The 134,747-nt window shown below is 41.1% G+C and overlaps 1 protein-coding gene across 2 annotated transcripts; it reads right to left on the bottom strand.

Moving 5' to 3' along the window:
* Window positions 1-13,170: 13,170 nt before the first annotated feature.
* LOC113026046 (ephrin-A5b-like) lies at window positions 13,171-97,599 on the bottom strand. 2 transcript variants are annotated; one of them, XM_026174449.1, is made up of 5 exons: window positions 96,707-97,599; window positions 26,692-26,984; window positions 17,498-17,563; window positions 17,281-17,361; window positions 13,171-15,298 (listed from the first exon to the last, which is right to left on the bottom strand). In XM_026174449.1, the coding sequence occupies exons 1-5, from the start codon at window positions 96,829-96,831 to the stop codon at window positions 15,174-15,176; spliced, it is 690 nt and encodes a 229-aa protein (XP_026030234.1). In that variant the 5' UTR covers window positions 96,832-97,599; the 3' UTR covers window positions 13,171-15,173. The 2 variants fall into 2 exon arrangements, with proteins under 2 accessions (XP_026030234.1, XP_026030235.1); XM_026174450.1 differs by lacking the exon at window positions 17,281-17,361.
* Window positions 97,600-134,747: the final 37,148 nt, after the last annotated feature.

Below are 134,747 nucleotides of genomic sequence, written 5' to 3'. Positions count from 1 at the left end.
GGTGGCCTCCCGAGGCCCCGGGCTGGGAGAACACCTGCCTGTGGACTGCCTGCAGCCTCTGTTGTCCCATGTGTTTCAGCTTCATGTTGTTGTTGTGTAACAGTTACTGTAACATGCTGCTGAAGATTGCACAGAGGCTTCAGGTGTTTCAAAACACTTGCTGTATACTACATCAACACTGCTACTGTTAATGCTATTTCTTATCCAAACACCTACAGCTTTCATATAGAGTATAGAGTAGCCTACCATGCTTTATTGTTCTCTTTGACTCTAATATAGCTTATAATTTCAAAATATATATTTTTTAAATTTAATAATTTCAAAAAATCAACTTCATTTTTTTTATTCAGTAAGATTTGAAACTAACAACTGACACTTTAATCTCATCAGGACGCTGTTTACTGATGCTGTAGATCAAGGGAGAAGAAAGCTGTTTTTTTATAGATTTCTAACAACTGGATGTTTTTTTCTAGCCAAATGCCTCCTCCTGTCCATTGCAGTTTTGATGCACTTCAACATTTTCTTCAACCAGGGCCGGATCTACAGGGGTGCAAGGGTGGGGCCTCCTGTCCGTGCTTTGCATGCCCCCCCCCCCCATTGCCCTGCGATGAAAAAAAATTCTAGATCCACCATCCTAACCTTTGGCAAAGTGCTGTACTGCAGCGGTCCCCAACCCCCGGTCCTCGGACCGGTACCGGTCCGTGAGTCATTTGGTACCGGGCCGCAAGGGTTGAGACTCAGGTGTGAAATGTATGGTTTTCAGGGTTTTTATCGGTTTTCAGCGTTATTTTGTTATCGTTTTTATCGTTTACTCGGTTTTTTCACGTGTGTTATGAATAAATTTTATTTTTTTCGGTACCGGTACTAGTTTTATTTTGTTGTATTTATCCGCGACACCTTAAAGGCCGGTCCATGAAAATATTGTCGAGCATAAACCGGTCCGTGGCGCAAAAAAGGTTGGGGACCGCTGCTGTACTGTACATTTTTTGGGAGCGACCTGCAAAAACCACCACATCATTTTCTTCTCAAAAAAAATATAAAAGCAGCCAATGCAGCAGAACATCCTGCTGGCCTTTGTGCAGAACCACATGGCTGTGGCGCACTGATTTAATGCAACGGCTATTTTTTCTAACACACAAAACACAACACAGAGATACATGGCAGACCAAATAGGATTTGGGGGCTTTAATGTAGAGAAGAATAACTAATGATCAATCACAATTTTCCATACTGTGCTGCACCGCTACAAGAGGCAATTTTGCAATTATTGATTCCTTTTTTTTTCTTTTTCCTTTAATGCATGGGTTCTGCCCTGCAGTCATGTATGTGTCTGAATAATAGATTTAGCCAGTTTCAGTGGCCTTGAGTCAATCACTGTGTTATGCTCTGTGTTTTCATCACTCCCTCTTTCAGAGATCCCATTCATCTCTGAGCAGTCTACAGCGCAATGAATATGTTCTATTCCACTCAGTCTTTATTTTTAGGTTTGAGTAGACTTACAGATGGCCTACATAAAACTGAATAGGGCTTCAATTTAACAGCGGGGCAGAGAATTGGCCGGCGTGCCATTGTGTGGTCTCTATTATGGGAAGACGGGGGAGTTCAGTAATACAGCCTGTCCCCGGCTGTCCACGCACACGGCCAACATGATTTTCCATGATGATTTCTGAAATGAGTTTGTCCTCGGGGTTTGCGGCTGTACTGCGGTTGAAGGTCACAGATTCTGAAGAGGGGTTGCGATTGTTTGGCTGCTGATATTAACGTCTCACTCCCCTAAAATGATTCATTTACCGTGGCCCGTCGCCCCATTCCATCTGCTCGAGCCTTCAGCTAAATTGGAGAGGACAGGAATAAAAGTTTTAAAAGGAAGAGTTGAGAATTAAAGTGGAGATACTATAGGGGGGAGCCCTCCCGTGAGATCAAATTAACACGAGTCTCACGAGACATTCTCAAGACCAAGACGAAAGGAAAATTAATCAGGGAAATGAAGGGTCGTGAATTAGAAGGTGTCAAACTCATAACCGTCTCGTCTCTTAAGTATGTTAGATTTTTAAATATTTCAGGCCAGCCTTGCATCACATTTTAACCTCAGTGCCAGTCAATGTGTATCCCTTAAGCCCTTATTTATTTTATTCTAGAGGACATAACCATATCCCAAATATACACATCCATCAGCTGTTTTTTTCCCCCCTCCCCTCCAATGTAATACCCGGATCAGACTATGTAAATGTTTTGCCATATGAGATGGATACTGTTAGATTAAATCATAAATTCTTACCATGAGTCTGTTGAGACACAAGGCAGATGTCACTGATCCACTTAACAGCACCAACAATCAATGTTTACATATGTGTAATCACAGTTTCGTGCCTGAAGTCGGACCTGGAACTCTTTAACGTTGCTTGGCAGGGAGGGGTTGTCCTGTCCTTTTACTTCCCAGTCAGCAGGATGATTGTGCGTGTGTGGAGGCTGATGTTGCACTCACAGATGTGTTGAATTTGGGATAAGGCTGCTGTTTAACTTTGAAAACCTGACAGGCATCAGGACATCCACAGGAAAGGTCCAATAGTCTCAAATAGTCTGCCAGTGTAGGTGGGTTTCCATCCAGATGCGGCCCAAATGTAACAGACCTTTAAGGAAAAGCTAATACATGGCTGTGATGCAATATTAGGAACATATTTTAATTTAAAAAAATATGGCTGATGGCACAAATTCTGAGTACAACACAATAGTTAAGGAGGATAGTAAAAGGATGTATTTTGCAGAGGTGGGACCAAGTCATTGTTTTGCAAGTCTCAAGTAAGTCTCAAGTCTTTATCCTCAAGTCTCAAGTCAAGTCTCAAGTAATGTCAGGCAAGTCAGAGTCGAGTCTCAAGTCACTGGTGTAAAAGTCCGAGTCAAGTCACAAGTCTGAAACTTTGAATTTCAAGTCCTTTCGAGTCTTTAAAAAAAAAACGAAAAAATAATGTTGCAGTTATATGCTAAATGTAAATATTAGACCATGTAATTTTAAAATCTGTGTTTTTCTCAACACATGACAAAATAGTGAACTTAGAAAATATACACAAATTGTAAAATTGCACCTCTTTAAAATGCAGCTCAATTAAACCTAGCTCCTAGAATAATTTTCACCGACAGTTCTGAGATAAGCTGCATGTTATTCTTGGATGCGGTTGTAGGACCGGCTTTAAAATCGCATGACAAAAATATCATACACATTAAAAAGAACTGCATCACCAACGTAGCCTGGACAACATTTGCTAGTTAGATGAAGTCAGCTATCTCATCTTAGCATATTTATATGCATATTTATAATCATACGGTTCTTGGAGTGAGTGCATACACTCGTGAAGTTTAGTAACTTCAGGTCACTGCAACAAGCCCAGGTACAGTTTACCGACGGATGGGTGCAGGACCTTGAAATGCACCGTGTAGAACGAAAGACCATCGTACGTATCATAAGTTTACCAGTCTCACAAATTGTCGTCATAAATACACATTCGTTAACCGTTTATTAATAGGACCTTTGAGCTCAACGATAATTAATTAGCAGTGGAAATAATTTCTGGTAGCATCACAGAAATGTAGCAGTGACAATAATATTGTATGCTGTAATCGTACTGGGCAATTAGTGATACAAAAAACCTGTTTTATCCTGTGAATAAAAGTATATGTTTTTGTTAATGTACCATAATAACAGAAGCGAAACACAATATTGTGTCAGGACAATTCACTATTTATGCACAATAAACACAGGAGCATAGCGCGACAATTTCTGTTCAGCGCCAGACTTGCTTGTAACCTATATCACTAATTATGTTATGAAAATGACGTATTAACTACTAAAAAATACTGACCTTCGTGTAAATGCTTGGAGCAGACTAACCTGTGAGCTGGAGTGTTCTGGGACGTTATATTTGATCTTTGAATGGCTGCAATCCAGGCCACCCGTCGCGTCTTTGTTACTTCGGAAACATGGCTCGAACAATTTCTCTTCAATGACGTAATCCGATAACAACCGATCTCTTTACCCGTCGGCTTCCCGTGGCTGTCATGCGACCGGCTATTGCAGTTAATAATACAACAGCTTCTTGACATTTTTGTGTTTCTTTTTATCGCTGTGTGACTGATTTCAATTGAAAGTCTGCGTGCGCTACTACCGCTTGCCACGAGTTCCCAGAATCCTTTGCGGTTCTACCCGTGAATGACGTCACATTTTCAATCTCTATATAATATGCATGTTAAATTTTATATTTTGGGTAAAATATCAAGTCTTTTCAAGTAAACCGGTTCAAGTCCAATTCAAGTCCCAAGTCATTGGTGTAAAAGTCCAAGTCAAGTCACAAGTCTTAGAACATTTTTTCAAGTCAAGTCTAAAGTCATAAAATTAATGACTCGAGTCTGACTCGAGTCCAAGTCATGTGACTCGAGTCCACACCTCTGGTATTTTGACCCGAACAATCCTTTGCTTCCCAAGTTAAAAATGTTTCCAGCTGTGCGTCCTCTTAAGGAGCTGACACATTGAGCACTAGTGGTCGCTTACCTTTACAACACAACTGTAAGTTGCAATAACAGATTCAGACGACCTGTCCAGATGTTTCCCTGCAAGCATTCAAAAATGTTTTGAATGCTGTTTCTAAGAGTAGCTCCAACAAAGTAAAGCTTGTAAATAAGTTCTGTAAGGAAGCTCTGTAATCACTCATTTGCTTTCCTGGGTGTTTGGTTGCTGGTCTACTCTTGACGTCCACTTTCCCATGCTATCTAACTCAATGCTGACATAACTGCTCTAGTTCAATCATTTTCTTGCCTGACACTCCTCTTCTGCCTTTCCCTGTTCACATGCTTCGTCATCTTTACCTCCACAAGTGTTTAGACTCCACAGTGTCCTTTCTTAATTCCTGTCACCTGTGGGATTCAGTTATGCTATTGTCATGGTTGGCTGTGTGGCAGGCAAGCAGAAGTGGTAGACCCAAAATTGCAGGACTCTTGGAGACGGGAATAAACTGAAAACGCAGCTTTATTGCTGGAGGAATGATTCACAAAATAAAACTTACAAAAGCAAAACTCTAAACCGAGGTGCTGGAGGACAGGACATACAAACACAGCAAGTTGAGGGTACGACGCGACACTGACACAGAGAAACACAGGGCTTAAATACACAGATGGCAGTAATCAAGGGATGAGAGACAGGAGGGGAACACACCTGGGAGAAATCACAGCTGACGAGACAGGGGAAACTAAACTGAGCACACTCACATACGACACAGACCTTTACAATAAAACAGGAAACTCAGACACAGGGAACCAGACAAGACGCTGAACTAAACAGACAGATTCACAACCAGAAGGGGTGACACCATAGACAGACAGAGATACAGACGCAGACTCAGAGGCAGACCGAAGATAACACGTACAACTCAAACAATAATAATCATCATCATAATAAACTGGAAAATGATAATAATAAACTTAAATGCTGGGTCACCGACCCAGGACCATGACAGCTATGATGGAACATCAGGGCGTCTTAATGCCAAATAGCTTAATAGAATTCTCTATTTTCAATCAATTACGTTCAGTTATTCTATTCTTTAATGATCTCTCCTTATTGAACTCTCAGTCGCATCAATTCTGAGATGTGGGTCCTGGGTTTTAATCCACTGGCCAGCACGGGCCCTTCCTTGTCTGGGCAAGTTCCCTCCCAAAGTCCAAAGATATGCAATCAGGTGTGAATGGGAGTGTAAATAGTTGTGTCTCTGTGTTCGCCCTGCAACAGGCTGGCGACCATTACAGGGTGCACCCCACCTGTGTTACAGCTGGGACAGGCTCCAGCCCCACCGCGACCCTGAACCAGCCAAGGAGACAAAAATGGATGTGGATGGCTTGATGAATATGAATGTGGAAGGAGGAGGAAGGAGAAAAGAGTCATTTTAATCAGCGTGATCCACTCAATCATTTACCCGACTTTCATTTTCATTATTAGATGAAGCTGGAATCCTACCAAATTTTACCTTTGATTTTTAAATCTAATTATTGAACTGTAACATGATGGGGACAAAATGCAGATGATGGAAAGAGGAGATGAAAATATACAGGAAAACATCCTGAACACAAGTTTGCTGATTAATCTCACAGGTCCACAAGCAAACTTGTGTCCAGGCTGTTTTCATGCATATGTTTAGGTGATTTTTTCAGAGGAAACCATGTTGAGGTTTAGTTTTTAACTGTTCATAGATTACACCTTTCAATTTGGTGTTTGATGTATGTTTTAATGACTAAATGTGTTGACGTTTCAACAAGAAATCCAGTTACTATACAATCAGACTCTCTGCAGCCTTTAAAAACTCATTTTAAACAACATCTTGTCCTGTTTTAGAATCATTTCAGCCTAATTCCCACAGAAATATTCAAATTATCCCTAAGACAGCAGCTGAGATGACACATTCTTCCATCAGTATGACCACATCGTGTGACAGCCTAACAAATGATTGCTCATTGATTGGTGTGTTATGCATCTAAAGCTTATAGATTTATTTTTTATTTTAACAGTGATTGCCACCACTACACTAAACGTTTCACTGCAGGGGAACTCGCTGACAGCCTGACAGCTGCTTTACTGTCCACAGAGTTAGTCAGAAAGTTAACACATGTGTAGATTTCACATTAGTGACAGCCAGGCTCATGTCAAATATAACAACAAACCAGTATTTTTTTTTAAAAAAAAACATGAACTACTGCAAATTATTGCACTTTGGCATTTGCTTTGACAGCAACTACATGAATGAATCAATCAGCTGGTTCAGCATTTACATTGATAGCAAAGGGAGTTTCACTGCCTCAAAATCAAATCTACCAGTGAGCAGTGAGGCATCCTCACATCTGACACTGAGCTTAAGTTAGCTCTCTTTCTGGGAAAGAAAACCCAGAGTTTCTCTTATTCCAGGGCTAACAAATTGAAAGTTTTTACTTAATCTGCTTTCTGGAGGACAGTAAAATGTCCCACATTTCCACATAGGATCTCCTGCAACACCAAATGCACACAGCACAAGAGAGCCTGAGTAACAGAGAACACCCAGAGTTTAATTGTTTTAAAAGGTATCAACAAGTATAAGGAAGGCAAGGCATTGAGCATTGTGGCGCTGGAACAGAAAAGGATAAAACACAAATTATGTAAAGCACTGTCTAAAACATTATGTGAACCACAAATATTAAGGAGCATTGTCCAAATAGTTTTGGACTATCCGGAAAACGAGAGCTCCCACTGCAGCCGCTATTTCAGTCTCCACTTTATCTCCAGTGCTCGAAGACTAAATAAAAACTAGCAGACTCCACTTCCTGAGGCTGATATTGTCTCAAGGTAGCGGGTATCATCACAGCTGAGTTAATGAAAGTGACATTCCTTCCACCTCCTGCTAAGGCATCTGATGTGTGAGGTGCGCTGCAGATAGAGAAGCTGACAGAAAACAGCTTCTAGGCCTTTACTGGTTTAAAGAAATGGGCTTCCCATTCAACCTTCCTCTTCCCATCCTCCCTGACTCTCTCAGGTGGCTTAATCCAGGATTACACACAGATGATCAACTGTGAGCTCATGCTCAGCACTGAAATCTCCCCCCATTGTGACAGTTTAAAAACTGCTAAAATGCTAAAACAAGGCTGTTAATTACAAAAAAAATGGGGGGGGGGTGCATTGGAAATACAGTGAGTTGTAAAGAAATCATCCCTCATAATAATTAGCAGCTTAAGTTGATCTATGGAACAGCAGGGCAGATAAAGTGAATCTGTCTGTAGGTAATCCCGTCACTGTGAACATGTTCTTGGATTTATCCTCTGTAATCATACAACAAGAGTTAGAATATAAGCAGAATCCTAGAATGGTTACTCCTGATGGCATGTTTATGTCCTGACACCGTATTCATAACGGCTTACTTATAATCGCAGTTCATAAGCACACAGCAGACAGAACAGGAAGTGTGAGTGTCTCACAGATATATTTCACTCAGACCCAAAACAAAGATAACAAGAGTCTGGATATCAGTGGGAAGTCCAGTTCAAGACATTCCCACAATCTGGCGTTTGTCAGTAAGGAAATGCGAAGGCCACAGGAGACAGCCAAAATACTGCAAAGCGATCATGGCTAAAGCAATGCCAGTCTCAGCCTGTCTGTAAAGGTGTGGATCATCGTTTGAATAACAATGAGCAGCAAAAATCTGCAAATCTGAAGAGGTCTGCCAATCAGTGGTTCGATGAGTTGCCAAAACAACAGGAGGGAAGATCTCAAAAAGGTCAAACACGTAATGTCTGAAGTGCAGGTGCACCAGCCAAAAACATTCAAAAGATGTGAAATGTCAGAGTGAATATCTTTGTTAGTTTTTCTGCCATTTTAGACTCACTGGGAAGTGCTTATGACAATCTGTCTCATTAAATGTGCACATTAAAAATATATACCTGCTTGTGGTCATTTGCCTCTGCCCGGTGATGGTTGTGTGTGGCTTTTTATATTAGATGGTTAATTGCAAACTGTCACGCTGTCAAAGGTGAATGCACTATCTTAACAATTTTATTTATATATATATATATATATATATATATATATATATATATATATATATATATATATATATATATATATATATATATATATATATATATATATATATATATATATTATAGGCAACTTTCAGATAGTTTTTACCTTGACTAACTGCACACCGCTGCCTCTTCTGCATTTTAAATGTCTCTCAGAACTTCTTATCTTTAGAAATTTAGTCTTGCACTTCCTTAAACTGCTGCTTGTCCATGTGAAGCAGTGTTAAACATTAGGCCTGGGTGCCAGAATCAGCCTGGCAAAGACTCCAATCTGACCCACTGAAAGGCTTTGGTGTAGTATGAATTGCAGTGGAGGAGGTCTGTCAAGTGGAAAAGCTGTAAAACCTAGGAAAATAGAGTCCTTCACCTTTTCCAAGGTAATGTAATGGATAGTAGTAGAACAATCTGAAGACAGAAAAATTCTTGTTTTTCACTGCATACTGTAGAAATACCTACTAAAACATTTGTCTAGCCACTGAGCTACCAGAATTTTTATCTGTAGTTTTACACATTTGTCATGTAGAAAAACTGAGACGTACTGTTGAAATTGCACTCGTATTAAGACCTCACAGATTAAATGTGTAGTGAAATGCATTTACACTGATAGCAAAGGGAGTTTCACTGGTATGGCCCACTTAAGGGTAAAGAAGGTTGTACAAGTTTCTGCTCTAAGATTCAATTCAATTATATTTATATAGCACCGAATCACAACAGCAGTTGCCTCAAGGTGCTTTATATCGTAAAGGTAAAACCCTAGAATAATGAAACCCCAACAATCAAACCAACCCCCTTTGAGCAAGCACTTGACAACAGTAGGAAGGAAAAAACCCCTTTTAACAGGAAGAAACCTCTGGCAGAACCAGGTTCAGGGAGGGGCGGCCGCAACCAGTTGGGGGTGAGAAGAGGAAGACAGAGACTAATAATAACTAATAATTAAGATCTGAGTCATCATTGGTGACAACCTCAACCCTAGGCCTAACTTTTACCCAAGTCTAGGAAATACTCAGTCTAGGGTGACTTCAACAAATGCTTTCATGATGAGTTTATTGGTTAAATCTCTAGCTTCAGGCCATACTGAATAAAACACAATGTTTTATAAATTCTGGTCATTATTAGAGTTTGAAGGATTGTCCAGGGTGTGCTCTTGGGCTAACAACCCAATCACAGTCCGAGCCTCCCCTCGCTCTTCACATCTGGTTTCAAAACACCAGGTGAAGGTGAAAACACTTCATAACAGGATTTACGAACAAGTGGCTGACATCACAGAAGCTACAGCCATCTTTTATATGCAATCTATGTTGGTAATCAAGATACTCTGTCCTTTAGGTATATTTACGCATTTCCCATGAAATAAATGTTAAGATTTATTTCAGACACCTTGCCTACATTGTCTCTCCAGGTTATTTAAATTTGGCAAAAACCTTGATCTAGATTATATGAAATGAGCCAGTTAAAGGTTGCAAACTCACCACAGGTACAAAAAGAGGGTAAGAAGGACAGAAATTGAGAAATTAAGTCAGACAGCAGGAGAGGCAGAGCGGAGTGAGGAGCAAAAGAGCGTGTGAGACAGAGTTTTCTTGGCAGAGCTCCCCAAAGCGCTGCACATTCCCTGCAAGATTAATTGAAGCTGTTTCTGTTTTGTGCTTTTTCAGACTGAATTACCTCCAGATTATGGAGAAACAGCTGTTCATCCACTTCCCCCGGACTCGGCCTGTGTGATTATGCACCGAGCGACAACCAAGACAAACATCCAGTGCTTGCTCGCGCTACCGCGACGAAGCTTTCACGCCTTTTTGATGTTCTTTCTGTTTCACAAGCTGTCACTCATTTCCATAATGATTAATAAAACAAATCAGACACAATAATTACAACGACAAAGAAATATTTATTAAATCTTTTTTGTTTTAGTTAGTCATAGCTGCTCCAACACGTGTATTTACAAAGAAATTGCCTTTTTTTGTAGTTTTGTAGAAAAATCTAGTGAAGGACTGAGCAGGAAACAGACATTAGAATAGTTTAGATGAGTACAGGAGAGGATGGGACTTGTATAGGCACAAGGTACAGTTACTACAATGTTTTAAAGAAATGTGCAGTTTGGTGGCACATCCACGTCTACTTGGGGGAGGGGAAAACACAGTTGTGGCTAACAAAAAGCTTCCCACTGCTAGATGGACCAACAGAAGAAAAAAAGCACACATCTGTATTTCAGATACAGAGGATGGGAAACAGATGCTGCAAACAGAAACAGTGGTGTTAGCTTGAAGCTACATTATAACAAAATCAGGTTAGAGCATGTTACCCGCCCTCCTTGCAGCACAGTTTGCTCAAAAACACACGAAACATCAGCATTTGAGTGGGACTGTCTTCTTCTGCCACTAACACATTGAGCTTTTACACTGATTATTGTTGTTACATGTCAGAAACAGCTGGAGGTGTAGATAAGCAAACGGAAATAAAGAACATCCTGGACCTTTAAAGACACTTTGGATGCAACAATTTAAAACAAAAAAACAAAAAAAAAAACAAGAGTGGTTTAAGAAAACAAAAGGAAACACAAATTTTTCGAGCTCTTGGACATCCATTTGTACTCTTGTCAGGCCATTTGAGTCATGATTGTAACCGTACTGCATGTTCAATATGTGCCACATTTGCACAAACATATTTTACAGATAGTGGGTGCAATGATGATTCTTGTTTGTTTTTCTTGCTTCATATAAAAGACATATAAAATGAAAGTTTGCATTTTTTTGTATCAAACATTTTTCTTCCCAAAGAACGTTAATATGTCAGGTAAATCGCCCTTTAAAAGAGGTGTGGGACGAGAAAAAGGGAGTATCTAACACTGTGTGTTATAACACGCTAACTGTTGGATACACAGTATCCACAAAACAAACAGATTGTTTCGAGGGGTTTCTCAACATGGTGTGGTAGGAGGCGATAATTTCAATGATAGTGGACTTTTAATGGTGGCCAGGCTTAAAAAACAGGACTGATGTTCATGGAGAGGCGAGTGGCCAAGCTGTGACCAAGGAGGAAAATGTTATTTAAATCTTACTAAGCTCTTGAAGAAAATGACAGAAAAGAAATCTGTTAACTAATTCAGACGCGCAGCGTACTTGTTGTGCCGCTATATTAATAACCTTTCACCTCAAACTATTAATTTCCTGAATCTCCTGAAAATAATGCTTTTATACTCTATTCTTGTCTGTCTCAAGTTCTTAGCTTAGTTTTTAATAAGACCTAATATGCTTTTTCTTCATTTCTGTCATGCATATAAACTATTACAATGTTGGGTGCTCACGTTAAGCATGGCTAAAGATTCAAATAATGACATAAGTATGTACAAGTAATCCACGTGAGGCCAAAGCTCAGGCTTCAGATTGCTCTAAACACTGTTTCAGATGAGTTTTTCCTCTTTTGGTTCTGTATGATATCATAGAGGGTGGATAACCCTAATATGGTTGTCTTAGCACAGAAGCCGTGCACAGAAGTAATTATAAATTAAATAAGTTATAATTTAAAGGGACACTCCACCAGTTTTAAACATCAGCTTCAGTTTACCAGCCATTCTGAAAGAGTGGTCCTTGTATCTGCCAGGAACAGAGGATCAAATTGAAAACTCAAAGCTATTAATTTTTTTTGGTCTTGTCTTCGGTATTTAAGGGAGCAACTTATAAACTATGCAACAAGTTACACACTGTTGTTTTTCTTCTATGCCACAGGTGTCCTGCACTATAATGGAGTGTTAGGGCCAGATTTAACTACTTACACTACTTATGCTTGTAGACTGAAATCATTACCCCAGTCGCCCAACTTTTTCAACATATTAGTGATACACATATTTATAACAGAACTAAAACAAAAGTCCCAAAAGTATATGTTTGAAAACCTCCAGAGGTATCTCTTTCTGGTTATTTAATAAAAACTTTATGCAAGAAGTATTTTCTTTCTACAAACACCACCTAGCAAGCAAGTGACGTCTTATTACGTGCTCGTGACATGGCATACCTGCCTCAGATGAATCTGATGTTAGCTAACTGCATGCATTCTTTAACTGGCTGTTGTAATTTGAAAAAAATAGTTGCTGCTCAAAAGAAGGTTTGCAAAGAATTTCTGCCAAGTTTTTTAGATGTATATTTTTGGCGCCTTTTGAGGATAACATAGTTGAGTTCCATTATATTCAAGATAAATCTGGGCAGTCTATCTCTAAGCCAGGGCAACTCAAGTGGGGGGGACCAGTGAAACTACATTATATGTGTACAATTATTGAAAAGGTTTTTGTTAATTAATAGAAAATGTCTTTTTTTTTCTTTTACTGTGGACTGGACAAAAAATGAAAATTTTAAAGTAGTTTGTGGAAAACAGGAACTTTTCTGTCATTTATATTTTGTCTATTTTTGTATGTTATAGTGTGAGTGTGTGTGTGTATGTGGGAGAGGGGGGGGGGGTCTTTATCAATAGAAAAAGCTGTAAAACATGTAAAAATACACTTAACCTTCCATTTAGTTTCCTTTGCCACGGGCCAGAATGGGCCAGGGGCCCACCCCTGATCTAGATGTATATTTAGCACAGGAGCCAGTCAAATAAAATATTTGCATCTCTTTTATTTGCATCTTTGAACCTAAAAAATATGCTATGTAATTACTATCTTTTCTTACCAAAGCTTCAGTTTCTTTCCCTAACTTGGTTTATTTTAACCCAAAGTGGCCCTAACACTCCCGTGCTTCCAGCAAGCAGGCAGTACAGGTGTTGTTCTTTAGCAGTGACATTAGCAAGGCTGTGTTATTTGGCGCTGAGTGAATGTGACAGTAGGATCTGTTTACCACATGTTCCTGCCACATGAGGAGAAAATAGAAGAGCATTATTGATCTCAGCAGGGGCACTACAGTTCTTCACATCTCGCCCTCTTCGTCTCTTTCCCCCCTTCTCTCAGGTCAGTTTCAGTTTGCCCCAAGAGAACAGGACACCACCTCGTGTTTATTCCATCTCCCCTGGTGGTCGATTTTTTCATTCCAGAAATAACTGGTACGAGGGTGCCCCCGGTGTATTTTCTGTACAGATGCCACTTTACACGACATCAAAGAGGGTAAATGAATCACAGTCCCGACCATCCTACGCACACTTCTTCCACCTGCTTTGCAATTCGCCCACCATCTCACTGAAACTTTTTTCGCCACATAAAATTTCTACTTTATTTTAGGGAAGAGAATTCTCCCTGATTTAGAAACAAAGAAAAAATGGACCTCATGTTAGGCATGGACACATCCCTGAACTTTGTAGGAACTTTGCCTTCTATTTACAATAGTTTGTGTTATGACAGTGATTCACAAAAACAATAGTGTAACAGTAAAACTACATTTGTGACATTCATTTAATGACATTTCAAACACAAATATTCTACGATTTCTACACCCTGATAGCACATCAGACTTTTTTTCCCCTCTTCTTCCCGGACTTTGTTAAAAACAATTAAAAACCATCATCAGCGAGCAGTCCAAACAGATACGTAAAACTGTGTGGTTGTTTTTTTTTTTTGTTTAATGGTATCAAATTAACTGTGGGTAATATAAACTAACTTAACGGGTAAGGGTGTTTGTTTTTTATTGCCTTTCTACTGTACTTACAGACTGAACCAGAACAGAAAAAAGCACAAGGACTTCACAATAAATAGGAAAATACATTTCGCCAGGCAAAAGACCGTATCGTTGTCTACGCGCCATTCAAATATTTTACTGTACACCCGTGTTGGCTGCTACAATTGAGTTATGTGAATTATTAAAAAATAAAACAAACACATACATTAATCAACCATTAAAATTGCCTCCTATCCAAACACTAAAAGATGAGTGCTTCTTTAACTTTTTCCTTTTTTTAAATCTCTCATAAAGGGTCCTCCACAGTCTGAGACAATGCATCCCTTTTAACCTGAGAGAGAGGTTAATCCATCAAAGGCCCGCCCCGTACCTCCACGCCTGTACCAACAGTCTCCAACAAATAGCATCTTTCTTTGTTTTCCTTTTTGCCGATGTGCCGCTCCAGGATCTTCTTCCACGTTGAAGTGAGATTTAATCATGTTACATGTTGGAGGTTATGTAATGTAAAAAACAAAACAAAAAACAGAGTTCATCTGTAAACTTCAGAGGGGTCCTGCTGTGCTTCTTTGCCATTCGCGTTAAAAAGTGTACTGATTGTGTAGACATTGTGTCCTGTGTGTTTATATGTTTAAAAGCATGTTTCTGTGCTTGTTTTAAATGCAAAAAAAAAGGTGTAATATCTGCATACTTTAAATGGTAGAGAGGCGAATAGGTAAAAGACGCTTTCACCTTGGGGCGCCACGACCATCGGCACTCGCCAGAAAGTCAAAAATCAAACTAGTTGGCATTTTACAAAGTCAAAAAACATCAAAGGCTTCAGCACCGAAGTCCCTTCCTCTCTCTTTGTAATGAGAGATTGTCAGTGATTTGTTTTAATTTTTTTTATTTATTTCATTTTTTCTTTTAAAAGTGCTCCTTGAGGGGAGAGGTTGCAGGGTAGAGCGGCCTGTGCTCCAGTTAGGACAGTCCATCCCTGATTTCTACATCTCGCTGCTATAAAGACAAGATGACAGCCAGGAGTATGAGGGTGGAGCTGAGCAGGAGAACTGAAGTCTGGCACCGTCCAGCGGAGTTCACATCCCTTCTTGCTGGCTCTGGTGACTCGTGACTGACACCATCTAAGAGCAAACAGATGAAAATGCACACTTAACAGGGAAAGCTGAAATTGTGTGATGATTTTGAGTAGAAGGCTCCCTCATGCAAAATTTTGATTGTGTATTTTAACCTCCTAAGACCTGCACTCTTCCACGGCATGCATTTTTCATTTCTCTTTGATATTTGGGCATATTGGGAACCAATGAATGTAAAAACAAAGAATTACCAGATTTTTTTTTTACCTGATTTTTGTTTCTAAGAAAAATGAGAGCCACATATGAGGATATTCGTTTAAAATTTCAATAAAATTTCGTAAGTGGATATCAGGTAGACCTTCCTTGTAGAGCAAAATTGAGTATTTTGGTCTAAATAACCCAAAATGGGATGTCCACATATGTGGACGCCAGGTCCTAGGAGGTTAATACAGTTTCATTTATATATGGCCCAGCCACCTCAAAGCACTTTATATTGTAAGGCAGAGACCCTACAATAGCACATAAAACATCAACAATCAAGCACCTTTAAGCAAGTGCTTGGTGACAGTGGGAAGGAAAAACTCCCTTTTAACAGGAAGAGCCCTCCAGTAGAACCAGACTCAGGGAGGGGGGCCTGCAGCGACTGGTTGGAAGGTGTATTTGACCCACTAATGAATCGTTAGCAGACCAGCCGTGTGTGGTTAAATTGCTGTCCTGCAGAAGTTACGTTTCTATTTATGAAGAATTTTCTGAATTTCTGTTTCATATCTATGAGGTTCTGGTTGGACTGAATATAGTTTTCTGGTTAATACAAATTGCGATTATTGCTAATTTTAATCTCCAACAGATTGCCTGTAACTTGACCCAATTCAACCACAAATTGGTAGCAGATTGAGTCTGTCTTTTACAGTCAATGAGATTGCGAGTTCATTGCTAATGGTGGCAATAATTTTGGCCATGGTCTCCAACCACTGTTTTCCCTTTTGTGACAGAAATATCTTAAAAGGCAACAAATGATTCAGAAAGAGCTTTACAAATGTTTTATATAGAGATGGAGCCCAAGAAAGTCCCACCAGCAACAGAGAAGGAAAGAGTCATGGTTTTCGACTGCCTTTTTTTTTTTAGCTTAGAGGCCTCCTTGTCATGTCTAACTGCTATCAAAAGTCAACTGATAAATGCCTAAAAGCTGCAGTTTGGTGGGATGCACTAGAAACACGTTGAAGAACAAAGAACTGAGCTTTTCTAAACTAATGAACAAAACAACGAGCCTTGCATGTGACAAAAGTGGATCCCAGGCATAAGACAAGCGGCACTAAAAGATTAAATTAAGCTTAAAGCAAATTTTGACAATATTTAACCTGTATGCAGTGAGTAATGTTGCTATATTTACAAATGCCTTAACTAACTAGCCTGCTAACACACAGCTAACTAAGCTTTTTATTGCCTTATTCGAAATGCTGGGTGCTAAAACAATGTCCTGTCATAGAAGATGGCTAAAAACATCAGATTTTGCTAGTTCCTTGTTATGGGTGCAATTTTTTAGAGTTACGCCTTGCACCTAATACCTTAACTCTATTCAAAGCTCCATCTAAAAAAATCTATCCATTTGCCCTATGTCCAAGTTTTTTTCTTTCATGTCTATGTCACCTGATACTGCAGCCACCAAAGACTCCAGGAAGTCACGACACCTAGTCAAGACACGACACCTACATTTAACTGAATTAAAAGGAGCCGCCATTTTTTTCTGCTAATCATAGCTAACCTTCTTCATCCTCCAGCTTTGTATTTAAGTGACACACTGGGAAATAGCGATGCAAATCCAAGTCTCGGTATATCACGATTACCTGAATGCCAGTCAATCAACTAAATTTTTGTCGATCATTTTATTGACTAACGTCATCCAAACCTCTGACTCGATGGTTAATCTGTCCATCACCACGTGTTCAGAATAATCTTTATCTATCCCACATGATTCCGTCACCATCACACACTGACAAACATCATGAACTGTACAGTATATTCCCACCAACCTCCAGGTTCTAGGGAGTTGTGACTATTATCATCAAAATTGACTCCTTCTTCCACGGTCCCAGAGTTTTTCACACAATTGTCTAAGAGAAACAAAGAGGAGAGAGGAGATGTGTAGATTAGACGAGTTGAACGTCACACGCGCGCAGTCCGATCACACGCTGGCACACATAAAGAATGGAAAACCAGGCAGAGCAGACACAACAATCTGGGACTCACTCTGAGGCCTGACGAAGACTTTGAGTCGAAGGCAGCTCCTTCTTCCTCTGTCGTCAGAGATGGAGGCTGTGGACACATCACACGGAGTTAAGAAACAAAGGCACTTCAAACATGCCAGCTTCAGTTTCAGATATCGAAATACCTTCTTTGATCTAATCTACTGCTGCGTGATCAGGGGAAATGTCATTCTGAATTAAAATGTCAGTTAAAATGTCACTATTATTACCACACTTGAACTTCTTAATTTGACAAAAGATACCTTTATACTTTGCAATAAAACAGCTTTGAGAGCACGAGTATCAGCGCTGCACCCTATCAGGCTTCATTCTAACACGCAACCCAAACACCAGCCACTCAGATGTGCCGGTGCTAAAGAGAGCTTTGCAGTTTACAGACATGTGTCTGGAAGTTGGGGGCAGAGTCAAAACTATTTGAAACAACTGGCAATGTGGGCTATACTTGTTCACGTTTGCGCTGTTGTTGAGTCCTTTAACTCGCCACCTGCAGCATAGAAGATAAAAGTCAAAACACAAAGAGCTTTGTAGTGCTGTGAAACCAAGCATGAAAAATAAAAAATCTCCAGCCATTGTTTGTGCTTCTCATCCATGTCTTTGATGGTTTATCTTTGTGCATTCCCCTTTCTGTTTAGCAACCAATCTGCACATGACCTATGTGCAGTTTTGTCGCTGTCGTCTCCCTAGCCTCTATAATGGTTACAATCCCCATAATTATTGTTTCTGTATAACCAATGTGCTACACAGACAGACACCTATATCAGGCCACACATCCAAATTAAGTAATTGCATTTAACAGTAGACAACTCCAGCTTGATTATAGCATGCTTTAAAATGTTTTGGTGGTGTCTTTAGCTAAAGCCTTTGTGGAAACTGGCCAAGTATGACATGCATATTTTTAATAATGATTCTAAAAGGGATCCAACGATGGTAAATGGGCGCTTTTAGAAGCAATCATACCTCTTGTATCCCTCTTGCAAATCCAGCACCAGCATTGCAACGCAAAAACTGCTGGGTCCAAATTTAGACCTACTGACATTAGTGGCAACGGAAAGGACTACCAGGATTGGCAGATGCAGCACACAAAGACATACAACTTAAGCTTGTAATGCTGCACAATAATGGGTTCTCAAAGTTAGAAAGGTTCTGCACCAACAAAGCAACTGCACTGCAGGAAAAGAGTTCTTTGTTACCTGAATCTGTGGAACCAAATCTAACCATCCTATTGCAAAATTATAGGGACTGGAGTTCTTTAAACCACTGAGATGGGTAACGATGGATGTGTGATGTGATGGAAACTGTTTACTTTGCTCTTAGTATCGAACTGTATTTAGCTGACATCGAATGTCTGGTCATAACTGTGATCACCCTTTAAAAAAAACTGGATACTTCTTGTATTGCTGTTTGTGTTTGATATTCAAGGAGTTTGGCTTTAAAAAAAGGACGTTTTACCAGTTTTGAAGCTTTGATATTTTCAGCCTAGTCATATCAGCGAAATACTTTATTTGTAGTCGGACCTTCTGCATTTGCATTCTTCAATAACTCCGAATCACCCAAGTCCCAGATGAAGTTGCTCAAACTGCCTAATTATCTGATAATGAACCCTATTGTAGGGAAAATTATTAACAGGTAACCGTGGTGTTTGCAGTATTCCTGATGTATTACCTAAAAAAGCCAGACCATTTCTATGACATGCTCCACAGCCATGACCAGTGGAGGCACAGAGAGCTCTCTAGACAGCAGAAAGGTAAAAAAAAAATTGCATAGCTACATTACAAGATTGCTTTTCTGTTCCAAATCCACTCGACGTTATCTATTCGCATTCACTTTGCGGCCTCTTAGCTCTCTAAATCTACCTTCATTCATAAACATCAGCGGAGCAGTAGAAACGAACAATCTGACAAGGTCGATTGTTTCTCCATCAGAGGTATTCCACTCTTATCTCCCTTTAAATTCGGTCTGAAGAGCTTTATCTCGGTGTCTGAACTTCCCTCTCATCCTGATGTAAAAGCATTTCTGCTCTATATTTTATGTCAATGTCACCCTCGTATTTCCAAGTCTAATTTGGCCAGGGGCAGTCATTTCTGCAGATGTGTGGCACGCTGTTATGCTCACCTTCGAAATCTCATTTCCTTTGGTTCCTGATTGTGAAAGGCAAAGATTAGAATTTGTGTGTGTGCCTGCGTGTGTTTCTGGGGTTGGGCATGTTTGCTGTGATTGTTTTCCCGAGCTAACAAAACTAATTAGTTTTCAAGTAGTAACGGGGTCCGAGCAGCTAATAGAGCGCTGAGGGTGTCACCAGCTGTGACGAATGGTTTGCACTTTTCTCAATAATATATTTTGCTTTTCTTTTTCTTGCCTTCTTATCTTAGTCCCACAATATTTTTTCCTCTCTTTCTCTAGCTTCGCCTCACATACAGCGACCTCTGCCATTTCCTGCTGCCTGTCAAGTGTCTGAAACTGCTCTTGATCTGACCGTTCAAACACACACACGCCCTAGATGACTTGATAAGCATGCATGTGCGCATGTATGTATGTTGTGGTTCCTGTATGTACATCTGTGCAAAGAGGTCTCCACAATTTGTCCAGGGACACTTGGCTACCCCGTCACGCAGACCCTCCATGTGATAGATTCTAGCCCAGCGGTAAATTCCTGATAAAAGTAAACCATGTCGGTATTTCCAGTTGCAGATGACCTGGGGCGTCATATTTCAAAAAGGCATTTTATCAGATGCTGCGCGGCTGTGAGAGGAGATAAAAATCATCTTTAAACTTTACCATGAGAGAAATATTGGAAGTGAAGCAGCAGAGGGAGGAAATGAATGACAGAAACCTTGTCAATCACGCTGCTTCTGTCTGTGTCCGCGGGTATTGAGTAACTTACCTCACAGCCCAACGGTGGCTGGAACAGAACTTGAGTGAACTGAACTCGACTGGCCAGACTGACTCTTTATGTCGCTCATGCTCCTTATGTCTAGCTTTCCTTGGCTTTTGTTATCTCACTCTAACTTTGCTCAATGGCTATAAAAAGTTTATTTCTGCATACTTGCACGGAACGTCTGGAAGGACACAGACAAAAACAATTGTCCCAACTTTCCATCCGAGACATTCTTTTAATCTTATCGGATTCGAGCTGCAACTAAGATAAGAATCATTTTAGCCTTTAAAATAACTTCTTGATTATTTTTCCATTAAATTATTACTTCTTTTTTTTTACAAAACATTTGAAAAAAGTTGAAATGAAAACCTAAAAGTTATACGTATACTGTACTGCCAATGACTTATTAAAGTACTGAAACACAATTTAAACCCACTTGATCTGCAGACACTGCAGTCATCCTGTGACAAACAAGCAGTTTTTATAACTTTCATCAAAAACCTGTAAATTTCAGCCCATCCTCCCACCCATGCCCCTTTTTTAAAAAGATTCTGTTATGTCAAAGGTAAGTATAAGGTGTTCTCTGGTGATTGTGATGCAACAGGCTTAGGCAATAGTTGGGCCTTAGTGACACAGACCTAGAGACTGCTCAGTGACCCACTCTCAACCTCCAGTCACTAGTGGAAAATATTGGCAAGTGATTACAGGAAGCTCCCACTTGTCGCTATGTAATCAGTTGCAAACAGTGTGTGGCAAAGTAAAAACTGTGCCTTCTTAAACAAACACATTTTAAGAGGCGTGCCTTTTACTGTGAAGCCAAACAGTCTCCGCTTCTGGTTTGTATCACATGTTTTACAGTTTGACTACCACTTACTGAATAGTTGGTTTGTTGGTTTGCGAGTTTTTGCAGCCGAGTTGGCGTCTTCAATACAAACCACAGGCAACCGTCGCAATCTGCTATTAACCGAAGCAAATCCCAAGAAGATTTTCGGCACCTCTTTGAGACCAATTTGAGAAAGCAGCGGGAAGCAAGCTACAGAAATATCTAACCAACCAAGTGTGGAATACACAATGTTCATGAAACTTAAGCTAAACAACAGAACTGGTCCGTTAGTGAAGCCTTAGCCCAGATTATACTTCATGGACATGGACAGCTGAAGACCCGAGTAATCATTCCTGTTATATCTCCTTGACCTCCGATTGTGTGGTTGTGTGGATGAAAAAACAGTCAGGCATGGGTACTGTCAGATGACAAAATTTACATCACTGGATCCCGAGCAGAACCTAACGGACTCGCAGACGCGGAAAGTATAATTCCTGCTTCAGACAAGCCTACACAGGCGCTCACTGAACCTAAAAAATGGGATTTAGTACCTAAACCTACCCGTGAACAAAAGCAAAAAAGGTGAAAAATGCAAAACACAAAGTTTACAAGTGGTTTCCTTACTGACACACTTGTGATTTACTCCACTGTCATCCTTCAACCTTGTGGACTTTGTAGCTTTTAGAGGAGGACTGTTATCTCTCAGCATCCAGTATTGCTGCAGGCTGTGCCTTAATGCACAGCCAAAGAAAACCCTCTGTGACAGCAGAGGTATGTGATAGAACTACAGTAACTGACACCCTGGGTTGAGACAGGCTTGGAAATAATTTCTCATCAATTTAAAATTTGTAAACCTCATTGCTACTCTTTGCTATTAAAACTATTCAGTTGAAAGTGAAAGTTTCCTACTTTCCATGTGAGCACCAGCCAGATCAGTCAGACAATCAGCAGTGGGCATACACAAAAAGGAAGTGGAAGGGAAAAAAAAGAATAGCCTCCGGAGGGATAAACAAAGCTGCTCTTATTTACCTTTGGCAGGTGACCATGGTGTATGCCTCAAAATGCACTCTGTGGTGTCATATATCAGTAGATCCTGTTATGCATTGGTTTTTTTTTGTGTCCTTTAGATAACTTGTTATTCCTTTGATCTCTTTTTTTTCTAATGTACAGTTGCAAAACTGTTTAAGAATCTTTTCTTTTCTTGTATTTCTTACTCCCTGGCATTAGGTCACAATGTTACTCTCTCATCGCATTCTCTCACCCTCCTCCTCTCCTGCCTTGCCACCATCGCTTCACAGATTCCACCACACACATGCAATTACCCGACCGTCTCTGCTCCTTTCTCTTGTGTCTACCACTGAGGTCACAGTCTGGGTTTTCTTTCCTCAAGCAACACAGCCGTGCTTCCCCATGACTGTAACTCCAGCTCTGCCTGCAACTCTAGACCCCAGCTATAGTCAGGTCATCTGACGACGAGACAACGGTAAACCTCCCGGTCACGCGCTTAGACACGCTTTGCACATTCAGTCATGTACTGTGTGGACTGAATCAATGCAATCGCATAGTCCAAACCTGCAGCACATATTCCATATCTCTAAACAGACTGGGATGGCGTGTAAGGCTGGGCTTCAGTGTGACTCTGAGGTAAATTAAACAAATCCTGAAATAAATACTCTGGGAAGAGATGTTTTTCTTGTGGTTTATCTTGGGGAACACAGCCCTTTGTTTTTGCGTTAGCAGCGAGGAGCTAAAGGAGAACTGTTGGGGTCCTGTGCTGCCGAGGTTCACGTCATTATCAATGTAGATCTGCGCTGGCTGTACGGAGCGGGACTCGGGCGTTTGAAGCAGGAGGGCTTTACAGGGAGACAGTCATCTCTCTCACGCGGGGAGAGCCAGACTCTCAACTGTCTCCTCTGAAAATTGGATTTCTATCCCCTGAGATTAGGATCAGGCTTCCCTTGCTCCACTGTGGCTCTATTAGAAAAACATGCCGCCCTCTGAGGCCAGGAGAAGCTTGCAGCAAAAACCTCGTCATCATACTGGTGACCTTTGACCTTCTAGGACTAGCCATAGTACTGATCTCACACCAGGATGGCTTTCCCCTAAGAGTCTGTCTGTCTGTCTGCCTGAAGGGTTGGTCCACATGCAGCTGCAGGTGTCATCCATTTGACATGCACCCCCCCCCCCTTTGCCAAGCCTAAGGCGAGTGACAATCACTGCAGAGGAGGACAAAGGAGTATCTGTCTTCACTGAGACGAGCAAGCATGAACACTCCTCTCAATATGTCATTTACATGCCCACACAACAGCTTCTCAAACCACATGTATAACACCGGTATTAACTATCAACTATTGTTAGGCTTTGCCGGTGCAGGATAATGTCAACATGCAATATGACACTGATATCAGCAGCTGATAAAACAGTGTTTAATGTAACGCAGCCAGGATTTCGGAATCTGGAGAAGAAAACCCGGATCCATCTGGAAAAATATGGGTTTCTTGTATAAACAGAAATATTTTTTTTTGTCATTGGTATAAATTTCAGGATTTCACGGCTCATTTGAAACTTAACAAACACAAACGATCGCTTAAAAACGTCAAATGTACATGTCTGTAGACATACCAAAAAAAAGATATTTGTTTACCGTGCTTAAAGTTTTGTTGGTGTGCTGGTTAAAGTCAAGCTAATGTTAACCATTACACTGTATAGAAACTTAAATCTCCTTTCTGCTAATATTTTTCTTTTTTTTTTTGTGGTAAATACAAACACAAAAATACTTTTGTCCATCAATAGTTGCACAAACATTTAGTTACAGAGAAAAGCACTTTATTAAACAGACTGCACCCTACTTCCCCAGCACTCAACAGGAAATATTACTGGTCTCTAAGCATTTAGATGCTAAAGGGAGAGGTAAGTAACCATGCTTGGTGGAGACCAAAATAAGAGCAACAATTCACATTTACCCACTTGCACACATTCATCCAGTGCTTCCTTTATGCTAAGGTGCCCTGTCTAACATTCACACGCACACTCTGGTTGATGCACTCAAGGCTCAGTATCTCGCCCAAGGATCCTGCAAAACATAGACTGGAAGTGTCAGGGATTAATCCACCGACCTTTCAACCTGTAGGTGACCCGCTCTACCACCTGAGCCACAACTGCTCCAAAAAAAGAGAATGATTATTAGAAAAACATAAAGAGTTAATGGAAAGAGTTAATTCAATTCAATTTTCAATTCAATTTTATTTATATAGCGCCAAATCACAACAAAAGTCGCCTCAAGGCGCTTCATAGATACAGAGAAAAACCCAACAATCATATGACCCCTTATGAGCAAGCACTTTGGCGACAGTGGGAAGGAAAAACTCCCTTTTAACAGGAAGAAACCTCCGGCAGAACCAGGCTCAGGGAGGGGCGGAAGGGAGGAAGACAGGATAAAAGACATGCTGTGGAAATAAAAGACATGCTGTGGAAGTTAAAAGCTCACTTTGGAGGCAATGGTATTTTGAAGCTTCCAGCACAGCCAAGGGTCTTCCAGGACAAGGCTTCCCTTTCAGTCACACTGGTTAATATATATGAATACCGTACATATAAGTTAAAATGATGAAAAGCTAAATCATTGTCAAGTGATGGCCTGTATTTTTTTCCTTAGCTCTATGCATCGCCAAGCTAAAGCCTGCTCAAATCTGATGGGAATCAAGGTGGACTATTAAACACAACCAGAGAACTTCCAGTACCAAAAATCTTGTCGCTTGCCTAATGCTTCTGTGTACTCACACGCAAATATCTCCTGACATTGATTCTTTCCACATCATCTGAGACTTGCCATTCATCATCACTAAACTTGACAGTCCATCCATCCACCCACCAGATTTCAAATAATGAAATATTTAAAGAGATGGACACAAAATAAACATACAGCTGCAATTCATTATACACGGTCTGAGATTTACATGTTTCCATGTTGCAGAAGTACCTCTGCAACCAGCATTTTCCCTGACTACAGACACATGAGATGTTCTGCCTGTAGGGCATTGGTATTCTCCTGGAGGTGTCTGTCATTTGTCATTTAATCCTGTGGTCAGACCCTGTGTTCTCAGAGGAAAAAGAAAAGAAACAAGTATCTGATTGATGAGTCATGAATCTGAGTCAGCAAGATAAAGTCCATATGGCTTTGTGCAGTTTCGGGCATATGGACTGTCTCTCTGCCTTTCTTCTCTCTCTTTCGATGATCAATCATCATCAATCTGCAGAAAACCTTGGCTTCTGTCAGTTCAGTGCCAACTCAACAAATGCAGCAGAATTAAGCAATCTATAACTTTTCTTATCCACATCTGAGGAACTGCAACAACATCAACAATTCTTTGGCAGCACTATAAATACAACGCAATCTCCCTAAACAATAAAGAGAATGGAGTCAAACAGACTAGCCAATTGACACAGAGATCCAACAGAAACATCCAGTGACGGGTAATATATCACAATACAAAATACTGCAATGAAAATACAGAATGAGATCCGGTAGAACTCGCAGGACGGCAGTCTTGATGATATTAAGATCCCAGATGCTAGCACGGGGAAACATCCATGGAAGGAAAGGAATGTTCAAAGTTAGTACCTTCGAAAATCTCTGGTGTCACCTTTGATCTGGCTGTGTCGTTAAAGTTTCCGAAATATTTTCTTACAATAAAAGTGGAAATTATTGTTTGACGGGTTAAATCAGTGACCTCAGTCTGGAGGCAAGGCTGCCAAGCTGCACTAGCACTGTGGGGGAAGTATGGGAAATAAGCTTTCTACATATTCTCTATTATCTTATTATCTTTGTTGTGATGCCAAAGCAGTCTTTCCGCTTACTCTTCCACTCCTTATTAATGTCAGTACCAGTGAGGGTCTTTCCCGACCACAAGTGTCAGCTAAATACCTCAAATCTACCATCGAGCGCTCTGTGTCTCATTTAGTCCATGTCTTCTGGCCCTGCAGGGCACTGACTTCACTTATGAAAACATGACTTCCCAGCTGCTTGTTTTCCCCGAGTCTTCTCACGAGGAGGAGAAAACTGAGCTCAGCCAGTCAGCAACAAACGGCACCTCGAGCGAGACCTCAACAGTAGAGATACTTTGTTCCCTCTGGCTTGTGTTTTGGTTTGGCCCTGGTTCCAAGGACTTGCAAAACAATATTTGAACACTGATGTCTTTTTTGCGAAATTCCAAGATAACTTTCATACTGGTCTACAGATGTGTTTCATACTTGGAGCTTCTTATTGTGGTGACGTGTGCACATAGTATACCTGTACCACTGAGTTAGCAGCAATACCAAAATAATAACTTCTTGGTTTGTAGAAAATTACTGAAATTAAGAGCTTTGAATTTCTATAATGTGGACTAATTTGATGCATAAAAAATGAGAAAAAAAAAAGAAATCGGATCAAGCATTTAATTCTAACTGCAATGCTAGCAATATCCAAAAGGCAGATACTCACAGATATAATAATACTCTCTGCCAGGGCGAAACTCAAAGCCTAAGGAGAAGGGCGTAAAGAGCTGGAATTTCTCTGAGAACTTGAGCGGTCCGTTTGGCGACAGAGGCCTGTTGCACTCCCAACGCTTGAAGCCCTTGGAGTTGTGGTCGCATGAGCTGTAGCCGTCGTAGTTCACCATGTAGAGGACGTAGCGCTCTGCTCGATCATCAGCAACTGGGCCGATGTAGTGCGGACAGTAGATGTCAAGGTAGTCATTGATGCAGACGTCGATGTGGTAGTCACCCCGGTAGAATCTGGAAGGAACAGAAGAAACATAACCGCCATGAGTGTTAAAAGACAGACATAGCTGCAGGGTCTGAAAAGCGAAGCCAGTACGGAAGGGCTTTGAAACCTGCATTCTTGTTAATGGGCACCTTGGGGCAATACAGCTGGTGGGTGGTGGTGGGGGGAAATAAGGCTTCCTGTCCTATAGAAATCCATGGGAAAAAGACCCTCAGCCTCAACCTCTCAACACTTTCCTGATGAGTTAATGGGCTCAGTCACTCATTTTGGGTCATGAATAAAGTCCATTCTGTACATTTTGGTCATTCTAAGAGCGAGAAAGAAGGACTGTCCACGATATGCACACTGGCTATCGACTTGTGGTTGAAAAGTCATTACTCAGTAAGTATGCAGTTTCACAATCAGATCCAACACTCCCTTGACATGTTTCAAAACACCAAGATGACTATAGTGAAAACATCTCGTTTCTTCATAATAGGATGTTACTAATCAGTTGGTGACATTACTGTAACTGCTGTCTGTGGTTTAATGTGGGAGCCTTTATTCAGGCAGGTAAAGCGTCAGTTTTATTTTTTCACCTGCAACAATATTTATAAACCCCACTGGGATTTTTACCAGGCCCAAATCTTCAAGGTTAAGTCCCTGATTCCATAATAAAGAAAAAAAGCCAACTGTGCAAATGTTATCTGAGGAATATTTTAGTGTCAAATCCTGAACCACATTTGGCATACATGACTGAAAAAAAAGCAAGACTTTTTGGAATATTTGTCTTTATAATCAAGAGTGAGGGCAGGTTTTATGTTGCAGCAATAATGCCACCATACTTGGTTTATTATTGGCTGTAATGATTGTTCTGCACATTTACATGAAGAGATGATTCCCCTGGCAACATGATACAAAGTGTGACTACTGGTCTTGACCTTTCAAATCATGTATTTGCCTAATGAAGATACACTGAGCATGCATGCTCTCTGCAGCTGCCTGGTTTGTGCTGTTCTTCACATTTAACATTCAGATCCCCTGAAGCAGTGCTTTGCTAAAGGGTACACCAGGAGCAGCTGTTTAAGTGTGCAGGAAGTTATTTATTGATTTGTTTGGGGAGTCTCTACCCATCATGTTCACTGATGATGCGTTTCCCTAAAGAGTTGTGAATACAGCAATACCTGATGACAAGTGGTGAAAAGTTGGGCAACTCAACAAGGCCACAGCTGAAGAAAAAGTGCTCAGGCTGGACCGTCAAAAAGATGCACGCAGGCTCTGGTTTTGTTTACATGATCTCATCATGTCAGCCTTAATCATCCCCAGCATCTTGTGAGATTCAACTGAGTTCGTCCGCAAGGCACCCGCCTGAGCAGAAAGCTCTCCTGACACATGCTAGTCACTCCTAAGCCATATATCAATGTTAGTACTCAGCAGCAATGACTTATGCTGGAGCTGAAATTAAAGTCCCCTAGCATTACAGGACTAATCCCCCTGGTTAGCATGTGCCTTTTGCAGCGCTAAGAGGATCCCTGCGTAGAATACGATTTTCATTAGCTCCAATATGACAGCATGATGTAGGAGCCCCTTGTGGAATCTGTGAGTCTGAGAAAACGAGGCCTGTTCTCAAGCCTCGCCTTGAAACAGCCCCTTGTGTTTACTGTACACCGAGTGGACACAAGAAGTGGGGAAAAAGTATAATAGCGACATATGCCAGGTATTCATTCCTGAGGAGAGCTATTGGAAACATATATTCCCATAGGCGCCGTATAAGGTTGCATTTCTGAGGCTTTTAGCGGAGACAGATTAGGCTTGGACAGCCGGCTGGATGTGTCTCTATAGCTGCTAATGGCCCGCGGTTCAGTATCACTGACATACTGCGGATGTCTTCAATACTCCACCTCTGTTCATTGACACAGCGAGGACCGTCAGGGGAGATGGGGCCAGAGACCGTGCTGGAGCATGCGGCAGGCTGATGATCCGATATGGGTGAACTCGCCAGAGCACCGTAGGGGGTTTTCTATCCTGACTTTTCACAGGCCCTCACTGGCCACAGATCACATATTATGCCTGTCTCTGCTCCTCACCGAGGGAATGGGAAAACCAATCAGCTGATCTGCGGCCAGGTGAGACAGACAAGGAGGGTTTTAGATGCAGCTGTTGCTACTGACACGTACATGAGCAGCATAAAGGGACGTGTGTGCTCGCCGTGGCCTGCCGGGGGTATCAGGTTGTCGTTACAGATTGTAAATGTGCTGCAGGATTAGTGGCCAGCCCACTGGGCTTGCAAGGGCCACAAATGAGTGGATGTGTGTGTATGCATGATAGCGGGGTGTGTGGGTGTCTTGTGGCACCGTCGGCCATATTCTAATCTTTTTCTCTCTCTAATTATAGTCTGGTCAAATGTGAAACCAAAGCCTTGTTTTCTCTCCCAGTTTTTTCCCCCCTCGAGCACCAGCTGAGCGCTTTGGCAGTCTCAGCATGGCCTCCCCGCGCCTTAGTTTCAGACTCGCTTGCTGATATTATGACTACCAGGGGTCAGCCGGCTCCACAGTATCATGTCCTCAGCCAGAAGCACAGTGGGATAGACTGCTTTGTCCTGTGTCTTTACAAAGCTGTAAACTATAGCTGTGCCCCTGTAAGTGTCAGAGGCTGTCAATCAAACACGACCCCAGAGTAACAGCTAAGATTAGTCAGGATTAAAAAGAGTTTCTAACTAATTCCTTTGTGAAAGAAAAGAGGAGAAAGTTTGTGAAAGTGACAGTGACCCTACTCGGGCTTGAGTATTTGTTTCCAGATACATCCGGATCATGTCTGAAGAGGGGCCAGAGTTTACTTCAAGCATCAGCAAGCGTGGTAAAATTAGTCTCCAGTGACTGATTTGCTTTCACTTCACTTCTTCAGTGCTTAAGTGCAGGGGAATCAAAACAACAAGTTCACTCGGGATGTTAGATTCCACTCTTTTTTAAAGCTTTTTAAACAGCATTTAGAATAAACTGGAGCTACTTTATCCAAGTGAAACTGTTCTTGGATATAAACTGTAAGACTTTATGCAAGAATAAGTTTCTCTTGAAATTTGAAAGTTTAAACACTGCATACATCATCTCCTCTTTATTGGAGTGGAAGCACAACTATTACTTCTGATGGCTGCATCCAGCAGGATAAGGTGCCACGTAACAAAGCTCATATCATCTCAAACCAGTTTGCTGAACACAACAATGAGTTCACTGTCCTCAAATGGCCTCCACAGTCACCAAATCCCCAATAGAGCACCTGTGGGATGTGGTGGAAAAGGAGATTCTCATTATGGATGTGCAGCTGACAAATCTGCAGCCACCGTGTGACGCTGTCATGTGAGTTAGGAGCAGAACCTCTGAGGAATCTTTCCAGCACCTTGTTGAAGCTTTGCCATGAAAACTTAAGGCAAAAAGGGGTCCAAGACAGTACTAGCAAGGTGTAACTAATGAAGTGTCCCATGGGTGTATGTAGTCCAGAAAATGTCTTGATTTCTCTTCAATAATCAATCAAGAAATGTTCTTTTTCACTTCAATAATCCAGTTGAACATAAATCTGGCACACGGTGATAAATTTTTACATTTAGATGTTGTAAGAAGCTGCTCACACGGCTTTCTTGCTAAACTTTTTCCTGCAAGAAACTCAGTTGAAATTTCTGCAACAAACCACAGTGTTACAGTGACACAACACTTGGGCTGTAAATCACAGTCCGACAGCACTGTGTGACATTATGTGAGCCAAACAATGTGACAATAAGAAAATGTGCTTCAGTCATCAGGGCAGCTACAACGACAGAGAAGAGCCACCCTCGAGACAATGCTGCACTTTAAATGCTGGGTGTAAAACTATGCTGGAGTTCACATGCCGCTCGCTGGAACGGCTGTCTGAATTCTGCCCAAAGCTTCCAGCCATAAAAGATCAATACAGGCTATTTATTATAGGGTGCTTCTCAAATGATCTGGAAAGTTTGCAATAAATAAACTAGAAAGATATTGCATGGAATAGGGATTAGGGAGGGTGGGGTGTCAAAACATTCCTCAGACACCTGGGTCGGGGAGAGGATTTGTTGCGGCACCTTTATCTCTCTCAGTTTTGGCTTTTATTCACAGCCCATGATCGATCAACAGCTGTTGGTGAAACCATTCACGATTTAATCTTGACATATTTCTTTTTGGCAAAAAATGTACTCTAAGCAGAGAGAGGGTGCCCTCTGAAACAGCGTGCACCCCTGCCTGCCTGTAAATGTAGTTTGAATGACCGGTTTCTTACTCGTGTCTTGGATGCGCTTCTCTCTGCTGCTCGTTTACGGTCAGACTGTGAAACACAGGATTGGATTCTAGCTCCGAGCAGAGCCAAACATGTGCTGCGAAAAGCGGGCTGCATATGGACTGTAGGTGTTTACTGCGAAAGACGATAAAATGCGGGGTGAGAGAAGCGAGAGCGCCAGCAGATGAGCCAGATGTTTGCCAGATGGAGGCTGTACGGACGTTTTTGAGTGGCACAAGTGAAATATTGATAAGACGCAGAGCCATAAATGCACCGGCAGACCCGCGATGTAGTGGAATAAATGAAATTACAGCCCTTGCTGCCTTCGGGTTTCTTCTTTTAACCAAAGTCTGTCTCCTGCTGATCTCTGCTCTGATCTCTACTTCATCTAACTTAAGACTAGAAGGACCCCCATTCTGGGCTGGACTGAAGCGTGTGAAAGAAACTTTTCTTTTTCTTTTACCCAGCTAAAAAGCCTCAACTGCTTTCTCAGTCACCAGCAATAGGGTTTCTTCATTTTCATCAAAAAAGATTTATTCATCCGTTTTTCTAAATGGCTTTGTTGTTATAGGCTATTTAGTGAGTCATTAAGCCTTCACAGGGCTGATCGAGGCAATTTCAACAGTTATGTTTTTCCTTTTGCTGTTGCTCTGAGCAGCGGGAGGTGTCGAAGGCTGAACAAGGCTTCGGGGTTTGATAGCAGGAGGCAGAAAGAACGATTAGACCTTAGCAGAAAAAAAAAAATTCTGGTTCAACAGTTCAGTATTAGTTATAAATGTGTCATAATGAGCCATTAACAAAACAAAAGCACCTTAGTCCATTTGTCTTAGGGATTAATGATCCCCGATTGGCTGAATTACTCATGCCCAGTTAGAGGGGTTTAATCAATGAATCAGTAACCGGAGCTCTTAACAAAGCACACATCTATGGATAATCCCTCTTTTCAGTCAGCTCTCCCACTTTGTTTGCTTTCTCTATCCCCATCTGGTGTGTTTGTGTCACTCCGTGGCCTGGCACAGGTAGGGAATGGTCGAGCCAGATTAGAGAGAAACCACAACACAGAGAGAGAGCGAGAGGTGGAGGAAGGGTGTGAAAACAGGAAAGAAAACAAGAAAAGGTGCCTTTGCACTATTCAGATTTTTTTCATATCTATTGCATTAAAGGTTTGATTTCTTTCTCTGTGACAAACAACGGTGCTCACGAATCTCTAGAAGAACGTTGTTTGCTTTTGCTTTTCTTCCATATTACAAAGCTTTTTTTTTTTTTGTTCCAGGAAGCATTGAAGGAAAGTCTTGAGAAACAGCAGGACCGTAAATAAAGCATTACTGTTTTATTTCCCAACATGAGGGTTTTAAATGACGTTTCAGGCCCTCTCTTTGCTGCCAGGAATTATGTTCTGGCAGAGAGTGAGACCTATATGTATTTACTTTTTATTTTATTGCCACGAATAAAAGGAAAGAAAAAAAACCCCCGTCTGCACTCAGGAAGCACCGATTGTGAAAATCTGGGTTGGTATTTGTGTTTAAAATAATTTAACCTATGACTGATGCACTTACTGATGTTTTATTTTTGTTTTTATTCTTTTTTATTCTTCTGTTTGTGCAGTGAAATAAAGAAATCTTCAGTTAAAAGTTTTTCAGTTTTTCATCACTCTGACTTCATCCTGGCTAAATGTCCACAATTATCAGCCACTTACATCAGAAAACATCATCCTATGTCTCAAAAGGCCAATATAAGTCAACTAATGGGCTGATATATCAGTGCATCCCTAGTCTGCACATGTCTCCTTTACCTTCCTCAGAACATATCTCTTTGACATAGTTTAATTCTTTTGGGTCTGAAAAGATGTTTTCTTTAAAACTGAAAAAATGACAGTAAAAACTTTGTAAAAGTAAACCTACAAGAACTAAAACCACCCATCAAAAAGTTCACAACCTCGTGAAGATTTCTTAATGTAGCCACAACCTTGACTGCACAGAAGTTACAGCACTGCCCTGTAGGAAATTCAGAGATAACAAAACAAACTGGAAAGTTCTTGGAGAAACAAAACGGGAAACAGGAGTGAGGACGAGGGAGTAGAGGGGGCAAAGACAGGGAGTGGAGGAAGTGAGGTTAAACAAAAGAAAGGAAGCGGGAGCAAAATGAAAGACGGGAAAATAAACCGAAGTAGTTATCAAAGAAAACAGGGTAAAACAGAAGAGTGGAGGAGGAGAAAATCAAATGGAAGACTGATAAACGGTAAGACCTGATCGGGAAAAAGAAAACAGTAGAAGACGAGTGGAAGGAGGAGAACAGGATAAAGCCGCCCTGTTGTTTTCCTAATGAACACGGTGGGTCACACGAGGGGCAGCTTCCCAGGGTTATTCCACAAAAAGAGAAAAGAAGCAATGCTTTGAGCCCACAGAAACACATGAAGCTCCTGTCACACAAACACTTGAAAGATGCAAATGCAACAACCGCAGAGTGCAGCCCTCACGCTGCTTCTTACTTTTCCACAGAGTCTGTAGTTCCCAGTCGCACCCTCAAGGGGGAGCCCTTAATGGGCCCGATAAGGTCCTGATCATGTAATGTGATGTCACCAGATGGGGTCTGTCCACCCCGTTGCCCTCAGGGTTGGGAGGTCTTGATCGCCCTCCCTCCACCTGTCCAATCATTCACAGCTTTCCGCCTCTGGAAAGTTAAAGCCACCATTACTTAGGTGGCTAATTATATACACACACATCTGTCCATAGACTCACAAACACACTCACATAGGCACAGACTGCATTTAAACACATAATGTGTCTGCCAGAGGGCTCAGGCCGGCTGGGTGCTGACAGCAGAGAGATGGGAAAAATGGAGCCTGTAAAGTATAGACAGTTCCCCGTTTTCTGCTTCTCTTTTTTCTGCTGGGAACAAAACCAGTGGAGGTGAATAATTGGCCTCTGATTGAAAACACATTGCTGCTTGTGGGAAGGCACCTCAGATAGTTCAGAAAGGGAGAACAGAGGCTGGATGAGATGGGAGCAGCGAGAGCGGACAGTTCGTCGTTGGTTCCTGGCGGTCTTGACTGTGTCAACTGCTAACTCGTCCTTCAACGCAGCTGCAGGAGCTCCGACAGACAGACAAGGATCTACGTAAAGCTTCACGTACTCTAACCAAACTTACCACAAAGCTCCTGTCTCTGAGCACTTCATGTACCAGCGCAAACTTTGAGAACAAACTAATTACTAAAGGTGATGCTGAACTCTCAAAATAGTGTTTCCAAGATGTTTTGCAATGTTAAGTTTGCTAAACACGCACACTTTAAATAAAGCCTTATTTTTCACATCTTTAATTTCTTGGAAAGAACTTTATGTTCAATCTAACATTCCTTGGAAAATGGAAAAGCTGGAACCAAGCATGAGACAGGCTACATTTCACATAATGCGACTAATGCAGCATTTTTCCATTAGAGGCCTTGTTTTCCTGGTAAATGCCCACTTATTACAAACTCAACACTCAACAGCCTGAAATTTGCGTTACCCCGATGACCTCAGTGTGATATAATCAGGGTTATTTTCTCTGACTTTACAAAATTCCTCCAGAAGAACAGAACAGCAACATGAAGCGGGGCCTGAAACGCGCCTTTAATTTAAAGTTGTCTCTTCGCAACAATTTAAAAAGGCTCAAACGCGTCAAAGAGAACTCACTGTAGTCACTGTAGCCAACAATGCAATGTCCTCTTTATTAGATTTAGGGAGAAAAAAAAATTAAACTTCTGATGTTAAACATAAGACCTAATATTGTGTTTGCTTACTTGACCTAATGAAGCGGGAACCCCAGTGGCCCCTCAGCCCTCCTGCTTCCAGCATCCCTGCCTACATCTCAAGTGCAAATTACCAGAATGTCTCTTAATATCCAAGTAATAATTTATACTAAGATAATTACTCACTATATATATGCTGAATGCAATTCTAGCTCGTGGGCAGATTTCTAATGTGTGCAGCTAATTTGCTGCTCAATATAGAAGTTTAAAAACATAACTTTTTGAGTACTTTTACAGTCTGAGTCCTATATGGGTCTCCTGAAATGAAATATAAAACTCTGATTGATGTTCGTGTGGAGCGATCAGCTGATCGCGAATTATTCCACTTTTAAAACAAGTTGTTGCTGGTCAGACTGCTGCCGAGCGACTCTGAGTGACCCGACCCTTTCAGATGAGTATTTCTGACTGTGCACAAACTGAGTGAGACAAGCGATTCTCCTCCTGTCTTACATGAATGAGGCAGGTTAATTACTGACAGCGCTATTCTGGTGTCAAGGAGGTCAAAGCAGCAATGGAAGCATGGGGTGAGTGTGAGTCAGCACACAGACGCACACACAGCAGGGCTCCATCATTCAGTCAGTGTAAAACCCCAAGGGGCCGACAGAGCGACTCATAAACCCCCTCTGTGCTAAAGATGCTTGTTCAGGTTTCCATGACCGCAGTTTACAGCAACACAGCGCTCCAGCCATGGAATCGCCGCTTTTAACAAACATACCTGAGAGTGTGTGCAAGCAGGCAAACAAGCACTAAACATGAGCGCAGACACACAAGTACTTCTAATGTCACATGACTCCAGGAGGCCCACAGCAGGTTTGGTTAAAATAACCCGGCTAGCATATGTCCCATCAGCACCTGCCCAAGTGGATGGAGGAACAATCTGCGAGGCGCTGCAGATATGGGCACGCGTGTGCACGTGATTCTGGTGGCGAGCACACGGAGTGAGTGTGTGCGCTCGTGCAGGGTTCAGTGGCTGAACATCCCGGGACGCCTCCCGTCAGACGAGACGCTCAGCGTGCTCGGCTGATATCGATCTGACACCTTAGACTCTGAGCTGAGGTCAGGGGTTAGTGACAGCCCATTATTCAGCTTGAGAACCAGTGTTTGGTCAGTGTCTGAGCCCAGGTGACGGCCTGACCTCGCTGTCGTCCATCTTAGAAGCTGCTGAGGGATGGAAGGTGAAGTTTAAAAAGTCTCTTAAAAACGTCAATTCCCCATGAAATGCTTCATGCTTCATTTATTCTGTTTTTTGCTGCTATAGACAGGAGTCCCGCTCTCTCCCCGCCATCTTTGTGTTCTGCAGGGATTTCATTGTCTTCCACTTAATGGGCTGACTTTACTGAATCAATAAAGTTCATTTCTTTCTTTTTTGTCCTGCTTTAAATGATCAACAAATATCCACATTAAACCAGCCCTATTATTTATTTAAACTTTTGATTATATTGGTAATTTGTAATATGTGTTATGAAGTTAACAAAATGAAATTACATAGGAATTAGATTCAATTAAACAAAAAGCTTTTTAAAGTTAGAACTGAATAAAATAAAGCCAAAGTAGTTATTTTAAAGAGGCCACATTATGTTAGAATAGCATGTAGAGATGTTTGATGCCACTGCTGTGTCATTAAGTATTTTTATAATCCTTAAGAAAAAAAAATCCCTCTTTGTGGTGCAGTAATGTTTTTTCATGTTTTTTATTTTCTTGCCTCACCAACAGCTACCCTCAGGCCAACAACCAGCAACTGCTGACATACACTCTGAGCTCTGTATGCATAGCTGCGTAACAGGTTTGGCGCTATTACACAACTATGCTTTAATTTAATACTTTGCAAGTTTAATATGTTCAACAAGGAGCCAGACTGCTAAATGAACATTAGGAGGAGACACATCAGCCAAAACGTTTACTCAATTCAGCCTTAGCTGGCTCTTTAGCATTCCTACATATCGTTCTACTCTGAGGTCCACATCATAACCACAAAACAAAAAAAATACAACAAAATTTCAGAAAATGCAACATTATACTTTACAAAAAGACTCATTTTCTTTTTAAAATGAAATAATTCACATCTATGGCCACCAGTTAAAGTCATTTCCCGTCTCTATAACACTCTTGGAAGAAAAGGCTGAAATCATGATTGTTGTATTTTCTGAAAAACCTTCGTGTTTTATTTTTCTTATTCCATTCTGGACCTTAAGGTTAGTGCAGAAAAAGTGCCAAACACAAATGGAAAACAAACTGCGTGGTCCATTCGTGCACTCGTTCACGAACGTCATGCCTCGTGCGGCTAGATTTTCAAAAACTTAAAGTAGAATTGGAGCATCAGTCAGCACATGAAGCCAGGAGAAAAAACCTTCCTTGCTCCATCTTTCCAGCAGAATGAGGCAAATATTTCTGTCTTTAACATATTTGTCTTAATAATTTCATGTAGCACAAATGTATGGTGAGTCCAAGCACCAGACGTAGTATGCAAAAATACTTAGTATGTATTTATTTAGGCTTGTTAGTTGGATATCAATGCTAATATCCCTGTTTCTACTCTCTTTAATATAAGTAGGACATTAAAAAAGAAAGTTTAGCCATAAAAAGTAACACAAAGGAGTAAAGCAGCGATACAAACAAGCAAAACTAGTGCACGTGCACACACAAACCAGACAGAAAGCCAGATGCGAGCTAGCCTAAGCAGCAGTGATTTCTACAGGAAGGCCCCACCTGAAGCATGTTTAACTAACATGGCCCTGATCCCCACTGCGAGGCCAAGACTCTGACCTCCGACCTCGCTCCCCAGGGGCGATCCTAACCCCCTGTGCAGCCCTATCACTTTACTGCACCCCAGGGAGCCATGGCCCTGCCCCTCCAGGCCGCCCTGGGCCCAAAACACTCTGAACCCACAACCAGGACTGGTTGGTGGTGGTGTCGGAGGGGAGGGACAACGGTGACGAGAGGAGCCCACAACGTCTGGACTCAATCACCCGCCCATGACAAGCCTGCAATGCATTCACACACATGCACACACACCCCACTACGACTGCATGCAAACACACACACCAACACCAGCACTTATCCACCAGTGAGGTCTCACACACATCAAAGTGCGGTGGAGCTGACTTGGCTGAGTAATAGGCGTTCTGTGGGGAGATGGTGAAATGCTAAAAACTCAGGCTTGGAAAAATTGTTGTGTTCAAGGTTCTGGAGGTGGAGGGGTGGAGATGGAGGGTTGTATGTGAGGCCTAAAGACAAGAGAGCGAGAGAGGATAAAATGGAAGCGGCAGAGTGAAGGATTAACTAGTGAAAGAAGAAGCCAAAATAATGTGAGAAAAACCAAAAGGACGCAAAGGAGGGGACTGGGAACGAGCACATCCCTGATTTAAAACTCCCACAGGTCTTTTATACAAACTAGGAGGTCTGTGTGTGAATGTGTGTCTTTCTGAGTTTGTTTGGCCCAATTTAACATTCACAGTCTCAATGGATTTTACAGGCTCGAAACACCACTGGTTCCCATTCCTCAAAATCCTTGTTGTCCATTCATGCTGAGAAGCTTTTCTTTGGAAAGGCACTGCTCACAGTTTTCTCTGTTCATTTGCCTCTATAATTTTTTGTGATTATCATGATTACTGTGACTCTCATGTCATGGTGGTCCCTCAAGATTTTTCTGGTGAAATCAGCTAAAAAACCTGGAAACAGTTTATTTCATGGCTCCTGTATTCCCCTTATGATTTCCAGGAATCTTTCCCAATTAATTTCACAAAAATTAGCCAGCAGTTTTTCCCCCCGCATAGAGGTTGTTTTTTTCTTTTGGCAGAAGTCTGGAAACATCCTGCTGCTGCTGATGAAAATTACTAGGAGACTTCAAAAGTCCCATGCAATTTGATACTAATTACAAGGCAAATTGAGAATGTGTTACTACAGTTATTAAGTTGCCACTCATTGTGTTGAAGATTTTAAGAAAAAAGTAGGGAGTAATTGTTGTTCAGAGTTTCCTGGAAATACAGAAGAAAATAACTGAGTCACATCATTTCACCAGTCATCCATCTATCCATCCATCCATGATGTAGTCTTGTGATTGCTATTGCAAAACTGAAAACTGAAGAAACGTGGGAAAAGATTATCCCACTAAAACTGTTAAACATATTTGAAATCTAAAAACACAGGTACGAATGAAATTTACAAAGCATCACCCTAATATTAATCCAGAAAATGGTGAATATATATATTTTATTGAAACTAACTGAAATGATGCATACTGGGATGTCTGTAAATAATGTAATTAGTTGATCTGAAGTCCTCCAAAATGATCCGCAAACTTCATTTACATTGATTTTAGCTTTGAAAAATAAAAGCAGAAATTCTAAACTAGTTAAATCAGATTTAAATTAAATCTAATTAATGAAGTTTTTCTACATCTTCTTTTATAATGTAAGGTTCCAATTGGTGCAGGGCGATTACTAAAGTTCTAAAGACTCATAAAGTTTGATGTGTTCATTGTAAGGACGTCGGTGGGCTCACTCCACTTTACACCCAACAGCAGGTCGAGAAAAAACAGCACATATAATATCATGTAAAGGCTAAACATAGAAGGATCCCCTGAGTGCTCTGCATGCCAACGCCAAACTGTACCACCTGGTCCGCTCAATCTGCCCCTGAAAGGCCCCCTCCGCCTCATCCCCATGACACAGAATGTCTGTCAGAGTCTCGTCCATCAGCTCTCAAACCGGAGACTATCTCAGATCTGCGCATACCGCCTTAAGAGAGCCTCGGCTCGGATTCACACGCGCCGCCTTTAGAAGTCCTGGGTTCAGTTTCGCACGCTCCTCCTTAAGAGTCTGTATTTCATATTCACACCCACCGCAGCATTCCAGTGTCAGCGCCGGTGGAGGCCATGTTCCTCTTTCACATATTCGGCGCAGTGAGAGTCGTACACTCGGTGAGGTAATGGCCCATCTTTTAGGACCTCCAGTGGGCAAATTTCAATGCATATAAAGCGGTTTCCTGCTGCTAAGGAGCATAAATGAAGGTGAGAGGTGCTCCAGAATTTCACGTGAATACATACCTGCTGATGCTGATGCACACAGAGGCAGCAGGAGACAAAAGTTTAGGAAGACGGATTTGTGACTAACAAGAATAACGTCAAGAAGAATTAAGGCCTTGATTTTTTTTCCAAGTGTTTGTGGCCACAAAAGTGATGAACATTTAAGTTTTAAATAAATCAAAAAGCAGCGGCATGGGGAGTTTTGTGACAGAAAGTACAATCTAGTAATATATACTCAAGCAGCTCTGGATTATTGGGAAATGGTTCCTGGGAAGCCCAGTACTATTGAGAATAGTTGTACTACAAATATGGCATCAGTATCTCAAATTCTGGAAAAATGCAAGCAAAATGTTAACTAAAAACCACTGAAGGTAAGAGAAATGAAGTCTTTTTGTTAACTCAGTGTTGTTAATGTGGAAACGGTCCAAAGTAAAGCCAACAGTTATATATTGTACTGTTGAAAGTGGTAAATTCTCCCTGGATACAAAATTTAAGAGAAAAACGTGAAATCCGCCCACACATACGTGACTTTTGCAGACCCGGCTCATATTATTCTGAGCAGCAGAAATCTGGCTCAGGGCGAAGCCGACCTGTCCAATACGGTGGACTGGCCAAAAAAAATATCACCAGCTGCTATCCAACAGCTGACCAGCATTAAACAAAGCCAAGCCCCCTCACATACACAGACACGCCCTTTCAAAGGTTTCAATAAACTCACATCCTCATCACATCCCAAGAAACATGTGGTCCACAAACACGTCCTCATCAAATGTTTCGCAACACCTGACATCCAGTCTTTCTCCGGCCTTCTCTCTGAACTTTACAACTGACCCCGGATCAGCGATCGGTGATGGCGGTGACAATGAGCGCCACCTCGGCTGAATCCGGGCCAGTGGTGAAATGGCTAGATAGGAACCACATGTCAGCAGCTGCACGTCAGATTGAGGAAGGATTTACTGCGGCTATGTGATGATGGAGAGAGGGCCGTAAAGGAGAGATAGAGCCGCCGTTGATAGATCACCTCACCGCGGGCCGGCTTCCATCTGAGAACACAAGCAGATGACTTTTTAACCTCCACACCTCGCCAAAGGGAAGGAGACGTAAGACAGATGTGTGTCTCCGTTTTTTTTGTCAGAAATGTCCTTTTTCTTTTCATTCATGGTGCCTTTCTCTCCACGTACAGTATGCGCCTGGGTTAAATTAGGCATTTGGCGGCAACTAAATCCTCCCATCCACCCGTCATTATCGCTGTATTTTAGGGAGCAGACTGCAGTGATTAGCCCTAGCCCCTGAACCGTGGGCCACCTCATTTAACACACCACTTGATGTAATTGTTATTGGAGAGAAGATACTAGCCTGCTGTTCAGACTCTCTTCTCTGTCTCACTCTGACAGTTGCTCGCGACACCGTCACTGCCTACGCTCGTTTGTGAGTCGGAAAATAAGAAGAAGAAAAAGAAGAGAAATATCAAGATTTGGCTCAGGCTGAACTGAAATGTGTGATTGGAGACCAAAAATGGAGAGGAAGAGATAATTTGTTGAGTCAAGAAAACTAAACAAAAACAAGGATAAGGAAACAATGGTTCAAGTGAGCTTTTTGAGTTGCAGGATGATTCCTTTATCATCGTGATGGTTCTTTTATGTCTGGGCTAAATGTAAATGTTGGCTGAACAGCATCTCAATAAAGCTTCTATAGCCTTGTTTAATAATTGATAGAGACTTGGTGCTGTGCTTGTAGACATACTGTAGACTGAGAAACACTTGTCCGAGTAGGTTTGATTCTTGTCAGCTTAGCTAGGTTCCCCAGCCAAGTGCTACTAATAGCAAAGCATCAGTGACCAGTTAGGGCAACACAGAACAAACACCTCTCAGGCAGGGGACACATTTGGACCTGTTCTCGTCTAACTTATAGCTAAGTTATGATACTGGTAAATGGTCTGTGAGCTAAATGTGAACTAAAAATCACAATCTTAGCTTGAAATGGGTAATTTGCGGACCAGATGTGGCTTAAAATGCCACAGCACACCTGATGTTTAGCTTCTATGAGGCAAAGTTGTGACTGAGCTGAGGCAGTCAGGCTCACTCTCAGTCAGGGCCAAATGTGACCTATAAAAAACTGCTGATCTGGGCCAAATATCCATTGCTAAACGGGTGCACTCGAATATACGTATTCACATGAAGACTGAGTCATTATCAGGTCAGCACTCATGCAAGGAATTCAAAGACAATGATCCGAGGGTGTAAATACTGATACGGAAGACAGATGCTCCCAGGAATGAAAGAGACCGAGGATAGCTGCTGCTAACTGTCTTCTTTAATCTTCTGTGTTCAAACATTTTGCCATTACAAATGATGCTTGGTTGCACTTCAAAAAATCTCCCGCTAACTCCTGCATTTCCAGCACAGCTCAGTTTGCTGCCCCTAGTGGTCAATAAAGTTTTCTTTTAATGAAAATTGCTGTTTCACAGTTTCAGATAACTCTAAACATTTTTTGACATTTTGAATGTAAATTTTCTATACTTTTGCCCGCTTTCTCCAACTGCTTGCTCAAAGAATTGTTGGCTTTACCTGAAATTTAACAAGCCTTGCGATGACTGGTACTGTGAACTGGCACGTAATAAATAAAACGAAACGGTACTGAATATAGCTTACTGTACATTAATATATTTTGATATTGCACTATTGATTTAATTATAGCTGAACAATCATCAATTCTGTGCTTCGTGGCATAGGAGAGCAGCAGTTTCACAGACAAGGAGACAATGGGAGATGTATAAGCGGAAAAAATGAGGAGAGGAAAAATGAAGAAAGAAAATTGAAAATGAAAGATTTAAAAGAGGAAAAGAGCTCAAACACATTCAATGGGAGTCTTGGGGTGGAGGGTTGGATAAATATACTCCTCTTCACTGAATGATAGGCATTCTCATCTCTCATATACCCCCTGGGGAGACGGAGAGAGCGGAGCAGGGCTAGACTTGCCATCTTAACCCTTCCTCTGTGCTCATTTTACGCTAGCATCCCTTTCTTCATCTTTCCGCCTGCTCTTCTTTCACTCCCTCTCAGGGCTGCCATCTCTGATCATTTTAATACAGCCCCGAACCTTCTGCCTCTTCCTCCCTCTCCCTGCCCTTTCACTGCCATTAGCAACCCGCTCTCTCCTGTCCTAAATGGCATGTGACCGCCATTATCGCCTTGTGGAAAGAGCGCCGTCATCATGTGTGCCATCATTTTCATCCATAACCATTAGGAACATTGTAAAAAGATACGACCACTCACACGTTGTCTTCAAATAATGGACTGTAGGCACACGATTGGACTGCAGCTGCTCGCCAGTACCAGCAGACACTGTCATTACTTTTTACGACTTTGAGTACTTCAGCCCTTAATGTACATCCTTCCTGTCCTTCAGGGTTTGAAGCCAGAGGAGTAGGGACGATTAGCGGTGGGAGAAACCATCCGGTTGTCAAAACAGCCACAGGTTTGATCTCTCCACCAATTACCAGAGCTCGGAGAAGAGTTTTACAGCTTAATCAATGCTGCTGTTATTTGACCAGGGAGGGGCAGAAACTCAATAAACTGGTATCCTGTTTCATTAAAATCACATCATGATCTAGTACTGCTGCTGACCTGTGGTAATGCATGATTCACTTATAGAGCGTATATAATTTCAAAAGAAACACTTTAAAGTGGAGCCTGATCAATACAGGATTTTTAAGACTGATACCAATACTGATATTTGATGATTTAAAAATCTGATATATTGATCAATATTTATGTTAGATTCCCCTAACATTTGTTTTGTATAGTTATTTGTTAGTTTTTAAATGAGATAATAACACGATGCATTTTAAAAATGTTATGCTTGTTATGCTCTGCCAACGATGCTCGGATAAGCTGGTTGTTGTGTTTGTAGCCCTCCAAACACATGTATGTGCTATACAACACCAACATAGCTAATATGTCAGATAAATTCAACAACTGCTCCATGTCAGCATGTTTGTCTTTATGAAACTCTGAAGAAGTTCTAGTTATAAAAAGCAGGGTGTCTAATTTCAGATACTTTCATCAAGCAGTAGACTGTATTTTGTACATAATTCCTTACACAGTGTGTAACCTAATCCTAAGCATGAAACTGTACAGCTACTGGAAAATTCTAGCGCATACAATATTTTAACAAGTAGAAATACCAATATATCATGCCACAATGGCTAATTAACATCAACATCTGATGGTAAAATCTGCTTCTGTTAGCTACTTAACTAGTAGGGGTGCAACGATACACAAAATTCGGCATCAACACGTTAACAAGCTAACTGTGCTCAGCTTTGACCAACTGAAAACAATCGCTAAATTGTAGCCAATTTCATCTCTGTCAGCTTTAGAAAAAATTAGGGCTTCTCAATTAATCGAATTTTAATCACGATTACGATCTGGGCTTTCAACGATCATTAAAAATGACTGAGCCGATTATTAGCCCCTCCCTCGTTTATCCGCGACACCTTAAAGGCCGGTCCGTAAAAATATTGTCGGGCATAAACCAGTCGTGGCGCAAAAAAGGTTGGAGACCGCTGATTAAGAGGACCCGAGGGAAGCTCGGAAAGCTAAGCAGAAGTTATTTGGAGAGGAGAGTGACTGCTGTTGGTTGAAAAGACAGGTAAAAAAAACTTCAGTGGTGTTGCACACTATGTTATATTATTTTTTAAAGTCATTGTTAACCCTTTAGATCCGGTCAGAGCAGCACGCTCCGTTTTGTGTAACTATTTTTAAATCCCTGTAGAACTGGAACCGCATAAGCTAGCACAATAATTTGTTTTGCATATGGGCGATCGTGGCTCAAGAGTTGGGAGTTCGTCTTGTAATCGGAAGGTTGCCGGTTCGAGCCCCGGCTTGGACAGTCTCGGTCGTTGTGTCCTTGGGCAAGACACTTCACCCGTTGCCTACTGGTGGTGGTCAGAGGGCCCGGTGGCGCCAGTGTCCGGCAGCCTCGCCTCTGTCAGTGCGCCCCAGGGTGGCTGTGGCTACAATGTAGCTTGCCATCACCAGTGTGTGAATGTGTGTGTGAATGGGTGGATGACTGGATATGTAAAGCGCTTTGGGGTCCTTAGGGACTAGTAAAGCGCTATATAAATACAGGCCATTTACCATTTACCATATGAAACCGGAGGAGTTGTACTTACATCTTATGCCATCAGCTTGTCCTCGGTCACGGTTTCCTTCCACAAAAAGCTTTGCAAAAATTGCATAAAAAGCGCTTGCAGGAACAAAAGCATAATATTCCAGAAACACGCTTCACCGATCAGCTGTTCTTAACACTTCCCACCGTGAAACAGACATCAGCGCGAACTATCACATCTCCGACATTTCCTGGCCGAAACCGGAAGTGACGTCATTTTCGCGGAAATGTAGTTTTTTACTTGTAGGCCTTAAAAGCCTATACTGGTCATGTTTGACTTTTCTGAATAGTTTCTGGGATGGTTAGAACTCGAATTGCACTGCTGGAAATAGTTTATTTTGATGCACCTGCTGTTTTCTTTGCAAATTTGCATCATAGGATTGTTTTTTCGTTTTTCCTGCAGTGTATATAAAAATTGGTGTATCTCCAAAATAAAACTATGAAGACACTCAAAATAAATTTCCTGTTGTAAACTATTTTTTGCAACTTTTTTGTATTTAAAGTTTTGAGGGACAAACCTCTTAAATTTCTCCAAGTAGAAATATATGTAAAAAAAACCAAAAACGATTTTCAATTTGTTTTTTGTAGTTTATTGCACTTTTTTGCAATTAATGTAGTTACTATGGACTTAATGCATACATATTATTAAAATATGGGCTATAACAGTTGTATAGCAACTTGAAATGCTCCCATAAATGGCACTACAACATGTAAAAAATTAATATAAGCTCTGGCGGACTTGGTTCTATAGTAGGTCTTAAAGGGTTAAATAAATATCGTCAAATAATCGAGATCTCAATTTCAGTGAAAATAATCGTGATTATCATTTTTGCCATAATCGAGCAGCCCTAGAAAAAATCCACACTTTTATCACCTCTCAGCTGTACATTACATATGGTTGCAAACACAACTGCTCAATTTGTAGCTGGTACAAAGAAAAAACAGCACATCACTCCTGTTTTAGCTCAGTTGTACTCTGTGTAATTTAACATGCAAACAGTGTTGCCAACTCCTCAGTAAGGAAAATCGCTATTGGCTGTCCTAAAAGTCGCTAGAAGTCGCCAAATGACGTCATCGTCTAATTTGCACAATTGGTCATGCTAATGTAATTGTAACCTACGCTGTTGGAGAGAGAAATAACATCGTGGAAGAGACATAAAGTGAGTAAAAAAGTCCTAAATGCAGTTAGAATGTATTTAGAACTGCAAATTAAATTTCTTTTAGCAATTATTGTTTTTTAATGTCACAGATCCAACCCTGCTCCTTTATCCGGGCCTGGACCAGCAAAAGTGACCCGAAATTGGCGTTCTGGTGGAGTTACTTTGTGTGTGAGAGTTTATAAGTAGTTTTAAACCTTGTGATCCACAAAACAGCATAACAGAAAAAGAACTGACTGCGTTACAGTCAGTGCGGGAGCAGCGGCTTCGCCCATGCGTGATTCATTTGCTGTTTGGATGCACAGGTGTGAACGTCTCCTGCCCTGATAGCGGCTGGGGGAGGACTATCCTCCGCCTGGGAGCGCTTTGGCACGGGTGAGGTGCCCAAGGCAGCACCGCTGCCTGTTGAGAGTAAGAGTGATACGCGTTTTCACGTCATAGATAAGTCTCCAGTAATACCAGAAAAAGTCGCCAGATTTGTCGCTAGTCGCTTTTTAGAAAAAAAAGTCGTTAAAGGGGGTCTGAAAACTCGCTAAATATAGCGACAAAGTCGCTAAGTTGGCAACACTGCATGCAAACACAGATAGGATGCTAATTTCTGTTAACAGCTTATGGCTATGCATTGCAGACTACCTACAATACCATGGCTGTGGATATGTATAAAAACATTAAAGATTTTAACTTAGATCTATCAGTTTAAAAATGGCATACATATTGTTGCAACTTTCATCCGTAAATAAAGCCGCAGCCGGCTGAGTTGGTTGTGTCCCTGTGACGCGCCTCCAATAATCCATAATGAGTCGTACTTGTACTTTGCGCATTTATTTTAAGAACAAAACAATTGATTGCGCTTTCAATCAATTTACAAATAGCGCATGGATTAACTGGTGTGCCAAAAAATGACGGTCAACAGAAAAGTTTGCCCACAAACCACTCACCCAACACACCTGCTGCGAACACCGACATCAGGTAAATAGACTGTAACCACACCCACATACCATCACCTGAGACGCAGGTAAAGCTATACACCTGTACCACCAAAACAAAAAGGAAAAACATAAACATTGACTTTGGCTCTTACACATATATTGCTATACATATACATGTGTTACTGTTTTTAAGAAGGGAACAACACAATGGTTGTATAATGAAACCAACATGGAACATCCATTTAAAGGCAGCATCAAACCTATATATAGAATATTGCCTAGATTACAACCTGGCGATTTCTGAGACAGAGGTGAAACATTCAAATGACACGTAAAAAATGTTAATTTAATTTTAACTATGCTAATCTTTAAATTTAAAACTAAAATACTCTAAAGACAGCAGAGCCTGACTGAAAGTCAGTGATAATCCTTAGAAATCTAGAATATCTTTTTGCTTTTCGAGGTTATTAAATAAATGTGGGCTTATCTCAGAGTCAGTGATGCTGGTGTGACACAAGATAAGTGTCACCAAAAATCAGCAAATCTCTGTGCGTGAATCAGACAGAGGGCCAGAGTTTAAAATGACTTGGAACCAGCATCAGCCAGCACACACAGAGTACTGTGCACACACTGCTCTCAGCACTCACCACGTTAACGCAGACACACACAAACGCACACCGAGAACACTTCACGGGCTCAACACTCCTCAGATAGTGTTTACCCTCCGAACAACAGCCAATTACATGGACAGGGAGCCTTTCAGCAGCTAACCCAGCGCCACTGTAATCACAGAGACACAAACATTTGGACATTTTTTATGTTATTCAACACAGTGCTGTTTGGATTCAATTAAATATTATCAAAGCGAAGAACATAACTCAGTGCAGAGATAAATATGCTGCTGAAGCCATTTTTCAACAAAGACTTAACTTTTAAACATCCTGAACGCCATCAGTGAAACAATTTCTCAAATCAATTATTTTCCTTTATTTTTACACTATTTATAGGGCATGCTGATGAAAACTACATGACAGGAAGTCAGGTTGTTTCAACTGTGTGAGGGCCCCAGGGTAAAATAGCTGTGAGTAGCTATTAACCCTGTTTATCCCACTCTCTGAAATATTTCTCTTATATGTCATGTATGTGACACATATTCCTAAACACACCGTCACTTCAATTATCCGTCCCTGCACTCCTGCATTCTCCTGTTACACTCATAATCAGGCATTTGGTGGACTTGTAGTTTTTGAGGTTACACTTTACAGTTACACTTTAAAAGACACCGTTGGCAGCAGATTCTTAGGCGCATAACATTATAAAGTCAAACACTGTTAGCTGACAAACTGAGCAAAAGCGGAGGTAAAGTTCAGAGACTTACTGGAACTTGCTAAATTGCATGTAGGGTAATTTTTCCAGGTTCTGCTGACCTGCTGTAGGATGACTCGTAGCAATGAACTAGTATTTATTATTTTCACATGCAGCACCTGAAAATTACCTCAGTTTTTCTGTAATTAGCACTAAATTAATATTTTTTAGAAGAATTCATTACAATTTTTCTTAACAGGAAATTAGAAAAAAAAACTTAAAACGATTTCATTGTTCCTTAATCCAAAGATTAATCTCTCCCATATTTTTTCCAGTAACGACAGACTAATAGGTCTTTCCTCTTTTAAAAAAAAGACCTTTAAGATGACTAATTGTCTAAAGATTTTTTGGTTGACCAAAGAGCCTAAAGATTAATTAGCTGAGCAATCAACTGAGCAGGAGTGGCCCATTTATTTAGTTCAAATGAACTCCTTTTTTTTCTCTTGCACGGATATCAACTACTGTTTTTGTAAGACAAAGGAACAATTCAGTCTAGCCACCGCTGCATTCAGATTAACTTGAGTGTTGCTAATGCTGGCAAAGTTCGCTGGCTTTGTGGCTGCAGTGGAGATGTCATCTCGCACATTCAACCTGTCCCATCGCAGGGCCAGGTCATCGCAGCCGAGAAGAGGTCTCGGTTTAACACCTACAGGTCACAGAGTGCACCTTCCTTCTGTCATTAGGCGCTTGCTGAGCCTAACCCAGGGAGAAACTCGAGCCCTGCCCTACAGGCAGCTAATCCACCTCAACAAAGCCTTTATGCTGCTCTGACAGCCTGAGCGATAATCATTCAGGTAATGCAAACTACTCCAACCTGAGCACTGTTCATGCAGGTGGCTTCACTGAGTGCTCTGTGTGTTTAGGTGGGTGTGTTTTTGTGTGTGAGCCGAGGTCGAAGGAAGCACATTTGAGGAACCGCGTGTTTATCAAATGCCTGTGTTTGTGGTTGTATGTATGCACATGTGACCTTTCCAGGTGTCAAACACTCGGAGGGAAGTGTAGTATAGCTGTGCAGCCGAGGCTGCAGCCGTCACACGCAGGTCAACTGCTCTCACATGCATCTAAAGACTCAAATACCCATAATCCCTCAAAACGACTGAGCTCAAGTCAGGAGTGATGGCAGGCACATGCAAAAAAATCCATCTTATTGATGAAACACGACAGTCTAGCTGTGTGATAAGCAACAGATTCATTAGTCTTGCATGTTTCTCATTGTTTAGCAGATCCCTATTAAAATTATAGGTCTGCTGATCAACCACATTACCGCCTCCTTTGGAAATAACAATAGAAAGACTTTACTGCTTGATCCTGGCAGACTTTAGGATCTGGTTAAGTAAGTTAATCCAAAACCAGACATGGGTTATGTTTTGGATATGTTAAAAAATGTTAATTTTTATTTAAAAGATTTAAAAAAAATAAAAATAAAAAATAAGACTGACCATGTTTCCTATTTCATTTCATTCGCGTGCAAGGTACAATTTCAATAATGAATCTTTTGCATTAATTTACACATAAAATCACCCAATATAATTTATTTCGTTTCAATATTTGTTCTCCAAATTTATTATTTTTCTTAGTTCTGAGAAAAACTCTTCAGAATTTTGTCTTTTTCTTTAAAAATCAGACTTTTCTTTTTCTCTGACCTTTGAGGCAAAAAGCCAGAATTATGAGTTTTCTCTCATAATTTTGAAAAAAAAAAAAAAAAAAAGCACAAACCCACAAATCTTTTTATTTATTTATTTTTTTAGTGGCCCCAATCCTCTTTCATCTCTCTCTGTTTTTCCTTTATGAGCTTTTTACGTTAAACCTTCTCAAAGCAGCTAGTTTCAGTTGAATTATTTCAGGGTTTGTGCATGACATGGGGCAAGGGTGGCTCTTGAATTTAAAAGAACTATCACATAAATGAATTCCATTCTTGAGAAATAATAATTAAGATATTTAAGGACAAACAGGCAGCAAGGCAGCTGGTGTGACATGAAAACAAAGTGAAAGGCAAGCTGGTTGAGATTCTGGAAGTGACGCAGGTTAGCCAGAGGCAAACAAACTAAGGAAACAATAAGAATTGCCTTCAACGAGCAAGAGAGAGGGAGAGGGAGAGAGAAACACGCACACACCCACGGTGCCTGCTGCATTCCTGTGTGCCTCCTGGCTCTCGTCCCACCACACTTGTCACCGGACAGCGCAGGGCCCTGCAGTGTGTGCCCGGCCGGCCTGAAGAGGCTCTCACGGGCCTGTTAGCATGCAGATGGTGTCAAGTGACAAGAGCCGGAGCTGCAGGGACGCAGATGGAGGCTGGCGGCCGCTCCAGCCTCGAGATTCAGGAGCTTTGTTTCCAAGAAACAGCACAACTTCTCAGAGGGAAAACGACTTCTGTTCAGCTCAGAGCCAAGTGAAAAATCATGCCTTAGGATTGTTTGTTGTCAGCTAATCTGCTGTACTTATATCATCGTTGAGAATGTTAAAAACTGTACATTTAAATCACTGCAACTTGCTGGATCTTTGAGCAAGTAACAGATACAACTGACATTTAAAAATGTCTAATAATAAAGCTGTGTGTCTTAAAAGTGTATTGGCCTACACTGGTGACACTGGTATTACTACTGATAATTACTAAGTACACTTTTAAACCCCCAAATTTAAAAAGACTATGCTTTATCATTTTAAAATGTCTTCACAATAACAATAGAGTTGTGATAGTTGTCATAAATCCCACATTCAGGGTTTGACTGGAGTGTAGTATGTCTTGTTCTTCACAGCAGTAATAAAAATGTACTCACGCTGTATTACAACACTACAGACAGACACACGGTGACATCTGGGTGGACAAAGCTCGAGTCAGACAGACGGACACAGCGGTGGTGGTGGTGATGTGTGTGTTAGGGGGTCTTAATTGGGAGGAACAGCGTTGCTCTTTTCATCTCAGCAGCAGATGTGAAGCAGGTTTCAGACAGACTGCACATGAGGAGAATGTAAACGGCCTTTCTGACCTTTTTCACCTATCAGACCTGGATCTCGGGCTCTTCTCTTTTTTTTCTTGATAAATTATTTTATTTAAAAAGGAGGGGCGATGTTTGGATATTTTTTTTGTCCTTCATTTTGTTTTGTCCCATCCAATCCTCATTTTTTCACTGTTTGAACAAAACAAACTGATTCAGCACGAGTTGTTATCACTTGGAGTGAGGCCATCACTAATGAGAGCTTCGTAGCTAAACAGCGTGTAAGAGAAAACAGCAACGGACTTCAGATAAGCCCTTAATTGGAAGTAGAACAAAAGAGATTTATTCTTTTTCACACATTTACAGCAGTTCACTTATATGAAAAGGAAATATCTTATCTACCCTGAACTGCTGGCAGTAGCAGGCATATTCAATCTTCTTCAGTCTCAAATAGGTTTGATGCCATGCTACTTGGCAGCTGCTTCCACTAGCAGATGAAACGGTACACCAGTCAGAGCGCTGAAAGCGAGAAAGGGGGTATCATCTTTCTGCTATCGGGCTACCTAACAAAATCTTAGTACAAGTACAGTTCAGATCAATACAGCTGGACAGGCATGTTACAAGTCAGTTTACACTGAATAACCTGGGAACCATTAGGCTAATCTTCTTATGTAAGAAAATCAACAGTTCACACAGTGTGGGATCCACCTTTCTATTTATTGCTTGGTGACATTTTAAATCATGTGTTTCTGGTCACATTTATGTTGTTTTCAACTGGGTGGACTCAACCTTACATTAACCGTCCAATTTATATAGAAATATAGCCACAGTAACAGCTCACATACAGTGAACCCTAGTTTGTGGACTTTGGCCTTAGGGTCAACAGACGATTTATCAGGGTTCCAGTGTAGCCAGTAGATTAAAGTTAAGATTTCCTTACCTGTGTGACAGCTACTGTTTATAAAGACGAATCACATGATTTTTGAGATTGGTAAACACAGTCCCTGTTTTCCCGTTCTGCTGATGTAACAGGAAAACAGGGACTGCATCCACTGTATTGCACTTCAGGCAACCAAAGCGAGCTCAAATGTGCTTTGCAAACAGAACTTGGACTGCTAATGAAACTAAAAATAAACAAAAAATATATATATGCATGGCATACTTAAAAGAAAGTAAAAAGGGAAAATTAAAAGATTTTTTTTTACATCTAAAACCAAATACAGAGCACAGACCCATGGAAGTTATGACCTCTAATATGATTTGATTATTCGCGACACATTCTGGATGCAAGTTTTCACATTTTTTCACATTCCTGAGTACTAATTTCCAGCTCTTGTTGCCTCGTACCTGAGCAGAGTTTTGTTTCTTTTAGTCCCATCTCATCAAAATTCTGATTTTACACTTGTGTAACTAAAGCGTAACTCATGTAACTCATATCAGAGACCCCAGTTTGAGGTGTTACACATTTTTACACTTCATTAGAATAAGAATAATTCATTATTATTAAAAACAACTTGGTTTGAGTTAAAAATGACACAACTATACTTATTTGAATGACACTATTTTTAAAGTTGTCCTGGCTGACAGGAAAAAAAGTGACATGATTGCCAAATTAGCTCATTGGATCGAACAGGTGACCCAAGGATATTTTCTGAGTGCCTTTTCCCAGCTTTCAAGTTAACCGGCCTTTCTCAATAAAGGCTAACAAGCTTATAAAATCGTAAATAGTTTGCTTTTTGACCATTGACATTTCAGCACTGGATTTAAATGGAAAGTATGGAAAGCAGCTAAAGTTTCTTGGGTATTGGTATAACACTTAAAAGAAACCACTGGTATCATTGTGGTATCAAAGTCACATCACACACCTCAATATCAAACTTCCTCCTGAGACCAAAGTCAGAATTCTGGCACCTGTACTGGAGTGTTTTGCCTTCGTGCTAAAGTGCTATCCTCGCGCTCGTATGGTTTCCCCGGCTACAAGCAGACAAGAATCAGAGTAGAGTTTGGGGGATTCAAGGAGGAGCCAGAGACCCCACTGAAGGGTCACAAACCAGCTGTACTCACTTGGCTTCATATCAGTCAGAAGAAGGAACAGGAAGGGGAGGGCAGGAGGAAAAATTACACGAGATAATAAGCAAGGGAGTAGACATAATTGAGTTTTTGTGGTTAATGTGCACAACACCTGTCAATTCTTGTCTTTTAATAAGTAAAAAAAACACACAGTTAGAGAGAAGTGAATATTTATATGTAAATGTATACTCTGCACATTGAGTTTTTCTGTTCCCACATGAGATCCTATTTATGTTTTGCCATATGTTTTGGAATAAACTGTTGTCATAAGGTCCCCGTGGCGGCGTCATTAAAACAAATTCTTCTGCGTTTAATGTTTCTCTGTAATGAATTGATTCTTGGTGATCATAAAAATGCTCCCTTGTCAAGCCGTTTGCATGCATTTAATTGTCCTGAAATTTAATGCAAATAAGATAGAAAATCACAGCACAGATGATTAAAACAGAGGAAACTAGTACATCTTAATAACTGCTAATGAATTTTCGACAGCTCTTTAATTCTGAAATTCCTTTCCGGCGTTGTTTCATCCTCTGTTTGTCTTCATAAAGAGGAATTTCCCCCATTTGGAATAAATATTCACCTCTGCGTTTCCTCTCTTTGCACCACTGATCTGACACCGGAGATGAGAACTCATACTCATATGCACACAACACACACACGCGCGCACACAAACACAAATACCCACACCCCTCCAGGCGTATCTGCTTCTTATTAACACCGCAATGAAGTTCATAGATGTATGCCTACAAAGGTGCGCACACACATCCCCACACATTTGCATTTGCACGCACACAATGAAAGCTTGCAAGCTGCAAATGAAGCATCTATCAGCGGAATCATTCAACACACGCATGCCCAAATGTTTGACACAATTTCTTTTTTTTTCTTGTGCCTCTGACACACACATCACAGGGAGCTGCGTTCAATCACTCACTAACCAACACTCACAAACACTCATGGGCTCTGCCAGCTCTGCCTCTGGGCCCCCTTGTCATGACTGAAGCACTCAGAGCCTCGCCGTAAATGGATGAGAGCATCGGGGTGGCCTGGCGGTCAGCGGCACCGGTCCACAAATGACATGTCACAGATTCGGTGCCAGCGACGGACGATATGCGCATCTGTGGCTGCTTTAAGTGGATGGTGTTGACAGTAAACGCTGCACAATAGGATGATATTACAGTCGATGAGTTTTTAAATGGTCCCAAGTGGATCCCGAGCAAAGAGCGCCAGTGTTTGCTTCCACAGTCCTCTCTCTTCAGCACATGTACTGACCGCAGCGACCTTCAGACTAAGTAGGCACAAGTGGCACAACTTCATGCGCTTCCAAGGTGCGTTTGTAAACCTAAAGAGTTTACAAATCTTGCAACATGTGTATATTATAGAATATTTTTCCTTGCTTTAACACAGCCCAACACGACTCAGCTGGGTCAGTCAGTGCTGCCGTCTTTTGAACTCGTGAGAGAAACCTTGGCGCAGATAAATCTTGTGTTGCTGAAATTGCACAGCAACACTTATAAATTCTGCAAATGGTGTCAGCCACTAGTATATGTTGTAGGATCTATGAAAATTGAACTCAGAAGTATAAATTAAACATATGGCAGCTTGCAAGGAACCTCTTGGCCTCTAATTTAAAACAATCTTGTTGTCGCCTTAGAAAATGGTGTAGTCGGGGGGAGAACCATCTGAACCATCTTTAGTTTAATCCGAGAAGTGCCAGCTTCACTTTCCATTCGGGTGAAATTTGCCAGAATGCCAGGAACAAGTTAAGTCCCACTCCACCTCTGAGAATAAGGACTAGTGGCTGGTTTAAGGCAGAAGAAGAGGGGGACTGGTAATGGGTTGAAGGGTGCCTGGGAAAATGAGAGTCATGGAGGAGGAGATCTACTGGCCTCCAATGAGGCTCTAATCCGCCTCGGCTCAGGAGAAGGTGTCGGTGTAGAGAAGAGACCTGTCAACACCCAAAAACACCATGTTTTCCCCCCTTTATCTTTCCCCTCTCTTTATCCCTCTTTCCCTTTCCCTCTATCCCCAGCCTTACAACACTCCCACATTCTTCAGATAAAATGGCAGGTAGAGGAAGAGAAGGAATGGAGAAAGTTAAAGGGGCAGCTGTGGCTTGGGGCAGTGGTGGTGCATTGGGTAAAGCCCACCACTAAAGCACTGATAAGCGTATCTCCCTCCCTCATGTGTGCAAGACAAAACCCATTTGTTTCTCATCTGTTCCCCTGATTTAGGGCTGACAGGTCTGGGTGAGCTGTAGAGGACCAACGACAGACTGATAGAGCAGAGGACGAAGAAAAAACGAGAGTGGAGGAGGAAAGCATGCTATTGACTTCACACTTGTTATTTAGTGTCTAATTTCTTGCATAATTTCTTGATTTCTGGAAATAGTTATTAGACATATACTGTTGGTTGGTTGAAGCAAGTAGCAAGCATGCCACCAATCTTTTAAACTTGATGATATCAATAGAAGTGCGCATCAACCTGTTAGCAAATAGTTTAGAGCGTAGACCACGGCAATTCATTTTACCAAGATGAGAAACTGGGACCGTTGTGGAGGGCCACACTGATATCGTGCAGACTAGAGTTCAGCTTATTGGCACAGCCCTCCACAACAGGCCCCTTGGGAAAGTTAATTGCCCACCTCTGGTATAGACAGAGCAAGATTACACTTAATTTGGAGTGTGTTTCTATTCTCTTAGCCTACTATGTACAGTCCAATTTTCACTCTCCTGTTAGCCTCATTTTTGGTCATCCCAAAACTTCCAGTAAAGTCTAAGTTGTTAACTAGTAGCTAGCTAATTAGTTTTTTGTAGTTTTTCTGGTGAGCACCAGACTAGATTTATAGAATAGATGTTGTAGCTCTGGATCGTCACGCTGCCTAACAGTCGCCAATATAAAACTGTTGTGTTTCTGTCATACAGTAAATTATCTTGGTAAGTTACTATTGTTAGTGAACTGATGAAGACTCCTGCTTGGAACATTTATATTTGCACTTTTTTTGTTGAAAACATAGCAGCAAAATATCCACCTTAGAGTCAAATTTAACACACACCAAACCACTTTGAACCAGTGAGCTGTGCTTTTAGACGTCTTATCAACACCAAATTGCTCTGTGGGTTACTTTCAGGAAAACCAAAACAATGAGCTGAAAGATGGTATTATTCTGTATAGACCTGGCCTGACTGATGATTCATTTTAGGTTCAGAACTATAAGCAACATCTGCCAGATTACATACTCATTTGTGTATCAATTATAACCATGTTCTATAACAATAACAATGCTATCCAAGCACATTTATGAAACATTGCAAACAATGAGCTTTGACCGCTTCCAGTAAAACTCTTGCAAAAACTGTATCTGCATGCGTTTTTCATCCAACAGCGTGCCCACCACAGTAGATGTGTTTCAGCTGTGACTGAAGCAGCTGTCGCAAATAGCAGGACATTATTCTAATAATTTACAGAAGCAAGGACTAACGAGGAGGAAAGACGTGCATGTGTGTGGTCCCGCATAGCTCAACTGGCAGAGCATGGCACCGCCGCCGCCAGGGTAGCGGAGGTGAGGAGGGGCTGGTGCTGCATTCCCAGCGGAGCCACCAGTGCTAAAAATGCAAGCACGCATGGTACGGTGAGGCACTTCGGATGAAAGCGCTCGCTAAATGGCGCAGGAGAACAAAAGAGAAGAAGAGACAGGCGGAGAACTTGTCTGCTGTTAGTAAATGGACTCCTTCGCTCTCGCCGTGTTGTTCCCTTCATCCTGTTTTGTGTGAATGTAGGTCTCTCATCCCCCGTAATCCCTTCCCCAAACACCGATGAGTAAGTCCTGACACACAGCTACACTGCCAGGCTCGGTCCTGCCTGCCGGGGATTTACTACCTAAATAAATACGCCACATACACACAGAAGCGTGCACACACGCGTAAAAAAAATAAATTGAAGCAATAAATTTACACTGTCATCTGTTACTAGGACTGGAATATGGAAGAATCTGGCCCAAACGGTTTTGCAATTCCTCATAAACAACTCCAACTCCCAAGTCCTTTTCCCCAACTTATCTAAGAGTACTGAAATGGCAGATGTGGCCTTGGTTCTTGGATTGTATCAGCTCTGAAGCTAATAAGTATCTCAATAAAACCTTTTATATAAGTCTTTAACATGAACTCATCAAGGTTAGCAGGGTAGCAAGCCTAACAGAGTGCTGACTTTTCACTTGAGGAACAACGTAGACCATTATGTCACATTAATTGCAGGATAATCTCTTGTTAAACTTTCATGCGTATCATATAAATATTTTAAGCCAGTAATTAGTTCTGCCTCTGGACTCCAAATACTTTGGAGCAAGCTTTGTGAAAAATAACACTAGTTAGCCTGGACCTGATTCAGTTTACAGATTACGGCCATTTATTAGGCTACCACAGAAAAATTGTAGTGTTTCTGCCTCCTTAACCAACAAAAGCTGATAACACACCAAGAAGTTCAAGTTATTTATAGCTTTAGTTTCTTCCAAAGGATAAAAACTAAACCTAATTAGATTTGATAAGAGGATTGGGATTCGACTAGCGGAAACTGATGCTGACATATAAACTGCAATAATACAAAGAATATATTAAAAAGGCCACAAATCTGACCAGTCATTTGAATCCAGCTCATTTTTCCTGACAGATTTGGATGATCTGTCCCACAGAATAAAATTTCCAATACCAAAAACACATTACTCTCACAGATGAAATGGCTGCTGGCAGAAAAGGGAGAAGAAAAAAAAGTGTATTTGCTCCAGCTTCCCTCAGCGTTTTGCAGGCTGCACCTGAGATGTCACACAATGTAATTAGCATTGGTCTCAGTGGGGATTTTTAGTAGTGCATCAGCTCAGTGCTGGTCCAGAGGCCGACATTAATTCTGGGGCGAGACCCAGTCTAAAACAAAGTTAAAATCTCATCTAAGACAATATAAAGTTTTATGTTCCTCCTAATGTGATACACAGAGGCAGAGAGAGGAATAGCTCCCAGGAGGTTCAGGCTTCCCTCGCAATCTCACTGGCTTCTTTCTGCACACCCTTTCCCCTCTAATGACCATGCCGCTTGCTGGCACATGGCCCATGCCGATCTATAACCACTCATCTGGCCAGTATGTGCTTTTTTTGTGCGGGTTTGTGATAAGACTATGATAAATGTCACTGTGCATGAATACGTGTTTAAAGTTTTTCCAACACACCTGCTCCGCATACAGCCGCAGAACAGCCTGTTAGCTCCACTCAACACTTTGTATTGTGCTGTTAGCCAGCGTGGCATTGCTAATCCGTAGTAGCTGGGGTTAGCTGGAGGCTACGGCGCGTTTCTGAGAATGGGAGAGGAATGTGGCACAGATGTGTCTCGTGCTAACCTGTGTCACTGTATAAAACAAAGAGGAATTTGTTGTTTCATAGTCCATTTGCTCTGTGTGTGTTTGCCTTTGCTTGACTGCAATGTTATTTAACTACTCCTCTGATTTCCTGGTTAGCTGTTTGTTTTGCTGTAAAACGCCATAACGTTGTTTATGCTGCTTCAAATGCACCATATGTAGAGTCAGCCTGCATGTTTTTCCAGTTTAAAATACCTTCATTTTAGATGTGTTGTCACTTGCATTTGCGTGAATTCAAAACACATTTTCCTGGTCAGTTACAGTACAGTACTGTTTATGGCACTGTGCTGTGCAGGATATAATGTAATAATTATAACACTCAGCTGTTGGCTGCCATTATTTTAATGTTCCTCGAGTTGAGCTTATTAATGTAAAAGTAGAAAGTAGACTGCAGTAGAAAGTTCCTGCCTAACAGAGGCTCAAACTGTATGATCTCAACAAAATATCAGCTTTTGTTGCAATTCATCAACTCTGCACCACAACGTCATATTTAATATTTTAACAACCACCCACAACAAGAAATCTGGCACCTATCACAGCTGTCATAGGACGAGAGTCAGGGCACGCCCTGGACTGTTCCAGTCTGCCACAAGGCTAACAAAGACAGACGACCGTTCTCGCTCATGCTCACACCTACGGTCAATTTACACCAAACAAACCTGCTTGTATCATAGTTGGGTATCATAGTTGCCTCACGAGAAGGCCCCAGGTTTGAATCCACTGTCTTTTAATTTATCTTAAGTTTGCTGTTCGCTGCTCAGTGAGACGGCACAACTCGAACGCATCATGAGTCACTCGGATGAGTTATGGGCGAGCTTGAACATCACAGTGAGATTAAATTCATCTGACTCCTCTGAAAAATAAATAATAGCGTATTGTTTGTCACCTTTGCCTGATGTGCAGATCACAACTGAAAGGAAACAGAAGCCCACCCTCAGAGGCTAGAAAGCTCTGTTTCCCCAGTTCCGGTCGCAAGCCTGGATAAATGTTAGCGTTGCAACAGGAAGGGCCCCCGGAATATGTGGATCCGACCACTGTGGTAACCACCTTGGGCACAAACGGAGCACCTGAAAGTGTCTGCCTACTTTATTACAACATGAATACGTAGAGTAGTTTGCTATTAATAAATTTTCCTCAAACAGCTATAATACTGAGCCCATACTGTCACTAAGAACGGTAAGTTACCATATTTTCACAGCCATTTATTAGAGTGTATTATTAATGTTCTAATTTGCAATGAAATTCGCGATTGAAACTTTACTTTCAGCTACTGTCCAATAATACATTTCAACAGATAAAACCGTAGCAACGGTTATTAGCTATGTACTGCAACTATGTTTAAATTGAGGTTAAAAATGATGATGAGCTGACACAGCGACCCACTCAGGCTCTCGAGAAGAACAACAAAACTCTGAATAATTTTGTTTCTGCATTTTGTTTCTCGTCACCTGCAAACGTAATCAGATGCGTTACGGGTATTTAGGATTTATTCCATGACTTAAGGGTAACACGCTGTGTTCAATGTGAGGACATGACTCACAACACCAGAGCGTCATGGTGTTCTCTGTAAGCCCACTCACCATTGGGCGTGACCGTGGGCTGACATGTGACAATGTCACCCTAACATAAGGCAATGATGTAGAAAAACAGCAGTTTTATCACGTTTGGCATATGCTTGACTATTTCTTCGGTCTGCACGGCACATTTGGTGTGCGCGCCAACGGCATTAAATGACACGATGCTGCGTGACACGGCTGGTGTGTGTCGCCCTTTAGGTATTGGCATTCTGTGTAAATCTTGCAGGAGCTGCAGTTGTTGAACGCTGACAAAATCATTGCGTTTCTTCTTTTGAATACTAACACAACTGTTGTTTCATTTTTATTTTTTCATGTTAAAAATGACAGGATGCTAAAGTGGGTTCAACCCACCCTCTTACAGTACCATGAGGTATGAATATGCTTCAGTTTTTCTTTCTTTTTTTGGACACATTGCTTTAAGAAATCACATTCACGATGCTACTGAACACGTGAAAACTTCGGGTGATAGTGGGACTATAATATGGGCCCAATGTTTTTAGCGTTCAGGACACTAATGTAGCTTTTGCAGCTCCAGCAACCCTCCTTACATAAGTGGCCAACCTTCGGCTCTCACAGCTTTCCAAGAAGAAAACGCACAAACAACTTTAGCAGGAAGACAATGAGGCCATAACTCTTCCCCCCTGAAAGGATGGTTATTATGACAGCAGGCCCATTAGCTAAATGGAGAAAGAGCCTGTACAGCATGTAGCTCAGGCTATATAAATCTAGATCTCTCACCCTGACCTCTAGCAGTCACTCCCTAAAGGAGTCAACCTGGGATAATTCCAGCCACCCCGTGCTGGCGTTTCCTGGGTCAGGTCACCGTAAATCTCACTCTGATCAGGACCAAGTGACACCCGGGAACGTCCCTTTTCTCCACTGTAACACGGTGTCAGTGGTTATGAAGTATGCGAAGGTCTTTGTCGTAACCGAAAAGTGCTTAGATGGGCAGCTGGTGGTCAGGAAGCGATCAGAGTCACGTGTCCTCACTTTTAAAATTTTCCACTCAGGATATTTATGTGTCTCTCGGAAGGCCTTCAGCAATGAAGGAGAAAGGAATTAACTGTGGCTAATAGCCATGTTAGCTAACGAGTCACACGTGCATGGAGGTTACAGAATGACTTCCCCTCCGTGCTTTAAAACAGATGAGGCCTGCGACCGCATAGTCGCACTGCAAAAAACAGGACATAAATTAAGGCCTTCTCCTCCGGTGGAGAAATGATGGGCGAAAATAACAGCCTTAAATCAAACAGTCGAGCAGACTTCACCGAGCCCTGGGAAACTAGACCTCAAAAATCGTCAAATAAATGGCATAGAGATTCATACCAAAGACGCAAGCCCGAAGGTCACGAACAACACATCCCAGCACAGTGATGACAAGAGAAGCCGATGTGATCGATTAAAAAAACGTGGAGTTCAGAGGAGAAAGCAGCACGAACAACATGTGCTCTGATGTATTTAATATAATCAGGCAGCAGTCTGCTTTTAAACTTTATTAACATAGAAGATGTTTGCTGTGCACTTGAGATTTTTTATTTGCTCAAAAAGCAGACTTTTAACTAAACAGTGATTGATTTTAAAATTTCTCAAATATTATCCACACACTTAAATCACTATTTTAAATGTATAATGTAGACAGCAAGGCTACAGTCTTGGCTGTTCATGTCGCAATAACCCTTGTTGCCATTATGCTTTACACTTGGTCTCATTTCTTTACTAATAGAAGCAATAATGTGATCATTTAAAACTAACAGACAAAAGAGAAGGATTATGTAGCTGCAGGGACACTGGTGGTTTGTTAACGTAGCTTTGAGAGAAATATATTTCGACTGAGCTTCGGTTTGACCAATTTAATAGCAGGTTTTGTGTTGCTGTAGACTGTGTGAAAATATAGACTGAGAATTAGAAATTGAGAAAAACATTTGGTAACAGATATATGTTAAGATAATTAGCTATGCGCTCAAGTTGCTCATGCTAATTAGCCATGCAGTGCTGAAGTTGTTAAAAGTTCAAGTGTGCTAATAGTGGTGAAAAGCTACTTTTTTTTCTTTTTTCATTTTCATTATCTAATGATGATTAAGTCATAAATATGGTAAAACAAATGATCTAAAGTATCATTATATTAGTCATGGGGGTGGAACAACTGAGGAAAAAAACACCTAAAAGGTGATGTGCCAGTAAATGTTACAATATTTCTCTCTCTCTATGTATGTGTGTGTGTATTTATTTATATCATAGATAGATAGATAGATAGATAGATAGATAGATAGATAGATAGATAGATAGATAGATAGATAGATAGATAGATAGATAGATAGATAGATAGATAGATAGATAATTTTTAGGGGTCCAAAATTTCAATAATAAATGTAAGAGTTTTAAATATTTAAAGATGCAATATGAGAGAAAAAAAGACAATAAAGTTGGTGTTCCAAGTCAAACGAATGTAAATTATCTAGACGACGAAGATTTTAAGAAACAAACATGTTAGAGTTGATTATTTTAAAATTGTCATTTGAGCAAAGTCACATGCTTTTATTGTTTCTATGTGTCCTAATATGGTTGTCATTGTGCAGACGATTAGAAGATTTATTTTCAGCTTTAGAAAATTTCCATTGCCTGTATGTGTGCTGATTAAAATGTTTCCATAATAGAATGCAGCTTTGAACAATGCATAAGATGTATTAAGCTGTTTAGTTGCTATAATTTTCCGTTGCACACAGGAAACCACAAGTTCCTGTTTTCTATAAGTTTAACATTATTGAGATTATTGACTCTAACATTGTGCAAGCAAGGTGAATGCAGGGTTTCCTAGAGATAAGACAGGAAATAAAGACATCCTTCACGTCACCTGTACAGGAGCAGCATGAGGCAGTTGTTAGCAGGGCAGCAGCTTCAGTGTTGCATGTTTCTGCACAGGGTGCGTTCAGGCGCAGTATTGAGCTGTAAATCACTTGCTTTCTGGCAGCGTTCAATCGCTGCATTTACACACACGCTCAGTAAACAGCAAAGCAAGCTAACTCTCACACCATTTGTAGCACAGCACAGGTAAGCATGGCTTAAAAATCCATTATCGCCACAGGCTCTCCTCTCTAAGTGACCACAGGTCAACGATGGGGCCTTCCCACTCGGTCCACAACATCGACATCCAGAGATTCATCGATATCAGCTGCCGGGATGCGTCACTACACACTGGCGGCCATCCTCTCCCATCAAAGAGTGTCACTGATGGATGTATTGAACTGTTTTAGAGCATTTCCTCTGATCTGCTTTGTTTGGGTGTGTGCGCGTGTCTGTATTGACGATCTCAAGAGCAGAAAGGGAGGATGGGATGTAGGAGGTTGAAGAGACGCAGCGATAAGGTCAGGCCCCCTCACATCTCTGTGTGCTGATAAAGCAGGACGTACTCACACACACTCAAAGTGCTATACTAGAACATCAAAGAATGATAACACACCTCAGTGTTATCTTCATGTTGCTTTGTCTTCCAGTACACCACCACACATACTCCTGTATTTTATTATTTCTTTTTTTCTAGTGGAGACAGGCGGCATAAAGCTTCAACACGGTGAATCCATCTTAAAGTGTTTACAGGAGATCAAATGCACGCTTTATCCTCCTGAAAAGTTTTGCTCGACAACGAGATTTTTATCAAGTCACAACTGCAGAATTATACTGATTACTGATATCAGCACAAAAACAAGATAGGGGTGTTAACTCCTCCTCCCATCTATCTAGCTCCTGCGGTGCCGTCTCATGCATCACCAGAATGGGCTGTTTGAAGGCTTTTTTTCTCCCTTTTCCTTTTGAGGATGCCATCTTTCAAAAATACCAAACTTGGAGACACATGGTTTATCACTAAAACAACACTTCATGTGGCAAAGTGACACGGTTGTAATTTGGAGCCCTTTTTATCAGGGGAATATCAAATGATCTTCATCCCAACAGGATATCTTATTTGCAAATAAACTTTGAGAAATGAAAAGAAATGCATGAAAGAAACTCCACTAAGTCAGACAGTTTGTCTCCATGGTGTAAAACCTGGCAGCTCAAACACCGACAAGGTAAACTGAAAATCCTTGGGCATTGTGACAATAGCTAAGTCCAGACAATAGTCTTATCCCTCATCCAGTACAAAGCCCATTCAGTCAGCTCTTTCATCTGCGCAAACAGGGCAGGGGGGAACAGAAAACATTAGATTAAGTCAAAGTTAATCTTCCAACAGTTTGAACTCGCCGAGCTTTGTTTTCGAGGGAAACTATCGAACAAAAATGTCTCTTCTGTTTTGTAACCTGGCATCCCTGGGTGATGGGAATGCGTTTTTATACAATTTCATATCAAAGGCTTGAATTCTCCTCTTTTCAGGTGTTGTTGTTTTTTTATTTTGCATTTCATACACTTGGGGAGTGTATTTAACACTGCAGTCAAAAAAGAAGGTGAAAATAAAAATGAATATTATTAGTATTGAACCCCTGACTTGAACAACGCAAAGATTTTGCACTTATTCTTGCTGAAGATAAAAGTTCAGCATCTGTTTGAGGCTGTACTACAATTTCATAATTTCATATCAAAGGCTTGAATTCTCCTCTTTTCAGGTGTTGTTGTTTTTTTCTCAGCAAAGAAAGTCCTCCTGAGAATTTCCAGCTAAAGTGATTTTTAATTCTCAGTGTCAAGTTTAAAACTTTAAAACTCATCAAACCTGTTTACTTATCGCCACTGACTTAGAGGATACTATCTTTTAACTAGCTTTGATGAAAAAACCTAAATGCAAGCGTTATCTGAGCAACTCATGCATGTTCTCAAATAAAAGTCAGGCGAGACCTTCGGGTACATTGGGGAAACCAGACCCTGGAGCTGCACGATAAAAAGAGACAGTGGCCTCAGACCCGTTGATAAGGGCATAAAGTTAGTTATTAAAGTGCATAAAGTAAACAGGCAGGCTGAACTTGACTCCTCGAGGCCCCGGCTGGCACACAGGGCAGCAGCGCCACCCGATCCTGGAGCCGCGGGGCCTCGCAGCTGTAAATCAAGCTGCATCCAAGACGCTGAGCTCGCCGGGTGAGGCAAAGACGAGACCGCAACCAGACAGACGGGAACGCTGATGTGTGTCTCTGATAACACACATACTACTATAGGGGACACACAGAGATCTACATTTCCCTCGGTGTTCCCACTCGGCTCACAATAGAGCCCCACACAACAGCCGAACAAGAGGAGATCACAGAACGACTGACATAGTTGTGTACACACTAATTAGGCACACTGGCGCAACCACAATGGGCTTTTTCATGGCCTCCATGCACAAATCATACACACCCTCTCTTTCACGCACACACACACAGGATGGATTTCAGGATTGGGATCTCTGCCATGTTTGCTGTGATACCCCCTTTGATCTGGGGTGAGAAGTTCTCTGCCCCCGATAATTAAAAAAAAAAAAGAGAGAAAGAGACGAGACAGGCGTGTTTTTCAGGAGGTGGCAGCGTTTGCTGGGAGTGTTTGACAGTCGCAGTGTGAACGGAGGATGCTGTGTTTTGTTCCGGCTCTGTATGAACAGGCGTTTTGTTTGCCAGATGACATTTAGACAATGGCTGAGGGACGGGTGGAGGCGGAGGGGGGGGAGGCCATCGTTTGAGTGACATCCGAAGTTTTTGTGGACTCATGAAGAACAGAGGTTCAGCGGGTCAAGACCGACTGACCTCTGCTGACATCGAGGCACAAAATAACACGAGCAAAGTGGAACCAATAATGCACTGATGTTGGTTTTCCTCTTAATGCCTTGTCATTTGATCTCAACATCATGCTATCATCAATCATTTCCTGCTGTCACTGCAGTTCTTACTAATGTAGCTCTTCAGATTTAAAGGTTATATATACATGAGATTGTGAACATTAGCAGCAAACAACTATTTGTTTAGTGAACACTTAATGGATTAATGGCCTCCTTAGCTGCGAATGAAGTCACACTCTCTGTGCACGTTGTAATCGGAGCTTCTCTTTTCTGTACTGGTAGTCAGTGGAGCTTCATGTGCATGCTAGTTCATGTAAATCCCTCCTTTTGAAATTTCTGGACCTATTTTTATTCATAATGAAACTAAGCAGTGGCCTCAGATGATCAGATGGTGACCCCTAAAATGATGATTTCTTCTTCTGTTTCGCCCCAACATGCTCATCCTGGTTTATAGAAGGTATCGCCACATAGGCTGGGATGAGTCCAATAATTTCTCCCTAGTCAAGCAAATTATCCCAGCTGGTGTGAAAAGGTAAAAGAGTTCCAAAACAAACAAAAAAACCGTGTGCCTCGTTTACCTCATCCACATCCCGTTCTGACGCCTTGCTGCGAAGAACTTCTTTGGATTCAGGGGTAAGAGGAAACGTACATGCCAGCAAGCTTTTAACACAGCTGCACTACTGCAGGGACATGCCACAAAATTTACACTACACAACCACATGAAAAATCAGCACAAAATACAGTGTGAACAAAAGTGCCCGTAGATGTCTTCAATCCCCAATAGGAGCCAGATATCGTGAAGACAGTGCAGAAGAAAAGAATAAATTCTCTACAAACTGGGCGACACAAATCTCGACTAAAAGTAACAAAATTGTGCTCGTCGTTCTATCTGAACGTGTTTCACATTAACAGCAGCATCTGTGCAGATTGACTAATGGTCATACAAAGAAATATGACATCAACAGGGAGTTTTTCCTTCCCACTGTTGCCAAAGTGCTTGCTCATAGGGGGTCATATGATTGTTGGGTTTTTCTCTGTATCTATGAAGCGCCTTGAGGCGACTTATGTTGTGATTTGGCGCTATATAAATAAAATTGAATTGAATTGAATTGAAACAAAACCGCCCATGGTCCAAACACGATGCATTCACGCCGAGAATCTGACACTTGCGCTTGAACAGGAGTCTGTCTCCGGCTGGGTGTGCGGAGTGACTTCCTGTGGGCTGTTTGCCTTCTTATCTCTGAGCCAGAGGCTGATCACACACAAGATCATTAAACACACGTGTGCAAACATGCATGTACCTCTGATCAGATCGGGCTTGTTATGTCGCCATTACTCGCCGCAGGTGTTGACTCGGGCAGAAACGATATCAACATATCAACAAACGCACTTCAGAGTCGAGAGCCATCAAACACATGCACATCGAGAGGCCGAGCAGCATGGGTGAAGAGGCGGCAGACGTGAGATTAGGTCGTGATTCGGTGCACATGGCGGGACCCTGGACTCTGCTGAGAGAGTCTCAGAAAAGCTAAAGATCTGAGTGGATTCAATCTGCTCTGCTCTCCTCAGGTGGTGCTTTACCTGTGTCTACCCCTCTGCCTTTGTCTCCCCTACCACCATCTTCTATTTTTCTTCCTCTATGCTTGTTTTCACAGTCACTGCTTCTGCACAAAAAACTTGTCAAGAGAAACAAATTAAAGGTCCAGTGAAATGGCATTATTAAGATGAAGCACATTTCATAAAGATGGATTTCAATGCATATCTATTTCTTGCACTTTTATATTAACAACAGAGAGCACTGCTATGAATGGCTACATACAGCCTGGCTGGAATTATACAACAACTTATGACTATTACTAATATTCACACGTGATGTGAATAATTTTCCAACAGGATGTTATATTGAGCATTAAAACACCTTAATTGGGACCTATTGTTTCTATACTTGAGTAGCTCCTAATATAATGGAGTAGCAGTAGAGTAGTATTTGATTTAAAGTTCAAAAATGTCCTTATATCTTACACTGGGCCTTCATGCAGCCCTTCAGTTCCCCTGTCTAAACAAGATGTTTTAGCTTTTCTCCCTTTAAGTCAACTTTCTTTGCACTGGCTGTCCACAGAGGCTGAGCTGTGTGCTTGAGATGACCATATTAGAGATATCCAGTCTCTTTGACATCACATAGATCCAAGAGTAGAAAAAACTTTCTTACATCAAGTGGTTAGAGCAGCCTGAAGAGCTTTTGGTTCCCACGGTCCTCATTATTTTAAACGTTTTTTAACAGGAGAATCCACCATTTTAACAGTTTATATATAGCCTGAGTCCTGGGCAGAGTACAACACTCCATATTGCTACCAATAGTTGCTTTGTTGCTATTGGTGTAAATGGGAAACACATTGCTATGGTCCTACAGGGACCTTTTGCCATTTAAACCAATGGATTATTAGACAGGTAATGTGATTTGGTCATCCTGATCGCCAATTTTGGAATAGTTAGGGATGACGACAATCTGCATTAGATGTAGACAACAGCCCAGATTTTTGCAAATGATGGGTTTCCATATTTAATCAGAGTTATAGCCATCAGTCAGATTTTTGAATGCTTTGTTCACATTACGAGGAAAAGAGCAATGGAGGGAGGTTCAATCTCAAAAAGTCTGCCAATGATTCAATTCCTGTCGTGATTTGTATATGATGGAAAGAACAGGAAGTCCTGGCCTAGATATCTGCTGGCTACACCAGAGGCTTGAGAATATTAATCACTCTTCCTGGAGGATAAATCACCAGATGATAGCCGATAAGTTCCCAGACATATGGTTTCCTATCCTAAAGTCAAATGTCTGTAGGATTAGGCCAGACCGAGCAGAAAATTTTGCTTATATGTGGAGTTTGTTGGGTTTTGGCCAGCCACATTAAGGGTGTCAACCTTGGATTGTGTTTCAGTATCAAAATAATTAATTGCATCAGATTCGTAGCAGTTGGTCCTTTGGTGTAGCCAGTTTTTGACTATTCCAAACTATTTACTTGACATAAAAAACATTAATGCAGTCCATCAGGGGTACAGGGAGGCTGTCATAGCGCCCTGGTATGGGTGTTATCCTGCCGTTTTAAACACCTCATCAAGTCAGCCTTACACCTCCACTAGAAATAGCCGCTTTCCATAGACAAGTAAATATAATAAATAGTCGCGCCTCTCTCTATCTCCACTGTCTGTCTTGAGAGAAAATGTCTGGACTATCAGCTGCTTAAGGGCAGAGCTTAAAGGGAATCACATGTTTGGCCTGACATGAGAACATTCTGTCAAATGATGAGAAAGAAAAAGACTGAGAAATAATTGTGAGAGGAGAGGAGTGACTGGTTTCACTGGGTGCCTTCCAGCCTGAGTCTGACTTCCAGCTCCTTAAGCTCTGACCAGCTATATGGGGTAAAGAGAAACAGATTTTTATGGGAGGTTTTACTGCATGTAAAATATTAGGTGTTGATAAGGCGCTCTGCGGTTGCAAACCTGAGAAAAGAGAAAGAGCCCCGATTCATTTTTTTGAAGTAGTTTTCCCATCAATTTCACTTGAGTCTGTAAAAGGTCCATTAAGGCGAGTCGAGTAAAACAGCGACAGAGGGCAACCTGACATCCATCACTTCTGCTGCAGCTTCAGAGCCCAGCAAACCCACACCCCTAAAAAACCCAGTGAAAGCAGGCTGGTGCAGTTGTGTGTGTTGGTGCATGCACAAGTGCAGCGCCTTCTTTTGTGTACAATCCTATCAATGTCACAAAGGTTACGCTCCCTCAAGATAACCCATGGAGATCGCTGTGGGCTCCGGCTGATTTTTTTTCACTCCTCTCTTTTTGTGATTAGGTGTCAGCAGAATTTCCTTGGTGTGCAGACGACGGCTTTCATGTCGGGTGTTTCTCATGGTCTCATGGCCTATCAAGCCGCCCATTCAAATGCCTTGCAAAGAGGTTCCAAAGCAAGGTACACAATGTCTGTTTGTAGTCTGCTCGCACAAGCACAAATCCATATTTATATGAGCAGGACAAAAATTCACACTCTGCACTTTTTGATGTTGGCTGACAGCAGTCTAGTGCCAAAAATGCTAAAGGTGTGTTTACATAAATAATCACATAACTAAAATAAAAAGTTTAATTTAAAAGCCTGAGAAAAATTCTGTATTAAAAAATGTGGAAAAAAATGATCAAATAACAATCACATTGTCTTAAAGCCCAAAGCCCTCCGGGATCCTCTGATTGAAAACATATCTACATATTTCTAGGACGAGGAATGTAGCGAGAAAACTTTTGAGTAGGCACAGATGTGGCAGCACTGGCAGAAGGCTGCTTGGCACGAATAGTCTCTGGAAATTGGGATTTGTTCCCGAGCCACTACTTGGGTGGACTGCGGTTTAGCTGGTGCTTCTTTTTTTTCTTTTCTTTTTTTTTGCATAAACTTGTCATTTAGTCTAGTAAACATCCGGAAAAGTCCAAAAGCGCTGCCGGGGCTCCTGAAACCAGGTTCAGGATCCTTCATGCCTTCAGCTTCACTTGTTTAAAGAGCATTTCATTTAAACACTATAGCACCGGCTGTTTTTTAATGCTAACAAAAAAATCAATGTTGTTCCAAAATTGCAGATCATTAAAATTATTAAATAAAAAAAGTCTTAATTTGTGAATTTTTTTTGAAATAAACAATCTGAGTTTAGAAAACCACAAGGGCTAATACTATAAGTCAGCTTCATGGTGCATTCACAGTGTATTAAATGTGCTTTACAGTGGAACATAACTGGAATGAAATGACACCATGCCTATTTGGTCAGTGGTTTTCAAAGTGGGGTCCTGGGATACTCAGGGGTGTGTGGGTCAGGGCTCTATAGGCGTGAGGTCCTCAACATAACATGCTATAACTTTAAACAACTGATATCATATTAAAATGGTTACTTTTCACCAATAAGAATACTGTGCCCTTCACTCTGTCTGTCAACCAACAGAAATGCTTCAATTATTATTTTAAATAAATGATGCAGTTTAACTTCGTTTCAATACAGAAGATGAAACTGATGTGCTGAACAGATTTACAGCTATTGCCAATTTCCAACCCTTGTGCCTAGTTTGGCTTTGGACCGCCACAATATAGGAATAAATGTCATCTAAGAGAGCAAATGGAAGCATATGCCTTAATAGCGTTTGAAAGACATGTAGCCTGCTGTTTTTAAACCTCTTATCACTTGTGTTATTTACATGCTATATGTATATGTTTACCTTTAACCAGCTGATCCAGTCATAGCCAACTCTTTAGCATCCTAGCAACAAGGCATCAAAAATCTTTCCTGGCTTCATCCAATACGATCCCTGTGTGCTGCCAAAAAATACAGCAGCATCATCTGTAAAAAAAAAACATGACCCTGACATCTACAGCACTGATTCCTGAAATCAAATTTAGAGGTCCTGGCTTTGTTTTTGCATATTTATTTTTTTGTTGTTATTTGAATGTGTTTTTCTGGATCTGGTGCAGGAGAATGCAGGACTCCTTTTGTTTCCGTAAGAAGTTGATTTACACCTAAGTTTTATGTCGGAGACCATCATATTGCACTCCTACATCTTGACCTTTAATTCACATACACTCTCGAACAAATAGAAGCCTGAGGAAATTTCTTCGCGTTGCAGGGTTGTAACATCATGCCTCGCCGCAATATAAACCGCTGTAAATTATACTCATGTGATACAAGCCTTTAAATTTACTTTCTTTTTAGTTTTAAATCTCACCAGCACCTGTGGCAAAGGAGTTTAGCCCATTATGGGTTTTTAATGCAGTGCCCATGTGAGTCTAAAACAGCCAGTCTCATGATGTCTGTTGTAATGCTGCCTGAGGCCTAAAATGTAAATGTGATTTACCATGGGAACTTCAAGCCATTCTTTTGTTTTGGAGGAGTGTGAAAAGAACCGGACTTGAGCCAGCTGAAAACAACAGTGAGGTCTAACAGCCAAGAATCGGCTGTAGAGAAGCTAAATTGAGGACGACATATAAATCTTGACTTTCTGGAGACATGCAATCACTCACATGTGAATACACACATGCACAGCAGCTCTGCGGTGGCTGTTTGCAACTGATATGCTAATGGGTCATCCCAGGCGAGTTTGGTACCAGGGCACCCAAAGCGGCCTTAAAAAAGCGCCGAGTCTAATGAAGAGGAGTTCACAAAAACTCATTTACACATCGAGAACAAGAGAGAAACACTGAAAGGTGTCCTGTAACTGCCAGGCAGTCAGTGTGTGCGTGAGCATGTGTGAAATACGTGCGTGCAGCATGTGCGAAACAGGGAGGAGAGGGAGATGGCGGCAGACAGTGAGAGACAATGAATTAGTGAGAGAGAGAGAGCCAGAGAAGGGAGTATGAGTGTCAAATCCACACAGCCATCCCAGCGCTAACACGCACCTTGGGTAGAAATGTCAGAGGAAAATGGGGGAGGAAGGAGTACAGGGTGAAGAATGTGGGAGAGTGTTAAGAGCGGCGCACGAGTGAAAATGGACTGAGTGAGGTGAATAGACTTAACTAGCAGTGGCGGAGACAGCAGAGAGAGAGAGCAGCTCATCTCACGGCTGGAGGAGTGTGGAGCAGTGGGTGTCGAGGAAGTGAGAGAGAGCTGGCCCTTGATTTGAAGACGGAGGTAAACGAGGGGTGGGGCATGTTTCATGGTCAGTGATGTCAGCTGGTGGAGGGCTGGACTTAAAAACTGACCCATGACTGCCCAGAAATACTAATCCTAATTATGATTGCGGTGCTACTGAAGCAGAGACAAGTTCATAGTCCTATTATCAAGCAACTCCAGCTGGTTATCAAATAAGACTTTTTATCAAAGAAAGTGGCATCTCAGATCATCTCCAATAATAGGGGCTCTACAAGCAAATCCAAACATCTTGGTAACATCACTGGGCAGCTAACAAGCCACTATCTAAATAAAGGAGGAGATATCCATAGCTTTGATCGTCAGTGGACACCATTACTGCCTCTAATGTGACCACCAGGACAAAAAACTATTTTAAAAAAGGGTACCGTATATAAAATAAAAACGAGAAAAAACAAGGATGAGGACTTTTTTGGGCATTTGTGCCGGGCATTGTTGGACTCCCAAAAGAAAATAACCTGTTCGAAGCTATAAAGACTGCATAAACGTGATGGCTTTGCCTTGTTTTTGCTCACTGTTTGCTTAGGCACCAGAGCTACCTGGTTTAATTTAGGCACCAATGTCAAAGACTTTCCTGTGTGTATATGTAAGATGCCAGGGACAATAAAAAAAAAAATCACAGTATTTGTCACCCTGGGAATTACGACAGGTTTATAATTCTCTAAAAATAATAAATATGAGCAATTAAGTCAGGGGGGAAACACATGAGCAATCTTGTAATTAAGTCTGATTTGAAATCTGGCTGCCAAATAAAAATAATAATAATAAAACGGTTCAAGACAACCCACACATGTAGAGTCATTTGAGGGACAAAAGTTGATGGCCAAGGCATTCATAAAATGCATATATATAGACAGAAGCAGTAGTCACGATATAAAATGTGATCTTAATGAGCCATGGATATTCATTGCCACAATGCTCTTGATTGTGTTTCAACCAAGAGCATCGTGACACTACACAGCTGCATAGACTAAGGGTACTATTTCTCCAGACCTTTATGCAACTGCTAATTAAAAGGAGCCTCTGCAGCTGTTTTTTTCTGAGTTTTTAACTCCTCGGCAAGCCGCAGCAAATATCTTACCAAATCTTGCATCCAAATGGTGTAACGACAGGCAACACGGAGTGAGGTTAACTATCTGAGAATTCTTGCATCTGAGGCTCGGCTCATTTAGTAATCGAGTTATTTGATTAGTTACACATTCCCATGCTCCCATGTCACAATAATCTTTCAAGAACTTATTTTCAAAATTTTAATACACATTCTGGCAACACTGTGAATTCAGTGCTGGTGGATAGCGAGGACCTAAAATCTCAAAACTTGGCATTGGTGCTAATGTGCCAATTTCAGCTGACTTTCTAATACCTAACAAGCAGCAGTATGTGAGCACATACTATCCTAATATTGTATACAAGACTTCCGCATTGCACCAGTGCAAACTGGGTTTTGGCATCTGTAATTGCAAAGAGAATGCAGAGACAGGATTGTGCATAAGAGATGGGAACTCTTTGTGTGTGTGTGTGTGTGTGTGTGTGTGTGTGTGTGTGTGTGTGTGTGTGTGTGTGTGTGTGTGTGTGAATGTCATGTAAGTGCTATTTGGAGAATAGCGCGCTATTTTGGATGTTTTAGTAGAGCTGTCCCTTTGTACATGTCCGATGTCCAATTTTTATATACTATTTTATTGACATAAAAAAAAAAAATTAATTAGTTTATTAAGAGCAGCTGGTGCCCAAGGAGGCAGACACGACAATATGATTGCAAGGACAAAAACACAAAAATTATTCTACCTTCTTTTGTAGTTATTTGTAAAAGGAAAATCACCTTATGGCTAATAGTACTGCTCAAACGGCTACTACTCAGATTCTGAATTTGAGCTTAGGCTGCTAAAATACAGGGCATCTCAAAAATAATCATACGATTTCAAAGTGTTTTAATTCCGCAGCTGTTCACCGGTAATGATCGAAACACGTAGTGTTAGAAAGAGGGGATTCATGAGTTTCACATGGTTACCAGTAGGTACCACAAAAACAGCAGTGGCTGCAGTGAATCCAGACATGTTCACAAAGGACGGGATGAGTTTGGACACATGCCGTGCATCTGGAGGGTCACACACTCTTTATATTCAGCCATGTATTTTAAAATTTACTGCACGCTTCTATGTCCACCACTTTAAAAAAAAATAGCCTTTTGAAATCGGATTGTTCTTCTTGATACACCCTGTAAAACACAAAGTGAGGGTTGCATGACTTTCAGTATCTGAGAAAATGAACTTGGAAACAAGCTTATCCACTTTTGGGGCTCATTAAAGTGTTTAACGGTTTTAAACACCCACCATTAACATATTTGTGTGTTTAGCTCATCGGATCAACAGAGGCTTGCGTTGGTTAATTCAAGGCTATGATAATGACCAAACATGAGCACGTCAGACTCTGCTGCCACTTATTTCCTTCTCTGGCTTTTTCCTCCATGCTCTGTCGCAGTCGGCACATGCTAAGTGTAGGCCAAGGCCAAACACCCACAGGGAGCGACCCTGTCCTCCACACCGTGCCTAACCCATGATGAGGGTTCTTTCTAACTCCCACTTAACCCTCACCGCATACTCAAATATGCTTCCCGCTGCCCAAAGACACGAAATAGACCAAATAAACATGCGAGACTGGTGAGGAAATGCGAATGAATGCTGAGATGAAGAGCAAAATTTGTAAGGACGCAGAAGCCAAGCTGGCTGAAGCAATGTTGGCAATGTACCAACACACACACACACACACACTTAGGTCTGCAGCAGAGCGAGGTGTCAGAGCCCGTTAGAGGCCTTTGGCTGGACGTAGCTCCAGAACACGCTGGACAAAAGCGTTGCCTGTCTCCCCTCATTAAGTGATTTAAGATCCCGTGTTCTCCCGACTCCTTTCATCGCCGCCCAAAGTGCACACATTTAAAAAAAGCCCAACAAGAATGCCAGGGCCTGCTGACATGAATGGGGTGAAGAGGGGCAGGAAAGCCAAGTTCATGGCGGAGGACCAGGGTCTAAAGCTGCACTACGCTAGCCATGCCTATTAGCCTGCGTGCACATGCAGGGGGGACATGTAGCTTCAATAAACCGCGGTACGATCGCGGCTTGGCCCCCCGGGTGGGAAACAGCAGCGCCTTAATCCATTAACAGTTCTTCCTCCACTGAAGAAGCAACGTTTTTCCCATGAAGGTTTAGCTCTGTAGAAATGCGCCGTTTCCACATTCCTGGCTAAGAAGGCAGTGCTATATGGGGGAGGTGGGAGACGACGGAAAGATGGAGGTGCTGCATGGAACGTCGGAACTGCTTCCAAAATCAACCTTATGTGAGCGCTGGTTTGGTTGAGTCGTGTCATAATTATGAGTGATTAAAGCTGGCGATCGTATATCACACAGTTAGTGGGATTTTCTATGAAAACTCCATTACAGCCTCAGATCCGGGCAGGATCTGCCAAAGCTTTTAGCAGCTGCTGCAGAAACATTACCGTCTTTGGTGCATTATTACGCCTTAAAACTTTAAAACGTTTCGTAAAAACTAAACATTGAATGCGTTAAGAAGCTGCAGATTGCAGTGAAGGATTTTGCATTTAAGTATTTGGCATCAGCAGGAATTTTAAAGGGAAAAAAATCATGGAGTAACGAAAAAGATTTTAGCAGCTGTGGCAAAATCGTAAATCATTTAAGATAATTTTTTAATCTGTTATTGTTTTGCAAAAGTTGTCTAGGAAAATTGTATTGTAGCTTCAGGAAATTTCCATAAAATAAGTGTTGTCAAAATCTTGAATAAGCCAACATTAGCGTCCAAAAAGCTCCCTCATATTTGTTTACAGTTTAATAATTTGGTTTATCAAACCGTAAAAACTGATTACATTGTTTTTTCAAGATATTCTAAAAATGAGACCATTTCTGGTCTAGAGTCGAAAGAATTTGGAGACATTTCTTTCTGTTATTGATGTCTAATGGTCATTTTGAAATGTAATAATCTTTGGTTGCTCGTTGAGAATTTTACCGGTTTTGGGCTCATTAAAACTAAATTATTCCAATTTTACCCGTTAACTTTATCAAATTTATTCTGAAGTGTGTTTTTGGATAAAACTCATGGAAATTGTTGTTTTTCAAGAAATGATGGCAGATTGCCTAACCAGAAAAAAGAAATACAGTGGGATTCTCTTCAGGAAATACACTGTCTAGCCACTTTGTCCGACACACCTGTTAGGTATACTGCTTGTTAACCCAAATGTATTGGAAAATCACAATAACTCAGTGCATTCTGGCATCCAGACAGGGTCGATATGACCTGCTAAAGTTCAACCTGAGCATCAGAATCAGGAAGAAAAATTAATTCAGTGACTTTGACCAGGGCGTTGTTGTTGGTGCCAGACAGGCTGGTCTGGTTATTTCAGAAACTCTGGATCTCCTGGTAATTTCCCACACAATGAACTCTGGAATTTTCAGGGGATGGGGAACAGTAACTCAAATAAAAATTTGTAACAACCAAGGTATGCAGTAGAGCATCTCTGATTGCACAATATGTCAAACCTCAAAGCGGATGAGCTATAGCAGCAGAAGACCACACCGAGTCCAAATTCTGTCTGCTAGAAACAGGAAACCATAAACCAACCATGGAACAAGCGAGCATCGTTTAAATACCACGGCCTGAGTATTGTTGCTGACCACGTCCATCCCTTTGCAACTACAGTGTGATGACTTCAGCAGAGTAACATACTGTCCCAAAGCTCAAATCATCTCAAACTTTACTCTATCAAAATGGCCTCCACAGTCATCCACCTTTAGGATACAGTGAAATGAGAGTCACAGCTTGGTGTGATGCTGTTGTTATGAATATGGACCAAAATCTCTGAGGAATGTTTCCATCATTGCACTGAAACTGCGCCACAGAGAGCGAAGGCAGCTCTGAAGGAAAAAACAGGGTCCAACCCACCACTAACAAAGTGTACTTAAAAAAGTGTAGTTTTTTTTTTTTTCACTTTAACCAAACAAGCATTTCAAGGTGTTCCCCCAAAAAAGAAGTTTTTGCATTTGTGTATGCTTATGGCATTCAGATATACACACACACACACAGATATAAACATACCACACACAGCTTTAAGTAACACCTGAAAGGCAGCAGGCTCCTGTGGGTCATTATGTCATCTGGTAGCATTCAGATTGTAGCTTTGAGAACGCCTCTTCAGATCCACCACCGTACAGGATCTGCACTTAAGAAACTTTCTGCAGCCACTTTGATGAAGAGGGGACTGTGTTTGAAGCTGGTCGACTTTCTGAGAGATGTGACGAGGAGAGGAGAGCCCCTAACTGAGGAGACATCAAGAAACCTATAATTCCAACTTATCTGGTACTGCACAGCACTGCAGCACAGAGAAAGTGAAAAGGAAAAAAGATGTCTGTTAAAAGAGAGAGCCTAATTGGAGAGTGGCTGTGGTCTGAAGTGGTCAGTGTACGGAGAAGGCAGAAAATGAACACCCCCCCCCCCCCCCCCATCTCCCCCCCCCAAAAAAGATGCTGTGAGCAGCCAAAGTCCAATTAGTGTGGTATATGATGTGGGATCCAAACATTTGTTTACAAAAGGCAGGGTTTTTTTCCGTAGCTCTCACTCTCACAGACGAGGGACCCCGGTCGGATTCCATGGCGGCTCCACAACAGAGTGGGTGTGGCTACACCACACAAACCTCTGGGCCTTTTCACATTACACTGCGCAACCATGAGGTCAGAGGAAGGCTCTTTCTTCCTTGGCACAAAGGAGTGATTTTTCACTCGCCCCGTGAGAACAGCAGGGAATAATGAACTCTCGGGCCCCTGGTATCACGTTCGGTTTCACACGCGTCAACTCCATTCTGGAGCGGAACAAAAGGGCAGTAGGAGAAACATTTGTGGGGAGGGAACAGTGTGCCCGGGGCATGCCATGCAGGGTGAGTTTGATGCATTTTAATGGCAATATAACCCATGCGATTAGGGGGAAATTGTTTCTTAATACATATGTGCCAAGTGTTCCTTATGGCAGGATCTGATATTTTTGCAGCTGATCCTGCAGCGTGTGGCAGAAATGACAGGAAAATCAGAGCTGCACTAGCCTGAGCCGCTGTCCACCCTTTGTCCACATTATGCTTTGAGCAAATGTCTGGGTCTAACCGAGCTGTGACTTGACTCTACCAGATGGGAGGGGAGTCTGCAAATCTTTGGATTAAAGACTTCACAGTCTGGAATCAAAGCCTAGCTTCAAACTGAATCATCTTGGAAATTAGGATCAGTTTCACCCAAAAAAGAACTTTAAGAAATTAAATTTCTGCAGAAGTCCAGATGCTTTTAACTGTTATTTTAGTGTATACTTACCGCAAAATAGAATAACAGTTTTTTAGCACAACCCGCTGTGCTGCATAGCAGGCAAGCTTTACAGTATAATACTGCCAGCTGTTTGGTTACCATTATATTGCCATTTGAGTGTTTCTATAGTAATCCTATAGTAATGTCTGTGTGAGAGATAAGTGAATGTCCTTACCTCATACCACGAATTCAGTCTGATCTTTCATGGGCATGGAAAGATGAGCATTGTCACCGTTCCCCTACAGTTACAGGAATGCTGCTGTATTAACCATCGTAGCAAATACTGTGGCATTACATGATTGAGCAGTACAAGGGTCTTGGTAATACTCGCACATTTATTAGCTAAATCATAAGACTTTAGTCGGCCATATTACACATCCACAAAAATCATTACAACACCTCTAAACGAGCCTCTTTTAACGAACTTTCATCGAAACAAATGCCGTATTGTATCGTAAATGGTCATTTAAATTTCCTAAAAGAATCAGCATTTATATCGTATTCGACTATAATAGCGTAGAACCAGACATTAGTGTACAAACAGTCCATGCGTAACAAATATTTTATTACTTTAGTCCATTCATTACACGATTAAAAAATAAAGGAGCTAAATTATCTTCCAAATCAGCGAACTAAGCTGGAAAAAAATCGAGAGAGACAAATTATTAGGGCTATCAGCCACATGCTAGTCTATTTACTCCATGTTATTCCTGCGGAATGAAACGGAAGATGTGAAGTTTTTAAAGGTATAAATGTTTTAGAAACAATGAAGTGATGCTACTTGAACATGTAGTGTTTTCTGACCAGTTTCCCTGAAAGACTGGTACAAGAAATCTTGTTTTTGTGGAGTAATTCTACTTTGACATCTTCTAACACATCCATCTCGTTGCACTTAGTTTTTTTTTATTCGGAGTAATTTTCCTTCAGTTTCTGCTTTCCAGAAAGAGAGGCTCCTCAGGTTCCTCACCTGCTTGACTGTATATAAATGAAAGTGTCTAAATGTGAAAGCAGACTCTCCCGAAATGGAAAGTATCCCCCAAAACACACATTTAATCAGTGAGGCAGAAGTCAATCCCTGCCACTCTAGCTATAAGAGACTCCGTACGTACGAGCACGAGCACCCTGCTCTGTGTCATCTGCTCGCTAAACTAGAAAGCATTTGGGCAAGGCCAGACGGATTAGGCTGCAGTTACTCTGACATGAAAAGCTGCTCTTAATTCGAAAGCTCTCATGGCTGATTAATCACAAATTATGATCAAACAGCTGACTTACAGGATAAACATATGACACCCTACACACAAGTCTGCATCCGTGTGTGTGTGTGTGTTTTCCTCTGTGTGCAGAGATGCATGGCCTTTGAGCATGTGTAAAAGTCTCCCCAAAGTCTGCACACTCATTTTCCACAGCAGATTAAATGTGTGTCTGCAGCCACAGAGCACACCGCCAAATTAAAGTCCCCAATGTGCTGACTTTCATCTGTGCAGCACCTGAACTTCTTCTTACAGGATCACAACCAAAGCAATTTGCTCCGAGGATCTGGTCACAAAACTGCTCCAGATTTGGACTAAGGCTTAAAACATTTGTGTTTTCAGCAAGTTGATACTGTACTGAAATAATGCAAAAAGCAAAGAGAAAAAAAGCTGAGGAAAATATTTTTAAATAACCTCAAGCTTTAACAAATGTCCACTGGGTGTGTGCTGCACACATGGAGGAAGGGACTTCAGCTCAATCCTGGCCGAGAGCTGAGGAGTTAGCAGAGCAGCCAGGGGTAAAAGTGGATTCTTTCTTTTTTTACACGGTAGAACAAAGCTGTCAAGTCTGAGAAGGTTTAATTGCCCTTCTCATTTCTGATAGCAGAGCAGCAACAGCTGGTCGACTAACATCTGGACAGCAGGGTTAGCCAATACGAAAGTCCTAAATGTACTAAAAATCTGAACTGTTGTCTTGTTTTTGTTTTTTTTAGCGCGGCTTTGCTGTTAATCCTCATATATTTTTATGATGTACGCTTGCTTGGTTTACGACATGCTAGCTTAGAAGAGTTCCTACAAAAAATGAAAAAAAAATTGGGAATGAGGCCCAAATTTTATTGATATTGCTTTACAACAGCTTTCTGCTGCTTTACTGTGAGCTTGTATAAATGGCAAATTAAATTAAACATATTTTGGAGTGTAAATAAAAACTAAAGCTCTACAAAGCCTAGGATTTTTACAAATTCTAAAATGATGCTAAACACATTTTTTGGTCAAAATCACCAAAATTTGAATATGAAGAGAAAATAACATCAATCTACATGGTCAGTTTCTAAGTTTAGCAACATATTTACATAATTATATGAAAATGTGTTAGTTTCACGCATGCACAGATTCACGTGCATTTCAGTATTTTACTAAACAAGGTTTTCATATTATACATGCAAATTCTTCTTCAAATTATCATACATGCAAATACTACAGGGATACAGCACCTGTTTTGTAGGGACTTAACAACTTTTTCAATTATAATAAATACTTTTGGAAAACCAAAAAGACATTTTGCGATTATGACAAACACAATACAAGACTTAGAAAGCTGTTCCAGCTACTTTTGAGCAAAAGCTAGCTAACAGAGAGAAACATTTTCTATTACATATATATATATATATATATATATATATATATATATATATATTTACTTTTTTTCTTAAGTGAATTTTCCATCGAAGTTCTGTGACTTCTGACATATTTTAACATTTGGACAGCAAAGCTGGGAGACAGCATACATTTTCAATATTAGAGTTTGTGTTTCTAAAACAGGGTCCGCACTGATTTAACCCTGACCTATACAAAGGCAGTTTCTCTAATAAAGTCATATTGCAGCTGCACGTTAGTATTTTGCAAATTCGGTTTTGTCGTCATTCGTTTTGGATTCTCATTAAAAAGCAAAGTGAGAAATAAAAATCAGAGTAAGTAAGGAGGTGTGGAAGCAAAAAAAGCAAACTCAGCTCCATGTAACCATCTAACATTTCTATCACGTCATGGGCACTGCAACAGTGTGTATGTGTGCCACAGTACATAGTAACCATACAGTTTACATCTCCCAGAAAGCAGCAGGCTTCTGCAGCATGGATTCAACATGCTGCATTAAGAGCTTTGCTCCCTTCAGGCTACAGTAATTCTGGGTTATTTCTACCCTGGTGTATCTGGCACAGTTCTGGTTATCAGTGCTCTGCGGGCCAATGAAAGCACAGCTGGTCCATGGCTCATTGGCTGCTGAGGGGTTATGATTTAATCCTGATTGGTGACTTTCTACAAGAACACACCCAGTTTTTTTTTCCCTTATGGGTGCAGTGGTGGGGGTATCAGGGAAGGTGGTGGGGGGGTGCTTGGATCAAATTTGCATTTTACCCATTTTCACTGTAGTGTGCAGGGTTTTAACCAAATTTTGAACATTTTGAAGGTTTTTAACGACATGGACGAAATATCGGCAGATTGTTAAAAAAGACTTCTCAGCTGGCGCTTTGGCCTCGCAAGTTGATTTGATTTCACCCGAAATAACAATTAACATCATTATAACAAAGTTGACGCAAACTTTCGGCCCACACAGAATCAAAATTTTATTTGCAGTGATTTCAAATAATCGCTAAATAATAGCTACTAATTGGAAAAGTCAAGAAGTGTGTCAAAGAGTCGTGCTGCATCACAGCACCACATCTCCCACTACACTGCTGGGTTGCTGGGCAAAATTTAGAATGGGCCTGCCTCCATACAGGAGTGGATTGGTGGATGGTAAATGTGTGTGACGTCTTAGCCGGCGTGTTTCTCTAACCCCCCTGTGTATCGCGTGTCTAGACCTCACCAGCACTACTTCTGGAAAGACCATGTGACCCAAAGAAGCAGTCACAGGACTTCGACACCCAAGTCCAAGTCCATTTTCCCCCCATCCTCTTCTTCTTCAATCAATTCTTTCCTTTTATTCCAGCCAATAATCAGAGAGGTTCAAAATAAGTGAAATTGAGGTAAAGCGACAGAAGGGGAAACCAACGAGACATGGCGGCATTAAGGCGAGGTTCATTCCAAATCCAGTTCGCCTTTGAAAAATGATCAAAGAAATTTTCCCCCCCCCCATAATTTAGGCTAAGCAGTCATAAGATTTAAACATCTGAATGCTTTATTGAAAGATTAAAAAAAATCCACATTTGAATGAAAATTTAAAACATAAATGGAGGCTTACATTGACTACATTTTTGTTTTAACATTTTTTCATGATATAAAAAATGTTCCTAAATTATTAAAATCTTTGACTTTAACATTACATTTAATTTCTTTCGAATTTTATTATTTAAATCAAGTTTACAGCACCATACTGTCATATGTCACAGTAAAAGTCTAAGACAACTAGTAAACTACAAACTTACATATCAATGCTCAAGACTGTTTTGAAATGCTATTTATGTGTGCTAAAAATAATATCTTTAAAACTTATTTTGACTCACCTTGTATAATAAATATATATGTATACATATGAACTATGAATTGAGTTGCAGAGAAAAATATGAACTTCAATTATTTTTAATAAAAATACATGTATGTTGATATAAATTGTACTTTTTTACATATTTTAGTTACAAATGTATAACTGTTTTTTGTTTGACTATGTAAAAGACATATGAAGACATATGATCATATTTATTGTAGATGCAAGTACAGTTATTAATATAGTTTTGTACATTTACTTAAAGTTGCTGATTCAGCTCCTAAACTATACATTTAACGAAAAATATTTTTTTAACTTCTCTTCCCTGTAACAAATATATAACCCCTGACATAAAAAAAGAAAAAAAAATGACACCTTTCTGTGATTTTTATTCCACAACATCGAGTTGTATTTTTTGGGGTTTTTTTAGTACGATGATGCAAAGAAAAAATAATTAGTGAACTTTTGGTGACCAGGCTTTTGAAACTTACAGAAGTGCACTAAAACTTAATAGTCACCTCCGTCCAGAGACAGAAATATGAGTACTGAGCCATAAAGACTTCTGATGGAAACCTAAGCAAACGGCACATTCAGGAAACAAATAAAACATCTTTATGAGCGAGATTTTATGATCTTAATAGGCACACTCCCGGTCCAGTGGCCTCTAAGTGCTCCGCTGGACAGGTCTGTGTTTCAGAGCCGACTTCAGCCACCGGCTACTGTCTGCAGAGCCACACGCAAAAACTCTGCACAACTTACTGTTTTTATTACGCTGCCTGCTGGATAATTAAAAAAAACACTTTCTATGCCTGTGAAGCTGCAATAAATTCCCATTAGCTGTGAGCGATTTTGCACTTTAAAACACTGCATAAGAGACTAATTCAAACACAACAAACTCAGTATATGTAGGAATCATATGGTCTGAGTAAGAGAAACTAGTTCCATGAAAGGTTTTATAGAAAATCGGTGGTTTGGCTGTGCTTATTAAACTGCAATAATCAACATATTTTCCACTTAGTTCACTCTAATCCTATATTTTCTTTTTAAAGCAGTAATTTTTCAGCAAAAGCAGTGATTAATGTTTAAGTATTTTTAACGTTGGGGAATTTTCTTGACTTAATCTGTTCATTCCATCATTCCAATTCCCTGAAACTTTAAAAAACCCTCATCAAAAACAGCTACATTTTCATGTATGCAAGGGTAAATTAGAGTGATTTATGAGCTGGATTAAATCAAGTATTAACTCATGACTACCTTTGTAAATTGAATATTTGTAGCTTTTATTTAAGTCTGAACGTAACTTCTTTCTCCAAGAAATTAAAGAAAACTTTTTGTGAGTGTTTTTAATATTCAGTTTATTTATCCCTTTACTTTCCTGTTGGTCTAATAACTATTTGACGTTAAACCGCAGTGAAACTTTAGCCGTCTCCTCGCCTGTTCTTTAAGCCTTTCCTCAGAGTCTTTGATGTCGGATGTGGCAGGTTATCTGTGACCTTGTCCCTTTTGTTAAACAGACAATGCGGGCTTGTTGGGCCATTAGTTTTTCTTTGTAGGTGCTCGTCTAGGTGTGATATCCACCCTGCCCCTGCTGATCCCGCAGTCGACCTAAAGAAATGCACTACGGGGACAAAGAAAGCTTTCTGGGGCCAAAAATACCCCAAAGTTATTTACTGCATTCCAAACCAATCAGAGTAGAACTACCACTAAATTTATCTTAGCTAAACATCGTCAAGTTGAAGATTAAAACCAGTGCATAAGAGGGGTAATAACAGCTGATAACAGCTTCTTGTGTGATTCATGAGAACGTAGTACTCCGCTCTGGCGGAGAAGTCTCATTGGCAGGGAAGAGGAGAGCAGCGATTGGCTGAGACGGTGACATAGGCTGTGTCGACTCAGCGCTGGGACCTGTTACGCCAGATGCCCTCCTCTCGTCCCCTGCAATGTTTGCAGCCCCACGCACGCGATCCTTCGCTCCGCTTGGCTGCACCCTCTCATCGCATTACTTCTGCTATTCTAACTCCTCCATCAATTATGCACTAGAATAACTCAGAGCCTTGATGGAGCCAAGACATAAAAGGGGATCATCAGCGCGAGCGCTCGCAGCGTCTGCCCGCGTGTTCCCACCGTGCTGCTGCCATTGCTGCGACCAGTGATATGAGCCAAGGTACCAGCTCATGTAAGGGCAGCTGTGGCGGCGCACACCGAAGGGTTCGTGCAAAAATCAAACGCACCGTGTATGCTCAGCATTGTGTTAGTGGGTCAATCAGAAGCAGCATGAACAACAAGGTGAAAAAGCAGAATTTTAAGATGCTAAACTTTTCCTGCCCTCATTGTTGAACTAGCTTCTTTCTAACTGGACTTGAATTTTGATTCATTTGAGGCTGGAGTGCTCGAAAAAGCCTCAAGAAATCAAAACTACACTAGAAGTCACGTCATTTTCCAATATTTGTTTAATCTGGTTTCATTTCAGTGCACATGTCGAGTCTTTTTGACTCTTTTTAAGGGCGGGAAAAGTTGCAGTTGTCTCGTTTAGTGTTTCATGCTAATTTTGATAGTTACTGTGCTGCTTTTAGCCTTTATCTATTTTCTGTTAAAGTTTAAGCTCCAGACGTACAATAAACATTTTTATCTCCAGTAATACAAAAATTCTATTTGTCAAATAATTTCCCTCCATAACAGAGTCCAAAAAACCTGAATTATCTTCAGAGAAGTGAAAATTAATTTTGGCAACGCAGAAAAAAATCTCATTTTCACCAGACGTCAAAACGAAACTTTTAAAATATTCTTGAAAAAAAGGAATCGTTTAAAAGATTCTCGGGGAAAAAAAACAAGGAATATTTTAAAAGATTCTTTGCGCTCGATTGAAGAAAACCTGACTTTAAGGACTCGGTAGGAGGCGTAAAATACGCCAGGATCAGTAGCATGGAATGTGATAGCCCGGGATTCGTAACCTACTTTTTTTTCCCCTGAAACAAAATGGAGTCGAATTTGGAAAATGGCTGCCTGTGCTGCACCGCTCCGCCACACACCGCAGAGAAAAAGGCGAAGAGGAGGGGAAGTCAGTCAGCCACGTCTATGGAAAGTGTACAGATCTTGGCAGTCTGAGATTTCAATTAATGGCCCTGAAGTTCGAGCTGTACAGTGATAAAATACCAAAAACAATTTAATCACAGTCATTCATCACCAAAGCAACAGAGGCCAGGAAAGGATTTGTGAGAAATAATAATTTTTTTTAAAAAGGCCAACATCGTGTCGACCCTTGTGCTAAAGTCATGGCGGTCCTGACCTGGATTTCTCCTGGTTTGCGTGTGAAGGTTTGTCCAGGCTCTATCGTGAGATCACAAACAGCTTTTTTAATATTTCATGGGTCCCAAAGCACCAAGTCTGCTGAAATCCAACAGGAGGAAACACTTTTGAGTTTCAACAGGCCGGCGAGCCCCACGAAAGGTCCCGCAAAGCCACACCAAGTTCACTAAACAACACATGCAGATAAATAACAGTCAATATTTTTCACCGCAGGAGTCTGAAAATGGCCAAACAGCTAAAAAGCCTTCTCTGTTGTGGTATGAAAAAATCACAGCTCTTAACCAACATCAGATAAACCCCCATACCAAAACGATTACACGAGACATTTGAACCCGAGAAACAAAAGCAATTAGGCAGCAGCAGAGTCTCCCACAAAAGCTTTTGGTTCATCAGGGATATTTTGGTTTGTCTTTGTGGCTAAAACCAACAAAAAAAAAATATGCCTATGGTACGTGAAGCTCTGAGAGCTTCATCGCTCTGTGAATCACACATGATTCAACAAACTGACTGGAACAGTAACACGCTCACACATCAGCTTTGTCTAATTTCTTCCAAGATACACAGAAAACCCAAAGTCAGCAGCCGTTTAAAATCAGGAAATATCGTCCCATTGAGGAGGTACGCATACTTTTCGTTTCAGGCCTCCCTCCAAAAGCCGCACTGACCCAAATTTAGTTCCAGAAACACTGACTTGGAGGTTTGGCCCCTGCTGTCAAAATGATCACATTTGCTTTTCATCAAGCATATATCTGAAGCCAGTTTAGGTTTCAGATGTAATTGTGTATGATTTGAATCCACCGAAGTGCCAATTTTCTCATTACATCCATTTGTCTTAAACCAGAGGAGACAGCAAAACCTTTTTCTTTGCTGCGTCAGAAAAAAATCAAACCTTTATCCTCATCAGTCTAAAACAAAAAAAGAAGCTCAAGGAGACTAATTCACTTTTAAATAATCCAAACATGTCAAAGAAAACTTTTCCACCTGATTCATTTACTTAGTAAAATACACCTGTAACTTCATTAAAGCAAAAATTTATCACTGTTGTCAAGTCATTTTATCGGTCGTAACTCCTGAAAAGTCCCAGTTAAGCAACTTCATTTGAACTTTTGTTTCCAGCACTTTTCTTCTTCTTACTTTCTGGTAAGAAACAACATAGAGTGAGGCCAAAAAACGCATTACAATCAAGAAAAATGGATTAAAGTTGACTGGCACTGGGTTTGCATGAGGTAATCTGGCTCAATAATTCACACAGTACCCACACATTTTCCTCCAAAACTGATGATTTTAGTGTGAACGGTGGCACACAATTTAAGAAACAATCGGCACGCACGTCTCGACAGTTTTTGGAGTCCGGAAAGGGACGCCAGGATGGCTGGGCAACCACCCTGCCATCTTTGATATTAAGTGATGCCCTGCAAACAGCGGCAGCCGTGCCCAGTCTGTTAGCAGCTTAGTGGCTCTTAGGACTTTTTTGGAGGCACTTTTTTGAAGCTTTACTGCAGTCATTAGGAGTTAAGACTGATTAATGTGAATGGTCAGGCAGGGCCTGGCTTTCTGAGGGAAGAACAGAGAGGGGTGAAGGGTCTCACAGGAAGTGTTTTGTGTCTCCACACAAAGGGGAGGCTGACCTCTTAAGCCCCTTAGAGCCTCTTTGCTAATACCCTCACCGGTGCCTACAAAGACACAGGGGATGCCATTTCACCACTCACATTTAAAGAGCACACACACACACATACACACAAAAAAGGCCCGCTAAGATTAAAACGGCAGAAAAGTGAAGCTCTGTGCAGTGGAGTGAGACGGTGTGAGATCAGGCCTGAAGAGTCTCCCACTAACACAGTGACTGTCACGCATATCAAACGCAAGAAGCCAAACTCTCACAGTATCTGATCTGAACTCTTATGGATCTTATCGAGGATCTGCTAAGTCACAGTTAAAGTTTTATTTCTTCAACACAAAGGGAAAAAATCTGAAGAAAAAAAAATATACATATATTACAACCGGTTCCCTGAAACAAATTGGTATTTTTCACATTTTACATTATTTCTGGTTCATCTTTAATCACAACTCTTAAAAATCAGCTACAAAAATCTAATTGTACCGATCTAGACATGATTTATTGATGCTTTCTAGAGTCTGGTCCTGTAATCTGCCTTTTCTTGGTCTAGATTCTGAGCAGATTTGCATGATTGACAGGACAATGTGTGAAAGGCTCTGGCTCATTCTTTACTTTCACTAGATCAAAAAACTTTTAATGGCATTTTGCCTCATTCGGGTTTCTTTTTCTAAAACTTGACACAAGTTTTGTTGCATAAGCATTTTTCTACTTTCCACTTTTCCTAAACCGAAAGATGATGTTTACCGTTTTCTGTCTTTTTTCAACTTGCACTCACTTTTACTGAATTCCTCACAAAACTGACGCATGTTGATGCAAAGTATACATTTTCAAATGTACAGTAAGCACATTTTTCTATATGTCAAGAGCCACTCTAGACTCTAGCACCCTTTTTTAGTCTATTTCAAGAAACCTAAAAGTGCAACAAACTGACTTTTTTCTTCATTCGTGCAAATTACCAAGCATAATATCGACATTCACATACATTTTACATGTGTGTGAATTTTTAGTTATGCTGCAAGGGCAGATTTTTTCGCTTTATAAAATTCAAGAACTGGGTAGTTTTTCTTTCCTCTATGATTTTAATTGAACTACTTTGATCTTTTTCAAGAAAGAATGATTTGAGAGAATTTGTAGTAAAAGTAACTCACACTGTACTATAAAACTATAAGGCCGTTTTTCTTTTAAACTTTTGTGAAAATACACTTTTAATGCTCTTGAGTTGCTTTTTTCTTCTTTCTTTCGAAACACTTGAAACGTTGATTTGTACTGAAAACAAGTTGAATTTATTGTATTCGGCAGATGTTTTTCATTTTGGTATTTTTTGCAAATACTAAGCGTTAGAAAATTCTTACCACACGTTCACAAGTATCTCGAATTAAATTAATACCTCATTGGCTGACTTTTTTTCACTTCTTTAAATCCAAGAAGTGGCATTATTCTTTAAAAAGTCTTTTGATGATGTAAAGGAGATTTTTTATTATTATTTTACATGCAAAGACATTTTCAGATTTCCTGAGGTGCTCTATTGGAGATTTAATGATTGATTTTAATCATTGCTGAATTATGCATAGCTTATTATTCTTTCAGTATATCAATGTTTATCCCATAAATCCATCTAATCGTGTACCATGAAATTACACTTCTTAGGATTTTTTTTTTTTTTGCACTACTTTAGATTTTTCTGACTCTTGGAGTAATTTTACTTAAAATTTTCGGAGAACTGCAGTAATTTAACACACAGTCATCTAGACTACTATCAGCCTTTTCCCCTGCTTTGCCGAAATGAGGTTGTATTCAAATTTTGGTCAACAGATAATTTTTTCCACTAAGTGTGATTTTTCTCCAGCATTGATTCCTGAAAATTCTTAAAGTGAGCTGATATCTCTTGCAATCTGTTTGGTGTCGTGGTGCTGCACTGTCAGCTGTTTTTTCTCTCTCACGAATATGAAACTAAAACTATTTAGAATAAAAAAAGATGGAAAATCTGGCAATGAAAAACAAAAATGGCGAAGGAAAATGAGATGCATCGATATGTTGCTGTATCTACAGTGCATTCACTGTGCTGGACCTCAAAAGAGATACTGCTGTAAACCAGTAAACCCGCTACACAAGCTTTAGTCACTGCTTCCTGTCAGTCACTCCCTGGCAGCCTGGGGCCGTGCCCTTATTAAGGCTGATTTATGGTCCCACGCTGATGACAGTGTGTAAGAATTGTGGGAGTTGAACCAACAACAGAAGCGATGGAGACACATTTGTGGTCGTTCCTACAAAAGGCCAACAGCTAGTCACCCATTAGCAGTGACCACGCTCAGGCTGAAAGATTGGCTTAAACCATAAACCTTTTTGCAGTTGTCTATATTTCTAGGCATTCCACATATTTATGAAACAGCCCCCAAGTGGCAGCAGACTACTATAACAGGTAGATGTATATATGCAAAACTCCGCATAGCACCAACGCAGTACCATGAGGGAGTCTTTAGTCAGAGCATAAAGGGAGGATTGAGGCAGCTTCACTCTCCAGGCAGTCACAGATGGCATGTAGATTGACGGGTCTCCGCAGGAAAGCTTTCCCCCTCTTTGCAGAAAACTGAGACTATAAAGCTCCCGGTTTAATTGACCCGAAGGTTCAGCCTTCCTGAAGTACATTCTGTAAGGTACTACTGATTAAAGTACACAGAGTGGTAGGAAACAGACATATGAGAAGTTGAATATGGGAGATTTCTTATCTGAGATTTGACGCTCTTTCATTTCATGCACTGAGAGACTGAAGTGCTGTGAGCGGGCTTAATGCTTCTGCACTCTGTAATAAAATGGAAGGTAAACCTCAGATAAGATGCCTCTCGTGCTCAGTTTATTGACAGTTTCTGAAGCCCCCGGTGCAGGAAATCACATTTGCTCTGCTCTCTTTGATGCCTTTTGAGACTGATACTTCCTCAGGGTGGAAACACTGATTCTGACCCCACCCTGGGATGCCGCGGCCTGGACACTGTTCCCCTGCTGTAGCCTCTGGCCTCTTATGTGTAAGTTTCTCCGTAGAAACCCCCTGCCCCACCTTAGATAGCACACACACACTCTTCACTTCCACCTCTCCCGTCTCCTCCTCTCTGTCTCTGCATAGCTAAAAAGCCGGCTATGGGCTGCTGAGTACGATTGGAACAATAGCGGCCTTTCAGGTGTTCTGTGCCAGCGCTGGGAGAGGACTACGGTCCTGAGACCCAGTCAATATTTGGACATGGTTGCCTTTTTGTGTCCGTTTTTAATCCAAGCGGAACCAAGCAGCAGGGAGCCGGGAAAAGGCTGAGAGGGGAAAGCGAGGGTAAACACTGGGAACAATGCAAATGGGGCAACTCACAATGCCACTGGGAAACTATCACAACATCAACTCGCCACCAAGTGAAAAATGGAGTATTGTTTCTTTAAGTGGAGATTAAAAAGAGAGCGGTGTAGGAAAAACAAATATCGGAGGTCATTCTGCCATGAGGAGAACTGTGCACGCGGAGGGTTTCACTGCAAACGGCCAATCATCAGAGAGGTCTTTTAAGTGAACACTTATACATGAAAATAGGCCACTGAAAAGATTCTTTGACTATCTTATGGAGAAATATGTTGCATCTGCTGTGGAAAGCTTTGGATGAGCATTATCAAGGATTAAAGGAAACCCCTGGGGTGACAGTGCTCCCCCTGAATGCTGGAATCCCTCTCTGCCCAGCTGTCAGGTCGTTAGTCCCACCCAATGAGGTTCTTTGATGACGAGGGGTATCAGTTTCCATGGCATCGGAGACACAAACAGCTTGGGAGATTAGGGTCGGAACTCAGCCCTGATTCTCAGTTGATCCCACCTATCAGCAACAAATAAACACCTTGGGCGAAGGCAACGCCTGCATGCAGGCCATATGGACCCGGGTGGGCTTTAATGAAGCAGCTAAATAGCTGGTGAGCGGGGAATTCGCTAATAGCTCCTTGTCAGAGCAGCACTAAATACCCAACTCGTTCACTTTATTCCATCATTTGGTTACTGACACAGCCGACTAAGCTGACAAGGAACATCTGTGGCTCATTTTTCTTACATGAGTGTTTCCACAAGGAAAAGCTGCAGTTTTTGTTTTCCAGGTTTCTTGCCTTGACTGGGCTGTTTTTACCCTGCTGTTACTTTTTTAATAAACGCTTCATATGTTACATTTATGAGGATGGATCACACTAGGTGAACATTTAATAATATAATCTCATAAAATTTATTGAGGGCCTGTAAACCACAACTGGATTTATTGCTAGTTTTCACATCATACTTCATATAGTTATTACTAAAGGTGGTCTCCATACTGTTGTGAGCATTAAAACCTTCACAGGAAAACACTTTATAAGGTAGGATAGACGTTAAATTAATAGTAATAGATAAGTTATTAATGCTTTATTACTTTGACATTAACAAATATTTGTTGGCACTCCAAGATCTGCTCAACTAAACATTTAAAGTTATTTCTTAAACATTTGGTACAACTTTTTAAAGCAGATTGCAGCAGCAGTTAACTGTAATACCTGAAAATACACCAACAACATTTCAAAAACTTTTTGTATTTTTGATCATATGTTTCTCTCCTTCTAAATGAGAAGTTCTCGGTGTTTTTTGGGGCCAGAGACTTCTTACAGAGGAGAAAATCGTCCAAGGAACCCCAGAATAATCCCAACGCAGATTTAAGTGGCTGGGGCTCAGCATCACTTGACGATGTGGACTCACTCAAATGGATCTTCATGCTCGCAGCTGGCTAGCTGGCTAAAACGCCGCTCTACGGAGCAGCAGGAATGGTCCGTTACACCCTGAGAGAAGCGGATAGTCTCATGATATCATGTGTCAGGAGCATAGGAGAGTTTCAACTGGCCCAAAAGATAACGTAATGGACACAATATGCCTGTTTTACTGGCTTTAATGCACTAATATACTAATAGTAATGGATCACTTTGCAGAAACAAGGTCCTAAAACGCCCTGAGGTGTGTTATTATGAATATTAGTGCATCTGTAAATCTCACTAAATCTTCCATCAGGGTTGGGCTGTAAATGTGAATAGCAGAAAAATGTTTTGCAACCTGAGAACACAAAAGTTTGTCTGCAAAATTGCTTTCTGCACATCTGTTGATACACATAATTCGTTTAATAAACTCATATTTTATGAACAATTTATTAAGTACACAGTTCTTATTAACCTTCTCAAACGGCACGGCCACCACACAGACAATATCTGACCTAAGAGGAGACACACACTCTTTGCAGATTTATGTAAAACACCAGCATTTTTAAAGTTTATATCCAAATTAGCTGCTTTCCAAAGCAGCATAGCAGCCAAGTGCGTCACGGCTAACACCCCCTTAAACTAATGGGACAGATTGTTTCTGTCTCCTCCAGCCTTTACACCAGACAGATTTAGCTGACAAGAATCTGAAGTCCTTTTAATTCTTTTTGAGGGATTTAACATTTAAAAAAATAACTATAAGTCATTATATCAATTATGTGTGAGCTGTTTCTTTTTAACAAGTCTCCCTGATACTGGAGTTCTCTTTAATTTCATTAAGTAGCTTATACAAGCACAGCGACTCGCTGTCACTGACTGTGAAAGCTTTTCAAACTCCAGGCAAGGCTGAGCCATCCTGAGGGCTGTAAATCCCTCCACCGCCGCTCCAAGTCCCGCTCATCTGATCCTAATCAGCACCGAGCATCAGCGCAGGAAGATTGTTCCCCAAGATGAAAGCAAGGCAAACACGAACGCAACGTTTATCGAAATTACAAAAAATGGCTCCTTCCAGCTCCTCTGAAACAATGGAAAAAACATGAAAATGTCAAAGCATTTCCATTTTTCACGACTCACTTCCCATTTCAATTCCAGAGCTCCTGTAGGGCATTTCATGAATGGCTGAGTATGGACTGCTGCTCCGGATGCCATTTTTCCTCACTTTGGTCAAATATGCAGCAGAAACAGGAGAAGAGGGGGGTAAGAAAGCTCATCTGGAAGTTGGGACTGTACCGCAGCAGGTTCCCAGGACTCCAACACTGAGTATGGTTACATTAAACAGCGGGGATTCAGCACCCGCCAGCTTGTATGGAATACTCTTAAGTTCTGCTGCGGGTCAGGGGCCCCTGGGCTTTTTAGCATGGCCCTCTTTTACATTATACAGCAAGGGTCAGGTTTAGATTAAAGTCATGAATGGGAAAAGGAGACAGTCATTTAGAGTTACTCATTTATTTAGTCCCTATTCTGTCGAGACAAAGTCCAGGCAGGGTGCCGTGCTGGGCCCGTCATCGGGCCCCATGGCCAGCGGTACTGCCCTGGTTTTGACCCTGACAACGGTCCCCTCTGTGCTGCTTAACCCGCAACTTGCCTGGTTACTACCAAGTGTGTGACCTCAGCATGTGTGGATCTCTCACAAGACTGAGCGCCACGCTGTGCCTTGGCCGCTGCTGAAATACCCCTGTGTACCCGCTTATTGTCTGCCCCAGCATGGGCCAGGAGGAGGGCGGACAAGGCGGAGGGGACACTTGGATAAGGGGGTGGGGGGGGAAGCATGGCAACCAAGAAACTAGACTTGGGAACTGGGAACTGCTTCAATGCCAAAAATGGAGGGAGGAGAGGACCTGCAGCCAGCAAGTGTGACAGAAGGCTGTTATCAGACTCAGATATCTTTCTGTTAGCAGCAGAGCAAGAACTGCATCACCTCCTTTGATGTCACCGCTGCAGCATTTGCATTTCTATCATTAACATCCTGTCAGTTTAACTCCTCCGTAACACACACTTGCCCTCAGGGTGACCATTACAAAGACATACAAAGGCTCTTGATGTGTGTTTTGACTGTTGAAGCCCAGAAACCAGTTCCTGGCCTCTGAGCAAATGTTGATATAATATTTATTTATTGACTCATTCTGAAACTGCAGCCTGCTAATAAAGAAAGTATTCAAGCTGAAACAAAGTGACAAACACTCATCATATCACTATGTGCTCCGGTGCTGAAGGTGGAAAAGTGAAGCACTGAGTCACTGAGGGAGGGAGGCGCCCAGGCACAAGCAAGAGGAAGTTTCGGAGGAGAAATGTCACCTCAGGATCCAAGCAAAAGTTTCTGGGAGAAACCTCTCAAACAGGAAGCAAGAAACACATCAGATTACAATTTATCAGCGATAGTGCGATAGATCAATAACATTAACCCTAAACTGACAGGGAATATCAGCAATCCCTCACAGGATGAGTCTCCATTTGGCACCAAAACGATCCTGTCATTTCTAATCGATGACAGCAGACTGCAAGCGGCTCAGCATTATTTTTAAAGCAGCACAGTAATGCATTCCCAGCAGCACTTGTAACACTTCTGCATTCAAATTTCCAGCCTGATAATGTGGAGCAAACAGTGAGCATTAATGGATAACAGCACGTAAATGACAGCCTGTGTAAAAACACCTTGTTGTTGAGGAGCTGTCACGGGGAGATTTATGCTGCTAAATGTGCACGGTTCATTACAAAGAAGACTCAGACATGAGGGGCAATTAATCTTCAATCAATGCAACAATCCATCAACAAGGACAACAATTATTAAGGTGAGTGAGGCAGCGAGCAATCTGCCAGGCTTGCGTTTGAAGATTTAAAAATGGTGGCACTTAAAAGGCAAACGTTACATCATGGACACAAACAGGTGTGATAACAGCTGAGCCATTAAATTATCAGTATTTAACGTTTTTGCTTTGCTTCCTAAAGTGCATTGCCTTCAGTTGCGCGCACCTGTAATGCCACAAATGGAGCTGAGAGTGTAACCACCTCAACCGATCAATCAGCCTTTTGCACTGCTGCACACGGGGCAGCACACGGGGCAGCGCACAGGGCGCTCCGGCGGGGCACAAAGAGCCCCCTCTCCCCGCTCCGTGTCGCTGCGTCCCTGTGGGATAGCGGGATTACTTACTTGGGGTTGGTTCTGTTCCAGAAGACGGCATAGCGGTCGGACACCACCTTGGAAGCAGGGTCCTGGCCGTACACGCACATCCCAATGATGAGGATGAGGAAGAGGATCATGTCCACCTGCGGCATAATTGCTGTGGAACTCCGATGAACTGAAAATTGGCCGAAAGTCCTTCTTGAATCAGGTTTAAAAGCTCTGATGTGTGCTGGTTGTGCCTGTGTGAATGACAGTCCACTTTTATTTCCTTAAAGATGGAGCTCTATTCTTCTGTATCTGGAGCTTAAACGCCGTCTTCTTCATTTAAAGCAGCAACTTGGGGTTTTAGCAGTCAGATCATTTCCTCGATCGGATCTACTTTAAATCAAGAGACACCACAAAATCACCGTTTCATCCACGGCTCAACTCCGCACCGCGCAGCGAACAGTTTCTCCAACTCGCAGTGAAACAGTTCAAAACAGGAGGCAGCCCTGCGCAATCTACGCAGTACAGAAGAATTATATATATATGTGTGTGTGCGTGTCTTTTAGAATAAAAGAAGCAGCAGGAAAGTGTTCCTGGTAGCGCAGAGGTTTTAAAAAGAAAAAGCGCAGACACCCAGTCCCCGTGTCGCCGCTCTCGTCAGCTCGGGACCTCTCCTCTGGCTCCCCGTGGATCCAGCGACAACCACTCAAAGCAGCAGCTTGAGCTCCGGCTGAATCCGCAGCTGTCCGATCTCTCCTATCCAAGCGACCGAGAGCAACAGCACGAGATAACAAAGCTCTCGTGTAAACGCGCGCGGTCTTCAGGTTAAATGTCCCCCGACGAGCCGCTCTGCCACGTAACCGAGAGCGCGCCAGAAGCGGTGCGAAGCAAGTAAAAGCAGCGCCGTGTGGCTCCCGCTGCCATGCTCTCCCGGACCAACCCCCCCTTCTCCTCCTCTACCCCCCCCCCCCCTCTCTCTCTCTCTCCCTCCCTCCCTCTCTCTCTTCTACCGGGCCAGCCGGGGAACACTGGAAAAAAATCTTGACAGTTGAGAGGCTAGAGCTCGGACTGTTCAGTCTTCTTGATTCTCTTTTCCCAGGAAAATAAGTCAAATAAAACCTGGATTCATCGGCTATTTTTGCTTTTTCCCACTTTTAAATAAACCATTTCTCCCCGAGGAGATCGTTTTTTTGAATGAAAAAATGATCCAACCTCACAAATTCACCATATTATTTGTCGTGCTCGTGCACGGGGGAGGTGGGGGTCATAATCAAGTTCTTCACGGTGGGGTTTTGGAGCCGAGCCGCTGCAGCGGTGTTTGTTGTTGCAGATATTTCTTGCAGTGTACAGTTTCACGGGTGCGCGCTCTCCCATCGGCTTTGGATTTTTTGAACGACGTGCGTTTCGCTTTCAAAAACAACACATCTTCTCCTACTCGAGGGGGTGAGAGGGTTTGAGGGAGGGTGGCTGGTGTGTGCGGGCTTCCCACGGGCCCGCAGACAGACCTCAGATCGCTGCGCAACCAGCCACTTTCACTGGTTCAGCTTCATTTTCACTAAGCAGCCATTCTCCTAGTGTCCAAGTTTCATTTTCTACTTGAAAAGTTTTATTCAAATGTGACACCAGCGTGCAGATTGCGTTTCAAACAGTCGTTTAATGGATTTACTGACATAATTATGTCAATAAAGAGCTCTTCTGGTGGCCTGAAAACAAGCTTTTTAATTTCATTTTCTGTTTTTTTCCCCCGAAAGCACTGTTTTCACTTGGGAAGCTGCCATTCTCAAACCTGTAAAACGATCTCAAGCGCTCTGCTGGCAGAGTTTTCTCTTGTTTTCTTGGAGAGAAAAAACAACATTTCCATTTTCTCTAAATAGCCAAATATTTTATTGTCTGAACAAATGGAAACCGGGTTTATTTTTTATTCTCTTTCTTTTTTTTTCCATGGCCACACACAGGCATTATAAGACCTTTGTTTCATAGCTTCCAGTGCTGTGCATGTGCACCCTGCCATGTGTGCTGGTTTGAGTTTATGACTCAGTGCGCCACGTAGTGGTGGTCACAGGAAAAGCTCCACAGATCACGAGGATCCACGGAGGGTCAGTTTTTTTTTAAGGAAGATTGCAACACTGTGCTCATGAGAGACGAGATTATATTAACTAATTAAAGTAAATTGTGTGTTTCGGGGTGTTTAGGCTACATAAATGTCATCAGGTGAGATTTTCTTTCCGCACCGAGGCAGACGCAGATAGAGCTCAGCCTGGTGGTTGAACTAATCCTCCTTATAACAACAGTACCACCGAGGAAGCTCGTCTGAGTGCCACTGGGCTCAGCAAGAGGATTGTAAACTGCACTAAGACACTAAACAGTCGCTCTTCACACTGTGGCTTCTGTTCACTAACAGCTTGATTTATTCCAGCTGAAAAAGGCCGGCTGAACTCCATCTCGCCTCCTTCAAAGTTTAGCTCAGTTTTTAAAAACTACTCAGAGCACAATGTGAAATTGCTTCAATAAAAGCAACAGTTAAATGAATGAGAAGAAAATACTTTTTTTCCCTCCACATGATGAGATACCCACCACCCCCACTCTTTTCTTATTTTACCAGGAGGCAAGCTTTGGGGTGAGAGCAGCTTGAAATGATGTGAAAGTGAAAGGGCATAGGGTAGATATCACATCAAATTATCACATCAAATGCCTTATACAGTAAATCAAATCAAATGTTTTTCTGAGTGGGACTCCGCAGCTGAGTGGTTAAGTGGTTCACACAGCTGCCTCAGAGAAAGATGGTTTCAATATGTTTTTATCCACTGAGTCTTTTATGTGCAGTGTTCTCCAAGAGTGCCTGTTGCATGTTCAGATGTTAGCTGGTATCTGTCTCTGTCATTTGATGCTGGGTAGGTGGGCGTTCATCAGTTTTCTGAGAAATGGCAAATAAACCATTTCATCCTCATCGCTAGCTTTGGGAACATCTTCACTTATAGAGCTCCTGTCATCAGTATCTTCCAGCATGAAAGAAAATGCTGCTCTGCACTGAACCTGACACCTGGGTGCTCCACAGTATGTTCTTACAAACAGTAAGTATAAACCACAGACTATAGAAAAGATTGATGTCAGTACCATTAGATCTTCTATTGTTTTGTGGGCTACTACAGTCATGTAAAAGAGAAAGTTTGACTCTAAGTAAGTACAGCCCATGACTCAAGAGCTTGTAGAAACACCGCTTAGGTTTTCTGAAGTTTCTCTGAACATTGCTGGGTGAATTTGGAAAAACCATATATGCATTGTGTTACCACATCCCCACAACACCCCAAAACTCCTGCTTTTAAAGAAGTTTTGTCAGGTTCCGGATGATCACTTAATCAGGTTCATTTGATTATCAGAACCTGGCTGCTATTTACCTTCTTAATTCCTATGGAAGCGGTAAGGCTGGACTTAGTTCTTCACAGGACTGCAGAGAGTCCGGTGAAAACTCTTTTTCAGTTGACTGTTTATCATTTTTGTGTTTCAGAGCTCTAAGATATGGTCTAGTTATAGCTAAGTTGGTAAGCAAGTTGAACCCATATGGCTGCATTACCTACAACTAACTTGAATTTCACTCACCAAAACAATGGAATCCAAACTTCTTGGATGATCCTAACCTGTATTATCTGTCAGATAAATATGTCTTGATGCGTACTCAATCATCCAGGTAAGTAAATCCCAAAAGGTTGATTCTGTTGATCTGGACGTAGCGTTTTCTGTGGGAGAAACGTTTCGTCACTCATCCAAGTGACTTCTTCAGTCTCAGCTGACTGCAGGTTTCCCCAACCTTATAAACAGTGTGTCAGATAAATAATTAAAAAGGCTTCAAATACCAGTGGAAGTGTCAAGCTAGTGACCTGAATTAGCCTATTAAGTAGTGTGCAGCAACCCAAGATCAAAACTGTTTGGGTAAAAGTCTGTAATGATGTTTATTTCTGCTGTAAAGTAATTTTAAATGGTAAATGGCCTGTATATGTATAGTGCTTTTTACTAGTCCCCCCTAGGGACCCCATAGCGCTTTGCACACCCAGTCATCCACCCATTCACACACACATTCACACACTGGTGGAGGCAAGCTACAGTTGTAGCCACAGCTGCCCACATGGTAGTCTGTGGGAATTAACTCAGTTTTGAAGAGAGCCTCAAGTGGACATGGGAGGAAGTGCACTTCAGCAACAGGTTTATTTTCAACCACAAAGTTTTTGGTATAAAGAAGGTTCATGTTCACAGCACAGCAGTAAAGAAGAGCTTTCCAAGGAGTAATTCCAGTGTTGTGTCCTTGGGCAAGACACTTCACCTGTTGCCTACTGGTGGTGATCAGAGGCCCCGGTGGCTAGGGTTGCCAACCGTCCCTTAAAATACGGAATCGTCCCGTATTTCGAAACAAAAGTACACGTCCCGTATTGAGCTAATAAGGGACGCACTTTGTCCCGTAATACAGTGAGAATCAAAAGTAGTCTATAAATGTTTATGGAATTAACACTTTGTTTGAAAACATAATTCCCAGCCCCTCTCCTGCTTTGTGACCAATGAGCTGACAGCACACTTATGACAATTCGAGTATGACAATTCAGATTACCGCTCATCTCATTGGTCGAGGAAAGGTCGCTTGCGGAGTAAAATACCGGAAGACAACAGATGACCACAACAAGAAGCATGGCCAACAGGGGAACAAACGCCGACTCTGCGGTGCAAGTCTCGGATGACAGTACACCTAAAGCTGGGCAAACACTGTGCGATTTTTTTCAGTCACGTTATTCAGCTCCTGCTCAAACTGCACGATTGACTCGCAGGGGTTAGAAGTTCGTATGTCACGATGTACTCTCACACTATACCGCCCGATGCTCTGATGCGACCTGAGTGCTCACACTGTGCCTCCATAACATGAAGGTTATAACAGAAAATCTGTCGCTCGCTCTCTCTGTCTTTCACTCACACAGACACACCACTACCATCAACTTTGCTAAATTGCTAATGAAAAACATTGATCAGGCAGCAGCGATTGAGCAGCAGTGTAAATCCAACTATTTTCACGGTTGTTGTGGTCGTGATAATTTTGTGATGCCACATCGAAAAGGCTCCAAAGTTCTACAAGTTGTGCCTCCATCGCTTGTGTCCAGATCGCACGCTGCACAGCCGTGCTGCGCCGTCTTTTTCACCAACGTTTACGTTTGCGCGTGAGCAGTGTGAGCGCCTGTGGTGACACCCTCACGAGCGATTGATGATCGGGAGCTGGTCGTGAGGTGTTAATCACTTCTCGTTACCCCACGTATACTACACGACGCACGATGAAGGCCAAAATCGGTCCAATCACTCAAAAATCGGCTCAAAATGGGCCAAAAACCGCACAGTGTGAGCCCAGCATTAGAGCAGCAATGTTTGTTCCCCTCAGAGAAAGGGAAGAATGGGAAAAGGAAAACACCTGGCTGGAAAAAGTTAATATGGGCATGTGCAGTGAATATCAGCGCTATGTGGCCAGAAGTGTGATAATATAATTTATTTTGTGTAATAAACAACTGCAAGGATAGATGATTACAACAAATTGATGACTAATACATAAAAGTAATACATAGATGAATAATGATGATGAGTTATGATGCGTAATCATGGGAACAAGCGGGTTTACAAACAGGAGCAGCTGATTAGCTTTAGAAAAGCTGAAATAATACCTCAACTGAAGCCAATTGTACTAAATGCACTAAATGTTCACTGTTACAAGAATATTTTTCTTTCTATTGTTTTCTATTATTTTAAGTTAAGCAGGACAGAGTGCTTTTAAAGAAAGATTTACTTATATTCTCAAAAGTTAAGCATGACAGGCTTCTGTTTAAGAAAGAGACCTGTTTTACTGTGTTAATGTTGTCATTTTGAGCTAAAAATAAATGGCTAAATGATCATTTGTTTCACATGTGTTCATATCACAAAGAATAGAATATGCATCTACTTAAATCAACTTCAAGTCAAATGGTTAAAAAAATAATTTCACACACAAAAAAAGAGCTAGAAAATTCACCACACTGGGAAGGGTGAAGACAACTGGGTCGCCCGAGGTGTCCCTTATTTATTTTTCAGGGAGTTGGCAACCCTACCGGTGGCGTCAGTGTCCGGCAGCCTTGCCTCTGTCAGTGCGCCCCAGGGTGGCTGTGGCTACAATGTAGCTTATCATCACAAGTGGGTGGATGACTGGTTGCGAAAGTGCTTTGGCGTCCTTAGGGACTAGAAAAGCGCTATACAAATACAGGCCATTTACCATGACTTGTTTTTCTAAGGAATATTCTTTAATTATATCTAAGGTCAAACTTTTTAAACCACCTCAATCAAACAAAACTTCCTGGATTACTGAATTAAGTCTGACTACACTTGTACTGCCATTATGAAACAGCTCTCTGTTCCTGTAACTGGCAAAGAACCACATGCAAATACATAAAGTCATGGGAAAAAAATCTTGTGAAACGACCGTGACACACGCCTGCTGTGCACCACACATCCTAAGAAGGCTAGGGAGCAAGCTGAACCCGAACTCGGCAACGCTGTGCTCATGTTCCCGTTGGCTTTGTTTACAGTAAATCCACCGTACGCTGTGTTTGGTTTGGCTTTCTTGTGAGGTCATTGTGTGTGCACAAGTGTGCATGCATGTGTGCGTCTTGCAAACTCATCAGTGTGCATACGCAAACCGGCTGGTCAAGTGATTTGTGTGTGCGTGTTTGAGCGTATTCTACTTTTGTGCATGTGCATGCATGTGTGTATGTGTGTGCGCACACCCCGGGGCTGATGATCCACCTCACCCAGGCAGACTAATCCATGAGCTATAATCACCTCATCTCCCCAGCTAAAGTGCCTGTCCTACTTCATTTATGCCTGATATACGTCTGTGTTCCCCAAGACAATGGAGTCATTATAAATTAGGGTCAGTGGGGCTGCCAGCACAACACACAGCATCCTAATGTTTCTCATGGCCTTATGATTCGACTGTCACACACAGAGAGGAATGAGATTTCATTTTGATGTATGTATCACACACAGTTTTTCCACAGGAGTTCTGAATCACACACACACATAAGCAGAGCGAGGGTGCAGATTGTTCAGCTTTTTTTTCCCCCTGTTGTTTATGAATGCAATCTGCAATAAAGGAGCACCATCAAAGTGCCACTGAGTGTTTATGTAGTGACACAGGCATTACAGCCTCCCAGTCCTCTTCCATTAGCAGCTGGTAAACAGACTGTAATCACGTTGTGCTCTGTAAAGAAAAATCCATTTCAATATTTCTATCTTGCAAGCAAAGAACTGAACAAATTGCTTCTTTTTATTACTAAAAGTTAAATATCTGCTGTAACAGCTTGAGTCATTTATGTTTTGTTGATTAATTCGGGCTTTGTGTATGCACGGCTAAAAAAGATCTTAAGTGAAATCTTGACTTTATATTTCCAATTTATATTTATATGATGTGGAGAAAAAACATGAAACAAAAGAAAAAGCTATACATTAACAACAGTCTTTAGAAGCTCAATCCTATCTTCTGTCCTATAATTTTGTATTTGGCAGCCTGATTCGATTCTGTGACCCAGGAGAGCAGCAGCGACACCTCCGCACAGGACAGGGCCACAGACGGTATAAAAAAGGGGCATACTGTAGCTTCCGAAGCCAATGCAGAAGTGCCTTAAAGCTGGATTTAAGGGCGATACCTGAGGTTGCAAAAATACTTCCCTTTCTATAGGAGTCTATGGGGACAGCACAGCTGTAACCTTGATCTTTTGAAACTGTGGTCTCATAGTCAGCTCACCTTCTCTTTCATCATATCCAGTTGCAGAGGGCGATGGCTTGAATGCTCATCTCTACTTCAGAACAGATGAAGTAGAGATAAACCAATTGGTGACATCACAGCTTCACAGCTACTTCAGTCTTTTATACTATGTGTCAGACACAGCATGAAGAAGAGTTGGGTAGAGGTGGGTTGCAAAGTGGCTTGCAGATGTGAGATACCTATAGGCAGGCAAAAGCAGTCGTAACTGTTCCAGAAACATTTTACACAGTTCAGTTATTAAAAAATGATCAAAACTGTATAAAAGAAGAGGGAAAATGTGGCCTTTATGTAACGTTTGGTTCATGTAGATTGTAACTGGTCATATGACCGAAGTTTAGTCGAGAGCACGACATTGTGGTGAGAGCTAGAACAGATGCAGAGGAAACACATACAGTCCCAAAACAACCTTAATTTGCATGTGGTCCAGGTGCACAGGTGCAGCCTTTATTTGTTTACATTCTGTGTAAAAGCTGCTTTCAGCTGCTTCCTTATTTGGCAGATTTTTATGCTAGATGTCCTTCCTGACACAACCCCAAAGGGATTTGTGTCTCCTTAACTTGTTTATACTGCATGCGATGCTGCCTATATACCTTTATTTGGACAGTAACACCTATTTTGAGTGACGGCTTTAAGAGGTAGAGCAGGTTGTCTACCAAATGGAAAAGTAGTGGATCGATCTCCGGTCACTCCAGTCTGCATGTTGAAGTATCTTCAAGCTACTGAACCTTAAGTGACTAAATGCATCTGTACAAGTGTGTTTGGAAATACTAGACAAGATGGTTAAGTATAGAAAAAAGCGCTAGTAGGGAATGAGGTCTGTAAAAAGTGCTTTGAAAAACAAAACGCTTGCTCAGTTGAAATAGAAAAGCATTATAGAGGCACTGGCCCCTTTCAGCATATTTGGGATTTTTTTGTTGTCGCATGCAAACATGAGAGATTTTGAAAAAGACAGAGGGAAGTGTGCTGTAAAGTTTTTGTTTTATTTTCTTATAGTTTTTACGGTGTGTACCAAAGAGAGTGATGAAAATGAATATTCAAAGTCATCAGTGATGCATGGTCAACTGAAGTGGCTACAATAGCTTATAAGAAAAACTAAAACCAAATAAAAGGGCACTGAGATCAAGTGATCTAATACATATGCAGCTGAGCTTGACTCTATTCATAAAGCAGATGCATCCCAATCGCATACAACAAAATTACATGAAAGTATCTGTGTTCATATCAACTTTTCTAAGACTTTTGTTAAAGTGATTAAATGTTTTATTAAATTGTTTTCCATATGAGTGGGAAAAGAAACACTTGGGGAGGAAATATATGCAAGTAATACTCAAAGCAAACCGCTTTAGACTCGTTTGTTTCATCCAACCAGGTCTAAAGGCAGACATGGTTATGATGAAAGACTTCAAACCTTGCCTGGTTTCCCACCTCTGCATAGATTTTCAGTTTTTGCAAGTAAAATATGAATCAAATGTATGAGCTTACTTTGTGGTTAAAAAATGCAGAGGACATTTCTTTTCATGCAGTCCAAATCTATCCACACAGAAATACTGCAAGCCTTAGTCTCTGATGTTAGCTCCTTACAAGAGCATTCTCCAAGGACCATAGAGGCACATTCTGAGGTTTGTTCACTGGCATTTCTTTCTTATCTAATGAATGTTATCCATCACCTTTTATTGCCTGACATCACCACTTACTGTCCTTTTTTATATAGTTATTGCAATAACTGAGCTGCATGCAACCTCTTTCCTGTGAAGGTACATGTCCACAGGGGCCATCATTTCCACACTTAGAATTCACAGCCTGTGTGAGCAGTCATGCAATGCATTCTTGTGGTGTCGCGTTGCATTTTGAGCGAGGGGGGTGTCGAATAGCACGCTCCTCATTTACATAAAGTTGGCTACATTGTGCAACGTGGCGCATCTGGAAAGTCAAAGAAAAGTTTTGAATTAACCTTTGTCGACCTAAAATGAGGAAAGATTCATTCAGTTGGTTACAACCTTGTGTTTGCGCTGTTATGGGAGGACGTAGGCGTGGGACAGCGCCTGTATGCTGTTTTCCCCTCTCCATGTGCAATATCCCCATGAAAGCAGATGAGACTAAGGACTTTATTAGTGTGTATTTCTTAAATGTCAAATTGAATGCTGAAGTGCGGAGCTTAAAGAACAAAGACGAGTGTAACAGTCCAAATAATTACAGCCTGGCCTGCAAATCAGCCACTAATTATTGATCTATAAATACATTTAAATGTGGTGTTACCAACAGCTCGTTGGGACTGCAGACTATGTGGCTCTTTGCTCCATACAAAGTGACGTTAGGTGGATTTAAAAAAATAAAAATAAAAAAGTTAGCCCAATAAAAAAATAACAGACGCAGCAAAGCATACTGCTTAGATTTTTGGGGGTAAGTCAGGGTTAAATGTTAAAACTACTCATTAAACACAGAATGCATTCTGGTCACTGCAGTTTAATACCTGATGGTGGTTACAGTCATATTTACATGATCTGCTCTGCTTGTTGTTAAAAGGATTTTAGAAAAGAAGTGTCCAGGTCAGCTGCTGTTGTTTGTATAAACTGCTTTAAGGGCCACTGATGAGTCACACACTTCCATTTCTATCTATCTTGCTTCCTTTTACTTTCACCTTTTTTCTTTCTCTGTGCCTCTTTTCCAACTGCTTGCAATGCTACGGCCATCCCCTTATGGAAAGGTAAATGTTTATATCTCCCTTGAGGGACTAGTTTATTCCTCGGCCTCTTCTCCTTCATCGCTCTGTCGAAAACTCCTGCCTGAGCCTTACCAGCTGGCCTCGCTACACTGCTCCACGTAGGTTTTAGATGTTACGGTTAGAAGAAGAATAGCCTCTAATAAAAGATTTGGCCGCGGTGAAGAATACACAAATTAAGGTGAAATAGGAGTTGAGAGAGGGGGTGGTGGGGTGTGAGGAAGATGCATGATGACAGGTTGACTCAGACGCAGAAAGACGTGGGAGGTCTGAGTTATTCCCGTTGAATCTGCACTTGTAGGTCTGTGTGTGGCACCTGATTGAACTCTTCTGTATACATGACCTCTGCAAACACAAACACACAAACTCACACTTGTGCACAAAAGCCAGAGGGTGCAAATTCACAAAAATATACATATGCACACACATACATCTCTCACATGTTTTTATGGAGGAAAAAAAAACTTCTCTCCATCCATGTTTTCACAGAGATGTTTTCCTGCATGTAGGTAAGTGATGCCTGTGACCCATGGAGCCCGCCTTGCTTAGTCATTCAGACTGAGGGCTGCTGACACTGGAATGCTTGCTATGCTGATGGGGGAGGTTCTCACCAGATTTGTACATTTATACCAGTGGCAGAAGGTGATGAAAGCACCCTTTCTTTATAGCCTTCATGAACTGGCACTATTGTTGCCTTAATGTCACATCAAAGGAGTATTTGTGTGTGCCAAAAATGCCTTTAAGACCAGTTCGCTGTTTTGCACAAGTACCCTTGTCATTGGACAAAGTACAGCAGTGATAAACAAAAGTGCTCTGAAACTCAGTCGAGAATGACCGAAGTGCTTCATTTCTGGCGTAGACTGTATAGAAGAGAAGGTATCCGTGACATCTCCCTCTGGTTAGCAGAGTCTGGTTTTTGAAGAATTGAGCTGCGTCTTTATTGTCACCATCATTTTAGCTCTCTGAAATGCAGGGTGGCTCTGAAACTACATGATCATACAGTACAGTCTTAGTCATACTCTGTTAAGGGTATCTTTCTGGATGCTAAGGAGAACCATAATTTACAAAATGAACATCATGTTCAATTCATAGGCTTGAAACTAGCGTTTGAGGTCGTAAACTCATCAGGCAAGTGTTTACTGAGATCACAGATCTTGTAGTTTTTACAACTGGAGCAGTCACACCCTATTGACCACTAGAAAGAATGTACTTATGGGTCGGCTTTACGTTTCAGACCAGGGAGCTTTAGTCTGATGAAGAACCCTTCCAGCGAATCAAAATAAAATAACTGAAAGAAGTCCTTCACCCTTTCACAGGAGAAGAGTTTCTCCTTCTTTTTTTTTTTCTGAGGCCCTCGGCCCTCAGAGATTCTCAGCACGGCACTGATCATTCAGTTCCTGTGTGGGAAAGCAGGGCTGAACTGGATGAACTGGGAAGAGTCGCAGCTGTGGGTTACTGTTCCAAAGACTACAACGAGTGTCTAAATGTCATGAAAATCGAAGGTAAATCTGCCTCGGGGAATTCTATACTGTGGGGCTAAAAGTCCAGCGTGGATCTGCACATTGATCGTCCCTTATTGCCCTTTCAGTCAATCCAGTCACTCCCATTCTCATAACATAATTTTGTCAGCCTGAAATTAGCTTATTTCTAAAGCTGCAGGAGTCCGGATTAGATTTGGGTAGAGGAATAATAACAGAATGGAAAATAGCTAAAGATATTTACATACATTGGACTGTATTTTTTGTCCAAGTGGCCAGGTCTAAGACCCCTCTTAAAAAAACAGCAAAACATTTTGTACAATGAAATATGTGGAACATGTAAATAAGAAAAAGCTCTCTGAGCTAATTTATGCAATTTATGTGATTAATTATACGCGGTGCACTTACATCTTTCAGTTCATCCAATGAAAAATGATTCAAAATTAGTCCAGTTAGCTTTAATTCATTAGACTTTGGTTCAAGGTATCTGTGGCTGAAGTGGGCACTTGCTCATGAACAGGACATTGGGGAGCGGTGAATCAGACAAAATTGCTTCATGCACGCTAAAATTGATCTGAAGATAATGATCGAGGGAACTCATGAGCTCATATGTCTGCGGGATGAAAAAGGAGGGGGTGGGAGGGACATACGGTGGCGGGTCATTGTCCTAGAGGGGAGTGGGGGGGGGTAGGAGGGACTACATTGTCTGGCTCTGCTTCCGACAGCTATCTGATCCCCCTCTGGGAAGGTCTGTGTGAAAATGAAACAGACATTTTTCAATAAAGCTGGTGGCCTTTAATACAGATTTTGGAAATAAATGGTTTGTGCTGCAGTCAGGCTGACAAAGCGCCCCTCAAAATTTTAAATGGAAACATCAAATAATTGCAGGAGAGAGTTCCAGAATAGTTCAGCAAAAAAACACTTAATAGTAAAAAAATCAGCTGCTGAGTGGCAGCGTTGATGTGGGCTATGTTATAGTTCAAGTATAACCAGGCCAGCCACGGGGAAACTTACAGCTGAGCTACAGCTAATTATCGTTCACAGATTTATCAAAGTGATTATCTTCAAAGTTTATCATTTGGTTTTTAAACACATTGTATAGAGATCTCTTATTTTAATACTTTAAAACAATAATGAGCTTCTGATTGCAAAAGACAAGTAAGAAAGTCAGCAAGCCTTCCTGTTTTAGGAGCTGGACATTTTTTATTTAAAAATAACCCAAAGACTTTTTAATACATATCAAATGTACGGCCAATATATTTTCTGTTTTGACAGTAATGGTGTTTCAGATAATTGTTTGGGTGTTATCGTAAAACTGGCTACTGATAATACATGGTTCATTTTTAAGTTTTTGCTTTTTGGTCTTTATTTTCTTCCTTTTTTGTGTGTGCATATTTCATTTAAATGCATATCTAGAAAATGTTTTACACATTAGTCCTGACCATCTGTTTAATGTCTTGAAAAAATCTCAACCACCAAATAAAATGAAACCGTGACCACATGCTTTTGTATACATTTAATGTGAGGCTGCTTTTATGATGTAAATTAGCTCAGTCTCACAAGAAAGCATGAAAAAGTCATGGAAAGTGCAATCTATTTTTTCACACTATATGGTCTTTTGTGCCCGTGAGAACAGACGTAGACAGGTATTTTGGCTAACTGAGCCCTGTTCTATGTATTTTATCCTATGCGATCAGCATAAAGTCAACGCATAAAACACTGCCACCAGATGTAAACTGTCCTTTGGTCTCCATGAGTGATGCACCAACCATGGCAACAGTGAACAGCGAGAGATAACAGTTCATTTCTTTTAAAGACTGATTAATTTCACATTTGGCACTTTAAAATGCAGCAGAGCAATATGTCAGAAATGTGGCAGCAAAGAGACCCGTGGATCATATTATTTTGTGTGCTTCACTTTGTGTTTTCAGTTCAGTGCAATTTAATGTTATTTATATAGAGCCAAATCACAACAGCAGTCACCTCAAGGTGGTTTATATTGTAAGGTAGACTAGAGAAAACAATCATCTGACCCCCTTTGAGCAAGCACTTGGCAACAGTGGGAAGGAAAAACTCCCTTTTAACAGGAAGAAACCTCCGGCAGAACCAGGCTCTGGGAGCGGAAGCCATCTGCTGCAACAGTATTGCTTTCACTTTTAACATATGCCACTCCACAGGATTAATTGTAAACATGCTTTTAAATATGACACCGAGAGCTGCTTTACATGAATTACAGTGAAAGGCTCCCATCATTATTCACTAACTTTGGTGTATCAGCGCAAATGCCAAAGCACATCCAGGTAAGTTTAAGGTAAGTTTAAGATACTTGACACTTAGACAGTATGGCAGTATTGGAAATAGGAGGATGTAATGCTCATTTGTCTGCATACTTCTGGCCATATTTTATGCAATACAGCCCTCAACCAGGAGTGAGAACAGGCTGATACTGAGGATGATATGACTCAGTATCAGCTGATACAGCATTTTTAGCTGATACTGAAGCTAAAAATGCTGAAAATTTACATTAAAAAACAGCCAGCTCATCTCAAACACATTGCATTCTTTTAAAGCATACTAGTGGAGATGGTTCACAAGAAACATAGCCATATACCCCCTGAGTGCTAAATACCATTAAATAAAGAACAAGTACTTACAGCTTGTATCTCCCTCCCAGGATTCTATTAGATTACGACATTTAGACCTGACAAAGACCCTTATGTGGATTGCAACATGATTTAATTTAATCCACGGAGCACCAGATATGGCACATCAGCCCTACCCTTCCTCATTTGTGTATCTCTGGCTTTCAAAGTTTGGCGCAGCACCAAGAATCTGTGCATGGCATCCTGCGAGCAACCAAATCATCGTGAAGCTGTGAAACAGCCAACAGAAAGCAGCTGCCAGGTGCAGCACCGGTAGCATTTCAGCAATTGGTAGGACATGCGGTTTTACACCGCTATGTGGGCGATACACCCAATGTCACTTCAAAGATCAGCTGAAAGCAGTCATCAACATTTACTGGCATTTGTTTGCTGTGAACAATTAAATTGGTTTCTGACAAGTGGTGACACATAACTGTAATAAATACAGCCTGGGGAAAAAAATAGAAATACACAATGATAAATCATTCATCAGCATGATTTTTCTCATTTTAACTCATGCTGCATGGACTTTTTAAAAGCATGTGTCACTGAGCTCTTAACTTCCAGCTCGAGCTATTTACTGGAATACACTTTTCCATTTAATTTCAATTTTGTGCTGCTTCCAGTGGAAGTTATCTAATTTTGGAGGAAAACTTGATATAACGGCATATTTAAACATACCCTCAGCGAGCTAAAATATCACTGCTCCACGTTGGGAGCGTGCGCATAACTCGAACTGTAGATGTTATTTTATTACACCGCAGCTACTTCACAACTCTGTGCTTCCCCTAATTAGCAGACAGCCTGCAGAGATAGTGTGGGGATGAGGTGACTTCGCATTGGCTGTGCCTGGTAATGATGGATCACAGGCATCTGTGCCAGCCCAGCAGAGCGGCACAGTCGGACTCTGAGGAGAGAGAGCTGCAAAATATCTGCATGTTTGGAACTACTTCTATCATGTAGCGAGTCTACAAGGTAGTGTAGTGTAATACAATATAATTATTTTTGTGGTTTTTTTGTTGAATATGATTAAAAACATATTGAACATATGGGCTAATGAAGCAGGCGTGGCGTGATACGTCTTTTGTACATTTTGATGCCTTTGTCATTAATTTGTGTCTCCATCGAAGTGAAGCCATCATGGATCTCTGTTTTTTAAGCTTCATCTTTAGAAGTTTTCGGGTAGCCTTGTCTAGCTTGGTTAACAAGTTTTATTTACTGCATTGCATTCACTGCACAGATATGAATAACAGCTAATACAGTCTCACTGCAGTGTGTGGAATACTTACAACCTTGAATCCACTGATTTCTGGACACTGATTTTCCACTTTTTTAAGCTACAGTATTTTTTTTATTATGATGAATTCAAATTTTATGAAATACTTTAATAAGAAAAAGATTTACACAATATATGTCAATGACAAATCTGCTGACAGATACTGATTTAGTATCAGCTCAGTATTATTTCCTGGAGAGCCTCGCAATGATCTGATAAAAGCAAACCACAAAGCATGAAAGTGCTATGCTCGGATGGGCTACAACAAAACAGGACAGCAACATCAGTGATGATCGCACTGATTTTTTTTTTTTTTTGTGCAGTTGAAGACCAACCGCAAATAGTTGTAGCAACTAGCTGGTCACTAAGAAGTGGAGCATACAACAGCATTAAACTCTAGGCAACCACTTTCGATCACAAGGCAGTTGCACAGGTCGCCTGATGTGAGTCAACCCGTCTCCAAACAATCACGGTCTGCCTTATACTACAATCCCCGTCAGCTTGGCTGGTGAAGGTTTGTCTAATTTATTTACATTATTTACTGCCAACGTGATGCAATCAGTCTGAGTCAGTCAGCGCTGATGAGTGCAGCTCCTCTGGAACTCATCTGTTAGCAATAGGGGCTTTGACTCAGCCGCTTTCCAGCTGGTTTCATTTCTATATAAAAGCAAGCATCAACTATGTCACTATTTAGTGAATAAATTCAGAATTTCTTGGATAATAATTGCATGGTGAAAAGTTTGAGGATATATCCTGAGTATTAGCCGTAGATCCCCCCCCCTTCTCATGCTCTGTCACCATGCTGTCAGCGTAAATGACTGTTAGAGTGTTATTAAGTGTTCATTGATAATCTGATGCTTGTTTTGCTCTTGATCATTAAAGATATGCTGTAAATGTGCTTTTCATAACAGCCAGTACTGTTAGCTGGAAAGTGCTATGATAAAGACTTTTGATGCTATGAGTGTCCAGCTACAGATTTATTATTGACATTTAACGTGTAAATCTGTTTTTCCCTCGATTGCCCAGTTACTGGATGTGTGTCTAACCTTTGTTAGTGTGTAAATTATAGCTGAGCCTATTTGTAAAGGTTTGCTTTGTGGTTTTTTTTTTCATTGTGTCTACTGAGACCAGTATTATCTATTTATTTATTTGTTAAAAAACCCTTAAACCCCAACGCCCACGATACTGGGGCAGGGTGGGGTGGGGGGGACATCCAGTTCCATGGACCTCTACACCAGGTCTCTTATGAAAGCTAAAGCCTCACACAAAACAAACACAGCTAAAACAGCAAGCAAATAAAAGGGCATATAAAAGAAATCGACAAAATGACGTAAACACAAAGCACCTCCATTAACCCGACAGCACCAAAATTCACTGAACTGGCAGCAACAGAAGACCAACATTACGCTCCACGTTTGAAATACAGTTACATGAATTTTGAACACGAAAACGAGACACGTCTTGTTTGTCGTTGTTAAACTACATTAACTGAATAACTCCATCTCCCACAATGCCTCAGAGCAGTTTCCTCATAAAAATAAATAAATCACAATTTAGTACCCGGTTACAGAAATTTCATTGGGCAATGGTGAGTGTCATTCATGTTGGGAGTTAATGGGAGTTCGCATTAGTATTTGCCTCCAAACGCCTGGAGGAGAGGACCATTAATTGGATGCTTCTTTTATATATGCCTTGCTTCACAGATCACAGGTACAAACTAAAATAAATCTCCGCTTGGCACAAGCTGTTGGAGTACAGTTAAAGAAGCATAGCTGCACAATGCCAACTGCCAGTTTTGACTAGCTTATGTAAAATTTGCAATTTTGTAGATCTGCTCTGTTTTTGGGCGTCCCCTAAAGGGGCGATACCCGGTTTAAGGCTGGAAGAGCTGCACCTTATCTGAAATATACTGACTAGAAAGGCCAACTTCAAGGATTGTGGGCTCAATAAGTTAATTAATTAATGAACAAAACTATCGTCTTTTTGAGAATTCTTACAGATAACAGATGGTAAACATTTTTGCACCAAGAACTACATCTGCAGCTAAAATTGCCTTTACTACTATAGACTGGCACTGCTGGTACACTAGTAATCATCAGGAGGTCCCCACATTAAGTCAAAATTATACCCCAAACTATTTCATACACTAAATTGTTCTGTTTAGACAAAATTACACAGTTTGGCTCTCTGTACACCTGTGAAGAAAGAATCCAAGTAGACCATTGAGGCAGCTGATGGCAGAGCTTCTTATAACAGTTTCCACAACAAAAATGAAACACATTTATCTGAGTGAGACAGAGAGGAGATATAAGGAGGCAATCACAAAGCAAATAGATAAACTCTCAAAGGAAACGCTTGTCTTTTCAAAACCTAAGAAAAAAAAAACAACCAACTGTAAAGAGATGTGATACAAGTAAGTGTAATTCTGAAAACAAATAAGGATAAGAGGAGCGAACAATATCAGGTAAGAAAGCACAGGTGTGTGTTGTTTCCCTTGGCTCTCACTAGCAGCAGTGAGAGCCGAGGGCCAAAAACATGCTTATATCTTTCAGATTTATTTTAGCCCCTCTCAAAATGTGACAATTTTACATATTACTCTCAGGCTAGAATAAGAGCTGTTGTGTAGTCTCTCAGGACAAATTCTTCAGGTTTGCTGTCTGACCATGTTAAAATCAAATTGTGTTTGTAGCTATTTTTTATGCTTTCTTAGAAGGTGAAGAGTGGCCATCGTATCAGGTAAGGTAAGGGAAACAAGGATAACAGCCTGTATTTTTCAGACAGTCTCTCCAAGGACATATGGACTGGGTTGTGTTTCTCACACTGCATGAAGGATAGTGAGAGCATAGTGTGATTGTTTGTCACTTTTGCCAAATTAAAGAAAACAAATAACAGTTTTCTCATATTAGCAGACAGGCGTGACCCCAGGTATGGTCTTCTGCTGTTGCAAGTCTGCTTGTTTCAGGGCTTGATGTACTGTGCATTCAGAGATGCTCTTCTGCATACCTCGTTTGTAACAAGTGGTTACTGATGCATTCCTGTCAGCTCACAGCAGTCTGGCCATTCTCCTCTAAACTCCAGCATCAAGAGATTTTCTGCCAGAGAACTCAATGGATATTTACTTTTTTGGACCATTCCCTGTGAAGCCTAGAAATATTTGAGGGGAAAATCCCAGTAGAGTAGCGTCTCTGGTACCAACAACCGTGCTATGGTCAAAGTCATACCTTGGTTGTAATGAGTGGTTATTTAGGATACTATTGCTCATCAGCTTGAAGCAGTCTGGCTGATTAGGTGTGTTGGTGAGCAGCTGAACCAGTGTTTCTAATAAAGTGTAAATTGAACAGGAATGTATTAATTGAGTCTTAAGTGAGAAGAGGGGTTGTTTATGCAGGAACTTGCTTTTGCCACTGCAGAATGCAGATTTTTGACACTTCCACAATGGCTTAGCTGAACATGAATTGGGACTGACAGAGTTTTCGTTTACATATATTTCTGTTTTATGGAGATTTGTACTTGAAGGACTGCTCTATGAATACTATTTTTTCCAACAAGGTACAATTGATGTGATATCCATCCTTGAGGTTTTCATGTCACTGCATGTTGCAGTGAGGGGAAAAAAGAGAAAACCCATAATAACATTCAGATCATCTTATAATCTCATTTATTAAATTGCAAAAATGATGAAACTGTATTAGTTATCCACCACTCTCAAAAGTCACAAGTCGTCAGTGCTTTAATGCACCCTATTGATCTCCAGGTGGAGACCTTGTGGCTCCTTTATTTAATTCCCTGTTTTTACACAAAGCAAAAGAAAGACCTTGTTACCTGTATTACTCTCAAAAAGGTCATAGACACCAGAGGATCAGAGGCTTGTAAAAGCAAGTCACTGTTTTTCAGTTTTCTGTTCTTCAATTTTCGCATAAAGCTTTTGCTCAAGGACACTTCAACAGTGAGTGACGCTTGAATGCTGTAAAGATGAAATGTGTGATTTTCCAGGGCACAGGCTGTCCTCGGTAGCTATCTGATCATCCTGTCGTCACACACGCACACCATTCATTGTCTTTATTACCCTGCACAGAGGCCTTTTCCTCACCAGTCTCCTTGAAGAAAGATTTAGCCTCCAAAAGGTGCTGTATTTGTTTAGCTAATCTCCTTTACCATCCTGAAAGCTCTCGCTGGTAAATTGTCAGCAAGGATTATTGGGTAAATCTGTGTGGGACTGCTTAAAGTGGAAGCATGGGTCACATGTCTTTAAGAAGGTTGAGTCCCTTGACTACAATCTTGGTGAGCTTATTGAACTGGATGATCATTAAGAAATATTTCAGCATCTCTTGGGCTCAAAAAAATCAAGTGTCTTCTAATAATAAATGGTTTCGATCTGAAAATATATTTTCCAGCCCCAGAAGAACGAAACTTTGACATTCCTGACAGCAGAGGTGCACAGAGAGAGTAAATTCCTCACTATCTCTGGTTTGTGTCACACAATGGATGTAGCAGAAGTGATTCATAGGGAGGCTGAATGGGAGCTGGCAGCGATAGTTCAAGGTAATCAGCATTTGGCGGCACTGAGGTGCCTGGTTATTGTAACCTTGTCACGATGAAACAAAACATAATGGACTGAAGTGAGCTGGGTTAAAGAGAAAAGAACCCAATGTATCCCATCTACCATGACAATGACTTTTCCCTGACCACCACAAAACAGTTACAGTCAACTAAACTTAATAGCCTCCATTGTAAAAGTGGGATTTTCACACACCCTCTTTCTCTGCAGTCACATGGACCATTTGGAAGGACTTATATGAGGATCTGCTGCAACTTTTACAAAGAAATCCAATAAAGTGAGACAAGTAATCGTTTCGAATTGCATTAATGGAGACTATCAAAACTTAAGGACAAAAGCAGGGGTCCACATGATTTAATTTGTCAGAATAATTACGTCATTTTCTTTCTACGACTTCTGAACAACAGTTTATCCTCAAGAGTCTATTAGTGCACTGAAACAACAACTTTACTAGTGCAGCCATTATCTTTGTATTGCATCTGCCTCTTTTTGCCACTTTATGGAAATGGTTTGCATTTCATATGCCAGTTTGGTCAATGAATAAATTTACAATAAGCAGTTTGTTGGTTTCTCTGCCTCCTGAAAAACTGTGATGGAACCCAACTGTTCTCCTCTTCATAAGGCTGCATGATAGTACGGGATCACATGATTCTTCTTCTCTGAAATATTATAGCTTCATCATAGAGTGTGCATGCATGTGGATATAAATAGTCATTGTTTTCTTATGATAATATGACCATTACATTGTCTCCTGGCTCCTCTGAGTGTTTACACAGCTATCTGTTATTGCAGCTCATGATAATGGTGATCTCAAGATGGAAACCATTTTTCACTTGTCCCAAAATAGAAACGATTTTTCGCTCGCCCCCATCCGCAGGCAGGTCAAAGCACTGTGTCAGCACCACCTCGGCATCTAGGTGGGCTTCAGAGTCATGCTAAACAGCATGTCAGCAGAATGGATTCTTGCAGGCGCAGAACACGTAGTTTCACTCTTAAATACCCATTATCCAAAGGATTTTACAATGTGCTTTTGCATTCTGCCGCTCATAAACCAGTGCTGAGGCATCCATGTAAGGCCCTAGATTTACTGTTATAAACAAGTTAGGGATTAAGCGTGTTGCTCAAGGACACTTCAGGGAAGTGCCGGGGATCAAAACACCAAACCTGCGATCAATGGGTTTGACTTGCTGAGTCGTGGCTGCCGCAGCAATAAAGCTGTAAACAGTAAATCTGTAGCAGCAGAGGTAACAAGTCTTGGGTCCACAGCAGCCAGAGGAGAAGTAGTAGGTTGATGTGTACTGTTTAAGCTGCAACCTTTGGGGCTTAAACAATAAGCCAGTAAAGAAATGCTATACTGCAGTTCCTCTAGCTGCCACTTGAGGCTGGTTCAAAACATGGTCACATCCACAGATTCCCATATTGAACTTTACAGAAGAAATAAAACATGTTTAGAGATGATTTCATTTCATTCACTGTAGGTGAATAATTTATATATAATAATTTTATATATGTTATCCATTTAAATTTCACCAAGGCTTCAAGTATTGTGTGATGAGCAGGGTCTAAGGCAGGATCACTTTTTCATGTTACTCAAGCGTGATCTATTGTCAAGCAGAGGTGGCACATTCGATGTCCACTCCACTCCAATGCCTGCCTGTAGTAAACTCTGCTGTCAGACCGTTTCAAATAATTTCTCATCGCCTTCCTTTGTCCTGTTTTTCTTACATGTTTCTCTGTCTCTGAGTTTTGCACGTTAATGTATTTTTTCCCTTCCAGTGGAAATACAACAACACGTAGCTTGCAGACAGATTTTGTGGAAACTGCGCAGGAAAAGTTTGTGTTTTTCCTGAAATTTATTTTATCATTAGAAAAGTTGTCTTTAAAATTAACTGCCATTTATAAAGAAACTCTGTTTAGGCTCACTGATCTTCTGTAGCTCGAGCTAAGTGTTAAAGAGCAGTGATCAAAACTTAACATCTGCACCATGAGTACATCGCAAGGATGAAAGCAAAAAGATTTCTTGTTAAGGGTGGGACTGTCCGTTTAATTCTGATTATGGAATAAACTGCCCCTCCATATTAGGCTGGCCCCAACACTTGAAATGTTTAAATCACTTTCACTTTGTGGGCGTGGCTGTAGCTCAGGTGGCAGAGCAGGTCAGCCACTAATCAGAAGGTCGGTGGTTCGATCCCAGGCTGCCTCCTGGCTGCATAGAGTGCTGATTTTCTAACACTGGAAAATAACTCAAAATGTTAGAAATATTCCAGTGTTAGAAAACCAGCACTGCTCAGTGTTAGCCATTGTTAATCTTCAAAACTGACTAAGTTACTTTTAAACATATAACACTGTCAAAAGTGTTAATTTAACCCTCAACAGTGTTGTATTTAACACTCAGAGGTGTGGACCCATATAGACACTCTCTAGTGTTAATTTAACACTGGAGATTTTGCTGTGGCAGAGTCAGCTTGTAGCCAGTTTTAGTCAGCTGTTTTTCTCTTAATCTTTTTATTTTGTTAATTTTATTCATTGTATATCTTATTGTCTATTTTACTCTTGTTTTAATATTTAATATATATAATGATTTATTTTTATCTTCTTTTTCATTTATGCATTCATTTTATTGTTATTTATATTTATTTCTTTGTCTGCTTAATGTATGGTTTTTAACTGCTATCTCTGTTTTATTATTGGAAAGCACTGGTCGACTTTGTTGTTTTTGAACTGCTATATAAATAAAGTTAGATTGGAAGTTGGATTGATTAGGTACTGAGCAAGTATCTCCATGCCGTCACTGAAAGCAACACTATAACTCATTCAAAATCAATATGAAACCTATTAGATTTAATTGCTCACTAACTGAAGGTACCAGACGCTGGTACTTTAACCCCTGACTATGAAGGCCGCCTAATGTAACAGGTGACATGTAACAGTGAGCCATGTATTTACAGCATGTTGATAAAGTATGATCCATTCATCCATTTGGCATTTATCCCATTCGGGCAGGTCTGGAACCTATCCCAGTAGTCACAGGGCAACAGACGGGGTACTCCGTGGTTCACAGGTCTACGATGCTTCCACTGGCTGAAAGCTGTTGGCTGGCCTGTCACTTTTATAACCATTAGACAGTAAGTATTTCAGAGCCTTAGTTCCAGTTTCTTTATCTGTTCATTGCTAATCACACTCTGCATTTCCTTTGAATAGAACAGTCTGATGGTAGTTCTTGCTCTTAATTAATTCTCTTTGCCTCTCTCCAGTGACAAATTATTTCTGATGTACTTTGTACTAAAAGTATTGTAACACTTTTGCTACCAATGGTGAGTGCTAAAACTCCAGTTATCTGTATGAGTTGACTGTGCTTACTTCTAGGTTTGGATGTGATAGCAATGGCACATTATGGTGGTGGTTGCATCTATGAGCCTGCCTGTTTTCGCAACCTGATAGCATGTCATTCTATTAGCACTGACTTTAATTTAAAAAAAGGGTGTAAAAAAATTAGAAGTCGCTGATTCACACATGAATCAACCCGTTTTTTAAAAACACCTATGTGACTCCAAATCATTCTGTCAAGCTTTTTGTATTGCCACCATGTCCTCCACCATCTTCCTGTTTACGGGCGACAGATAAGAGGGATCAGATGAGAGATGAGGCTGATTAAAATAATACGCCTCTTATCGTGGTGCAGAAAGCCTCTCTGTGCCCACTGAAGAGGCTGCTCCAGACGGTCGATATTGCCTCTGTGGTAAAAAATGAAAAGTATTGATCTCCTTTACCTCAAGCCGCTCAGCTGATTGAGCCTGAGAAAATCTGTATCAGCTGCCAACCCTCACAAGCGGGCATGAGAATGATAAACCAGACGAAACGTCTCAGAGTTCATCTGAAGGAGCCATATTTCCTGTCAATATGATTTCAGCGAGGAGAGTTGAGTTGCTTGTCCTGTCCAGTCCTGTAAGTCACACTGATAACAGATTTATCTCCGAGGTCCCTCTGTCCTCCATCACACCTGGACATCTTCCAGGTTTCACACAGACCTGCATGCGTTTGGGAGGCCAGATGTGACCTCTTGTTTACACTTCCATGTCTAACTAGAGCTGGTGCGATGTCTAAATTGAAGCAAAGGCTGCTCACTCCCACAGCAATCAGTCTGGGAAATAGCTGCGGGCTATCAGAGTAAGCCCAGACACAGCTTGTCATTGAGCAAAAGGTAACATGGTGACAGACTGAGGTCTGTGTTCACCAGCACTACAGCCCCTTTCATAAATGGTTGCTCACTGAGCTCACAGCTGGATGATTAGATTAGTGTGACCTGTAATCGAATGACAGGGTCTGGTGACACACACACACACACACACACACACACACACACACACACACACACACACACACACACACACACACACACACACACACACACACAAGGTGATTTCTGCCCATCTCTGTATCAAAACATCACATGCAAATACCAACACAGTCAGACATGCTGTACGAATCCAGACTGCGATCGCACACACAGATCTCCCAAGCGAATGCTTCCCATCACTGCATCCACGTGTGTTTACTGGAATTTGAGATAATGAGAGAAGTGAAGAATGAGACAGACACGCAGAGATCACCTGCCCCATGCTGATGAGGAACACTGATCGGATAATGTTGTTTTAATTTGTCGCTGGGTGACTGGGTTCAAACAGAGCATCAGGTTTACAAAGTGTTTTTGTTTTCCTTTTTACCTGGTTTGGGTCTCATATAAGTCAGAAAATATAAAATAAACGAGCTCTTTGTACATGCTGGACCATTACATTACACGAACGTGTGATTCAGTTCAGGTTTACTTGTATGCAGTGTTGGGAAGGTTACTTTTAAAATGTATTCCACTGCAGATTACAGAATACATACTTTACTCAATGAGAGTAACGTATTCTGAATACTGAATACTTTATCATGCTTTTTTACAACTACATGAATGTACTATTGCTGTGTGATTTATTACTATTACTGACGGTCTTTGAGGTAAAGACCATACAACAATGCACAGAAAACAGAGAAATGGCAACATCCTAGATAAAAGTAGATAAAGAACAGAGATTAAAGCAAAAAATGGTAAATAAATCTCCTCAAATGAAATATGTATGTTTGCTGAAAGTTTAATGCATGTCACGGACTTCTTCCCTTTCATAACACTCAGGGCTATGAGCAAGTGAACAATGAAAGAATAGAAGCAGTCACTTTCAATGATCATACTCAGATGAGTGTAATTACCTTGGGTTGAAAAAAGTCTGTTTTCATTTGTGTGCCGTACTAGTATTTTTTCAAACAAGCAAGGTTATATAGTGTATAGTCAGACCACATCTACAAGCAGGCCAATAATTTTTCCCACACCATGATCATTTCTTTTGGCTTCTTCTTATTTTTTGGCTTTTAACAGCTCACAGCAGCTCCATACTTGAAGCCTGGTTAATGATATAAGAGCAGACACTTTACTTTGTGCTCCGTTTCTTTCCAGACATGTGCAACACGTGTCTAAATATCTCGGCATCAGGTGTTATTTACAACAGGGGCACCGCATGCAAATGCAAATGAACCGCAGCTGGACTCATTAACATTTTAGTCTAATAAATACCCTGCTGAACTGAAAATACACGGGATAATCGCCGCTAATTTTGAGGTGGGCTTGGTAGATATGCCGCTTTCTTGTGTGTCCTCAGTCTCCCCTGAAATAGGCATTTGTATGACCCTTAAATGATATCTGCGTGAACATTAATTCGTGTCGTCTGATTAAGTCGGAGAAAGTGGGGGAGGAAGGAGAGAAGCACTTGTGACGGCTGACAGAGGATACAAGAAGATGGGTGAAGAAGCGGCAAGAGATGACAAGGGGGAAAAGAGTAGGAGGCAAATAGCCACAAGACACAGGGGGGAAGAATAAACTGTAAGAGGAGAAGAAGAAGGAGATCGACAAGAAAACTTTTGTGATATTTGAGACAGAAAGAGGATGAGAAATAAACAGAAGAGGACAAAAATGTGTAGGCAGAAAAGAGGGACAAGAGGAATGAAAAAGATGAGATGGATGGCAAAAGGAAAGCAAATGCGAGGCAAAGAAGGGAAGAAAAGAAAGACGTGGAGGAGGAGATGAGTGACATGGAGTAGGAGGAGACTTGGATTGACACTGAGGCTCCAGGCTGCATCAGCAGCCCCGCCTGCAGGTCACGGAGGCCACAGCTGAATCTACAGATGCTCCTCACTCAGGAAGATCCTGATGGTGACCTCCTCCCTGAAAGAGCAGGCGATTTATCACAGAGGCAATAAATCAACATGCCTGACCTCCACTGCACACAGCTCACGCCCTGGACTGTTTACTCTACCGCCCCGGCTATCCATTATGTGGCAACTGTCGGATGCTACAGCAGCAGATACACTGATGATACACAGGTCAGCATCGCCCAGGGAGTGGAGATGGACCGCTTTATGTGGCAAACACTCCAAAAAGACATAAACGCTGTGACACTCACAGCTGTGGGAAAGCTGTGATGTTCCTACAGATTTTCAAGATTGTCTCATAAAGTGGCTCAAAGTCAAAAAGGACACTATAGGAGGAAAATGACACAGAAACAGACACAACAAAGAAATGCTCAATTTCTAAACATAAAAACTGACCAAAAACAATGACGTGAACTTACAAAGTTACAGAAACAGCTCTTTAGTTTCAGTTTCTCAACTGGTCAAGTTTTAGGAGACTTTGGTCCATATATTGATATCAGAATGAAACAGAATTCCTTTTAGTTGTAATTGTACAGATGTACAAAAAATGTGCTTCCTGAGTGGTCATACAGTTAAGACACACACACACACTTGCTTTATAAACTAAAAAAAGATACACATACAAGAATATAATTATTTAAATGAGAGAAAAAAAGAACAAGTTAAAGTACAAACACACGGTACACACCCAGGAATTACAAAACACAGGCACAGCCATTGTAAAGTATATTGTGAATCAAGTGTTGTAAGCTGTTATGAACTTCTTAAATCTGGACCCAATAGCTTACCAAGAAACACAGAAAAAGCTCAATTGAAAGTAAATGAAACCTAACATAAAACTGAACTGAAAACAAGCCAACATTAATCTAACAAACTGCAATAAGCAGCATTTGCATATTTGATATAGACTCATATAGAAAGTATCTAAGTATCTAAATCACCCAGAACAGGAGAAGTACTTCATGAAGAAACACAAACCTACCTCTATTTACAAAGGAGGTAACTGCATAGATATTTTCAGAGATGCAGGCAGGGCAGGGAACATCTTTGGATTCCCAAAGGCTGACAAACTTTAAACTACAGCAGTAGTGATATGCAGAGTTTGCAGTGACAGTAGGAGAGACCCAGTCTCTCTAAGAGGGCCCCGTCTGATTTAAGGAAACCTAATTACAAGAAGGAAAGCCACTTAAAAAGTGAGGCATAGTACTGGGAGTGAAGATGAGAAAAAAGCAAGACAGTGGTGAATGGAGTAGATAATAGTGATTAAATATAGTGCTAACTACACTATATGGACAGTATTGGGTCGTGCCTCTTAATTTTCGAAATTTGGTGTTTTCAGTCCCAAAGCACGAACAAGCCCTTCACACGATGGAAATGCGGATGCTGCGATGGTGCCTAGGCCTGACACGATGGGACCACGTCATGAACACCGACGTTAGAAAGAGGATGGGAATCGCGCCAATCACAGATAAGATGCAAGAAGCGAGGCTGCGGTGGTACGGACATGTGGTACGGAGCGATGAGAACTCAGTGGTGAGAACAGCACTGCGGCTCAGCCCCCAAGGACGTCGACCTAGAGGCAGACCAAAGCGGAGATGGATGGACCGAATCAAGGACGACGTGAAGAAGATCGAAGCCGATTTGACCGACGCCCTTGACCGACCCAAGTGGAGACGACTTTGCAGAAAAGCGGACCCTGCAACCGAGCGGGACCCCTCATCTGGGGCTCTCCTCAGCTCTTCCTAGGAGGGTGGCACGGATGTGGCCTCCTCCTTGGGCTCTCGCAATCTGGGGCCTCTGGATTTCTGGGGCCTGGATCTCCTCCATGCCTGCTTCATGCCCTGGGGGACAGGGCTATGGCTCTCTACATCCTCTAGCAGACCATTACATGGGGAAACCTTTTGAATACAAACACGCTGATCCACACAGGTGTGCACACGGGTGTTCACTGTTCATAGACATAAACTACACCTTTATTGGCTGCTATTTCCAAGCACATTGTGCGCTGCGTGTCCTGCTTGCTACACAACAACATTCAATATTTAGTATTTACTGCTGTTTACACTTAGCTAGATTAATGTGATGGTGTTGTGTTTAGTATGTTGCTCTGTTTTTTTTTGCTTGTTTTCTCTTCTTTTTCTCTCAACAGGTGACTCAGGAGATTTTTTTTCTCTCTTTAAGTGCCCTTTCTCACTGTCCCTCTTCCCTTCTGTTTTTCTTTTCCTTCATCTTTCTTTCCCCCTTTCCTATCCCTCATCATGTCTGTCCCGTCTGTAACAACTGAAAATAAAATAAAATAAATAATAACAACAAAGGTTGATCAAATGGACCAATACGGCAAGGCCGTGATGATCCATCTGACAAAGTAAATCCATTGGGTATCCTTGTTGGTCTTCAGACAACAATTCTGACGGCTAAAGAAACAAATGGGACAGGCAAAAAAAAGAAAAAGAATTGTCAGTCATGGGAGGCATATAAAAATCATACCATCATAGCGAAAATCTGGTAGGCCTACATCCCACACTCTTTGGAGGGAAAAAACAGGCAACTATTTTAATAGCATTACTTGTTAAATCATCTGTGTTTAATTAGGCCTGGAGAACTTGTCACCTTTCCGGCTCATTGCAGCTGCTGACATATCAAAGCTCAACTGAGCTCGCCAAGAGTTCATTGTTGATGTTTTCATATTTAAACGCCCTTTCTCAGAAATCACAGCGCCATTATTGTTTTCTGACTTCCTGTCAATGGTGGTTCTGGTTTCAGTAACTAGGCAACTAACTCTCATAGCAGTTCATTAAATACAGAGATTAGGCTATGGATGAACATACATTTTTAATTTACTTTAATTTGCATGAACACAAAGTGAAGTTATTACAGGTATAAAAAGTGTACCACTTAGATTGGTCCACATTTGAAGGTTGGAAGGGCTTGGCAGTGGAAATACAGGAAAGTTTGACTGCTGATTGAATTTACTGTAAATTTTCATTCTACCGTTCAGGCTTCCTGTCATGTGTTCCTTCTCCTCCTCCATCGTCGCCTCCTCAGCGCCAACTGCATCTCAGCCAAAATATCCTATCAGTCATGTGCTTATCCTGCTCCATCACCACCAATGTCTACACTTTGAAGGTGTCATGGTATGTGGTTTTGTTGTTTACTTTGTCATTTGAGATTTTAGTTTTTGTTATTATTAAGTTCTGATAAATCTACTATATCGGAGTTCTAGTTAGATGCAATGGAGTTGTCTAATTGAGCTTAGTCCTTTAAGGTTTTCTTTGCATCTTGGGTTACTTTTGTAGCCTCCCTCCTATCGCTTTATATCATGTTCTGTGTGAGTTTTTCATCTCTGTGTGTAGTTTTGCTCTTATGTTATTACCTCTTTTTGTTGTTGTTGTTGTTTTTTGGGACAGTCGGTTGTCTTATATGCCTGGGTTTTTGGGATTTTTGATTCCTCCCCCGTGGTTGTCCTAATTAATAGCAGCTGTTGCTTGTTCCCAACCCGTTTCCTGTTCCCCGATTAGACCTCAGTGTGTATAAATAGTCGTTCATGTTTGTTCTTACTCATAGCATCTGGGTATCTGTCATGTGCTTCCTAGTTTGCATGTTTAGATTTGAATACCTGTTAGTTTCTTTTTGGGCATTCAACCTAAATGAAGGTTTGGATACACCAGTGGCTAGCCAATGAGTATACTAAGGAAATCTTCCTGACTCTAATAATAATCATAATTTGACCTTTGTATTACTAAATATGACAGGGGAAAAAAAGGAAGAGGACCCATATCCAGGTATGTGGGCAAACAGGTAAATGGAAAAACTAACCTTTAATTAGGTTGAGTGTAGAAGCCCAAAGAGAACAAAGTCCAAACTTAGGAACTGGAGCATAAGGCACACAAAGGACCAAACAGACACTGTGACAAAGACTGAGGCAAAGACTGGATTATATGTACACGTGAGGGCAATTTGGTTTGGAACACAGGAGGGTGACAAAATGCAGCTGAAGACAATCAAGACCACTGAGACAAGAGGTGGGAAGTTAACCTAAATCCAAGAGACAAGGGACAAATAGAAAAAACAGGAAAACACCTAACACAGAAACAAAGTCTTGACATCAAAACTTTAAGGAAATATACAAGAATACAAGTGAACATGAACACAATTATAACAGAATTTTAAATCCAAGAATAATCACTCAAACTAGTAAAACTCAACCTAAAATAGAAAACTAAATCTCAAAATTATCAATGAAAAGCTAAAACTAAAGTTCACAAAAGCTACAGACCATGACAGCAACTGGTGAATGATCCCATAAAGTCATAAGGAAAATGTTTCCTGAGGTCACAGAACCACACTTTGAAGGAAAAGTTCAATAAAGAAGATCTGTAATCACTCATCTGCTGGCATTTCTTGGTGTTAGGATAGTCTGCTAGTCTATTCTGATCATCAGTTCCTTTTTCCCACACTGTCAGCCTCACTGCTGACATCATTACTCTAGTCCAATCATTCTGTCGCCTGCCTTCTGTGTGCTTCTTCTGTCATTCTGCCTTTAGGACTTGTATTAATCCAACCAAGTTCTAACATCTCTGCCTCACCCTGGTCACTCAGAGCCCCATGCAAGCCTCCATCTTAAACTTTATCACCACCACTGTCTACAATCCACAGTTTCTATATTCCCCTTATATTATACTGTATTATAACACATAGTTGTTCTTGTAAAAGGATCAACATACAACACAGTCTGCGCTCACTTTGCTTTCCCACCCGTAATCATCTTATTCTGGTGTGTTCTCTATCAAATCAAACCAGTAAGTGAAGGAGAGACATCATCATTGCCTTACTTTAGACCTCACAGGAAGTGATGGACCCCTGTATGACCGGCAGCACCTCCTGGTGCTTGAAAATCTGCAGCTCAGGGCGGTGTGAGTTCACAGGGTAATGAACTGTAATCAAATAATCACAATGAGATACTCCGAATCCAATTAGTCTGTATCAGCACAGACAGTAGATACATTTACATGGAGAAAATTAAATCACAGACACACCAGGTCTGGGAACAGCACATATGGGAGCATTTAGCCACGGATGCACAATAATGATTCAGAGAAAAGGAAACGTAATAATGATATCTCACAAGTTAAATAGGCAAAACTGTTTTAAGTTAGGGTATATCTTTAACTCCCTTGTGACAATCACTGAAGAAGTTGATGAAGAATCAGAATCAGAATCAGAATCAGAATACTTTATTGATCCCTGGGGGAAATTATTTTTTGTTACAGTGCTCCATTTTAAACCAACATTAAGACAAGACAGACAATACACTAACTAAGAATAGAACAATATATACATATATATACATACATACATACATAAGTCACTCATAGATAAATAGTTGGAAAAGAAACATGTGTAGTTGTAGCAGCAAACAGTGTGTTAAGTGGATGCGTTGTACAGGGAGATGGCCACAGGCAGGAAAGATTTCCTGTGTCGTTCAGTGGTGCTTTTCGGTAATCTCAGTCTCTCACTGAACGTGCTCCTGTGACTGACCAGCATGTCATGGAGTGGGTGGGAGGTGTTATCCAACATTGTCTTTATCTTGGACAGCATCCGCCTCTCCGACACCACCTTGAGGGAGTCCAGCTCCATCCCCACAACATTGCTGGCCTTACGGATTAGTTTATTAAGTCTGTTGGCATACGCTCTCAGAGTGTGCATGTTTGTGTGTGCTAAAAATATATCCTAAATGAGAAATATTCTACAATAATGTCTATGTATTTTTAGTCTAAAAGTCTTTTCGAAGTATACTGACCAGAGACTGTTGAAAAAACAGAGCAGCGCGCACTGTAAATTGTGCCGAAAGCAAGTCTGGAAATACAATAAATCGCTTTCTGACTGAAAGCGCTAATTCGTCATTCGGCTTTTGTCAGACTAAAGTAACTGTTAAAACTGTTAGAAAAGCTAAGCTATACAACAAGGAGAGATTGAGAATTTCCTTTTAGTTCTCAGTTTATTTGATATTGACAAAAGTTAGTCAGTTTTGTCTGTTCTTCTGTAAAACAAACTAAGATTTATTTTTAGAATTAATATTTTGTTTCTAAGTGGAATTGACAATTTAGTCTGTTTCGTTTGTTCTATTTTGAAACTTAAACGCTTTAGCGGCTGCCTTTTGTGTAGTTTGCAATATTTGCCTTTATTTATCTGAAAAAGTCTCATGTTCCTTAAGTACATCTACCCTGTTGAACTTATTATGGGAAATAAATATTTAAATCAAAACAACCTGCTGATTATTTCACATTTTACTTGTGAGCAATGGCACATTTAAATCTTACAAATATAGTTATTTGGCTTATATCGTGATATATATCGTTATCGCCTCAAATGAAAAAAACATATCGTGATATGAAAAAATCTTATATCGCCCAGCTCTACCTGGAGCATAAATGATATGAAGTGGGTGGACCACAAGTGAACCTTTCCCAACTTTGACAAAAGATTTAAGGTCGATGCTCATTTTCTTTTCTGTTCTTGTACCTGCTCATTTTCAATGGACTTTCTTGTTAAACCACTTAACACTGACCTATGAATCATTCAAGTGCAAAAACACACCTAATTCAAAGAATGACGCAGCATTGTGTCTCCACATAACAGATAACTGTACAAAGAACTAGTCTTAAACTGTATCTTTATGCAGTTTATTTCTAGCAACCTGTCAGTGGACAAGTAGAGGACAAAAAGAAGTGGCAAGCCTATAAACTATCTACAGTAAAAGAACAGTATGTGAAAGTTATGCCTTTAAGAAATAGGGGAGGAAAATCCAGCAAAGACCTGATACAGACCTGAGAGAACCATCTGGCCCTTCAGTTGAATTATCTACTGTTCACTGAAGCCTCATCAGAAATAGTCTCAGTGGGAGGGTGGCTGTCAAAAAGTCATTCTTAAGGATGGGAAGCTTGGCTGAGGTATGTCAAATTACACAAAAACTGGACTGAAAATCAGTGCTGACAGATCTTATAGAGTGATGAATCCAAAAGTGAAATGTTTGGTTCAAATCATTGTCAATACACAAGTAGGAGGTCAGGATAGAGGTACAGCAGTGAGTGTCTGGAGCCAAAACACAGTTCAGGCTCTGTCATGGTTTGAGTTTGCGTTTCAGCAGGTGGTAGAAGGATCCACCATGAAATAACAACTGGAAAGTATCTGGCAATTGCTTGATTCTTGATTTGTTTTGTTTTTTTGTTTTAATAGCATAACAGTGATCCCAAATATACTGCCATTAAAGTAAAAGCATACATGGATCGAAAAAGCACAGAATGAAGCCCTATCAGTAATGGAATGACGTCCCCAGAGGCCGAACCTCAATATTATTGAAGCAGTGTGGGATCATCTTGACAGAGAACAGAAGAAAATGCAGCCAACATCCAAAGAAGAGCTTTGGATGTCCTTGAAAAAGCCTGGAGAACTATTCCTGAAGACTAAAGAAAAAATAATTACAAGAAAGCCTCAGAGAGTTCAGGATGTGTTGAAAAATAAAGATGGTCATATCAAATATTGACTTTCACGCTTGTTAAAATTGCACAAAGTCTGCTTTATATACTGTATTTCCATGTATGTTTGCATGTTTCAATAAATCGCTGCACCTATTTCCCATTTTTCTAGCAAAGTATTTATGAGAAATGAGAAATCGCTCGTTCGAGTCTTTCGAACAGTACTGTATTAGCTGAACATGCAATATGACACGTATGAAACATTGTCAAAGAAAAAGGAACCCAAAAGGAAACGTCAGTGTGGGCTTGAAATAGGCCAAACAACACCCACACTGGCTGGAACATGATGCTCCACCAAGAGTAGGGGTGTAATGGTTCTGAGACCGAGACACGTACACGGGCTGTCTGAGCTGCTGCCACATTTGGTAAGCTCTTATTACATTAGTCATCAAGGCGTTGATCATAGCTACATGTTGTTAAAGTTAATTGCAGCCACCCTGCACAAAACTGTGAGACTATGTAACAAAAACACATCAGGGGAATTACGTGACAACCATGACTGAGAAAAGGAGGGATTCCATTATTACTGTAGCCAGCTGTAGGGAGCTAACAGTAACCAAGCTGTGAGGAAATACTTTGTTCAAAAGAGACTCTGTTAAACCATTTTTTATATTCGGGAGTGCAATTTGAGAAAGTATACAGCAAGTATCTCATATATAGTATAAATAACAGTGGTTGGTAATGTGTATTATGTAATGATATGCTAATTAGCCATGTGATAATTTTGTTTTGCTACTTAGGCCTTGGAGCACTGTTCATACCTGGCATGAAAGCTGTTTAATAATCATTCATAAAAAGGGAAATGTTTTTGTTTATTTAGAGGGGTTTGAGAAGAGTTACGATAAGTTATGAACCAACCTAATCAACAGCAGCAGGACCTCATTTCTTTCACTTGTGATGGACCTTGTGCTTAGTGCAGATTGTTCACTTGGATCTACTCAAGCATTGGATATTGCAGTAGTATTACTGTAGACTCATAGACTACAGTAATATCTGACCAAAAAAGTAGTGACCAAGTGTACACAGTCTCGTGTACACAGAGATAAGTGTACCACAAAGACTTAAAATTCATGGTCCACTGTTGGTGCTATAAAAAAAAAACACCGGAGAAAATATTTTAAAAAAACAAGAACAACTAATGAACCACTGGAGGCTGAATATCAACACAAATGTTTTCTGAAATCAAGGGAACAGTTCATCAGATCACAGATCAGAGTGACTTCTGTCGTCCTGCGGCAAACAGAAGCTATGCTTCATCTTTGAAGGGAAAAAGATGTTTGTTGTCTTTCTTTCCTCATCATTACAGCATTACTATCATGCAACTAGTGCTGTTTGTAATGAGCAAAACCTGCATTCGCTGCAAGTCCCACAGAGCACAATTAAATTCCTAAAATGCAGTGTGATGTGTATTGCAACACCACCTCATCACGCCTCGCAGGAGTTTGTTATGATAACTTTTTCCTGAGCGCACGAGGAGTCCACATTCCACAGGCTGAGCGCTCCTCGGACATCCAGACAGGGGTCCTCATTAGCAATGACCTGTCTGTTAATAGCTCTTAATTTCACATGAGCGTAGTGACCTTTACCACATTAAGGGCCACAGGTCACAACCTAGTGCTCGTTAGCTCCGTGAGAGGACACTGGTTACATTTTATATCCTGGTGACTGAACCCATAGTTGTGGCTCATACTGATTTGAAGAGTCTTTCCTCCCTTTGAGTTTATCCAACCCTAACACTCAGCTCTTTTTAGAGCCGAAGAGCCTCCAGGGGGAGGGATATGACCCCACGCCTAAGCCAAGGACTTTAAACAAGATGACACACTGCTTTTTCTTCTTTTTAACTAATTTATTCCCTTCATTAACCCTTTAACCCTCCCACCCCCACCTTTGAGCCTGCACGTTCTCGCTCAACAACACTGTTCGTACTCCATAGAGTGGTCCATCACTTTAGTTAGGTCTTAATTATCTTGACAACAACTTGGATCAGTTGCAGACAAAAATGTGACACGAGCTAAATTTCCATGCAAATTCCACCGAAATATTAATTACCAGAAAATATAACCCATAAACCTTCATCCACTTTTCCTACCTTACTCGGCAATCTGTGAACTGACAGTACTACATGCCCCAGAGGCAAATTTGTAATATTAAGCTATATAAATAAAACTCACTTGAGTTGACAGATAGTCCCCAAGGGATAAATACTAATGAGTTCTCCTTTAGTGCTACGATTATTTTTAATTCACACTTGAATGCCTCGATGTCTTTGGCGTGTACAGGTTGAGCCACTGTAGAGCATCAGAATAAAAGCTCTAAGCACAACATTAGCAGACTGCATTATTATCTTTTAACTCGCTAAGTGTTTTAGACTTTTTAAATACTCTGCACATAAAGCTAATTTGAACATTTTAGAAATATGTTTCTGCATGCCTGGCAAATCTAAGGCCAAAATTAATACTTTAGTTCCTGTCTCTTATCCTCCTCACTTATACCTTGTCTGGCATCAGGGTATTTTTTTTCACTTCTTGCCAGGTTGTTTTCCCAGTAACTTTAATTGTTCCAGCATCAACCACTTCAGCTGTAGCACACGGGGCAGGGATAGCTCAGTAGGTAGAATGGTGGCCGCATGATCGGAAGGTTGGGGGTTTGAATTGTTGGGATGAAATAATCTGCAGTGCCTCAATAATGCTATGCTTTTTTAATAATAAGTGTTATAAAGGTATATAGTGTAATATTAAGTGGACACAGCCCTGAAAAATAAAGGACTTAGACCATGTGTCCTTGGGGAGTTGAAAGCTGCAGACTCTCGCTCACGCTTGCCTGGGAAAATGTAGATAAGAGGGGACCATCTCTAGTGGAAAGTTACTGAGACACTGTTGTTTAGACTAGAATGAGAAAGCTTCTGTAATAAAACTGTTAGGGGCACACTGCCATTTTGAGATCCGCGGCAGCGTGTCTCCCTTCTTGAAGTAATAAAGTGTTAAATAGTCTACTGAGCAGTGTTTTGTCTTCCATCAGATGCCTCTGAGGAATCAAAAGAACTCAGTGAAGTGTTGATATTTACAGAATCCACTGAACGGCTACCCTGAGGGACCCCTGAGCAAGGTACCGCCCCTACACACTGCTCACCGGGTGCCCAATGGCTGCCCACTGCTTCACTGAGTGAATGGGTTAAATGCAGAGAGGAATTTCCCCACGGGGATCAATAAAGTATACTTTATTATTATTACTATTACATGGAGAAAAGCACCAACAGTTAGAGTGCTGTACTCTTTCTGTTTCTGTGCAATCAAGCCTTCACTTTTCCATCTGAATTCATACTTGGCGGCAGAAAGGATGGCTCAGTGAAAGTGAGGTTAATAGAAAATCAATTAAAAACATCAACAGCCTTATTTATTTTAGTATTATCATGTTCTGTGTTCTTGTGTTGTATTTCTGTTTTCTTAACTGCTTATTCAGTTCAGGGAAGCGGAGGGCCCAGAGTCTGTCCCAGCTGTCACTGGACAAAAGGCAGGGACAAGATGCCAGTCTACTGACATCATTGATGTTTATATTCCTTCTTGTCTTCATATTTTTTATACTTTTTCTATGTTGTTGTCTTCCTATGTTTTGCTTGTTACCTCCTTTGTTTCAAGGTTTTTTTTTATATATTTGTAATTGGTTTTAATTATTTGTCTCCTGTACGTTTACTCCTATGCACAGCTCCCAACTGTTTCCTTTTCTTCAGTCAACTGTGTAAATTGTCGGTTTGTCTTTTTTTCCCCTGCCATGTAGCTAACCTGTTTTCCAGCCTGTGCCTTACCGCAG

Source organism: Astatotilapia calliptera, chromosome 7 (genome assembly GCF_900246225.1).
Source record: "Astatotilapia calliptera chromosome 7, fAstCal1.2, whole genome shotgun sequence".
NCBI lineage: Eukaryota > Metazoa > Chordata > Actinopteri > Cichliformes > Cichlidae > Astatotilapia > Astatotilapia calliptera.
Note: the sequence above shows the minus strand (reverse complement) of the source record. Positions and strands in the feature narration are given on the sequence as shown.

What these genes read in the sequence shown, in the direction of transcription:
- LOC113026046 (XM_026174449.1), bottom strand. Translation starts at nt 96,831, where the DNA reads ATGCCGCAGGTGGACATGATCCTCTTCCTCATCCTCATCATTGGGATG. An exon ending in TGGAACAGAACCAACCCCAA is followed by an intron (nt 26,985 to 96,706) that starts GTAAGTAATCCC and finishes TGTTCCTTCCAG; the next exon opens with ATTCTACCGGGGTGACTACC. An exon ending in CAGAGAGTATTATTATATCT is followed by an intron (nt 17,564 to 26,691) that starts GTGAGTATCTGC and finishes ATGTGTCCACAG; the next exon opens with CCTCCATCTCTGACGACAGA.